The sequence below is a fragment of the Eschrichtius robustus genome, chromosome 1 (assembly GCF_028021215.1).
Source record: "Eschrichtius robustus isolate mEscRob2 chromosome 1, mEscRob2.pri, whole genome shotgun sequence".
NCBI lineage: Eukaryota > Metazoa > Chordata > Mammalia > Artiodactyla > Eschrichtiidae > Eschrichtius > Eschrichtius robustus.
The window spans coordinates 59766590-59903197 of NC_090824.1; the positions used below are offsets into that span (position 1 = coordinate 59766590).

The 136608-nt window shown below is 35.9% G+C and overlaps 1 protein-coding gene and 1 pseudogene across 5 annotated transcripts; one reads left to right on the plus strand and one right to left on the minus strand.

The window, feature by feature from the left end:
• Positions 1–10180: 10180 nt before the first annotated feature.
• Positions 10181–115181, minus strand: MIA2 (MIA SH3 domain ER export factor 2). Of its 5 annotated transcripts, XM_068545869.1 has the most exons (30): positions 114884–115181; positions 113033–113166; positions 110848–110934; positions 106005–107238; positions 100007–100225; positions 99801–99901; positions 75286–75417; positions 71195–71216; positions 71018–71106; positions 61066–61137; positions 59458–59484; positions 58789–58899; positions 58053–58124; positions 57400–57504; positions 53065–53187; positions 51157–51277; positions 49907–49953; positions 48964–49054; positions 46227–46365; positions 41912–42013; positions 40892–40952; positions 40312–40347; positions 36577–36644; positions 35258–35340; positions 33478–33606; positions 30362–30520; positions 17367–17489; positions 12505–12563; positions 11613–11847; positions 10181–10510 (listed from the first exon to the last, which is right to left on the minus strand). In XM_068545869.1, the coding sequence occupies exons 1-30, from the start codon at positions 114996–114998 to the stop codon at positions 10344–10346; spliced, it is 4263 nt and encodes a 1420-aa protein (XP_068401970.1). In that variant the 5' UTR covers positions 114999–115181; the 3' UTR covers positions 10181–10343. The 5 variants fall into 5 exon arrangements, with proteins under 5 accessions (XP_068401970.1, XP_068401979.1, XP_068401988.1 ...); XM_068545878.1 differs by lacking the exon at positions 59458–59484; XM_068545887.1 differs by lacking the exons at positions 99801–99901; positions 100007–100225; positions 106005–107238; ... (1 more) ...; positions 113033–113166; positions 114884–115181 and adding an exon at positions 94420–94486.
• An 18319-nt stretch (positions 115182–133500) lies between these two features.
• Positions 133501–133989, plus strand: LOC137756014 (transcription factor BTF3 pseudogene; annotated as a pseudogene).
• The last annotated feature ends 2619 nt before the right edge of the window (positions 133990–136608 follow it).

Consider the following 136608-nt stretch of genomic DNA (forward strand, 5'->3'; position numbering starts at 1 on the left):
AAACTACAGCTCTAGAAAACTACTGCTTCTGTGACAAAGAAATATTAAAAGGCTTATTTCCACATTATTTATAACGAAAAGTCAGCAGCAACCTAATGACCGTTAATAACAGAATAAAGTTATTGTGGCAAAGCCACACAGTGGAATACCACACAGTGGTCAGAATGAACTAACTTGACCTCCATTTCTTAACTTTGATGGATCTCAAAAAAATGTTGAGTAAAAAAAGCTGACTTCTAAAGGATATATATATATATATATATATATATATATATATATACATATACACACACATATATATGTATATGTATATATATATATGTATGTATATATATAATGAGCCTATTGATGTACATTTTTAAAAGGCAAGAAAAATAAACCTGCACACTATACATAAACTCATTTAACTGGAAAAACAAAAAATATTCACATCGTTTTCACAAGAGTACTTACCTCTGCAGCATGAAGACAACTTATCTGTAACATTTTTTCTTGAAAAAAATTAAGGCAAATGTTAAATTTGCTCTCTAGGTAATAAGTAAAAGGGTATTCTTTATATTATTTTGTTACAGAAAACATTACAGAAAAAAACATCAGCTATTTGGGGTGTGGCCAAGAATACACAAGTAAGTAAAAAAGGCTTGTGGAACCAGATTATTCCCTGCATTAATGCTTAAAGGCATCAAATTCAGAAGAGCCACTTGTTTCGTTTTAGCTCATTTATTCTTATGTTCAGCATAATTCTAATAAGCCTGTTCGTCTTGTTTCTCAGTCTCCAGTAGATTAGAAATGGAGAGAAGCGACTGTGAAAGGCACAGAAGTTTACAATCCTAAAAAGAGAACATAACTAATCTTAAGCCATTTGTAAAGGAACTTGAAACAGAATTAAACACCCCTATAACAAGCTTGAAATACACAGCAATGATAAATGTTTGTAATGACCCTGAATCAATAGGAAAGTATATTCAAAATATCTCTGTAGTGAGTTAATAGAGTATTTAATACATCTTAGAAATCTTTTCACACAAGATGGTTAAAATAAATATTTGTGTTTAAAAGAATGGATTTTAGTTAAGAAACATTCACTTAACTGAAATTTTCTGATAAAACACAGATAAATTAGCTAAGAAATATCATGACTGATAGAGAATATTTACTGTGTGCCAAACATGATTTTAACCAGGTAATTAACACATTATCAGTTCACTGATTTGATCATGTTTTCCACTAAATTAATAAAATCAACAGAGTATTTGGACATTTTGTAATCCAAGGGATCAACAAATCCACAGATACACATTTTTCAGACCTAGGTAATTACCTGACTCCTTTCACCAAAAAAAGAAAATTAAGTTCTCTTTTTATCATAGTGCATTCTTTGATAATACTTCCTATTATACTAATAAGTATAACTTTATGAAAGTATCAGTTAAGTGAGACTTTAAGATTTCTTTATATAAGTTTAAAGACTAAAATAAAACAGACTCTGAGGGCAAACTATTTCAAAATATAAAGTTAACATAAATATCTAGCAATTTGAAAAACTATCAAAAAGGACTTGAACTTAAGTTGAGAGAAAATCAGTTAACTTTGGTTGAAATAACTATAATTCAAAATGACAAGTTCCAACAAAGAAATGGTAATAAAATTTTTAGAACATCATTTATATCATTTCTAAATAAAGGAGAATCAATATAATTATAGGTTAATAAAAGAACATATGTCAAAAGTTGGAACAACCAAGCAAAAATAGAGGGAATGTACCTCAACTTTAAAATGGCCATATATGACAAGCCCACAGCTAACATCACACTCGACAGTGAAAAGTGGAAATCCTTTCCTCTAAGATCAGGAACGTGACAATGGTGCCCACTCTTACCACTTCCATTCAACATAGTACTGGAAGTCCTAGGCAGAGCAATTAGGCGAGAAAAAGAAATAAAGGGTATCCAAGTCAGAAAGGAAGAATACTCTGCATTGACATGACATTATACATAGGCACACCTTGTTTTATTCACTTCACTTTGTTGAGCTTTATAGATACTGCAGATTTTACAAATTGAAGGTTTGTGGCAACCCTGTGCCATTTTGCCAACAATGTTTGCTCACTTTGTATCTCTGTGTCACATTTTGGTAATTCTCACAATATTTCAAACATTTTAATTTTATATTTGTATGGTGATCTGCAATCAGTGATCTTTGGTGTTACTAGTGAAATTGTTTTGGGATGCCATGAACTGTGTCCATAAAAGATGGCAAACTTAATTGATTAATGTGTGTTCTGACTGTTCCACAGACCAGCTATTCCCCTATCTCTCTCCCTCTCCTCAGACCTTCCTATTACCTGAGACACAACAATACTGAAATTAGGACAATTAATAGGCCTCAAAGTCCTCTAAGTGTTCCGGTGAAAGGGAGAGTCATTCATCTCTCACTTTAAATCAAACATGTCAAAAGACAAGATAGGCCAAAAGCTAGGCCTCCTGGGACCAAACAGTTAGCCAAGTTGTGAAGGCAAAGGAAAAGTTCTTGAAGGAAATTGAAATTGCTGCTCCAGTGAATACACGAATGATAAGAAAGCTAACAGCCTGATTGCTGTAATAGAGAGTGTTTTAGCGCTCTGGAAAGAAGATCAAACCAGCCACATCATGCCTTTAAGCCAAAGCCTAATCCACAGCAAGACCCTAACTAATTTCAATTCTAGAAAGTCTGAGAGAGGCAAGGAAGCTGCAGAAGAAAGTTTGAAACTAGCAGAGGTTGGTTCATAACATTTAAGGAAAGAAGCCGTCTCCATAACATAAAAGTACAAGGTGAAGCAGCAAGTGCTGATATAGTTATAGTTATAGTTATCCAGAAGACCTAGCTAAGACAATTAATGAAGGTGACTGCACTAAACAAGGGATTTTTAATGTAGATGAAACAGCCTTCTATTGGAAGATGCTGCCATCGAGGACTTTCATACCTAGAGAGAAATCAATGCCCGGCTTCAAAGCTTCAAAGGACAGGCTGACTTTCTTGCTAGGGGCTAATGCAGCTGGGGACTTTAAGTTGAAGCCAAGGCTCATTTACCATTCTGAAAATCCTAGGGTCCTTAGGTAGATTATGCTAAATCTACTCTGCCTCTGCTCTATAAATGGAACAACAAAGCCTGGATGACAGCACTTCTGTTTACAGCATGGTTTACTGACTATTTTAAGCCCACTGTTGAGACCTACTGCTCAGAAAAAAAAGATTCCTTTCAAAATATTCCTGCTCATTGACAATGCACCTGGTTACCTAAGAACTCTGATGGAGATGGACAATGAGATTAATGTGTTTTCATGTCTGCTAACACAACATCCATTCTGCAGCCCATGGATCAAGGAGTAATTTCAACATTTAAGTCCTACTATTTAAGAAGAACATTTTGTAAGGTAGAGCTGCCATAGAAAGCAATTCCTTTGATGAATCTGGGCAAAGTAAAGTGAAAACCTTCTGGAAAGGATTCTTCATTCTAGATGCCCTTAAGGACATTCTCATGATTCATGGGAAGAGGTCAAAATACCAACATTAGGACCTCCCTGGTTGCCCAGTGGTTAAGAATTCGCCTGCCAATGCAGGGGACACGGGTTCGAGCCCTGGTCCAGGAAGATCCCACATGTCACGGAGCAACTAAGCCCATGCGCCACAACTACTGAGCCTGCGCACCTAGAGCCCGTGCTCTGCAACGAGAAGTCACCGCAATAAGAGGACCACGCACCACAAGGAAGAGTAGCCCCCCGCTCACCACAACTAGAGAAATCCCGCGCGCAGCAACGAAGACCCAAAGCAGTCAAAAATAAACAAATAAATAAATAAATAAATAAAAATTATTTATATATATATATATATATATAAGAATTACATGAGAAGGACTCAAATTCCCTAAGGGCAATTACTTTAAAAATTGAGATATTTAGGAAAGAAAGTAATTTTTAAAAAAAACATTAACAGGAGTTTGGAAGAAGTTGATTCCAACCTTCATGGATGACTGTGAGGGGTTGAAGACTTCAGTGGAAGAAGTCACTGCAGATGTAGTGGAAACAGCTAGAGAACTAGAATTAGAAGTGGAGCCTGAAGATGTGACTGAATTGCTACAATCTCATGATAAAACTTGAACAGATGAGGAGTTGCTTCTTATGGATGAGCAAAGAAAGTGGAGATGGAATCTACTCCTATGAAGATTGCTGAAATGACAACAAAGGATTTAGAATATTACAGCAGAGTTTGAGAGGATTGACTCCAATTTTGAAAGGAGTTCTACTGTGGGTAAAATGCTATCAGACAGTGTTGCATGGCTAAAGAGAAAACATTCATGAAAGGAAGAGTCAATTGATGTGGTAAACTTCATTGTTGCCTTATTGTAAGAAATTTCCACAGTCACACCAACCTTCAGCAACCACCACCCTGATCAGTCAAAAGCCATCAACACAGAGGCAAGGCCCTCCACCAGCAAAAAATTATGATTTATTGAAGGCTCAGATGATGGTTAGCATTTTTTAGTAATTAAGTATTTTTTCATTATGGTATGTACTTTTTTTTTTTAGACATAATGCTATTCCACACTTAATAGACTACAGTATAATAGAAACATAACTTTTATATGCACTGGGAAACAAAAAAAAATCATGTGACTCTATTGTGATATTCACTTCACTGCAGAGTTCTGGAACCAAACCCGCAATATCTGCAAGGTACGCCTGTATAGTATACCTTAAAGACTGAACCAAAAAACTGTTAGAACTAAGAAACAAATTCAGTAAAGTTACAGGACACAAAATTAATATACAAAAATCAGTTGTACTTCTAAACATTAACAGTGACCTAGCCGAAAAGGAAATTAAGAAAGCATTAAGAAAGCAATCCTATTTACAACAACATCAAAAACAATAAAATACTTAGGAATAAACTTATCCACGGAAATGAAAGATCTGTGCACCGAAAACTATCAGACACTGATGAAAAAATTGAGGAAGACACAAATAAATGGAAAGATATTCCATGTTCATGGGTTGAAAGAATTAGTACTGTTAAAATGTACATACTACCCAAAGAGATCTACAGATTTAATGCAATTCCTATTCAAAATTCCAATGACATTTTCCATAGAAGCAGAAAAAAAAAATCCTAAAATTTCTATGGAACCACAAAAGACTCCAAATAGTCAAAGCAATCTTGAGAAAGAGGAACAAAGCTGGAGACATCACATTTCCAGATTTCAAACTGCATTACAAAGCTATAGTAATCAAATCAGTATGGTATTGGCAAAAAAACAAAAACATAGTCTGATGGAATAGAATAGAGGACCCAGAAAAATAAGCCCATGCATATATGGCCAATTAATTTTTGACAAGGCACCAAGTATACACAACAGGGAAAGGATAATCTCTTCAATAAATGGTGTTGGGGAAACTGGATATTCATATGCAAGCAAATAAAACTGGACCCTTGTTTTACACCACACATAAAAATCAACTCAAAATGGATTAAAGACGAACATAAACCTAGAGCCATAAAACTGGAAGAAAACACAGGTGGTAAGCTTCTTGACATTGGTCCTGGTAATGCTTTTTTGGATTTGACACCAAAAGCAAAGGCAAGCAAAATAAAAAATAAACAAGTGGGATTACATCAAACTGAAAAGTTTCTGCACAGCAAAGGAAACCATCAACAAAATAAAAAGGCAACCTATGACATGGGAGAAAATATTTGCAAACCATATATCTGATATGGAGTTAATATAAAAAATACACAAGGAACTCATACAACTTAATAGCAAAAAAACAAATAACCCAATTTGAAAAGTGGGCAGAGGACTTGAACAAGCATTTTTCCAAAGAAGACATACAAATGGCCAACTGATACATAAAAAGATGCTCAGTATCACTAATCATCAAGGAAATGCAAATCAAAACCACAGTGAGATACCACCTCACACCTGTTAGGCTATCTATTATCAAGAAGTCAAAAGATAACAAATGCTGGTGAGGATGTGGAGAAAAGGAAACCGTGTACACTGCTGGTGGGACTATAAACTGGTACAGCTACTATGGAAGAATTATGAGGAAGTCCCTCAAAAATTAAAAGTAGAATTGCTATATGATCCAGCAATCCCCACATCATGGTATATACCCAAAGAAAATGAAATCAGTATCTTGAAGAGATTTTAGTACCACCATGTTCATGCAGTATTATTTACAATAGCCTATATATGGAACAACCTAAGTGTCCATAGAGAGATGAATGAATATATAATATATATATAGTTATCAGAGAGCTCTCATGTTCCATGAAAAAACCCACCATCTCTTTTGTAGTACTTGTATCAAATTCTGTCAAAGAATTTGACAGAATTCAAATTCTGCTGCTACTTTGAAAGAAAAAGGAGATTTAATTTGAAAAGGTTATCAAGCTAGATGCTTATTTAAGTAAACTCATGATGAACCCTGAACCACACTTGCAGAAACAGACTAAAAATCACCAGCTATATTCATAAAATAATTTTATAGCATCTAACCACATCTACAAATTGTCTGGCTTTAAAAAAAAAAAGTCAATTTTTTTTTCAACCAACCTGGTTCCAAAGAATGTGATCCTTCCTCTCAACTATCCTCTCTCCCCTGCCCCAAATATTGGTCCCAGAATATATTTAGAAAAATATTCCTAAAGAATTATCCTAAATCTAAGGCGGGGGGGTGGGTAGAGTGTATATACTTTTTAGATGTTATACTATCATATATAATTCTTTAAAAATTCTAAAGAGAAAAAGAAAGAAAACAGCTTTAGTGCTCAGCAAGGAAAGAATAGTCAAACTGTATTCACAAAAAGGAAACTTATACAACCATTAAAAATGAGCTTTACCATGACTACATAAAAATTATTTATATTAAAGAATATAAAATTATAGACATAATTATAATACGAAAGATACTTGAAGGATAAAAGGCCTGACAAACTACAACATAGATGCAAAAAATGATTTTGTTTTGGTGATGACCCTGGATGATTGTTTTTTCTTTGGCTTTTAAACATTTTCTAACTCTTCTTATAGGACGACGTTTTACTTTTCTATTTAAAATATTATACAGAGGGGAAAGTTATCCAGCCAGGACCAAGAAGCATTCTTTCTTGAAATGTCCAAGCCTATTGCATATCAGTCCAAAATAATGCTCCGTTCAATATCTTGAATGTCGGCTTATCCCTTTAACTATCCCTTCAGATGCTGTCCTGATGTTATCAGGGGCTGGGAGTCAGTCTGCCTGATAGAACCTGAAGCTGGGCTCAGAGCCAGTCCATATACTTGTTGACCCTTAAACAATGTCCGTGGCAGGGGCGGGGGGCAGTTAAGGGTGTCAACCTTCCATGCAGTTGAAAATCTATGTATAACCTATAGTCAGCACTCCTTATCCGCAGTTCCTCCATATTCAAGGTTCCTCCATATCCGAGGTTCTGCATCTGCAAATTGCAACCAGCCGTGGATTGTGTAATACCATAGTATTTACTATTGAAAAAAATCTGGATATAAGTGGACCTGCACAGTTCAAACCCATGTTGTTTAAGGGTCAACTGTATATGATTTGGTCTGCTGGTGAAAAACATTTAATGATGATAATGTTATAAATGCTACTTATGATTTTCAAATTTTATTTTATTTTTTGAAAGATTTATTATTTATTTATTTAATTTATTTATTTTTGGCTGCGTCAGGTCTTAGTTGAAGCACGCGGGACCTTCACTGAGGCGTGCAGGATCTTTCGTTGCAGCATGCAGGCTTCTCTCTAGTTGTGGCGTGTGCGTTTTCTCTTCTCTAGTTGTGGTGTGCAGGCTCCAGGGCGCATGGGCTCTGTAGTTTGAGGCACACGGGCTCTCTAGTTGAGGCACACGAGCTCAGTAGTTGCGGCGCACGGGCTTATTTGCCCCACAGCATGTGGGATCCTAGTTTCCTGACCAGGGATTGAACTGGCGTCCCCTGCATTGCAAGGCAGATTCTTTACCACTGGACCACCAGGGAAGTCCCTGATTTTCAAATTTTACATCAACTGTGGGCCAAGTACAGAAGGTAGGTTATGCTTGTAAATCAACTATACTTCAGTTTTAAAAAAATAAAAATAAAAAAAAGAAGACAGGGGCTTCCCTGGTGGCGCAGTGGTTGAGAGTCTGCCTGCCAATGCAGGGGACACGGGTTCGAGCCCTGGTCTGGGAGGATCCCACATGCTGCGGAGCAACTGGGCCCGTGAGCCACAACTACTGAGCCTGCGTGTCTGGAGCCTGTGCTCCGCAACAAGGGGGGCCGCAGTGGTGAGAGGCTCACGCACCACGATGAAGAGTGGCCCCTGCTCGCCGCGGCTGGAGAAGGCCCTCGCACAGAAACGAAGACCCAACACAGCCAAAAATAAATAAATTAAAAAAAAAAAAAAGAAGACAGGTTATGCTTGTAGGCATAATATAATTATTAGCAACCTTGAAAATATAAATGTATAGCTAAGAGAAAATAGGATTTTGGCCAGGGTAGGGGAAGAAGGGAAGTGGAATAAAGAGAAGGGATACTAATAGAGGTTTAAATATATTAAAAATTACAAAGGCAACAATAGAAAACTTTAATTTGGATAAACATCAAACATGAAGAGGAAAGGAAAATGGGGATGGGAATAATACAAGTGCATTAAGTCCCAATTTTTCATCTCAAGGAATCAATATACTAACTGATAAATTTAATAAATTAAGTTGATAAATCAGAGATTAGAGGTATAAGATTATCTTCTAAAATTCTAAAATCATCAGAATTAAAAAGGGAAATAAGAATTAAAAGAGAAACTGACTAGGATGTATAAATGGGGATAAAGAGTAAATGGAGAAAACTTGCTATTCATCCTAAAATACCATTATTTGATTTATTCCCATTTGTTTATATTACTTTTATAAATATATTTTAAAACTAATTATGTTCCTTTATTCTGGGATCCGAAAGTATTTTAGACCAGTCAGCCCATATCAAGTCTTCTTGCCTTCCACCATGCTCTCATCCAATGCTCTCCTTGCCTCCTCTACGATTCTGCTTCTCTCTCTACTAATGTTTGTTTGCCTTCTCCTCTCTCCTTCTCTTCTGTCTTAAGCCAAGACAAGTCTCCCCTATCCCAGGGCAAACAAAAAAATTTTACTTGATTGGAGCATTCCACATCACTCCTCTTCCGTTGTTCTTCTTTCTTTCCCTTTCCAACTTGAAAAAATAGTCTATTTCCCCCTGAAATCTGGCTTTTAACACCAAATGTAACGATGCTTTTATAATCCTCATTCTACTTATTATTTTATCCAGGCATTTCACACAGATCCTTTCTTTTTCGCCTTTTTTCTAAGCCTAGTTAGCCTATATTCTATACATAAATAGTATAATATTTATTACCTATACTTAATTGCCTTTCCTTTCATAATCATACTAATGTGCAAGATGACTAATAATAGAACACAAACCTGAGTTAGAGAGACATTCTAAAGATACTGAGTCCAAAGCTCAAAATGACACACTGCCTCAATACAGTTACCTTATAGTAAATCTCAACATTCCCCACTAAAAACAGTAAATATCTTACAAATGAAGAGAAAAACAAGAAAAAAGAAAACCTGCATACGAAATCAGTGAATGAACTAAGAAGATCCAAATTCTGAAATTTGTCATTAGACAATATCCTGGTTTTCTTTAAAATATAGTTAACTTTGACTTTTAAGTGTATTAATTTGTTGCTTTGGGTCATTCATGTCTATTTGCAAGAAAGAGGACACATTTTTGGTTAAGATAACTGAATGGGAAAGACCCATATAAAGCATTAGTTTTAAGCCTCAAAGCTATCGGCAGAAGTAAAGAAACTAACTAATGGAGCCATATTTATAAAAAAAACTAGCTGATTTTATTATTATCAATGCCAAACAAGTCTTTAAATCAATTAATATTTATTGAATTAAGCATAAAGTTACTTTCACATTTGTCTACAACCAGAGTAAACACAGTTCTTGGAATAAAGACACAGCCTTTGGAGTTCAAATTATCCCCAACTGCAAGATTACATATATAAAACTCTCATTATTGTTTATGTGATAGTGGATGGGTTAAATTAAAATAATTATACTATCTAGAATAAAATAAGATGGAAATAATTTACTCATAAGATTCATATTTAAATCATCTTTATTTACAAAATACTATCCTGAGAATTATAATTCCATTAAGCTTCAATTTGAGCAAAAATATAATCACTTAAGTAACAGCAGTTACTTAAACTGAAAATGAGAGAGAAGTCAAAATTACTTTTGAGGAAAGACCAACAATATTGTCAAGTTTCTTGCTGTGGTTCTGGATGTTCAGTAGTAGGCTCATTTGAGGGCGGAATCAGCCCTGATGGGAACTCACTTCTACTTTCAGGATGCGGGGGTGGAGGGAAAAATCCAGCTCTTGGGGGAAGATAATGAGGAAAGACTCTTGGTGGACAGATATTTCTCACTGTTCAAAGAGATTGGTAAAAGACATTTTTTAACTTTCAGCACCTGTACTGCAGCCCCAGTAAATCATTAGCTTAGAACTGCTAGTACCTATCTTTATTTTCAAAAGTTGACACCAGAATAATTACCTGATCTAACAAATGAATTTTTACAACATTGAGCAACACATATTCTCTTCAACTACACGCGATTAAAGGGAATATCATTAATTTAGGTGCAACTTTTTTGTCCTATGAAAATCTAACATCTTAACACTTTTTGAAAAGAACAATTATTTCAAAATCTAGTAAAACTTACTCTAAAAAAAGCTTTCATGTAATATAATTTTCACCAGACTTAAAACTCAGATCAGTAATTCCCAAGTCTAATTTGATACTATCCTAAAATATTTCCAGTTATATCAAAAACTGTCTTTAAATTTCCCAATTAAAATTCATTTTAATTCACCTTAAACTTTAAAAATAGAGGTGGAATGAGGGAAGGAATGACTATATTAGGCAAATGATAGGCTTTTTCCTAGTGTTTGGTAACCCTGTATTTATTCTGCTGAAACCTATAGTTCTAAATGGCAATGCATAGACATAAAAGCAATAATTATTCCATTTTTTGTATGTGAGGCTATGAGGAATTTCGATAAATTCAACAATTAGTCCAAACATGATAAACACATTTTAGGTTTTAAACAAATAAGACTGCATGGGAGCTACTTATGAAAAAAAGATTTTAAAAAATACTTTAGCCAGTCATTTTAATGCAAAAATATAAATTGAAATTACTTTTACTAATTGACAGAGTACCCAATTTCTATCAAATAAGATACAATTTTAGTCTTAACATAAGACTGCTGCAAAGAGCCAATGATTTTCTTGATACTGAATCATAGAAATAATTCCATATTATTAAGATAAATCAAGTTGAAGCCTCATTACTGATGAGGCCTCATTACTGATGGCTGGCTATCTTCCCAATCTGGAAAAGTAATGGCACACACACAGAAGCTGAGAAAAATTTTCCTCCACTGTATTACTACATGAACAGAAAGTAAAATTAATATTTCTGATCTACTCTATAAGATATATATTAACCTTAAAAAAAAAGCATACCTGGAAATGGAGGAGGTGCTGGGCCAGGGAAATCCCTTGGTGGAAAATAATCGCGGGAAGCTCCGTACATGCTTCCTGGAGGAGGTGGAGGAAAAGGAGGACCCCTTCTAATGAAAGGACCCCTTGTACCCATTGGAAACAATGGGCCTCTGATTGGAGGGTGAGGTGGAGGAACCAAGCCAGGGCCAGGTGCTTCATTTTCAATGGGATGAGATGAATCAGGCACGTTTAAATTCTACAGCAAATTGACAAATGGCAGTCATTAAACAACAGCAAAATCTGCAATAGTTTTCCTGAAAAGCTTAGGCTTAGAAGAAAGCATCTAGGCACCTAGGCAGAAAGCAGTCTATGATATCCTAAAAGGCTCCAGAGAAAGATTCGGTTTTCTACATCAGATGAATTTTAGCTATCGTGAATATTTTATTAACTCAACAGAAAACAGCTTTAACCAACAAATAATCTGGCTAAAGATAAAACATAAGAATAGTCGAAGAGTACCAAAATATACATTTCTTTTATCAAGCATATACTGAGAAAAAGAAAAGATGCTTATGTTAATATTTCCAAGGTGACCAAAAACCAAGACTGTAAGCACGGTAAACAAAAAACATACTTTAAAACATTCAAATAAAAAATCCAAGGGGGAAAATTCAAGTTCTTGTTTAACTATATAAACTAAATCAAACCTCAAGTCTGTACCTTGTACTTTATCACCATAGGGTACAATGCAGAAAGGAAATAGCTATAGTGTTAAGTACGAAGTATATTTGTGGAAAAGGAAAAAGCAGCTTTTAATCAAAAACTAGATGGCTAGCTAAATTTCTATTCTAGTAAACCAAGAGATTAGAAAGATCCTGAATACATGGATTAAAATTCCACTTTCAATACTTACACCAAGATCGTCTTTGCTATCATTTCTACTGGATTCCATTTCTGAAGACGCTGGCCCATCTAGACATAAAAGTTAAACCGTGAAAAATACATGATTTATCGCTCCATTCTTAGATCAAGAGATCACAGAGGACACTGACAACCAGCTTGACACCAGCATCCTGTATTAGGGCCACAAGAACAGCTTGAGGTCCCTGAAAATTTTGGCAGACTCACGAGTTCTGCAAAGGTGTGTGACTGTGGTTTCCCTATCTTGTGCCTAGGCAATCCTGAAAGCAGCATCATTACGGAAGCTTCCAGGAGGTAGCATCCCTCTCCCTCCCTCCTTCCTTCATATTTCTCCTGCCTTCCTTCTTTCCTTTCTTCCTTCATTTTTCTCCTGCCTTCCTTCTTTCCTTTCTTCCTTCATTTTTCTCCTGCCCTCCTTCTTTCCTTTCTTCCTTCATTTTTCTCCTGCCTTACTTCTTTCCTTTCCTTCCTTCCTCCCTTCTTCCCTCTCATCTTTCCTTCCTTACTCCTCCATCATGTAACACAGACTAACAATTGGATTAGCCACTGTTTCTAAATAAATGTTTCTGGACTTTATCATCAAGAACTGCTCAGGATCTAAGAACATAAATTCAAACAAGCCTCTCTCCGACCACGACTACCTATCCTCTCCCAGCCTTCTCATTTAGCTACTCCCGCTACACCTGTCCTTGGATTTCACTGAAGCCTCCAGCCCTCTGATCTAACTCTCAGTTTCCTCCTTTCTGCATTTCCTTCCCTAATTAACAGACTTCAAACTCCATCACTAACAGCCCGTCACTAGTGTCCTTATCCTATTGGCCATGTTTCACATGTGCTTGACAACATTCAGCCCTGAATTAATTCAACTCTCTGCTTCCACTCTGCCTATACCTGAGCCACTTAGCACTTCTGGGGGTAAACTACACCACAGAGCCGTGTAGACTGTCTCCACTCCAGGCTGAGAGACCTCCAGCCACATTTCCAGCTGCCTATTGCCTAGCCTTCCTTCTGCATCTTCTAAGCCAGTTTTCCCTTCAATCCGAAACCTCCATTCTCCTCAAACCTACTATACCAGTCACTTAGAAACTCCCTTAACTTTTTGTAGCCAAACATATAAATGTATCAGCCACTATATTCCTATGATCTTACTTCTTATTATCATGGGAAAGGATTCTTCTAGACAATCTAAGACCCTGATTCTGTACTCAGAGTCCCCCTCCTCCAGCTTCCACAGGGATCTTCCTCTCTCTGTTGCCTCCCTCCACCCTTTCTGCTAGACCCATCCTATCAGCAGGTCTCTCCCAACTACTATTTTAAAATAAGACAGAAAAAGAGAATCACCCCCTTACAGCTAGCTCTCCCCTTCACAGTGAAAAACTGTTCTATATACATTATTCAGAATTCCTCCCATTTTGTCCTCACTGTAGTGCAATCTATGTGCAACATCCACTGCTCCAATGAAGTTACTTCCCCCAAGATAGAAAAGTCTCTTTTTTTGCTAAATTAAAATAGAACTTTTAGTCCTCATTTAATTTTATTTCTCACCATTGTCGACTACTCCCTCTCTCTTTAAATCCTCTCAGCCTTCAACTGCTGGGATGGTACCTTCTCTGTCTCTCCTTTCCAGCTGCTCCTCCTCCATCTCCTCGGTGGGCTCCACTACTCCTCAGCGGCGGTCTCCTCAGAGTTCCACCCTCAGCCCTACTCTCTTCTCATTCTTGCCTTGAGAAATCTCATCCACTCCTACAGCTATAATTTGATGTATATCACTACAGACTTCCAGACGTATAATTCAGATCTAGATATTTCCCCCAGGACTTCAGCGCTTGAAATGCCTACTTGAATAGTCATGCAGGTGTATCACAGGTGCAGCTAAGTCTGTAAGTTCAAAATGTAACATAATCTTTCCTGTCAAATGTTCTGCTGCTCCTTGTTCCTTGTCTCAGAACAAGGAATGGTCCAAGTGCCATAGCCAAGAACCTGAGCATCAGCCAAGACTCCTCCTCCTCCCTCACTGCCACATGCCTTCAATCTTAAGTCCTCCCAGTTCTATTTTTTCTGTGCCTGTTCACATCTATCTGCTCTGCTAAGTCACCACCATCAACCCTGCAGACTTGTCACAGTCCCCTAAAAAGTTACCCTCCTTCCAATCTTTAACCGCACCCTCCAATCAATTCCCCATAATGTAACCAGAGCAATTTCTCTAAAATGTAGATCTGATCTGATTATTTCTCTGTTTAAAACCCTTTAATGTGTTCCTGTTATCCTGCAAATAAGGCCAATATTTCTGAACAGGTTTGTAGGTCCTTGAAAACTTTATGCACTGCTTACCTCTTCACTACTTGTTTCAATATTCCCTGAAGTGCACCTTCCACTCCATGTTGCAGCCATAATTTAAGAGGCACTCTTAATTCTAAGTCTTTAAAGATGCTATTCTCTCCTCCCAAAACATTATCAACATCATTTTGGCCCAGCTAATTTCTCCTTTAATTCTCAGCTTATATGTCACTTCCTCCAAAAAGATTTTCTTGACAATCCCACATTCAAAATACCACCACCTAAGGCTTCCCTGGTGGCGCAGTGGTTGAGAATCCGCCTGCCAATGCAGGGGACACAGGTTCGATCCCTGGTCTGGGAAGATCCCACATGCCGCGGAGCAACTAAGCCCGTGCGCCACAACTACTGAGCCTGTGCTCTAGAGCCCGTGAGCCACAACTACTGAGCCCACATGCCACAACTACTGAAGCCCACACTCCTAGAGCCCGTGCTCTGCAACGAGAAGCCACCGCAATGAGAAGCCCACGCACTGCAACGAAAAGTAGCCCCCGCTCGCCGCAACTAGAGAAAAGCCCGCACGCAGCAGCGAAGACCCAACACAGCCAAAAAATAAATTAAATAAATAAATTTATAAAAAAACAACCCAAAAAAACCCAAAAATACCACCACCTCTCATCTGGGTTAGTGGCTAGTGGCCCGTATGCTCCCATAACATTTTGCACTCATTACTTTTGTCACTATATAGTGCAACTGCCTACAGACCTTACTAGACCTCAAGGTATAAGGAATGCTGACCTATTCACCACAGAAATACAGCAGATACCACACAGTGCCTATCATACAGTAAGCATTCTATAGATATTTAGTGCATCAATGGCAGGGTTGATGCACTAAACTGATCCACTACCCTCCCATTTCAGTATAGGGATCAAGACAATGGCTCTGGAGTCAGACAGACATGGGATCAAATCCTGGCTCTAATACCTCCTACCTGAGACCGTGAGCACCTTTTAGAGCTTTGGTTTCTTCATCTGTAAAATCAGGATAATAGCATCTACTTTATAGGTTCATTGTGAAGATTAAATGAGACAATTCATTTCATTCAATAAACATTTACTGAGCACTAGTGCTAAGTTAATGTATCAAGCTATCTCTCACCACTCTCCTTCATGTAAATACCATAAACTGATAAACCAATAATAATATATTACATATATAGAAATTTTTCTATTTACAAAATACTTCCACACACATTAACTCATTTAACCCTCATAAGATCTTGTATCAGGGGATTAATAGCTCAGTTTTACAGCCATTCTCCATCAATAACTCATGCTCTTTTGTTTTTGCGTATACTGTTCACTATTACTAGCACAGACCCTTACCTCTTAACTAATTTTTCAAATTCCCTCAAAAGCAGCTCAAATGCCACCTCCTTCATGGAGTTTTCCTTTATCCTTCAACTATATGGGAGCTCTCCCTTTCTGTGAACGTAACATATTCTCTCATGGGACTTACTATTCTGACCAGTATTAGTTAAGCATATATATTTGTCCTTCTCTCCTATTTAATTATTAGCTTCTTACAGCTAAAAACTATACTGTAATTATATTATCTACCATGTCATGCAGGGTACCTTCCAAACAGAAAGCACTTTAAAATTATTTGCTAAATTGGATACTGTTCTATCACAAAAAAAAAATGGACATGTGAAAAATTTTAAATAGCATTAGTTTAGAAACAGATGTTCAATCATACATGTACTTTCATTCCATTAAGCTTGAATTAATGGGTGAAAATAATTTCAAAAGCCAAACAGTTAGAAATAATTAACTTAATTATAATAACAGAAAAACAGGTCACAGGTCTGCTTTTTTGCTTTATTATTCAGAGAAGAATGAGTTTCCAAAATAATACATGTTTCAACTGGATAGCCCCCCTCCCCTAAAATATATACCTTTTCCTGAAGAAACCTTTAACTCATAAATTTTAACTTTCTACTTACTTTTAATCTTTTTATTTCCTTAATGTTATATACGTCTAATAGATACACTGGATATATATATTTCCCAACTTCAATGGGTTGCTGTGAAGTGGTTTAAGAAAAAGAGCCCATGACAAACAGTTGATTGCTCAGTAAAATTTAAATCTACCTAAGCATGAAAGGTTTAAACAAGGTAATTGATTAACCCATCAACAGAGTATGCACTCAAATTATTCTTCTGGTAGACTGTAACATATCCATTCACACCAGCCTAATTTCCCTAATTACTAAACAGGATATATGTCAGTGGACTGGAAAAACTAGAAATTAATCACAGAACACAGTAAAATTTACCATCTTGGGTTCATATAGTAAACTGATTACAATGGTGCCCAAACCAACCACCAACATATGTGCAGACGCCATGGATGTGTACAAAATAACAAGAAACATAAAACCAGGAAGTTCTCAGGAAAGAGACTGTGGCCTTAAGAGCTAAGCAGAGATCACAATTATATTAGTCCTTTATGCAGCTTCCAGTTCTTTAGTATGCCACCATTATTAAAAAACACATACACACAAGTATTTCTTACCTGTTTTATCCAAAGACGGCATATTAAAACTTCTGAGTTCTGCTGGTCCAGAAAGTCTACCAGAATTAGAATAAAATCTGTCTTGCCTTTGTGGAGGAAGAACTGGATCAGGATACGGTTGGCCTAGAAAACACGTTTTTAAAATATCTTCATTAAGATAAAAATAAATCGAGTTTCCTTAAGTTTAATATAATGGATGTAGATATTTTTCTTGCTTTCTAAAAGACTGACACAGGGACTTCCCTGGTGGTGTAACGGTTAAGAATCTGCCTGCCAATGCCTGGGACACGGGTTTGAGCCCTGGTCCGGGAAGATCCCACATGCCGCGGAGCAACTAAGCCCGTGAGCCACAACTACTGAGCCCACGTGCCACAACTACTGAAGCCTGCACGCCTAGAGCCCGTGCTGCGCAACAAGAGAAGCCACAGCAATGAGAAGGCCACGCACCGCAACAAAGGGTAGCCCCCACTCGCTGCAACTAGAGAAAGCCAGTGCGCAGCAACAAGGACCCAACGCAGCCAAAAATAAATAAATAAATAAATAAAATAAAAGACTGACATATATTCTTGGTAGATAACAGTAGACAATTTTAGGAAAATTACACACTTTACTAAAGGCAATAACTTTGCTTTTGTAGTAAACACAAGTATAATGCTACCCTGGAGTTTGATAGTTTCCATTACTATGTGTAAATTAGAATATATGAATAGAATTTAGTTACATATATTAACTTTCAATTTTAATAACAGTGGAAGGAAGCAGATACATCAATATATCAAAAAAGGCTTTGAGGAGCTAGCTACTAGCAAAGAAAGAAAAAGCAGAATATGCTGTAAACATAGCAAGAAATTTAGCAGAACTGACAATGATAAAAGAAATGGTCACCAAAGCAGAAAGAGTATCATTGAGGTCATCAAGTAATCAAATTTTCAGTAACTTCAACATTTTGGAATTTAGCATCCCTCCAAAACCAAAGGGAAAGATCTCTGACTCAAAAGAGGAATGGAAGGTTCACAATACTCAGATTAAGGATATCTGGAGAGACACAAATTTAGGCACAGACTCTGACTGAGGTGCTTCTACAGCCAGCCTCCTTTGTCATTTATGATGACAAAATGGTAATAATTCATGGGTCTTTGTGGAACTCATCATTCTTGAAAAAATATAGGTAGTCTATCTCATCTCTGATAGGTGATGGTAGACTTCGATAGATTAAGTAGGCATTTGCCAATCTCCAAAAATATGGCGAAGGACAAAGGGGATAAACTGTGTGACTCTCCCCCATCCTAACAGATACAGACAAATGGCCTCAAACTACCTTCCATGACTGTCTCAGGCTGTGGTTCATAATGTGAACTCCATACAATGTTGGATATGTCACTTGTCATCTGACTCAGCCACATGGGACCTTACTGACACATCTTTCTCACACAAAGGCAAGGATACCACCTGGCAACAACTAGAGTCAATGAAGAGAATTATATTTAATGAGCTCTCAAGGGTCAAGGGATGTGACTTACAAGAGGAAGATCCGGATAGTCTTGAAGGCTCATTTCCTCCCCCTTTCAGAGCTGTCTCAATTGTCTGAATGAATTAGCCCAGTGGAAGAAAAGGCCAATACCAACCACCGCGATCTAAACTGAGTTTTCCCTTTCTACTTTAAACATGGGATTAATTAAATGGCAGAGCTGGGCAAGGGGATAAGGATAAGATGGGGAAACCTGAAAACTTCCCAACTTTTTCTCAATCAGCTCTCAAGATACCATATCATTATTTTGCTTCTAAAATACATCTCCACAATATCAATAACCTCAGAAATACAAAATTTTGCTACAAGTATTCTATTTTATCAATCATATGTCCACATTGCCCTCCTCTGGGATAATTAAATCTACCAGCTCCTATTATGTGCCAGGCATTAGTGATACAAAGTTGGTTTTGATACAGTCTGTGCCCTTATGGTGACAGAAACAAATAAAAACAAATAAATTAATGCCTTAAATAAAAGGGCATACAAATAATATGAGAGATGGCCTATCTAATTCTGATTGGAGGAGTCAGAAATGATATCACAGAGCAGGTAAAGCTTGCCCTGAAAGAAAAATAAGGAAGGATGAACAAGTAAACAATGGTATTCTGGTCAAATTCAAATACACATATACATGTATATGTACATGTACATACACACACACACACACACACACACACACAAATGTAATAAGATAAAACTATGTAGAAAGCATATGACCAAAGACTAAAATACAAATAAGGACATGAATGGTTCCCTTCTTTGCCTTCTTACCTTTGTTTCCTACCACCCTTCTAAGAAAAGAGATGATTGAAAAGAAATAATGGGAGAAGGAAAAGAATCAGGGAAAAAATGAATAAAAGAGTGGGAAGGAATGTACAGTGCATTGTGAAGCAATTTCATAAACTAAAAATTAGAATAACATTCAAGATGTCTAGCTTAAACAAAAGTGTTATTCATCTCTTTTCATTCCAAAACAAATCTTGAATTGCAATAGTTCCTTGGGTAACTATTTAATAATTTGGGGGTCTATCACATAACAAGAACATCAGCACGGTTGAGAAGAGAATTATAAAGATGGATAAAGGGTTTGAATTTTTTTTTAAATTCAATACTGTTTGCTAATCAAGTACAATAAGCATCTTCACATAGAATGTGAAGAAATAGTTTAATCTAATGATTAAGGAATTTAAAAGAAATGGAAAGCAAAATTTCCAGGAAGTAGCTGATAAAAGCATTGATATTGGTAGGTTATGGCTCTGGAATAAAGAGACCGATGGTATAGAGAAAATGTCTAAGAAACAGACCTATGCAAATATGGACATTTAAGATAAAAGTGATATTTCAAATTGATAAACCAACATACAGTATTAAAACAACTGTCTATCCGATGGGGAAAAAAATAACTCTCCAACTAAACATTAAAACAAAAATAAAATCCAGACTAGAGGCTTAAAAATCAAAACAAAATTTTAAATTTTTAGAAGAAAACAGAGAATATTTTTTTTATCTAAAGATAAGTCTTAAAGAAAACAAAAATTCCATAAAAATAAATTAACTTACCTATAACAAAATTTGAAAACTTTTGTTTCTTGATGTATAACAATAACATACATAATAATAAACTAAGAAAATATTTGCAAAATATAAAAGATTAGTATCCAAAGGATACTAAGAATTCCTATTAAGCAAGAGGGAAATGGATCAGGCAATTTACAGGAGGAAATACAAATGATCAATAAACATGAAAAGGGGCTCAAGCTTACTAATAATAAAAGAACTACAAAAAATAAAGAAAGAAAAATGAGAAAACTTTTAACTCATGTGGCTGGAAATATTCAAAAAAGTTTTACATCAGGTATTGAAGAAATAGCTACTCTCAAATTCTTCACACATAACTACTCTTGAGGACAAAGGGCAACATCTATTAAAACCGAAACTACGCATATCTCACTTCCCAGCAATTTCATTAACTGGACTCTTCTCTAAAGAACACATGTGTAAAAAAAAAGTGTTAATTGCAGCAATGTTAGTAATGGTGAAACACTGGAAACACCCTAAATGTTCATCAGAGGAGACTGGATAAATATATTGTGTTATATTCATATATTTATTTATACAGCAATTAAAATAATAAACTTTATATTAAAATGGAAAGAATTCAAGAATATATGCTGATAAAAACTTGATAAAATAGAAAAATACTTTTAAAGAAATCATACATAGACTGTAAGTTTACACACATTAAACTCATGAGTGGTTGCCTCTGGGAAAGAAGGAACATAATGACCTTCGGAAAGGAAACAGAATAGACTTCAACTGATATAGTGTGCTATTTATTTTTATGTTTTATGTACCCATTCTCTCCCTCCCTCTCTCTCTCACACACACACACACAGCTACACATATATATATATGAAACAAATATTAATATGTAAATTCTGGGAGGTGATATACAGTATTTTGCTATATTATCTATGTTTTTCTTTCTTAATCTGTAAAATGGGAATAACACTCTTAAAATTCTTAGAATGATTAATATAAAGCACTTAACATAACATCTGGCACAAAGTAAGCACCCCAAAGTAGCTGTAATGATAAATTAAATTTTTTATGATTATAAACTATATTAAAAAATAGTATTTAGTCTCTTTCAAATCTAGGACCATAAGCTTCAAGTAGATATTCAACATTGCCCTGTAATCATACCACATTTCACTGACATTTAATCAGCTTCACTCTCTTAAATGGCTACTGTGTACCTTTTTCTCCCTCCAAATCTCTGACAATCCCCTCCTCTCCTATCCCAAGTTAATTATCTTGCATATCAAGAAACTTGATGCAGGAACTTCCCTGGTGGCACAGTGGTTAAGAATCCGCCTGCCAATGCAGGGGACACGGGTTCAATCCCTGGACCAGGAAGATACCACATGCCGCAGAGCAACTAAGCCCGTACGCCACAACTACTGTGCTCACGTGTCACAACTACTGAAGCCTATGCGGCTAGAGCCTGTGCTCCGCAACAAGAGAAGCCACCGCAATGAGAAACCCGCGCACCACAACGAACAGTAGCCCCCGCTGGCCACAACTAGAGAAAGCCCGCACACAACAATGAAGACCCAATGCAGCCAAAAATTAATTAATTAATTTATTTATTTTAAAAAAAGTACAAGGAGGGGAAGTGACATAATTCACCTTTAATGCATATCTCTCTACATTAAGTAGCACAAGATCTGCTGAGAATTAAGATTCTCATTCTTCTCTATTACTTCTCTATTCCTAGAAAAGGAGGCTGTGAGGCTAGATAGAGGAACAGAAGGACACTGAAGTCAGAGCACTGAAAGATCAAGAGGGGCACTGAGAGGTCAAGAATACCAAAGAGTGAAAAAGTGATAAAAACTGAAACTTTGTTTCATTAAAGTGTCTGTGGTTTTCTTACTTTTTTTTTTAACTTAAAATTCTAACAATATTTACATGAACTTAGACACAATTACTATCTTTCTTGTTAGAGTCATTAATGTATTACTCTGATTAATACCTGCACTACAAATTATTTGTAGATATAATTCTCAAGAATCAGTTAAAAGACTAAAAGCCAAGAATCCTGCAGATTCATACCCTGACAGTCAAAAAGCTATCATTTAAATTCTAGCATTACTTTTCTTATTGGAATTATTTGTTACTAGTACTGTTGAAACATAGTTACTAATTACAGTTTATAAAAAGCATAAGAGGGCTTCCCTGGTGGTGCAGTGGTTGAGAATCTGCCTGCCCGTGCAGGGGACACGGGTTCGAGCCCTGGTCTGGGAAGATCCCACATGCCGCAGAGCAACTAGGCCCGTGAGCCACAACTACTGAGCCTGCACGTCTGGAGCCTGTGCTCCGCAACAAGAGAGGCCACGATAGTGAGAGGCCCGCTCACCGCGATGAAGAGTGGCCCCCACTTGCCGCAACTAGAGAAAGCCCTCGCACAGAAACGAAGACCCAACACAGCCAAAAAAAAAAAAAAAAGTAGTCAGGGAAGCATGCAGTCCCACAAGCTGTTGGCTTCTTTAAAAAAAAAAAAAAAAGCATAAGAATATTTTAATATGCATGCCTCTTAAAATGTATTAGTAACTACTAAATATGGGAGTTAAGAGATCGTATTTTAAGACTTTCTAAAAACTTGCTTAAATTATTACTCTTCAAGATTGCTTACTATGCACAGCTTTGTAAATAAGAGCAAGTACAAAGAAAACAAGGCAATTACTTAAGTAGAACTAAACAGAAAAATCATATATTCCTTTCTTCCAAAAGGTAATATTAAAATCAAAGAAATTATGTTACCCAAATATATTTTTTAAAAGATAGTTATATAATAAGTGAAAACACATTATAAAAGTATAATCCCTCTGGGTAGACTGCATTCATGACCTCAATTCTTTACCCCTCCTTGTATCCTTGTTCTTAAGAGGTAGAATATATATCCTGCCCAATGGTTCCAAATTCTGTCACGTGACTTGCTTTGCCAATCAAATGTTAGCTATTGTGATTCAAAGAGAGGCTTTAAAAAGCACTTTCATGTGTTTGCTTTTCTACTCCTGAACTTCAACAGGATGAGAACCTCACAGAATAAAGTTCCATTTCTTACAGAATGAAACACTGAGCAAGGCAAGTCACACTGATTAAATTTTTGTTGCAGTTCAATATTTATTAAGAATTTATAATGGGCTTGTTATTTCCAGAACATTTTCCTGTTAAAATTCTAATTCTGATTACTTATGATATGTGAATATTAACAACTTATTTATATTATTCATCACGAACTTTTTTTCTGCGATAATTGTAAAGATTTCTATCTAAATTCGTAAGATGAATAAAAATAATCGGAAAACTGTCCCTTAATCTGAATGCTGGTTTATAGGTGTGCTCAAATTGTGAAATAATCATCAGGTTATATGCTTAAAAACACCTGCACTTTATTATATGTGTATTGTATCCAGATAAGAAGGGGTTTTTTTAACTTTTGATTTTCAAATAAAGATTCCCAGAGAGCTGCAAAAATAATACAGAAAGTTCTTGCATACCCTTTACCCAGTTTCCCCAAATGTATACATCTTTCACAACTACAGTGCAATATAATAACCAGGAAACTAACATTGGTCCTATGACTAACGTGTATAGTTCTTGCCATTTTATCCCATGTGTAGATTTGTGAAACCACCACCACACTCAAGATACAGAACTATTCCATTACCAAAAAGATCTCTCCATGCTACCCTTTAGTCACATCTACTCTCCTCCCCCTTCCATCTGTAACTCATGGCATCCACTAATCTGTTTTCTAGTTCTATGATTTTGTCATTTCAAGGATGTTATATACATGAAATCATATAATATGTGACCTTCTGAGATTTTTTTTTTAGTCAACATAATGCCCTTGAGATCTATTCAAATTATTGCATGTATCAATAGTTCATTTCTAGTTTGATTCCACCATGGTCAGAGAACACACTATATGATTTCAATTCTTTTAAATTTGTTAAGGTTTGTTTCATGGCACAGGATATGATCAATCTTGGGAAATGTTCCCTTGGGGCTTGAAAAGCATGTCTATTCTGATGATGATTTATGTGATTCATAGTATTTTTGAGGATTTTTTTGGTGGTTGCTCTAGGTATTAACATAACAGTGATAAACAGTGATAAACTGCTTACTGGTGTCAACATTTACCAATTTGATTAAACTGTAGCTTGACCTAGAACAGGAAGTCTCCCAATAAGAAGTTTTTAAGAACTGAAAAAGGTGTGTTCATCAATTAGGTTTAGAAAAGAATGCTGTAAATAGTCTTTGGTTTTACTAACATTGTATATTACAATACGTTATTTGGTCTACCAACTAGATTGAATGTTATCTAACAAATCTCAGCATTAACCATTAATACCTAACTAAATTTTCTATTACTCAGATAAACAGATTACACAGATCACTCAGTTCATCTCTCTCACTGTATATAAGGACTGAGGTCCAAAGAGATAAAACAAGTTTCAAAACACATAAAAAGATTAAAAAGAGTGAAGATTAGAAACCAAATTTCTTAATTTCCAGTCCAAATACTTTTTCACCTGAACCATTCTTGCTCTACAACATGCACTCTAAGTTATAAACACATAAAAGAATGTTAAATGAACATATACATTACACTACAGAATTTTGGAAGAAAAGATGATTAAAACCTATATTAGTCTATTAAAAGATTGATTTGCAGCTAAAAATAGTGAAAATAAAATGTTGATTACTTGAAGAAACTAGATCTATACTGTTAACAAAACCTTTAAGTAATAAAAATACCTGAAATATAATATACAGGAAAAAGACAAGTTAGAGTATATCTTTTTTGACTATATAAGGGAAGAACATTCCCCCCACCCCAAAGTATTTAACAGTGCAAAAACAAATGATTCCTTGGAATTACAGAATCATTTAAAATTATTTCTGCTTACTCATCTTAAGAAAAAATTTTTTAATTTCGGCCAGGTACTAACATGTTAAGGGAATATATGAATTTTACAAAGTACGCTTAATAGGACTAAATTACAGAAAATCTGAAACTACGGAATCCACATCCTTCAGAAATTTAGTTATTCTCGTTGTCATTATTTTTTAACACAAGTGTTTTAAACTAAAATATTTTAAAATTTAAGAAAAATCTTAAAGACACAATTATTACTGGAAAGCAGGACTCTTCATGAGTCCTGATAATTCAACATAATATAAAATGTAGGTAGGGGGAGATTACTTTAGATTATTGCCATCTCTTGTTTTATGCAAGTCCACATTTTAGAGCTGAGAAAACAGTGACAGGTAAAATGAAAAACTCAAGATTATACAAAAAATTAACATCAGTGTTAACGATAAAAACCTAGGTCTCCTCCTTCCTTATTCAGTGTTCTAATTTACCAATTAGCTAAGTGTAATACAAAATAAAAGAATCAACCCAGAAACCTGTTCAGTGACTGTTTAGATGAAATAGGGATGTACTTAGGGCAAACACAGAATATTTTTATAATTTTACTCTAGGTGAAAACAGGGCTAATAGCTAAATACATTTATCAGCATTGCTCCAATTCAAGTAGAATCTTAGGAGCCATTTAACCCCACTCATTCGTAAAGTATAGGACAGTCTCTAAAATTCCTTTGCTCCTTCTGTAGAGTTATCCTTTTTCATTAAGATTAGCACTGGCACAGGTGCCCCTGTGTTAAACCAAATGGATCAGTTACATTATTTGGAAATGCTCTGTGTCGAATGGATATATATCTCTTCTATGAAGACGTTAATTCAGAAGCTCACGATTTTGAATTTTCAGTTAGACTTTGAAAATAATGGATACCAGGTTCCACTTCTAGCATGGCAGATTCAGGAGCTCACGATTTTGAATTTTCAGTTAGACTTTGAAAATAATGGATATCAGGTTCCATTTCTAGCATGGCAGAGTAAGCTCATAACAGACTGACCCTCCTGCATATAATAAGTCCAGACAATTTACAAAAAATAACTACCTGAAGTGTAGTTACTACAGAAAACAGTATCAAAGTTCCTCAAAAAATTAAAAATAGAACTACCATATGATCCAGGAATTCCACTTCTGGGTATTTATCCCCAAAAAAACCAAAAACACTAACTTGAAAAGATATCTGCATCCCCATATTCACTGCAGCATTATTTACAATAGCCAAGACATGGAAACAACCTAAGAATTCATCGATGGATGAATGGATAAAGAAAATGTATATACACATACAAACAATGGAATATTATTCAGCCATAAAAAAGAAGGAAATCCTGCCATATGTGAAAACATGAATGGACCTCAAGGGCATTACGCTACGTGAAATACAAATCCTGCATGATCACACTTATATGTGGAATCTGAAAAAACAAAAACCAAACTCATAGAAAAAGAGATTAGATTTGTGGTTATTGGAGTTGGGGGGAGAGAGAAGGGAAACTGGATGAAGGGGATCAAAAGGTACAAACCACCAGTTATAAAATAAATAAGTACTAGGGATATAATGTACAACATGATGACTGTAGTTAACACTGCTATATGATACATAGGAAAGTTGTTAAGACAATAAATATTAAGAGTTCCCATCACAAGGGAAAAAAACGTTTTTTTCGTTTTTTTTGGCTGCATCACGGAGCTTGTGGTATCTTAGTTCCCCGACCAGGGATCAAACCCAGGCCCCGGGAGTGAAACCACCGAGTCCTAACCACTGGACCGCCAGGGAATTCCCAAACTTTTTTTCTTTTATTTTGTATCTATATGAGATGATGGATGTTACTAAACTTATTATGGTAGGTAATCATTTCACGATGTGTGTAAGGCAACTCATTGTGCAGTACACCTTAAACTTACACAGTGCTGTGTGTCAATTATATATCTCAATAAAACTGGAAAAAATCAAAAAATTTTAAGATAATGAAATAAATACCTGAAGACTCTGGAGCATGAACAAAAGTAGGCAGATTTGGGAAAGGAGGGGGAACTTGAAAGAAGGGACCCATATGGGGTGAGTTTTCCTTTATAGTTTAGCCTGAAATCAGACCACAGTCAAACTATAGCACAGAGCAGTCAAAACTCATAGAACTTTCTGGCTTGAAAAACCAAAGGACGGGGCTTCCCTGGTGGCGCAGTGGTTGAGAGTCTGCCTGCCAATGCAGGGGACACGGGTTCGAGCCCTGGTCTGGTAAGATCCCACATGTCGTGGAGCAACTAGGCCCGTGCACCACAACTACTGAGCCTGCGCGTCTGGAGCTTGTGCTCTGCAACAAGAGAGGCCGCGATAGTGAGAGGCCCGCACACCGCGATAAAGAGTGGCCCCCACTTGCCGCAACTAGAGAAAGCCCTCGCACAGAAACGAAGACCCAACACAGCCAAAAATAAAATTAATTAATTAATTAGTTAAATAAATTTTAAAAAAACCAAAACTCTACAGTGTGAGTTTTTTTAAAAAAAAAACAAACCAAAGGACGGAGCTCATGAGAGCCAGAGAAGTGGAACCTAAAATTGTGAGTTTTCTGCCCAAGTCTATTGCTGACCCCTGAACCACACACATGTGAGGCAAACTTAAGCAGTTTTCAGCAAAGGCTAAAAACTGAACTGATATTTGAGCTGCTACCCACCACAGGAAAGAATAAGTCAACAGTTTCACCAACTTAATTGTCTTGTAATACAAAATAAACAACACTCTTCAGAGAAATACAGTAGAATCCAGAACCTCCACAATGTCTATAATATAATCCAAAATTAATTTACAAAGAAACAGAAAAATGTGACCCATTCTTAAGGGAAAATACAATCAATAGAGGCCATCCTCAAGATGACCTTGATGTTAGAACGACCATACAAGGACTTCAAAGCAGATATTGGGGTTTAAAAAATACTTATAATCATTTTTAAAAAGTAAGAAATTTCAGCAAAGAAATCAAAACTTTAAAAGAAAAAAAGGAAATTCTAGAACTGAAAAATACAATATCTAAAATAAAATTGTACTGGATGGGCTTAATAGCAGAATGGAAGTGACAGAGGGAAGAGTCACTAAACGTGAAGACAGATCAAAAGAAATTATTCAACCAAAAAAAGAAAGGAAAAAAAATTGGAAACAAAATGAAAAGAGACTCAGAGACCTGTGGGACAATATCGAAATATCTGAAAAATTACAGGTTTCAGGCAGTTTTTAAAGGACATGTAAAATATGTTCCAATTTTATGAATAACAGTCACTACTATTTGAGTTCTAGTCTCAGCTCCTCACCTGGCTGTTTTAACCTAAGATTGTCAGCTAATCTCTTCAGGGACTCAATGCCCGTCTCCATTTAGTAAGGGCACTGAATAGATTAGTGGTTCTTAAATTTAGCTAATCCTCAGAACCTCCTAGGGAGTTTTTTAGAAATAGAGAGCTTACCTCCAGAGTTCATGTTCAGAAGGTGTAATATAAATCAACATTGTAAATTATACTTCAATAAAATTTACCAAAAAAAAAGGTGTAATGAGGTGAAACCCAGGTATTTGCATTTTTTTTTTTGAAGTTCCCTAGATTATTTCTGATGATAAACCAAGTTTGAGAATCACTACACTGGATAATACTTGGGGAGGTAGGCAGAGCATGTGACGGGGACTCTTGGTGCTGACAGCTTGTAAATTCTCAAAAGGAATGTCCTCTACAAAGATATACAGAAATATGATATCCACCAAAACCTTGAAATCAAGTCCCTTAAGAAAGGGGCTGTAGTTTATTAATCTTTATTTTTATCACAGGTAAACTTTAAAATGAAAGTTACTCAAGAAAAAGTCCTTGAAAAAAGGATGTTCTATGCCACCTGCTAACAGATTCTTAAGTTTTTAAGTCACAGCATACATATTTCTAAATATAAAAACAATAAGAAAAAATATTCAGCTTTCTGAGAATTATTTGGGTATTCATTCATTCAACAAATATTTACTGGGCAAGTACTACAGGTCCAGCATTGTTCTAGGTGCTGGAGATACAGCAGTGAACTAAAGTGACACAAATCTCTGTCTTTATGAAGCGGATATTCGAGTGATATCAAACCGAGGAAAGTGATATCAAACCAAAGGAGGTACCACTTCATAGAACATACACACTATCAAAGCAAAGGCTAATTCTTGGAATTAAAGGTTTTTTTATCACAATATTCTTACCTCCAACTCCTCAGGAAGCAATCTGAACTAGTATATTTTTTAAATTGTAACTAATTTATACAAAGCAGGCATAGCTCATTTTACATAACAGTGTCTGTCCCTGAAACACTATGCATAAATAAAAGTTTAGCAAGCTGAATAACTTTAAATACATTCCTTGAGAAAGTAGGGGAGATTTTAGTTCTATCAGGAGAACAGTAGTTATTGCCTTACTTCAGGATGTTCTACTGTGAGTCTTCTGGTAAATATATTTATTTTGGCAATTAATCTAAGATATACTGTTCAAGGTAAAAAGACAATTACAAGAAGGTGAATAGTATAAGTGCATAGAAGTGATGAAGGAATGGGTATACCTAGGTTTATGAATGCATACTAAAAAGGAACTCCCTAAAAGATATAAAACTAAATCCTGGGAAGGGCATGCTTAAGATGATGAGGGGGATTTTTTTCACTTTCCTAATTATACATTTCTCCATTGTTTGGATTTTCTAACATAAATATAAACATGTATCACTTCTATGAGCAACAAAAACAATAAAGACATTCCATGGGGCGGCGGGGGGGCAGAGAGGACAGCCTTCTGTAATGTGAACAATTATCCCTAATTATTCTGTTTGGAAATGTGTGTATTGTTGTTTTCTAATATATACCATGGCTTTTCTTAAGACAGGGCACACATGTTCTCCTCTTTTCTTCCATTCCTGTATGTTGCACATACTGGTTGCCTTTCAAATAAACATATTAACTATACTCTTTCCATACCTGATGGAGGAATCATCATCCTACGATCTTGTTCCCAGGGAGGTGAAAGGGACCCAGTGTCAGAAGGTGCTCTATGAGGATCAATTAACCTATCAGAGCTTGATTCTCCTCTTTCATTGGTAATCTGATGGTCCAGAGGATTCCCTGGGCCTCTTGAGCCTAATTAAAGAAGAAAAATACAACAATGTTTTATCTAAAAAAGTATTATAAGATCCATCATCAAATAAAATCCAGACCTTTTTAAAAAGGAAAAACAATCAGATTCCAACAAAGTTTCCCTAAGACACATTAGACTGTAACTCTATCCTACCAAAGCCATTTCTAAGACAAAAAGGCAAAAATAATTTTGTCATGTACATAAACAAACACTTGCCTATAAAATTCATTTTTAAATGTTATCACCATCATTATTTACACATAAAATCAGTGGTTAAATTGAAAATTATAACCACTAAGTCTAAAAAGTAAGAGTAGAAAGTAAATTGCAAAGTAAGAGATTTCTATACCAGATGTAATAATGATAAAATCAGGTTTTTGTTGCTTAAACCAATATGCCAATAGTCAAAAAGAGCATGATGCCTTTAAAACAGTCACCTTTGAGGCTAATATACCTATTTCAATATTTCTGAAACGACTCGAAGCATTTTTTAGAACAACTCTTTCAGAAATGTACTCAGATTAACTTAAGAGCCACTCAAAAAATTGGATCTTAATATTGTAACATGACTCTACCTCTGCCCCAAAATGATTTTAACCAGTCTGATTACAAATTTTTTATCTGCCAAATAAATTTGGCTTTAAATGGCTTCTAGCAATTTCTAAATATCAAATTCACCTTCAAAGACAGCTCACAACTCTGAAGGCGAGTCTAAAACAAGAGTTTCAAAAACAACAGCACTGTCGAAATAAACACTTTGAATAAGGTAACACTCATTTGGATAAGAAAAACTGACATGCTAACATTTATAAAGAAGGGAAATCATTTTAAAGTTCCTTTTCTATGACCACAGAAAGAATGGTACCTCAATTAATAACCCATATTCAATTAAAACGAAAAAGACAAATATAAAAAATTTTTTTAACATTAAATAACAAAATAAATTAATACTTCATCTGTCATTGAGGGGGGAATGAGTTCAAAAAACAGCTTTTTAAAAAAAATTGTTTTAATAGAAATCTTTCTAAAATGCTTCCCACATTTCAGTACCTCCTTTAAAAGAAGAGACTAAAACTAATATGACCTTTTCATGGTAACTTGTACAAGTAAGTATAACCATTTTTTTTTTAATATGTAGTAATCTTTAAAATTGTCCTATCTACTCTCTTTTGTAGAGTCAGGAGGCCAACTGACTTTTATATCAGAAGGTCAACTTTTCTTTATTCCTTCTAGCATGTTCATCCTTCTAATCAGTTCATTAGAAGAAAAAGGCTGGGAAAGCAGAAAATTAAATCAATGAGAAATGTGTGAGAGTCCATTAGGCTGAGTTTGTCTAGAGTGAAGGACAGATCTTTAAAGGAGACATTCAAAGGCTTTCTCCTGATTGTTTACTTCCAGAGAACAAAGTACAGGCCAAGTGACTACCAGGTGAAAAACTGCAAACATGAAAACGCTAAAGGTTAAGATCTTTCATTCAGTCCAAAAGTTATATACAACTTATTCTAGAAAGAAATTATTTTCCTATACTCAACCTTATTCAAACATATATCTCATCCAAACTTTCAAAAAAAAAATAATAACAAGAGGAAGGAAAAGAAAGGTCATTCTTCTTTGGTGGGTCACAGAAACTTTTAATTCAAAACAACTCTTTTTAAGACCTGCTGATAACTTACCTAAAACTTCTGTAGCTTTTCTAATGAATAGTAAAACACACTTGCAAATGCTAACCACACTGTATCTTGAAAGTAATTTAAAAAGAAAGGAATTTAAATAGGAGAGGAGAAATCAAAGGTAATTTTTACTGTTATTCCAGATATTCAATTGACTACAAGCAATCCTTGACTTATGTCATTCAACTTCCAGTGATTCACATTTGCAGTTTTGCCAATTATATACCCTTATCTCTAGGGCACTGTTTTTCAGACTGCTGGCTACAACCCATTGTGGTACATGAAATTAACTTAATCTTAACTAGCATTCTTTTTTAATGAAATGGAATAGAAATGAATAGAAGATATCAGAAAGCATCAAAAATAGTAAGGGCAGTGCTATTTCATGTGACTGGTTTCAATTACATTTATGTTGGTGTGTAATATGACATAAACACAGATTTGGGGCTAAAAAACCTAAGACTCTTGATTTTGGAATACATAGGTTTGAATTTTGCTACAAGTCAAGGGAAAATTTTAAAGTAACTTGACAAAGTAAACAAAATAGAGTTGAGAGATCAAAAGAGTAAAACTCCAAAAAAAAAAAAAAAAGAGTAAAACTCCAGATAATACAGGTAACATCACAGTAAGTGCTGATGAGGTAAATGCAGAAAGATCAATAGCTAATGCTTGGGCCTGAAGTGGCTCTGGAAATTCTCAAAAACACATAAGAGGGTAACAAAGCAGACAATTTGGGGTCAGTTTCTCAAAGTATTAACAAATGATTTAGGTCTCTTTTAGGTTCCCATCAAAACTCTGGCTTCAAGAGAGCACTTCTGAATTCCTTGTTTTTAGGAAAAAAAAAAAAAAAAAAGGCTCTTTCACTTGTTGATTTTCTACCATGAAAAAGATCATGATAATAAGGTAAAAAAGATTTTTAAAATTCTATATTCCAATAATGTTTCATTAAAATTCAATTTTATGCTAGGTTATATTGTGATATTTTATGTATTCTTTATAAAGTGATATATAGTATAATACAGTTTTTAAGAAGTTAAAATATGATTTTAAAAGATATATATCAAGTCCTTGAACAAAATGTAATCCATTATAACAGTGTTTCTAAGGGAAAAATATATTCAAATTAGATGTCATAGAGCTCCTTTCCAAACAAAAGTAACCCAGAATAAGTGCAAGGAATGCCTGTATTTTGCAAAGGTTTATTTTAAAGATCATTTTAAAGATAAGTTGAGATGAAAATATAAAGTAAGGAAGAAATCTAGAGTAATAAAGATGTTTAAACAATATACCTCTTCCTCCTCCCCCTGGAAGCAAAGGTGAGAGTCTGAGTGGACCCTCCAACAAAGTTGGAGGGGAGAGAAAAGCTCTCATTTCAGGTGAAGGTCGACCCAATGGTGAGGGACCATATGGGGAACGCTCTGGAATAATTAAAACAGCATATTTAAGTTCATAGTTTCAATTACCTACACTACAGATTAGAATCCCATTTCAACAATTACCTTCGGGTCATTCTATTGCCAATTTAAGTTTAATCCCTGTCTTAAATACTAACCATGCCTTAGGTTTGGCTGATATGGGATAGAATTAAATATTGAACCCTCTGTTTTTAAAGTCTATCTACCAAATGGACACTTCAGTCAATCAAAACATCATCTTCTTGGTAACTAATACACTTGAATAACCATACAATATTAAGCAAAGGACATCATATTTTAGAGTAATAAGAGGACTTGAGGGGCATGAAGTTTGTTTGGTTTTGTTTTGTTTTTAATGGCAGTATGTTTCCATATATTTAAGCTGGTGAAGGTTGTAACATGGAAGGGCTCTGTTTAAATCAGGGCCAGATAGGCTGTGTTGGGCCATGAATTACTTGAGAAAAGCTCACATTTTGAAAAGTAGGAATAAAAACCCACAAAATACTCTTGAAACATCAGAAATTACTTTTGATTCATCACCAGTGAAAATTCAGTTTACGTAAAATAATTCATTAAATAAATCACTTTATCTATAAACCGTATAACCAAGAGCCTTATAATTTTACAAACTTCACCATTCCCAAATAATGGTTATACTTCCAAAGATCAAAAATCAACAACATCAAAAAACAAACAAACTTAAATGCCACCAAAATAACACTTTTCAAAACATGTTAAATTTTATTATGTAGCTTATATAATATTCAAATATAGTTACAACAAAAGATCAAAGCATTATTTACCCTGAGACTTTTTTGCATTAGATTCAGATAAAAATTCCTTCTGTATAATTCCCCCCACTCAGATTTTGTTCCTATTTGAAATCCATAACAATCTTCTATTTTTTAATGTAGAAATACTTTCATTTTAATGAAACTGGACTCTCAAAAGTGATTTTTATAACTTTTCAACAGTTAGTAAAAGGGGAATCTACCTATATAAAAATAAGTTTATTTTCACTTCCCTAGAAGCTTAATTCCAATTCAACCAAAATTATTTGGAAAAATTTAAACTATTTGGAATAGTATGAGATCATAAAGATGCTAACTCATTAATGAATGGACAGAAATATTAAATACATCTTCCAAAGAACTGTTTCTTTTAGGGATAATTAAAGCAATCAAAACTCAGATTATTAAGGTTTTCCCAACTTTTTAATGAATACTTTTAAATAATTTAAAACCGGCTGTTTTAATTCTTATTTTTATAATTCAAGCAAATTCCAAAGAAAAGTTAATATATTAACAGTCGCAATGCTATTCCATTTAAGCAATCCTTATTCATTCTCCAAAAAAATAATTAATGAGTACCTTACTATGTACCAAGCACTTTGCTTCTCAAGGAGCTCAAGGTACTAAACATACATTATCTTACCAAATGCCACTGAGCAAAGGAGGCAGCCATTATTTACATTATTGCTAGAGAACAAAACTCAGAAAATTGGGAGAACGTGAGAGAACTCAGATTAGAACCCTAGCTCCAAAATCTAAAATATTTATTAGCAGTGTTAATTCACACTAATATAAACTATATATGCAATATATATATAAATATATGTATTTTAAATGAGGTGTTAAAAAAAAAAAAAAACTACCTCTGCCAAATGCTGTATTTGGAACATCAAGTGCGTAAGGATCTTTTTCTAAAAGTTCGAATTTAAACTCTGTTTCAGTTAATCTGCAAATAAAGAACAAACATCTCTAAGTTACTCATCCAAGAGAAGCACCCACATTTCAAGAAATTGCCACTATTAAGTACAAGCTACTCTTCACTATCTCAATATCTACATAAGAGAAACAGATCCTTTAAAATCATTCTAACCAAAATACCTTTCCATATCCCCCACTATTTATTTTGGGGTAACAGGTTCCTTTGCCTAGTAATAGTGATGTTTTGTTGAGGCTTGGAATTGTTCTGTTTTTTTCTTCAAAAACAGAGTACAAAGAGTACTATATCACAGAATCCAAATTTTAGAAAGATCTTGAAGGGTCCTCCAAGGTCAACCAGTTCAAGTCTATTATTTTACAACTAAGGAAAGTGAAGCTAGCAGTTTAAATGATTTATGCAAAATGAAAGTACCAGGATTAAAACACAGGGCTACCAGCTTTGAGTCCCATATGCTTTCCATTATAATGTTATCCATATGATTCCAATCATAACATACAATTGGAATCTGATTAACTCATCCTACTATTTTACTCCTAAATTTTTAATCTGAAAAATATGACATTTTAAAAGAATCTTATTTCTAGTTCTTGACCATCAGATCTGAAATAAAACATTTAATCATTCAGTTTTCATTTGTGAGTAGAAAAGACAAGCAAGAAGACTAAAACTAATACTGGATAATGTTAATAGTACATTCTGTCAAGAAATTATAACACTGTGGGAAGACTTTTACAGTCTTCATAGAAAAGCGTTTACTCTTCCCTTCGACTGTACACTGTACCCTTTTATCCTCCTATTCATTTTGTTATTGTAAAGCAATGCCACCCAATGCAATAAAACCAGGGAAAAAGAGAAATAATAAACATTCTATCCACTTATTCATTAAAAGATGCTAATACTCTGAGAAGTACTATATCAGAGAGATTCATCCTTTCTGTCTCCATCTCTGGTAATCTCCCTCTACCTACACTGGTTTAAAAAAAAAAAAATTTTTTTTAAGTTACTTTTTACAAAAGAATCTGTGAAAAGTTACCTTCTGTTAGAGTAACCTCTCCAAGACAAGTGTTTCAAACAAAAATCTAGTAACTCCTAGTAAAACTAATAGATACTTTACCACTAGATATGTTGGGTTCACTGAAAGCTTTCTTGTTCATCCTTATAAAAGTATTAACTAACTACTAAAATGACAACTAAGAATAAAAGTCATAACTAAAGTTTTTAAAGTATTCCCACTAAGATACTTACTTTTGTCTGTTGTGAGCATTTTCTTTCCTTAAATCATTGAGGTTTCTTTCAGCAGTTCGAGCTGCCAACTTAAGGAAAGTAATATATCTTTAAAAACATTTATGAAAACTTAAAATGAAAGATAAGCATATACAAATATCTCAATAATGGCGTACAAATATCACAGTCACTTAAGTAACTAAGTATCCATTTCAGTAAACTCAATGTAAAAAAATTCTAATTCAGAAAATTATTTAAAAAGGGAATGAGTTTCATATAACCAGAAGACATGAGCCTAAGGCTGCAGTTTAATCATGTACTTGCAAGAAATGCTTTTAGCTAGATGTGAAGTCAAGGATTAGCATTATTTGGTGCTGTAACTATGCAAATAAAATGACAAAAGCAATGTAAGAGGACCCAAGCTTAGGAATTGAGACTCAGGATCATTATGCATGGTCGCATTGGCTATGGAACAAAGTAACCATCTCTGGAAAGAAATCACTATAATTCTGTGAACCTATAAAGGTCTAAAACAGTTTCACAGCTGGTAAAGGCCATTTTTTTAAATAGCTGAATATAATCAAATCATGCTGCGTGTTTATTAAGTACACAGCACTGTACAGATACATTCCTTTAGTCTTTTACATTTGCTTAGAGACACTTTCATTTAATAAAAATCAGAGTATATATGTTACAGAAAAAAAAACCTTACACTTATACCAAGAACATGCAATGTATCCAAATAGTTGTGGGCAAAATTAAGCTTGTATAGAATACTGCATGTTTCCCAGTTATTCTGTGGACTCTCCAGATTACAAACAGCAGGGTGTGGAACATCAGACCTGCCAGATTAATGCAATCCACTAGAGCAAATGTAAGAATCACAAAAAGGTAGGTAAATTAACTCAGTCTATAACTATAACTTTTTACAAGTAAAAAGAACTATATTATCAAATGTGTTCACTTAAAATGGTGAACTGCACCTGAGAATTGACTTTAACTGGGCAAATATTCACCAAAAATATAGCTTAACCACATTTTAGCACTCAATATCAAAAAGATTCCATGTGTAAATCTTTTTCTGATATATAATTATATAATCAATTTTGTACTAACAAAAAAGAATACTACACCATAACAGTTTTAGTTAACAAAATACCAATTCATTTAACTTTTAATAATGCAGAACTAAAATCATTTCTAAATGTTGTCTATAGTGTAACATATTTACTATTAAGCATATGGCACCAAAAAAATGCATAGTTAAGTCAAAAGTAATTTCTACTCTGATTATAGTATCGTATATATTAAAGACATACCTACAACAGAGAAATATAAAAATAAACTGATGGCAATGATTCATACTTGAAAAGTTTATACCCAAAGGTTAGCAAAAACCGTAATTACAGGGCTTCCCTGGTGGCGCAGTGGTTGAGAATCTGCCTGCTAATGCAGGGGACACGGGTTCGAGCCCTGGTCTGGGAGGATCCCACATGCCGCGGAGCAGCTGGGCCCGTGAGCCACAACTACTGAGCCTGCGCGTCTGGAGCCTGTGCCCCGCAACGGGAGGGGCCGCGATAGTGAAAGGCCCGCGCACTGCGATGAAAAGCGGTCCCCGCACCGCGATGGAGAGTGGCCCCCACTTGCCGTAACTAGAGAAAGCCCTCGCACGAACTGAAGACCCAACACAGCCCAAAAAATAAATAAATAAATAAATAAAGTAGATATAAAAAAAAAAAAACACCGTAATTACAGTGAATAACTGCACTGTATTCCAAAACATTCATATTCAGATATTAAATATTTACAATATGCAAAAAAGATTCTATTAGGAACAGGTGTTATGGAAAACGAAACAGTCTCTATAAGCTTAAATCTGTGGTAAGGACAAATATAAATGACCATAGTACCTGCCACGGGACACAGAAAAGCAAAGTACTATGACAGTTTGAAGGAAGAAAAGATTAAATCTAACAGGATGGAGCAAAGAAATGCTCAATAGAGAAAGTAACATCTGAAATTATGAAATTATTTATAACAGTAAAATAGTGGAAACAAACTAAAAGTTTATAAAATGGGAAAGGTTTATATAAATTATAAAACATTCATAAAAAATATCTATGATACATTAAGAAAGCAGGTTATAAAACGTTAATATATGATTTTGTTTTTTTAAACATATATATGTGCTTTATGTCTAAATGTATCAAGAAAAGTATGGAATAAATTAAAGTAATACTGCTGATTACTTCTTTGTACTTTTCTACATGGTATGAACTTTTGTTCAATAAGTATATATTATTTTTATAAAATCTGAAAAATATCTTTTCAATTTGAGAAATGAAGGGCATATTTTCTGCATGTTTTAATTTAAAGTCAATGTCATTATTTACTAAACAAGAGATTCAATGTATTGAAAAGAAAAAGTACAAGACTTATGAATCTGAAAGGTCAATGTTTCAATTTCCAATCTTCCCTCTCTAATCATGTGACCTTGGGCTGTTTCCTCACCAGTAAGACCTGAATAATAATACCTATTTTACAGAGTTACAGTGTGGACTGAATGAGTAATATATGTAACATGCCTTTAAGTGCAGTGCTTAGAACATAAGAGATATTAATAAACATCAGTTCCTCTCCATCTTTAAAAAATAATTTGCATCTGAGTATTTAGAAAGTGGTGAGGAATGGTGAAGAAGACTAAATTCATTTCCAAGCCCAGCTTATTAATTCAAAAACAAATCTTCACTTGACCACTCAATACAGAAGCATACAAAAATCTCAAAATTGGGAAGGACCTTGACATTCAACACATATAATCTCTCACTCTAAGTTGAAATCTCCATTCCAAGAAACATCCATGCCTAAAAAAAAAATACCTTCCAAGCTTCAGTATAACAACAGTGATAATTTAACAGTTAATATCTACTGAGTGCTTACTATATGTCAGGTACCTGGCTAACAGAATTATCTTATTTAACCATCACAATAACTCTATGAAATAGGTACTAATGATATCTCTGTCTTTAGGTAAGGAAACTGGTGGTGGTAGGTGATAGAGTCAGAATATCAACCAAGACAGGTTGACTGCAGACCCCATATTCACCCACTGTGCAAACTGCTTCCCCTTGAACACTGCAAGGGACAAGTCTTCCAAAGGCCAGCTATTAACAATAGTTCTTCATTTTAGAGGGATCATCCTGATCATTAGTCAAAATCTACATGCTTATCACTTCCTCATACAGTTCCTCCCGAGCACTGACATGTCATTTCTCATGATGGTCTTTTTCTTAATGTGTAACAAGTAATTCAACAATGAGAATCAGATACCTGAATTGTATAACTTTTAGAATTAGGAGGGGCTCTAGATTATTACTTAGTACAGTCCCATTGTTTTACAGATGAGTAAACAGGCCCAGAGAATTTTAAGTAATTTGTTCACAAGTAATTAGTTGACAATACAGTGCCTGAAACAAGTCCGTGAACACTACCTCACCTCCCCCAAAGAGTATAAGCTCCTTGCAAAGAAGCAATGTGCTGAAAGCAGAGAAGGAAAGGTCAGATTTTGTGAATAACTTTATCATAACAAAGTATGTTCATAAGGAACACAATTTCACTACTGGTGAAATTAAAAGAAACTGATTTCTTTAAACACCACCTTTTTTCTCAGTTTTAAAAGTGTACTTTTTACACTGCTCATTTAAATTAGGAAAAAGAACAATTTGATGAAAAAGCCTAAGAAAATTTAATACTTACCCAATTATCATGTGCTTTTTTCTCATGAGAAATAATCTGAAAAAGTCATTAAAATAGTACTGATAACTATTTTTTTCAGTAAAAAACATTCACACTTACCACTATGATTTAGTACACAACTCATAAACTCAAAAATAACTCAAGCATCTCTAAAAGTCAGCAAGTAACATTTTAAAGCAAATTTTCATATACATATGATCTACTCTATTATACTTTTAAACAAAAACTGAATGTAAAGACAACTAAAATTTTTGTCTAGTAACATTTCTATTTTACACAATTATCAATTACAATAGGAGGTGCCAATTAAGAGACAACTAGCCAGACTAAATATAAGCCCCCAATGCTGATATATGTTTATTTATTTATGCAATCCAAATTCCCAAATCAGCAGCAGTTCACATGGCAACTTTAAACAATATCTCTTGTTTCAGAATCTCTGCCTCCCTAGAAATGTTCCACAGCCATGTGCAAAAACCTCAAGAGAGTAACTATACTCCTGCATCAAAACAGATACCAATTCAAACAAATCACAACTGTTTTAAGTCACACACACACACACACACACACACGCACATACCTGTCCTTGATAAGAATGAATGGTTCTCTCCAATTCTTCTTCTAGATCTTTGGCTCGCTTTCTATAAAGAACAAATAATCATTCTACTATTAACATATACTAAGAAATGATAGAACACACTATCCCTACTGAAAATATTAATTAAAACACCTAGAATGCTTTGTTTCATGTAACTCTAGAACTCCACATGTTAATCATCTTTACGAGGTTCTAAAGTATATTTTTTCCTGATATAATTTCAATATTAATTAAGCTTTAGGAGTACTACTACTTGGGTTTACCTAAATCAAGATCATGAAAAGATTTAGATGGTATACTGGCTCATTTTTATTTTTAAGAAGCATAGTATTGGGAGATTTATTCAGACTTCATATAATCTTAATAGAACTCTAGGAAATTAATGATCTGTAAGAAATAAATTGTTATTTATTACCTTTATAAGACTAAAAAGACAATTCCTTCTTTTGGATAAAATTCAAGCTTACTCTTCCCAATGTAAAATGAACTATCACAACTATTTGGAATACTGCTGAATCTTGCCACTTATTTTCTCTGGGTTTTTATTATATTATTTTACCTTAGCTCAGTGAGGATTGAGCTAAGGTAAAAACTAGACTTATGGTCTTATAAACACTTCTTCATAACTTTAATTAAGGCTTACTCTCCTTTTGGTGGCATATTTCTCAAATTGATTAACATTATATACATTCTTCCCCATGTGAACCAAAGAGGAAAGACCTTAAAATTAATCACATTCATAAAGTTCTTAACATTAACATAAAATAGGATCGCTCATATTCAAATCCAACTAATGTGAGAGATTTAAAATCGCACACACTGAAAGAAAAACTTTTCCTTTTTATATTTTCTGTATAATCGCATAATAGCAAGACATCTAACTGAAAAATAATGAAACAAAAATATGTGGGGTTTTTTTTGGTTGCTTTATTATTTTTTCTGGTATTGGGCTTTTGGATACCCTTCCCACCTCAAAAGAAAGGGGTAAAATATATTCAATACCTATAGGTCTCCAGCTCTTCAGCTGCATGGCTGATCTTTTCATCTGCTTTGGAAAGTTTCTCCTCTTTCTCTAACCGGTAGTTTTCCTCTGCTGTTAACTTCCTTAAAACAAAAAGTGTTTTATTTCTTTTACTATATGTCATAAAATAATCAATAATCAATTACTGCTTCCCATAAAGCAATCTGCAAATACCAGTAAAAACATCACATGCAAGAAAAAAAAAATGTACCTGAGTGTGGAATTTAATATTATAAACTCAAATTGTAAAGCACCTTGTCTAATACAGTACTAGTAATATAGAAGTTTCAAGAGTTTTCCATAAGAATTTATCACAGAAATAAGATTATCAAAGGTAAATATTAATAAAAAATATTATGACTCTATATTAGTTACCAAGCTTTCTAGTATAAAGAAGTATTACATTTATTAGACAAGAAGTCACCAACTAATGAACTATGTTTCAATAATTTTTAAATTGGTTGTTAGTTGTTAAAATAGTGATTGGGTTTCCAGGCCAGGACACAATGCACATGCACACACACACACACACACACACACACACACACAAATGAACCCAAAGTAAATAAAATTTAGTAATAGTAGTCCAACTTACTACTTCTACTTAACAATAATAGCTAATTTAATGTGCCCTTGAGTATGTGCCAGAAACTCTTCTTTCACCTCTATATATATTATTTAATTATCACAATAGCTCTGCAAGAAGGGTACTGTTTACAAAAAGAAAAATGAAGCCCAGAGAAACTAAATAACTAGACCAAGGCATACAGTCAGCAGTTAGTGACTCCATTATACTACATTACCCATGTTGTTTCACATGGTATCATTAATAACACTGGTCCCTCAAGATATACTTGTTGAAGGCCACAGGAAAACACATTTGGAGTCCTACCTGTGGTTGCCTCACCTTTTTCATGAGCTTTGGGGAAGAACATGACAAACCACTGAAGAAATTCTACATGTCAACAATAAGTGTTTTATATTCCACACACTACATTACCTATTGCTTAGGAAGCACTCCCCAAGTCAATCGTTTCACAGGTGTTATAAGAAAATAAAAGTCATCTCCTTAGGAAAAGCATGAAAGTGTAGTGGGCTTGGAGGTGGAAGAGAGGTGTGTTCTTACTGTATAGACTGCATGATTAAAAATGGCCAGAAATTCTTTGACACCCCTCCAGTTGAGAGGTAAAGTCTATGAACCCTCCTCTTGAATTTGGGTGGGCTCATTAACGATGGAAATTGAGAACTGAAAACATTTCCAACTAATGAATGAAATCGCAATGTGAACAACACACATACAGCTAGGATTTCTGCTCAGCTTCCCATTCTTGCTTTGAGTATCTACAGAGAACACCTTTTTTCTTTGAAAGTTTAAACATTACTCAATAAATTTCTATAATCAAACATATATTTTTTTGCTCAAAAGATACACCCAAAAGTATTCCTTTCACCTCAAATAGTCCCTAACTGTTATGTCCAAAGTTTACTCACAGTATCTTTCATCCTAACCTAAAAAGAAGGACTCATTCCTAGGTTTACTGACAGAAAGCATGAGGCTACCCTCATGGTAGCTCTTCCATTTAGTCAAGTTTACGTCTCTTTTATGCCTGGAGCACTCCCAAGTGGCCCAGAAGTCCATGATGAATAGAAAGGTTTTAAATTCTGAATTAAATCCAAAGCATGATTGAAGTACACAGCTTGGTAGTCAAAGAGCCTAACAAATCACCTAGCATCCTGATGTCAGTGAAGTTTTAATATTCTCTACCAGTTTCCAAACACATACAATAGAATCTCATTATTCCCGCTAGTTACGGTCTACAAAGTCACCACAAATCCTAAATTAGTAAATACTGCTCCTAGGGGAAATACAGGGGTAGATTCCTATGAGCTCTGATCACAGCATTTTTATCATTAATACATAACCCTGTTGTATGTGTTTCTGGATAAAGACACCTTATTTAATATATATTGCTTATTCATAACAAGGAACTCATGGCCCACAGCATTATAACTCATGCCTGAACAAAGCTTATCTGCACATGTATTTTCTCTAGAAGGAGCACCGCTGCCTTCCTGCACTTAGCAACGCTAGACAGCACTTCAGTACTACACTTGGGGGCTATTTTAAACAGCTAAATCACCAAAAAAAAAAAAAAAATTAAGATGTGGCCCTAAATAAAGAACACTTGTTTACAGAATGAGAGCTGAAACAAGAAGGCAGAGTTCTTGTTCGACCTCAACTGGGAACATGCACACTGGGCAATTCAAATTTTCTGCCATTCTGTGCAAGTCTGCAAATGACCACTAAAGCTTTGCAAGTATTGATTTTTTTTTTAAAGATTTTTTTATATACATTTATTTATTTTTGGCTGTGCTGGGTCTTCATTGCTGCGCGTGGGCTTTCTCTAGTTGCGGCGAGCGGGGGCTACTCTTTTGCTGCGGTGCGCAGGCTTCTCATTGCGGTGGCTTCTCCTGTTGCAGAGCATGGGCTCTAGGCACGCAGGCTTCACTAGTTGCAGCACATGGGCTCAGCAGTTGTGGCTCGCGGGCCCTAGAGTGCAGGCTCAGTAGTTGTGACGCACAGGCATAGTTGCTCCGCGGCATGTGGGATCTTCCCAGCCCAGGCCTCAAACCTGTGTCCCCTGCACTGGCAGGAGGATTCTTAACCGCTGTGCCACCAGGGAAGTCCCACAAATACTGATTTTGGGTTACAAATAAATTTTCACAAGTAGGTGAATTTACAAATACAGAATCTACAAACAATGAGGATCAACTGTAAAAACTTCCATTAAGTTATAAAGAGGCTTGAAAGTCTGTTACATTTTATTTCCTTTAATGACAAAAAAAACATGTGATATAGTGTTATTTGGAAATCTGGTGTCTCCAGATATTTTATTTCCTTTAATGATGAAAATCATGTGATATAGTGGTATTTGAAAATCTGGTGTCTCCAGATAGGTATCTCAAGGGTCTTCTGTGCATCTATGCATTCAAGCATCAGCATACACACACACACACACAATCTTTCACTACAATATATAAAAGCACTAAACATATTTATTCATATATTCAACAAATACTTATTGAATAACTACCATGTGCATAGTTTCAGGCACTGGGAATACAGAAGAGAAGAGAATGAAGTAATTATCTCATGGAGTTTACATTTAATGTGGGGAAGACGTAAAAAAAAAAAAAAGATAATCAATCATCAGAGGACAATGAAGAAAAATAAAGCAAGATACAAGATAAGGGGATAGGAAGAGGCAGGTATTATTTTAGTTACAGTAGCCAGGGAAAGATTCTTTGAGGTAACATTTGAACCTAGACTCAAATGAAATGAAGGACTGAACCTTGCTCAGGGGACTAACCACTCCAGGCAGAAGGAACAGGTGCAAAAGGCCCTGAGCTACAGATGTGCTTGGCATGCTAAAGATCATCAAAAAGGCCAGCATGGCTGGAAGATAGTGAGGGAAAAAGAAAATGAATAAGCTAAAATTAAAGAGGTAGCCACAGGCCAGATCTTAGAGGGTCTTGGAGGCCATGATAAAAGCTGTGGATTAAATTCTGAGTGTGATGTGCAGGCACTTGGAATTTCCAAGCAAGAGAGTGACAATACCCATAATTTATGTTTTAGAGGGCTATGCTACTGAAAACACATGCAGGAAGTTAAGAGTGGAAAGATGGAGACCACTCATGAGGCTACTGCAATAAACCAGGTACTAACAGATGATGGCTGGGATCAGAATAGTAGTGTGGGAGGTGGTGGAAAGTGGTCAGATTCAAGACATAGGAAAGCTGACAGAATCTGACAATTGACTGAATGAAAGAGAGAAGGCAAGGATGGCTTAAGCAGCTGCCCTGAACAATTCAGCAAATGACATTGCCTTTTACTGAGACAACGAACACTTGGGCTGCAGCAATTTACACAGGGGAGAGGAATCAGTTTTATATATATCCGAGATGGAATTAATGGATAGTTCAATTAGTAAGATGTCCACCCAGATTCCCAGACCTAGCTTGCAATATTGGTAAGTTTAATTAGCAATAATTTGCTGACTATTTATTAGAAGTTAAAGAGGATTTTGTGAAGCAGCCTGGAAAGTCTACTATCATTTATATTTTCTTCCTTGAAGAAAAATGTGTCAAAATCAAATAACTTTCTTAAAAATAAATTGATGAAAAGCAACCCAGTCATAAATTGAGAACTGTGAATAATCACATAAGCTGCATATGCAACATTTTTAAGCTACTTTACTTCCCACTCAGTGGAGTTACCAACATAATTTTTATTACCTGTGAAGTGTCATTTCATTTTCTTGATACAGTTCAGTGATTACTTTAAGTTTCTGCTGAAGTTTTTGAGTGTCACTTTCAAACTGTGTATTTTCTGACTGTAAAGATGCTTGTTCAGTCTGGAGATTTTTAATACACTCTACAGAAAAAGTTTTTAAATCACAATTAAAGGAGCAAATATTCTGAGTTGCACAGTAACATTTCATAAAAATAAAAATTACCGAAAGTAATTAATAAACTAAATTCTTCGCAACAGAAAATCTATAAGGTATTTTGTTCACCTAAACACCTTTTAACATTTTAAAGAGCTATATAAATTATTATAAATTTTTTAATTATTTAAAGATTTCCTTTAAAAAAAATTTCCTGAAACCTTCAATACTCTAATTCTCGCATCTAATTTTCAGTCTAGGAGACAAAAGTCACTAAAATTCTCAAAGTTTTGGTGATGAGGGTTTTGAAGGCAAATATTTTAGTTCAATATTTTCCATGAAACTACTTCCACATGATGAATAATGCATGTTTTTTATCTAGTAAAAACTTTATCCATTAATACTTAACTTCAACCCAGCCTCTTTTTAAGCCAAAATTTTGATATGTGTTATAAATCAAGCCAGAAATTTGGATCTGCTGATAACAAATGCTCCAAAGTCTTGCTAGCTTAAACCATATCAAGACTGGAAAGAAAAATACCAACTTTAGCTTTGTTTCAACCTAAAAGAATTATCTATGGAACTAAAATTAACAATTCTAATTAATTATGAGTATTTTATAATTAGTGCAACCACTGTTTTTAAAACCTTATTGCTCTTCCAACATAACGTAATTCATCTCCTCTAAGACTGAGGTGATATCTCCCCAAAAATGTGTATGAATCACCACTATACCATATATCTTAAAACAAGGCAAAACACTCTGACTAAAGAGGGCAGTTTCAAAATCATACTAACAAGCATTAAAATTTTATTAATTACATGTAATAGTATATAATTATTCTAAAACATCTATTAATTAAAGATACACACCAAAATGTTAGTTTAAGTAAATACCTTAACATTAATGATTAAATGTGCAGGAAATTGTCCACATCTGTCTTTCCACAGAAATTTTTAAATCTATATCAGTTAAAAAGTCTGTTGACCTACGCTTTAAGCCACTGCCACTGTTAAGTCTTAACAATTCTTAACAAGTCTTTGTTAAGTCATTTAACTGACATTAATGTTGGATATTATCTCTATTAAAATTGGATCATCCCTATTTTTTTTAAAAAAAATTAAACCAACAGTTAAATCTTCATTATATTTTTGTACTTCTACCTTAACTATTTTGTTTCAAATCCTCTGCAGCTTAAAAGAGGACTGTAAATGATTACCCAAAAAGGCAAGATGAGAGGAGAAACAGTTTAGAAGAGAACTTTCCTGTTATGAATAGAAGATCAATTATAGAGATTTATCTTTCATAGCCCATTAAAAAAAAGAAAGATTTGGAAGAAGCATACAAAGTCTCCAAATACTACTTTTAGAAAATAATAATTTGCCAAGAAGTTTTATTAAGTGATGTGGTAACTGGTGAGCAAATTCCTTGCTATTCTAGCACTTACTACAGTTCCTCACTGAGAGCCTGTTAATGTACTAAAATATGGCTTCCTTGAAAGCAGGCTCCATATCTTTTCCTCCTGTAAATCTCCCATGGCTTTTAGCACTATGCTTTACATATAGCAAAACTTTATTTTTAAGTTAATATTTTTCAAAATCCAAAACTAATCCAACTACCAGTATCGTGTGAATAGGGCAATGATAATTTTTTAAATAATCTGTATCTCTGGTGGTTCAACCTTTTCAAAAAGTGTCTTATTATAAATACAGTTCACTTATTTTAGAAATTTTTGAAAATACAGATAAGTACAAAGAAAATAGAAATCTGTCCCATATTCAAAGAGAATCATGGTTGACATTTGAGAATGTCCTTCCATTATTTTTTTATGCTAACAGTTACGGTGAATTTTTTTTTTTTTTTTACAAAATGGAATGTTACTTATATCAACTTTAAAAAATTTCAAACATAACTAACTGCATTTGCTTACTTTAGGGAAAAAACACTATCAGCTAAAATAAATTAAAATCTTTTCAATAAAAAAAAACTTCAGTTCTACAGGTCTAACATCATTCCTGTATGTGCTAATATAGTATGCATGTACATTAAAGGAAAAAACTATTCTGTAAAAAGATCTGCAAAATACAGTAGTACCACTACTAAAAATCAATTTTGCAGTTAACAAAGATTTTTTTTAACATCTTTATTGGAGTATAATTGCTTTACAATATTGTTAGTTTCTACCGTATAACAAAGTGAATCAGCTATACGTACACATATATCACCATATCCCCTCCCTCTTGCATCTCCCTCCCACCCTCCCTATTCCACCCCTCTATTAACATTTTTAATTTGCTACTTTTTAACAACTAAAACCATACCACACATATGACACTGAAATTCAAAGGTAAGTACAGTTTTACATGTTTTTTTAAATAATGCCATTAATTTTATATAAATATGGAGAAAATGATATGGCTTTACCAACAATAAAACCTCATGACTAACTTTTCACAGATAACCGACAAAAGTAGAAATAAAAAAAAAATCAAATTGTATCTCCCCATAATTGATTCAATTAATGTACCATTCTCTATAAGATGTATTTATTTAGAAAAACTTTATAAGTATGTAGATTACCTACCTGTAAGCTCTTCTTTTGTTTTATCAACTTCGGATAATTGAGTGTAAATTTGGTTTCTTTCTCCTTCTAGGGTTTTTAAAGAAGCTCTTAACTTCAAAGAATGGGAGAAGGAGAAGGAAGAAAAGCAACATTAATCAATTATACCAAAAAAACAAAAAAATTTCAATACACCATCCCGATCCCTTGAAGCTCTTTTACACTCTGATGAAATTATTGCCTAGACTACACAAACCAACAATGTAGCTTCCAGCCTGGAAAGTTAGCAAAGTCATCAATAGTTGTAAATCCCCAGACAGGAACAGAGAAGATCAGTGACAGATGCTTGAATAGTGGCTATTTGCTTTCAGCATGTAAGATTTTTTTTTCGTTTTTTGTCTTTTTGGGGGTTTTTTTCCCCCTGCAGTGGAAGCTTTGGCGTCTTAATGACTGGACCGCCAGGGAAGTCCCAGCACATAAGTTTTGATTAAAGCAACCTTCAAATTACATTACCAAGACTTCACATAGATCAATAAAGATCAGGATACCACTACTAGGATGAAGAAGGTTAGGGATAAACCACAAGAAAATGAATCTAATACCTACTTCTCAAAATAAGATATTAGGCAATAGGGGATCAGAAAATACTGAGACCAGAGGATGAAGAATGCACAAAGAGGGAAGTATGGGAGAATATATAGTAAACATTCTTAATATATTCCTTATCCAAAGAAATGAGTGTACACCTTGAAAAATTTTATGATAAATTCTAAAAATTAACAATATTAATTTTATAATAACAACAGTTACTATAAAAAAGAAAAAAGCAATTGAAGAAAATTCTGATCACTTCTAAAAATTCTATCACTTCATGGTAACTATAAAATGGACTTTTAAAACAGTTACTAGGACATATGGATGTTTATTTCTTTCTCTATATTCTTTATATTTTTGTAGTAATGCAAACCTTAGCAGCATGAATCAGTTTCTTCAAAGCTCCTTTTGGTTGATTATCTATAGTGAAAAACAAAAACAAAATAATAAATTGAGAAAACAGTGCAATGCCACAACAGACATTCAAATGATTTTATTAGTTCACTCAACTAGAGCCTTATAATCCCTCTCCTTGCTACAATTAAAGAATTTAATATACGGCAAAACAGCCTCAAACCTGCTCCCAGGAAGCTGAACTAAAAAAGCACTGGAAGTACCATAGTATCATCTAACAAGGTTCTTCACCACTAACTCCAAGAACAGAGTTATAACAGGGATTTGGTATTCACCTAAATCCAGCCCACAGTCTCAATTATTCTTAGAATCCTTCAGCATACAAAATATGAGTGGAATTATACTCCAAATTAAAATAACATTAAAAAAGCATGAGTTTTCTCATTAGAAAAAGAATTATTTCTTACAAGGTAAAGCAGAAGTGAAAAAGTATAAACAGAACTATACGTATTTGCTTTGAAATGTACTTTTCTTCCAACACATTAACGCTATCATCAAAGAAAATCTTTTAAAAAAATCACACCTTCTCCTTAATATTCGTTAATTATACGGGGGATGGAGGGAGAGAAAAGAGAAAGGGCACAAAAGTCAGAAGAACTATCATTGGGGGAAACTGGATGAAGATACATGAGACTTCTCTGTACTGCTTTTACAACTTTCTGTGAGTCTATAATTATGTCAAAACAAGATGTTCTTTTTTTAAGTCAAAGGAATTGGTTTGAAAATACACTAAGTGGCTATAGTGAACCTAACTTTTGCTGAGTTTCCAGACTGCAACCAGCAATGGCAATAAGAATTTGGGATGGCCAAGATTCAAGTACTGTAAACATCTGAACCATCTAAAAAAAAGGTATCCTGAGGCATTCATTTATATAACACTCGTTTTTCAAACTACTCACCCATCCATTTGATCAGCTTACAGTACAGGGAAAAACAGGCATGGAAATGATTATGATGCAATGTGAAAAGTGCTGTAATGTACAACATATAAAAAGAACAGAGAGGAGGAAGACTGAAGGTCTGTCTGAGGGGCTGAAAAAAGATTTACTGAAAAGGTGCTATCCCAGCCAAAACAACCATAAGGGACAGTGAGAGAGAGACAGAATATTACACAAGTATATAAAGAACATGGTGCACATGGGGAACTAAAAGGAAATACAAGAGCCAGTCATCGTTTTCGGTAAAAGAGGGTAAGTCATAACTTAATACCTAAGTGCGCACCATTCCCTGAATCACTCTTCATTTCCAATTCCAAGTTATCATCATCTGTTATGTCTTCTCCAAGCAGAGCAGCCCAGTCTTTCATCTTTTGTAAGCGCTCAGTCAGAGACTTGACATTTAGCAAAGGGGAAAAAAAGAGAGAGGGTAATACCTTATGCTAACAGCTTTACAACTTCTGAATGCATAGTTGTAGTCTAAAAATCAATCCACAAAGATGACGGTACAGGAGCTCTTATTCTCCACCTGGCATAAAATATGTAAACACTCTCAAAAACTAACATTTATTTACTATTGAACTCTGCAAGTTAAAAATCAAAACTGGTTATTCCTAAATCAAATACAATACTTGATAATGGCCCATTTTTGCTAAAAGTATCACATGACTATAAAGTAACAAAACATCTCTTACGTGATGTTTCTCACTTGCCATAGTAAGAGTGGTCATTAATATGAGAGTCAATTTTGTGTGAAGTCAAACAAATCCTCAAGTGAGGTACGTGATACATGAAAAAAAATCACAGATTTCGCAGATTCAATTTATTCAAGTAAACAACTAGCTGAGGAGCTCAACTGACATAATGAAAAGGAAATTATAAAAGAGAATCTGAATTGGAACATTAGAGGTTTTCCAACAGTACTTTTTTGAATTTTCTTAAATAAAGGAAGATTTTCTTACACCATAGAGAATAAAATAGACTGTCCCATGTATTTCTGTGGAAGGACCCACCTAAAAAAACCCATCCTGCTCTACAATTTCCACCCTTCGATCTCCTCCCTCTTGAGTTCCAGGCACAAATATCATGGCCTACAACTTTGAGTAGAGCTTGAGATTAGCATCTCATTCTTGTTCTGTTAGGAAGAGTCCCAAGTTCTTTAGCAGAGTAAGTTTAGGGGAAAAAAAATAAAACAATATGCCAAATTATGAATACAAATCCTAAAGATGGAATATTAAAAACATCCTTAGTAGCAACGTAAATAGCATAAATGTATAGCTTTCAAGATAAAAACATCCACTTCACTGGGCAGATTACAGAATGTTAATTATACAGCTTATTACTTAGTATTTACACTTGAGTATCTGTTTGCAGCTTGAAAGTATAAGATTTAAAAGGGTAGGCACAGGGAGATCAGCTCGGTGCTTTGTGACCACCTAGAGGGGTGGGATAGGGAGGATGGGAGGGAGATGCAAGAGGAAGGAGATATGGGGATATATGTATATGTATAGCTGATTCACTTATAAAGCAGAAACTAACACACCATTGTAAAGCAACTGTACTCCAATAAAGATGTTAATAAATAAATAAATAAATAAAATAAAAGGGTAGGCAGGAAAAAGTGGTAGGAGGGAGAGATGGGGCGTAGGAAAAAAAAATCAACAAATCCGAATAGTAATATCAACTATTTTATTCCTATTGGAGTCAAATTTCAATTAGATTTACTTAAAGTATTCCTCTCTGTAAAAGTACATATATCTGTTAATCTAGTATTAAAGACATTCAGCCAATACACATAACTTCATTTGTCCAGTTTATAAAATTCTTTCCAACCTCTTCTTATCAACAAAAAAAGATGGCAATCTTAAGATAAAAGGTAAAATCCAATATCCTTTGTCTTTCTTCATTAAATACCTAAGCTAAAATACAGAGGAGAGAAGAAAAAAGGACACAGGGAATACAGATGTATATATACTACAAATCTACAAGTCTTCAAGGAACATTAGGCAGCAAGGATAACAACCCCGGTACAAATTGGAATGTATGCCCAAAAGTACACTTCCTCAAATTTGGCCAAATAAATTATCAAAATAAAAGCTGCTAAAAACAAAAATTTTCTAATTTCAGAAATTAGTATAAAATTCTAGCTTAACTCAGTCACTAAACCAGCAGGGTCATTTACCTTAATCTGATTTTCTTTATCACATAGAACTTGTTCCACATGTACTTTGGAGTCTTCGAATGTTATTTTCTGTTTATTAAGTTCATTCACTTGTTCTTGCCATTCTTCAGCTTCTTGTAAAAGCTAAAATTCAAACCCCAAATAAAAAGAAAAGCAACTCATATTATCTCATCATACTTATGTGTAGGTACACTTATTTATATATCTAAGGTGTATCATTAATAGAACCGCACAAAAAGGAAAAGTACCTCATATTATCTTATCATACGTAGGTGTAGATGCACTTATTTATATACCTAGGTGTACCACTGATAAACATACAACACAATGTGTTACTGAGAAGGGAGAGAGAAAGGGAGGGGGGGAAGGAGAGAGGAAGGAAAGGAGGAATGGAATGAGGAAAGAAGGGAAGGAAGGAAAGAGGGAAGGAAGGAAGGGCTCCTGTTTTCAAAGAACTTTCAAAACAGGGGTAAAGCAAAATAACAGACACTTAAACATTCTTCAACTGATTTACATAATAAACTTATATCAAATAAAAAGCTTTCTGAGACAAACATATTTGTTAGATTTAGCCATTCCTTACCATTCCTTATATCCCATATAACATGCCATACCTTACTTGTATTAAAATTTATTTTTTTTAATCATGTGCCATTCTGTGGTTAACTAATCTTCAGAAATACCATTAATCTAGAACAGATCAAATTCTGCACAAATAATCTTTTACTGTATATACTTTTACAGGAAAGACTTTCTCAACATGAATAAAAGATAAAGATTGTTATAAAAGATAAACTTAACAACATAGTGCTTAAAAGCTTTGCAAATCAAAAAATAATAAAAATAAAATTTAAAAACAAGCAAGTAACAAGAACGAAATTCTTATATATACCAAAGGGTTAATAACCTTAACATGCAAAGAGCTCTTAGAAGTCATTAAGAAAAATAGGCGCCCCCCCCCCCAAAAAAATACAATCAGCAAGCAATTTACAAAAGAATCGGCCCATATATATATATATATATATATATATATATATGAAAAAAAAAAAGGCCAATTTTATTTAGTCTTTAAAACTCTATTTTGGGGCTTCCCTGGTGGTGCAGTGGTTGAGAATCAGCCTGCCAATGCAGGGGACACAGCTTCGAGCCCAGGTCTGGGAAGATCCCACATGCCGCAGAGCAACTGGGCCAGTGAGCCACAATTACTGAGCCTGCGCGTCTGGAGCCTGTGCTCCGCAACACTAGAGGCCGCGATAGTGAGAGGTCCACGCACCGCGATGAAGAGTGGCCCCCGCTTGCCACAACTAGAGAAAGTCCTCGCACAGAAACGAAGACCCAACAGAGCCAAAAATAAATAAATAAATAAATAAATAAAATAAAATATGTATGTTATCTCTAAAATAAATAAATAAATAAATAAATAAATAAATGGATAGCAACATTAAAATGTTAAAAAAAAAAAACTCTATTCTATCAAATAGTAATTACTGGGTTTCTCTGAAAAACTAAGGCTTCATCAGCATATTCCCTAGCACAAGAAAAACCAATTCTTCTCCATGCATGTATAATAGAATAAGACAACGCTGACAGATTAAAAATAACTAAGAATTGAAGAATGAAACTTGGATTTGGTGATTGGCTGGTCTCTAGTGATTTACTAAAGAGACTGTATACACAGCATGCAGTCTTATAAGGTTAAAGAAGGAATGTGTTAGAACATGGAATCAGTGAATACAGAATAGTTTATTTCAAGAACTCTGGTGATTAAAAAGGAATTAGATGAAAGCAGCTATAAAGAGTAAGACAATCTAGGTGAAATTTTTTTTTCAAGGTACAAAAGGTCACTTTTTTTTTTTCAAAAGGTCACTTTTGATTATATTGATAACATAGCAAAATTAACACAGGGTGTACCACCACTTTCTCCTGAAATCTACTAAGATGACAGTAAAGAGGTTTAAGGGAAAAAAGCATAAACCCACAAGGAAAAAGAGAAAACGTGATGAGGAAAAAGATAATTCTAGAAGTGGAAAGAGATGGAAGCACGGTAAAAGACCAGACAGAATTGAAATCTAAGGCAGAAGATGGGAGACCCTAAAAGCAGGTTGACTTGATACAACCCAGAATGGCTTGTGATTTGGAGGCACAAGTACTACGGTACATGTGGAATGAAAAGAGGAGGACTGCCCAAAAGTCTGTATGAAAAGCAGTTAGAAAATCCCCTATGTTCTCCCCGCACACATATACACACACTCTAATTCTCAATCCATCCCTCTCCCCCCCCCCACACCAGTGTCTTTCACATGCATGCACACATGCACGTGCACAGGCACACTCACACACATACACACACATCTGGCAAGAACCTGGAAGGTTATTCTCTGGAGAGCTAGAATCTGAAACTCTGGGACACCTGACCAAGGTAAAGGTGTGAGTAACAAGCTGAAAACATAAAAGCATTAAGCGAAAGTTGACTTAATGAAATGAATAGTGAGATACCAGCCCTCCTTACCTCACTAAGCTGCTTACCTCACTGTTGGCAAACAGGCTTATACCTCCCAAATGGGAACTATGGAGGAGTCATCCCTGTGGAAAATGGTCTTTGAATACCAACAATCGGGGATCCTCCAATGAAATACCCTAGCCAGATTACCCTATGGAGGGGTCCATGAAAAACACACACAGGGCTTCCAGTTAGATTTGGAGAGCTTCACTATTAAATGAGCAGACACCCAAGAACCATCAAATACCTGAAAAAAGAAACTCTTAGATAAAAGACATAGACTAAAACAGAAAATAAAGGAGCTCAAAGGAAACAAGGCAACTCAGGGAAAAACATGTCAAAAAAGAGAAAAAAACCAAGTAATATCCTCAGCAAAGTAAGACACTGCATCCATGAAACCAGAAAAAGGCATAAGCAAAACAAAGAACTCTTACAAGTGAAAAATATCAGAGAATAAGTGAATGAAAGTTCCACAGACACAAAGAAACCAAAAAAGACATTTTCAATAATTTCATATATCATACAAAATACACCCCAAAAAGTATGAAATAATTTAAGTAAATTTCCCAGAACTGAATCAAGAGCAAGTTTCCAGACTGAGAGTATCCAACAAATGTATAGAAAAAGACCCACACTAAGGCACAGCATCATGAAATTTTGGAGAACTGGAAACAATGAAAGATATTAAAATTTTCCACCGGGGAAAAGAGTAGGTCACAAAAAAGGTTCAGTAATCCAAATAGCATTTGACTTCTCAAAAGTAATACTGGAAAATGAAGACAACAGAGCAATTATGTCAAAATATCAAGAAAAAAAATTTCAACCCAGAAGATACCCAACCAAAATGTTAACAGTATGAAAGAAGAAGACATTCTAAGTCATGACAGTTTTTTAAAAGTTACCTCCTATACCTTTTCTCAGGAAGCTAATCAAGGGAATTTACCACATAAAAGCACAGGTAGGACACAGGAAATAAAAGATCCAACACAGAAGAAAGACAAGGGAAAGGATGGGGGTGAAGTGAAATCTCAGAACAGCAGAAGTATAACAGACCTAGAGAACAAGTTCCTACTGGACCAGGAGGATGGAAGACCCCAGGAAGGACTGCTTCAAGGAAAAAATGAAATTAAGAGATTAACCAAAGCATTTGAACACATAAATATTTACATAATCTCTAAAAGAGATATATATGATTGAACTACAGATGAATTACAGATAGGTATAAAAGAAACAAGACAATTATTAACTCTAGGGCAAATAAAATGTTGAGCGAAACGGAATATGTAATCAGAACACACCATGTGTCTCAACTGTAATATTTAGAAAATCATAAATAATGTAATCATTAAAAAATTTTCCCACTGAAAAATTATAACTGTATCGGGAGAACAGTTGGAGAGGAAATATATTTGGGTATGTGGCAGTGTCTACATATGTGCGGAGAAAGAAGGTAAAAGTTAAATCCTCATTAGATCTGCCACAACAACTGCTTCTGTCTTCAGGGCCCAGACACACAGTTGCAATAACTCTCATGGTATTCTCTGCCCTCCTTCAGTCTGGCTTTGAATATTTGTGCTAAATGCTATTTGTTATTATTATTATTAAAATGCTGAGTGCCCGGGCTTACTTTCACTCCTGGGGGAAGAGGGTTCCAGGAATACAGACCTCTGTATTCTATATAAAAGAGACACCATAGGATACACAGGAGATTGTCCTGCTCTTGTGGTCTCCAGAAAGAGCCTACTTTTGCCCCTAGCATGGGTCAGTCATGACTATGCCCAGAACGTTTATAATTACATACTCATAAGCTGGAGTCCCCCCTTTACAGTACAAACCTGTTTCTGGCTTTCCTGAAGTTGAGAATTTTCACTCAATGCCTCTTTTATAGCTACCTTAAGTCTTTCTTCATTCATCTGAAATATTTTGAAGGTTGTTTTGGCCTAAGTAAAATATAACATATTGAGATTACAAGAATTAGTTTAATACAATAGCTCTTTTTTACACACACTCCCTGAAACACGGAATTAAAGTCAAAAACGTGCCAATATTAATAGGAGAGGCAACATGCTGTAGCAGAAAAAAAGGCTGGCCTAGACTCAAGGTCTAGTCACTCAAGGTCTAGTTGCTCTGCCACTAACTTGCCACATGACCTTGGACAAATGATTTAACCTCTTGTAACCTTCTATGTACTATGCGGCAAATTCTGTTAACTTTCTACTGTCTGTCTCTCTTACCAGAATTTAAAATCCACTGAGCCTTTCTATTTTGTCTACTAATATTAAGTGCCAATCACCTTCAACAGTGACCAGTATATAGCAATGGCTCAATAAATACTGTCCAATGAAAAAAATGAACTTTCCTCAGATACCCTGTATTTTTAAAATACATCTGAATTCTATTATTATGCCTTATTCTTTAATTATAAAAGTAATAGTAAAATGTAAGTGACTTTCAAAAGCAACAGAGCTATTAAAGTAATTCAACTTACTTCAGATACTTGTGATTTGAGGGACTTTGATTCATCTTCTAGGGACTGTATCTTTTTTGAAATATCCACCATCTATAAAGGCAGTATAAATCAATAAACAAGTATATACTAAACTCCTCCAGTTTCCAAGATGCCATATATATTAAGTATATTAGCAACCTAACACTTTTGCTCCAAAAGTGAGGGTTCAAATTAAGAAACATTCTCAGCCATATGCTTAAAGGGATTTCATACAAAAGTTACATAACAGTATTTCAACTCATCTTTAATATTTCGTAACACTTAAGTTATATAGGCTCAAAAGAAGTCCACTAGCATCATATCTTACTAAATAATCTCACACACACCAAGATCATCCTTAAGACAGATTTTAAAATAGAAAGACAAATAAAGGAAAGTTAAAGTTCTTAATACACATTTTGAGTAATTTTTTAAAATCCACTATGTATTTGATTGTTCAACTTAAATTATTTGTGTGAGCTACTTCCATAGTGCAAATAGAAAATTTCTATAAGACTATGAAAGAAATGTAACATAATAATGGTAACCTCTAACAAATGAAAAGAGCTAGTGGATCTGGAAATTTTTATTCTCCACTTCACAGCCTCCTGTATTCTTTGGATTTCTTTTTTTTTTTTTTACAGTGCATGTAATACTTTAACCAATATCATATCATTTTTTTTTAAACTCAATAACTTTCTTTTTCCTACAGTCTCCTCAAACACAAAAGTCTTACCAATTCGTCTTGTTCCAAATGTTTAGATTTCTCTTCTTTTAACTCTTTTTCTAGAATGAGTATTTCATCCTCAAGTTCAGATGTGGACCTAGTCAGCTTTTCACAGACTGCCTAAAAGAGGAAGCCAACTTTATAAGACTGACATGGGAATTTTTGGTCAAGATAAATCAGGTGAGTGTAATCAAATACATACACTATAAGTTAAATAAGTCTAGTTTATATATTTGTTCATTTTTATAACACTGAAATAACAGCCATACTAGCAGGTATCAGCAAATTTTTTCTATAAAGAGACAGAAAGTAAATATTTTAGGCTTGAAGGCCACACAGTTTCTGTCCCAGCTATTCAAGTGATATGCATATGTAGTGAGAAAGCAAAGACTATATGTAAATGAATGAGCATGGCTGTGTTTCAATAAAATTTTATTTACAATAAAAGATGGAGAGCTCAGAGTGTAGTTTGCCAACTTCTGCTCTAAAGCATTGTAAAAGAAACAATAAGAAAAAAACCAAATTTAATATAAATATATAAAATAAAAAATAAATTCAAAAAACAATCAAGATAATATTCTACACTGAATTTAGACATATTTTCTGTGACCTTTTTAATTTAAAATGATTAGTTGTTGGATTATTCCAATTGGATTTTAAATACTGTAATAAACATACCTCTGATATTTGTGATCCTTCAACAAACTTGTTAAAAAAAAACCAAAAGAATCAAAGAATTTAATGCAGGCCAAAATAAAAGTAGCACGAGTACATACTATATCATACGGGTTAAAAAACTCATTTACATAAATATATATATGCATATATATATTTCCCCAAATTTGACTATCTGATTATATGAATTCTCTGAGTAGAATCAAAATTACTCTACTGTTTTGATTTTATCTATAGATTCAAACATCAATTTTTGTAATTGTATCACATTATAGTTTATATTCAACTATGTTTACCAATCTTGAATATAAACACTATATGTTTAAAAAAATTACTAAAATTAGAGGAAAACTTCCAAAATATTCATTATAAAGTAAAAATTTAGCTAATTTTATGGCCAGATTACATAAATTCAATGCCTGAGAATAAACTGGTGTGTTTTATTTTATCCACAACATCACAAAGCTTGAGTAAATATTTTTGCTCTCCAGTTTTTGCTCTTTTGTCAGCATGCTAAATTCCTTATAAAATTCCCTTTTAATCAATCTAATAAATTACTACCATAACAGCAGTTAAAACAGAGGGTCAACAAATAAAATACAACAATTTCAACAAGTTCTTAAGAATATTAATAGGTAACAGATGAAGAAAGAAAAGGTTAAGAAATTAATGTCATTTGGAATTCAATTTATAATTTCCTTTGGACTCTACTAGGAAATTCTGATTCATGATACATATGCTTTCTGATGATTACAGACATCAGTGATTGAGAACTGCCAAGCTGAACTGACTGAACTCGTACAACAAAGGTACAAAGTCCATTGTTTTCTACTTTAGTATTAGTATGCATTTTACAACATTCTATCTCTAAAGAAATTGCTATTACTTACCCTAATCTGTCGTAGCTTAGCTAAATGACAAATTATCACAGTTTCCTTCCTTACTATTACCTAAATCATACCTCACTCAGGAGAGCTGACTCTATATCTCTTCCAAACTCCACATTCAGTGGCATCATGTTGGTACCTTGAAATTGGTCAAGGTGGGAGTATTTACACAACAGAACCCAGCAAATGCTACAAATAAAGGCTCCTGCTTTTTAAAGAGTCAGTTGTTAAAACATTTACCAGCACACCACTGTGTATAACATAAATCTTCGGTCTAATTCTAGTCAGCTCCTAATACATTGGTATGAGGTAAAGGCAAGTACTGCCTGAACTTACATAATTTTTCATTGCCAACTATTCCTAAATTTATGAAAATAAATCTTATTTTTCCTTCCTAGAGCAAACTGAGTCAAAAAAGAAATGGTTACCTTAACACTTCCCAGGAATGAAGAATAAAGAGTTTCTATATAGCTCTAGATTACATTGAACTGAATATGCTTCACTCAAAACAAGTTATCAACAAGAGCTCAAATTTTTAAAATACCTTATGCTACTTACTAATATTCTATTTCCTATATTTAACTTCTTAAGTTTTAACATCTAGAGATGCTCTTTCACATTTCCTTTGAAATGTGAGTTCTGAGAAGATACATGACTTTCGAAATTTATGTTATTTACTAAGAACCTTTCCCCTAACTTTTATAATTATAATATTTGTTTTTACCTCCAAACTTTGTGCTTCTGTTGACTCCTTCTCAAAGCTGGCATCCTTTAAAGATGACTCTAAGCCTTCATACTGAAAGAAAGCAACACTCTAAGTAAAAGGGCCATAAATTTTATTCCAAACTACACCTGCCCTATGACCCACTAATTCCATGAGAAGCAACAGTAAATCCTCACTGCAGAAAGATAACATTGCCCACAGTTTCAAATTTACCACTATAATTTTTGTTATACTATTACTGATACTCAACATGGAATAATCTGGCATTCAAGAAAACAAGATATGACTGACAACCAAGAGAAAAAAATGAGCAAGAGAGCAGACTCTTGGAGGATTCAGGTAATACAGTTCTCCTTCAGACATTAAAATAAGTAAGCTTGATATGTAAGAGGAACCAAAATAATTAAACCAGAAAAAAAGAACTACAAAAAGAGCCACACAAACTTTAGAACTGAAAAAGGAAATAAATGAAATTAAGATGGTTTAAAAGATGATTAGACACAGATGAAGACAATTAGTAAAATGGAAGCTAGATTAGAAGAAAACATCTAGACTGAAGTGTGAACAAAGAGATAAGAAATCCAGAATAGAACATAAGAGATACATCGGATATAGTAAAAAGCTAATATACAAGTATTTAAAATTACAGGAAGAGAAGAAAAAAAAAGCAAAAACAATATTTGAAAAGGTTATGATCAAGAGTGCTACAAAACTAATGAAAGACATTAAGCCACAGATTCTAGAACATCATGAAGCCCAGGGATGATAAATAGAAGAAACCACATCTAGACAACTAGTAACACTGCTGAAAATCAAAGATAAAGAGAAAATCATAAAAGTAGCCAGACAGTTTCTTATAAAGTTATACAATACCTGCCCTATGACCTACCAGTTCTAATACTAGATATTTACAAAAGAGAAATGAAAACATATACCCCCCCACACACACACAAAAAGATAGAATGATCATAGCAACTTTATTCATAATAGCCAAAAGCTAGAAATAACCATATTAAGTGGTAAATGGATAAAAAAAATTGTGATGTTGATGTAATGCAAATTTACTTTCAAGTTAAAAAAAAAACTACTAATATATGCAACAACATAGTGAATCTCAAAAATACAATGCTAACTGAAAAAAGGCAGACACAAAAGAGTATGATTTCATTTATACAAACTCTGAAACAGACAAAAACTAATTTATGGTGATAGAAATAAAAACAGTGGTTGCTGGCAGGGGTAGGGGACTGAGTGAAAATGAGCACAAGGGAAATATAAGGGTGATAGAAATGTTTTATGTATCGATGGGAGTGGTAGCTTCACGGGTGAATATACCTGTCAAAATTCACAGAACTGCATATTTAAGAATGTCCATTTTATTATATGAAAATTATACCTCAATTTTTAAAATTGAAAGACAAAAAATACAAAACAAGATCACCAAATTACAATAAAACTTATAGCTGACTTTGACCCACAAACAACATGCTAAGGAAAAAAATCAGTAAAATGAGATGTCCAAAGTGCTTAAGGAAAATAACTGCCAACTCAGACTTCTATAAAGAGCATTATACAAAATGGAGAAATAAAGACATTATCAGACAAACAAAAACTAAGAGAATTTATCAACAGTATATTCCAGAAAAGAAAAGACCAGGAAGTTTCTCTATCCTTCAGGAGGAAGGAAAATCATCCCAGATAGAAGGTGGAAAGGAAAGAAAGAATAAAGAACAATGGAAATAAATGTGTGGATAAATCAAAACGAATCTTGACTGTTTCAAAGAATAATAAAATGATTTGGAGGTTTATATAAATATAAAGTCAAAATATAGTACAACAGGGCTTCCCTGGTGGCGCAGTGGTTAAGAATCTGCTTGCCAATGCAGGGGACATGGGTTTGAGCCCTGATCCGGGAAGATCCCACATGCCACGGAGCCACTAAGCCCGTGCGCCACAACTACTGAGCCTGCTCTCTACAGCCCGCAAGCCACAACTACTGAAGCCCGTGCACCTACAGCCCATGCTCCACAACAAGAGAAGCCACCACAATGAGAAGCCCATGCACCGCAACAAAGAGTAGCCCCCACTTGCCAAAACCAGAGAAAGCCCGCGTGCAGCAACAAAGACCCAACGCAGCCAAAAATAAAAATAAATAAAATAAATTAAAAATAAGAAAAAAAATACATATATATATATATATATATATATATATATAGTGCAACAGCACTTAGATAAAAGGGGGAAAGTGGAATTAAAGCATTCTAAGATCTTTGCATTATCCAGTAAGTAGCAACAGCACAAATTTATATTAGAATTTAATAAATTAAGGATACATGTTGTAATCTCTAAGGTAACTATTAAAAAAATAAAATCTATAACTAACAAATGCATTGATGTAGAAAATATTGAACTAATAAATGACTATTTCAATGCAGAAGAAAACAAGAGAAGAGAAAAAGCCACATGGGACAGGTGGGTCAAATAGAAAATAAACAGTTAAGATGGTAGATTTGACCCCTAATAAATTAGAAATTACATTAAATGCAAATGAACTAAATAATCTAATTAATTGAAAAGATTTTTTTAGATTGATTAAAAAAAGCAAAACCCATCTGTATGCTGTTTCGAAAAGAGACAGCTTAAACAAAAGTATGTAATAAGGTTGAAAGTAAAATAATGGGAAAAGGTCTACCACGCAAATGTTCACCAAGTGAAAATTGGGATTGTTACACTGTATATCAGACAAAGTCAATTACTACAAATACAAAACAAAAAGACAACCTTCAGAATGGGAGAAAATATCTGCAAATGAAGCAACCAACAAGGGATTAATCTCCAAAATACACAAACAGCTCATGTAGTTCAATTATCAAAAAAAAAAAATAACCCAATCAAAAAATGGGCAGAAGAGCTAAATAGACATTTCTCCAAAAAAACATACAGATGGCCAAAAAGCACATGAAAAGATTCTCAACATCACTATCAGAGAAATGCAAATCAAAACTACAATGAGGTATCACCTCACACTGGTCAGAATGGCCACCATCAAAAAATCTACAAACAATAAATGCTGGAGAGGGTGTGGAGAAAAGGGAACCCTCCTGCACTGTTGGTGGGAATATAAACTGGTATAGCCACTATGGAGAACAGACTGGAGGTTCTTTAAAGAACTAAAAATAGGGCTTCCCTGGTGGCACAGTGGTTGAGAATCTGCCTGCCAATGCAGGGGACACGGGTTCGAGCCCTGGTCTGGGAAGATCCCACATGCCGCGGAGCAACTAGGCCCGTGAGCCACAATTACTGAGCCTGCGCGTCTGGAGCCTGTGCTCCGCAACAAGAGAGGCCGCGATAATGAGAGGCCCGTGCACCGCGATGAAGAGTGGCCCCCACTTGCCGCAACTAGAGAAAGCCCTTGCACAGAAACGAAGACCCAACACAGCCATAAATAAATAAATAAATAAATAAATTTTTAAAAAAACCAAAAAAAAAAAAAAAAAAACTAAAAATAGAACTACAAAATGACCCAGCAATCTTACTCCTAGGCATGTACCCGGAGAAAACCATAATTCGAAAAGATACATGCACCTTAATGTTCACTGTAGCACTATTTACAATACAATAGCCAGGACATGGAAGTAACCTAAATGTCCATCAACAGAGGAATGGATAAAGAAGATGTGGTACATATATTCAATGGAATATTACTCAGCCATTAAAAAGAATGAAATAATGCCATTTGCAGCAACATGGATGAACCTAGAGATTGTCATACTGAGTGAAGTAAGTCAGACACAGAAAGACAAATATCATATGATATTGCTTATATGTGGAATCGTAAAAAAGGGGTACAAATGAACTTATTTAAAAAACAGAAGTAGAGTCACAGATGTAGAAAACAAACTTATGGTTACCAGGGGATAAGGAGAAGGAGGGATAAATTGGAGACTGGGGTTGACATATACACACTACTATATATAAAATAGATAACTAGTAAGAACCTGCTGTATAGCCCAGGGAACTCTACTCAATACTCTGTAATGGCCTATATGGGAAAAGAATCTAAAAAAGAGTGGATATATGTATATGTATAACTGATTCACTTTAGTGTACACCTGAAACTAATACTACATTGTAATAAATCAAATATACTCCAATAAAAATTTTTAAAAAAAAGAATTACTACAAACAAAATAGGGGTATTCATAATGATAAAACGGTCAATCTAACTAAGAAAATAAATAATTTTAAATCTATATGCATCTAACATAGCCTCAATATACATAAAAATAACAAAACTAAAAAAGAGAAAAATGAATCTACAATCTTAATGGGAAATTTTAACATATTTCTTTCAAAAACCAATAGACGATATGAATAAAAAATTAACAAGTGACAATTTTTATATTTATATACCAATAAACTAGTAAATAAAATGGTATAGTGTTGACACAAGGATAATAATATGTATGTATTTATATTGTATATGAAACATTTACCAAAATCAATCTTATGCAAAGCCAGAGATTAAGTATCAACAAATAAAGGAGCGAAATCATAACAAAGGATATTCTCTGAATTAAACATAATTAGGTAGAATTAGGCTGAAACTTAATAACAAATAAACTATTGGGAAATCCCCATATGTTAGGAAATTAATAAATAACCTAATAACCAATGTTTCAAAGAAAATATCACAATAAAATGTTTAAAATATTTTACACTGAATGATCAGGAAACCATGACATATCAAAACTAACAAGATGCTTTAATAAAAGCCAAACTTGCCAAGTAAATTATAACTTTAATGCAGAAATTATAAAAGAAGGCTAAAAACTCAATGATTTTAGTATCCATCCCAAGAAGTGATAAAAAAAGAAAAGCAAGTAAACCGAAGAAAAGTTTAAAATGAAGTAATAAAGATAGTAATGAATTAGAAAGCAAATAAAGTAAAAAGAATCAACTGAGCCAAAAGGTTGTTCTTTGGAAACACTAAAAAAGTTGATAAACCACTGTCAAGGATAAGGTGACAAAGAGAGAAAGAAGGACAATCAACCTAATGTCAGAAATAAAAGAGCAGACCTCTCTAAAGGTCCCATAAATGTTTAGAAAATAACAAGAGAATAAACACTATACCAGCAATGAGCAAATAAAAGATAAATTTTTTTTTAAATTCCATTTGCAATAACATCAAAAAGAATAAAATACTTAGAAATAAATTTAGCAAAAGAAGTGTAAACCTAATACTCTGCAAACTACAAAATATTACAGAAATAAAGAAGACCTAAATAAATGGAAAGGCATCCGCATTCATGGATCAGAAGACTTAATATTGTTAAGATGGCAATAACCCCAAATTGATCTACTGATTCAACATAAGCCCTATCAAAATCCCAGCTAATTTATCTGCAGAAATTGCAAGCTGATCCTAAAAGTCACAGAAAATGCAAAAGGCTCAGAATGATCTTGAAAAGTTGGAGGACTTAAACTTCCCAATTTCAAACCTTACTGTAAAGCTACACGAATCAAGACAGTGTGAAACTGGCATTAAGGATAGACATATAAATCAATGAAATACAACTGAGAGCCCAGAAATGCACCCTCACAATTATGGTCAATTGATTTTCAACAAGGATGCCACAACAATTCAATGGGTAAAGATTAGTCATTTCAACAAACAGTGCTAAGACAACTGGATATCCACATGCCAAAAATAAAGTTGGACCCCTACCTAACACAATATACAAAAATTAATTCAAAATACATCAAAGATCTAAACATAAGAGCTAATCGCATAAAACTTTTAGAAGGAAACACAGATGTAAATCTTTGTGATCTTGTTTTAAGCAATAGTTTCTTAGAAATGACACCAAAAGCATAACCAACAAAAGAAAAAATAGATAAACTAAGCATCACCAAAATTAAAAAGTTCTATGCTTCAAAGATACCACGAAGAAAGTGAGGAGAACATGCCACAGAATAAGAGAAAATATTTGCAAATTACATATCTGATAAGGGGCTCACATCTATAATATATAAAGTTAGAACTCAATAACAAAGACAAATAACCCAATTTAAAAGTAGGCCTCAAAAATATCTCAACTCAAATAAATTAATTTCTTAAAAAGTAAAAAAAAACAACAAAAAAAAAATAGGCAAAGGGGGCTTCCCTGGTGGCGCAGTGGTTAAGAATCCACCTGCCAATGCAGCGGACACGGGTTCAAGCTCTGGGCTGGCAAGATCCCACATGCCGCGGAGCAACTAAGACCATGTGCCACAAATACTGAGCCTGCACTCTAGAGCCCGCAAGCCACAACTACGGAGGCCGCATGCCACAACTACTGAAGCCCATGCACCTAGAGCCTGCACTCTGCAACAAAGAGAAGCCACCGCAATGAGAAGCCTGCACACCACAACAAAGAGTAGCCCCCGTGCACCGCAACTACAGAAAGCCTGTGTGCAACAACAAAGACCCAACGCAGCCAAACATAAATTAATTAATTAATTAATTTTTAAAAATTAAAAATAAAAATAGGCAAAGGAACTGAGTAGACATTTCTCCAAAGAAAATATATAAATGCCAATAAGCAAATGAAAAGATGTTCAACATCACTAGCTATCAGGGAAACGCAAATTAAAACCTCACTGACACAACACTGTAGACCCACTATACTTCAGTAAAATAAAATTAAATTAAATTAAAAAACACCTCATTGAGACAACACTTCACATCAACTAGGATGGCTATAATCAAAAAGACATAATAACAAGTGTTGGGAGGGAATTCCCGGGGGGTCCAGTGGTTAGGACTCCATGCTTCCACTGCAGGGGGCACAGGTTCGATCCCTGGTTGGGGAACTAAGGTCCCGCATGCTGCATGGCATGGCCAAAAAAAAACAAGTGTTGGGAAAGATGTGGAGAAAATGCAACATTCACAAACTGCTGGTGGAAATATAAACTAGCACAGCCACTGTGAAACACAATCTGGCAGTTCTTCAAAAAGTTAAATATAGGGCTTCCCTGGTGGTGCAGTGGTTGAGAATCCGCCTGCCAATGCAGGGGACACGGGTTCGAGCCCTGGTCTGGGAAGATCCCACATGCCGCAGAGCAACTGGGCCCGTGAGCCACAACTACTGAGCCTGCGCGTCTGGAGCCTGTGCTCCGCAACACTAGAGGCCGCGATAGTGAGAGGCCCGCGCACCGCGATGAAGAGTGGCCCCCGCTCGCCGCAACTAGAGAAAGCCCTCGCACAGAAACGAAGACCCAACACAGCCAAAAATAAATAAATAAATAAATAAATAAATAAATAAATAAATAAATAAATAAATAAATAAATAAATAAAACTAAAAAAAAAAAAAAAAAGTTAAATATAGATCCAGCAATTCTACTCCTAGGTATATACCTCAAAGAATTTAAAACATATATCCACACAAAAACTTGTACAAGAATGTCCACAACAGCATCATTTATAACAGCCAGAAAGTACAATAACCCAAATGTCCACCACCTGAAAAATGGATATATCAATTGTGGTAGGGAATATTATTTGGCAAAAAAAGATATTAAGTATTGATACATAGTACAACATGGGTGAATCTGAAAACATTATGCTGGGTTTAAAAAGCTAGTCACAAGGAAGCACATGTTGTATCATTCCATTTATGTAAAATGGAATCTAGAGTAGGCAAGTTTATAGAAACAGAAAGTAGATAAGCTGTCTAGGGCTTACGAGTAGGGGAGATTGGGTGAAGGGTGACAGCTAAGAGGTACAGGGTTTCTTTGGGGTGTAAAAAATATGTTTGAAAATATTTTGTGGTGGACATACAACTCTGTGAATATACTAAAAGCCATTCATTTGTACACTTTAAATAAACAGAATAGTATGTGAATCATACCCCAAAAAACCTGTTAAAAAAACTATACTATTTATAATAGTTTCAAAAATCATCAGATACCGGGGAATAAATCTAAGAAAAGATGTACAAGGCCTCAACACAAAAATGTATGAACAATACTGAGAGAATTTTAAAGACATAAATAGAGGGATATACCACAGCCCACGGATAAACACTCAACACTGTAAAAAGGTAAATTCTCTCCAAATTAATCTATATATTCAATGCAATCCCAAATTCCTAAGAGGCTATGTGTATGTGTGCATGTGTAAACTGATGAAGTGATTTAAAATTTACACAAAAAGACAAAGTGCCAAGATGGCCAAGATAATCTTGAAAAACAAACCTGGAGGTTTATACCGTCAGATATCAGGATGTGCTAGGTAGACTTTAAAAAGCATGATATTCCAATAAAGATGTTTAAAAAAAATTTTTAAATTAAAAAAAATAAAAAGCATGGTATTGGTGAAAGGATATATTTTTTTTAAAAAACAGACCAACAGAATAGAAAATATTATAGAAACAGACTCAGATATATACAGTCACATGACTTAAGACTACGACACTACAGAACAAAAGGAAAAGATGGTCTTTTAATAAATGGTACTGGTAAATTCAATACCCACATGAAAAATATTGAATACTAACCACCAATCACACCATCACAGATTCAATTCCAGATGGATTAAAGACTGATTAATTTAGGGCTGAACTGTTTCCCCTCAGAATGTATATGTTGAAGCCCCAATACCTCAAAATGTGACTGTATTTGGAGACAAGCCCTTTAAAGGTCATTAAGTTAGGACTTCCCCGGAGGCGCAGTGGTTAAGAATCCGTCTGGACACGGGTTCAAGCCCTGGTCCGGGAAGATTCCCACATGCCACAGAGCAACTAAGCCCGTGTGCCACAACCACTGAGCCTGCGCTCTAGAGCCCACGAGCCACAACTACTGAGCCCACATGCTGCAACTACTGAAGCCCACGCACCTAGAGCCCATGCTCCGCAACAAAAGAAGCCACCGCAATGAGAAGCCAGCGCACTGCAACGAAGAGCAGCCCCTGCTTGCCGCAACTAGAGAAAACCCGCGGGTAGCAACAAAGACCCAACACAGCCAAAAATAAATAAAAAAATTTTTTTAAAAAAAGGTTGTTAAGTTAAAATGAGCCCCTTGGATTAAGATAGGCCCTAATCCATCTTACTGGTGCCGTTACAAGAAGAGGAAATTTGGACACACTGAGAGACATCAGAAACATGCACCTGAACAGAGAAAAGACAATGTGAGGACAGGGCAAGAAGATGACCAGTTATGTCAAAATGATAAGCCTCAGAAGAAACCAAACCTGCCAACACCTTGATCCTGGACCTCTAGCCTCCAAAACTGTGAAAAAAATTAATTTCTATGTAAGTCACCCAGTCTGTGGTATTGTGTTACGGCAGTCCTAGCAAACTAATGCAAAGACTAAATGAGTAAAAAAATTAAGTTTCTAAAAGATAACACAGAAGAATATCTTCATACTCTTGAGTACACAAAAAAAATTTAAGTAGGAAACAAATAACAGTCATCATAAAGAAAAGACTGAAAAATTAGACTACATTACAATTAAGAACTTATGCTTACCAAGACACCATTTGAAATAAAAAGGCAAACCACAGAGTGGAAGAAGATATTTGCAATACATATATCTGACAAAGGACTTGTACCCAAAATATAGGAAAAAATCCTACATATCAAAAGCAAAAAGAGAGATAAGCATACTTTTTAAAATGTGAGAAAAAAAAAACTAAGCAACATGACAAAAAGGATATCTAAATGGCCAATAATCATGAAAAGGTGATTAACCTCATTAGTCAGGGAAATGAAAACTGAAACCACAATGAGACATCACTATGCACCTACCACAGTGGTTAAAATTTAGACTGGTAATATGAAAGCTACTGAAGTCTCACACTTTGCAAACAAAGCATGAGTGATCTTCAACTTACACAGAAGTAGCTGCATTGAAAAGTATCAAGTCTTCTGATTATAACATGAATGTCAACATTTTCAAAAACATCTTACCTCCTTTTGAACAACACTAAATTTTTCAAGTAGTTTACATTTTTCTTCGATCAGTGTAGAAAGTTCTGCAGCAAGCTTTTTCTCTCTTCCTAAAAACAGAGTTAATACTATCATGTTTTTAAGTTGATTTAATTGTAAACAACAATGATGAGATCTAAAATAGAAAAAAGAGCTTACCCACATAAAGCCGGCTTCTAACCTGAAACAAATTTTTAACAAAAATTACATTAAAACACACACACATTCAAGCACATATAATTTATTTAACTTCTACTGCCAACTTAAAAACAAAATGTTTGTTATTGCCTTAGTATAAATGTAAGTTCGCCAAAAAGTGTTCTATTTCCAGTGAGAAAAATACATATGAAAGTCCTCCTACTGAAGAGTCACACTGTGTATTAGCATATTTAAGGCTCTGAAATAAGTCTACCTTAAAGATATCTGTTTCATTTCATTTAGCCCACTGCTCCTCAAACATATTTGACCCTAAAACAAACTACTTAAGGAAGCCCCTATATCATCTCCCCTAGTAAATATCCAAAATAACACAGTTTGAAAAATGTTACCGTGCGGCCATGGATCTGCTCACTATAAAGTAAAAAAATTTTTCTTCTTTAACCTCTCTCTCAAACAATGACGGAAAAATTCCATTTATAAGGGGATCACGTTTAGGACTAAGGTAATCTAAGTAGAGAAAACAGTGGGGACTTAAATGATCTACAGAAGATATATAGGAATAAAATTAAATAAAACAAGATTAAAAAGTCAAGGTACAGGGCTTCCCTGGTGGTGCAGTGGTTAGGAATCTGTCTGCCAATGCAGAGGACACGGGTTCGAGCCCTGGTCTGGGAAGATCCCACATGCCGCAGAGCAACTAGGCCCGTGTGCCATGGCTGCTGAGCCTGCGCTCTGGAGCCCATGAGCCACAACTACTGAGCCCACGAGCCACAACTGCTGAGGCCTGCGTGCCTAGAGCCTGTGCTCCACAGCAGGAAAGGCCACCGCAATGAGAAGCCCGCGTACCAAAGCGAAGAGTCGCCCCTGCTCACCACAACTAGAGAAAGCCCGCGTGCAGCAATGAAGACCCAAGGCAGCCAAAAATAAAATAAAAATAAAATAAATAAAGTTTTTAAAGAAGTCAAGGTACAATATAGTAGGTATAGATGAGGAACAATTAGTGAACTGAAACATCAGATTCAGAAACTATCTCAAAAGGTAATGGTAAACCATTAAAAAAAAAAAGGAAAAAAGAGTTAAGAGGGAAGTGAGAAGTAGAAGAGCCAACATCTTAAAAAAAATAATAGTCCCAAAGAGGAAAAAAAAAATGTAAAATGCAGAAGGAACTTCCCAGAATTAAAAAAGATAAAAGATTTCATATTTAAATATTCAAGAGAATTTAAAGAAATAAAAAAAAATCAAACCTGAACATATTACATTGAAATAAGGGTATCAAATTAAAAGCCTCCACAGAGAACAGATCACTTACAAATGAATAAGAATCACACTGACACTAGACCTTTCAACAAGTAACATTAGATGTAAAAAGACAAGGAAGTAAAAGGATAGAACTTTGGATGCAGAATGCTTATATCAAACAAATTACCATTTCAGCGTGAAGACTTAATTCAAACATCCTCAAGCGTACAAAAGGTTTGCCACACAAAGACCAACACTGAAAACAATCTAGAAAGAAGTATTAAACATCCTCAAGCGTACAAAAGGTTTGCCACACAAAGACCAACACTGAAAACAATCTAGAAAGAAGTATTCAAATATGGGAAGAATTAAATTCAGGAGTCCCTGAAAGAGGTATGTCAATTACGGGTGATCAAATATCTTGGTAATATTTGTTGTTGTCTTGAGGACTGGAGAAGGGGTGGAGGAGAAAGTAAAAAACAAAGAAATGGAAAAGGAAATATTTTTAGAACTAAAATTCTAGATTATACCAATATGAAAGGGGGTTGGAAAGTGAAAGAGACCAAGGGATGTGAGAGAGTATGCTAAAAATAAGGTTTCTGTTTTCTCAGAAGGAAGATTTACTTACAAATGTAGAAAAGAAACATTAAAAGTGGAACAAATTAATAAAGTATGCTAGAAGAAACTGGTCCAAATACATCAGTAATCAATAATCATAATATATGTAGATATACTAAACTCAGTGAAAAAACAGAGATTTCCAGATTATATAAAAGAAATTCATACAGAACTGAATTACTTTGCTGTACACCTGAAACTAATACATTGTAAATCAACTATACTCCAACAAAATTAAAAAAGAAATTCATACAGGACATACATTAAGTAAAAGACCACAGAAAGACTGGAAAATATAAGGATGGAAAAAGACACATGAAATATTACCAAAAAGAAAATTGGTCTGGCTATACTAACATCAGAAAAGAGACTTTAAGACAAAAGCATCGCAAGAGTTATAGAGGGTCACTAGATATTGATAAAAGATTCAATCCACCAAGAAGAGATATAGCAATTCTAAACATGTATCCACCTAACAAAATATCCTCAAAATATGTAAAGCAAGAATTGACAAAACTACAGAAAGTAACTGATAAATCCATCATGACAGTGGAATTCAGCCAACTTCTCTTCACTCTTGAAAGATGAAGGAAACAACAACAAAAAAAGAGCAAGAATATGCAATACATGAACACCACAAATTAGTCAATTAGCAAGCTTGACCTAATAATGGATGGATACAGAATGATACACAAGTATCTGCTTTCAATAATAATCAGGAGAATAAAGAGCACAGAAAAAGTCTACACGTATGTGGAACTCTCATATGTAGCATGGCAGATGAATGGGAAGAAGGGAGACTATCCAATAAACAAAGCTGGGAAAAAGGTTATATTGCGGGGGAAGGGGAGTGGGGAGTTACACCAACTCCTTACCCCACACTAAAGAAAAAATCAACTCAAGATGGATCAAGCAATTCTGTACTAAAAGAAAACTGTTTTAATTAAGAATTTCTACTCATCAGAAAACACCTTAAGAAAAATGAAAAGATGTTTCATACTGGGACATATGCAATATAGATAATCAACAAGGATATCATCAAGAATATATAAAGAACTCCTACAAATAAAAAAGAAAACAACAAACTACTGAAAAGAAAAATGGGTATAAGACATAAATATTTCCCTGAAGAAAAAATACATATGGCCAATAAATTTACTGAGTTTTCAATCTCACTAGTGATCAAGGAATACAAATCAGAACCATGGTTAAGATACCATTCAAGTGGCAAAAATAAAGAACTTCAACAATAACAAGTGTTGGAGATGACACAGATCAAATGGATCTCTAGGACCTCTTATATACTACTGTTGGGAGTATAAATTGGTACAGACAATTTGGAAAAGAATTTGGTATTACGTTTTAAAAGCAGAACTTCCAATATACTATAAAACCCAGTAATCTCACACTTGGTATATTCCCAAGAGAAACTTACAAATATACAACAGGAGACAAGTATAAGAAACTACCCAGCAGCATTATTTGTAATAGGAAAAAACCTGGAAACAACTCAAACGCCCAAGACCATAAAATATATAAATTAATTGTAGTATATTCTTAAAACAATCAAAATGGGTCAAAAATACGGATGAATCTTAGCAATATAGGATGGAGTAAAAAAGTTCCAAAACATGACATATGGCATGAGACTAAGCAAAATTACTACACTTCTGAAGGATTTGTGTACATATGACCAAAAAAAAATTTTTTTAAGGCATGGGAATAATTAACACAGGATCCAGAACAGGATTACCTCTAGTACAGGGAGGCAGGGGGATGAAATGAGGGAGGATCACCTAAATATAGGTGACAGTCAATGCCTTTGATTCCAGGTTGGGTGGTATATTCACAGATGTTTAGTATACTGTTAAAAATAAACACAGACCCCAAATAATAAGCAAGTAAGAAATAAAGGTAGGCTTTGCTGTACACCTCAAACTTACACAACATTGTAAATCAACTATACTCCAATAAAAATTAAAAAAAAAGAAAAAGAAATAGAGGTAGGGTTTTAGTATTAGTGTGGAATACTCCTACAGAGAATTATTTTAATTTTTACACTTTAAAAAATTCCTCTAAATCCATATTCAGTTTCCAATAACCACACATTAACATGAGTAGCCCACATAACAATAACCTGTTTCCTTAAAACAAAAGATATGTTTCTCATATTACTTGTTCAACATGAAGACAGAACGAACATTCTCTTAGTATATAGGGCACTGGTTACTTACCGATCGAAAACTTCTCCACAAAAACAAGAGAATAGCAAAAAATCCAACAATAGTTGCACATATCACTAATTCCCATGGAAAACCATAGAAGTTAGAACCTGGTCTCATATCTTCAGGCAATGCTGCCACAACCTTCAAGACAAAGAAAATCAACCTCTTAAAAATACACTTTTGATAAAAAGTGTTGATTACAAACTGCTATACACTGAATTTTTCTGTGTCCCCCTGCAACCCCAAAATTCTTATGTTGAAACCTAATCCCCAATGTGATGGTATCTGGAAGTAGGGCCTTTTGAAGGTGATTAGGTCATAAGAGTGGAGCCCTCAGAAATGGGATTAGTGACATTAGAAAAGAGGCTCCAAGCTCCCTTGACACTTCTACCACGTGAGGTTATAATGAGAAGACTATGAACCAGAAGTGTGCCCTCACCACACACCAGATCCGTGGCATCTTTATCTTGGTGTTCCCAGCCTCCAGAACTGTGAGAAAAATGTTTGTTGTTTAAGCCACCCAGTCTATGGTATTTTGTTATAGCAGCTCCAACAGATTAAGACACAAACATAAGTACAAGTTTACATGTAAATACTATTAACAACCTTTTCATGAAATGGGTACCAGACTATCACCAAACAGCAGGTATCAGAGGGTATTTTTCTGGCAATTTTCAACCACTATCACCAAGGGATGAAGGAAAGTAGTATGGTGAAATGTAATGATTTTCCAACCAGAGTTCTACAGAGATGCCTCAGAGCTTCTGAAAATGAGAGTAAGAGGAAAGAAGGCCAAAGAAAGAAGCTGAATCAGGTGCTCTTACCCTGATTCAACCAGTTTAGGCTTTTTCCATATAGTATACTGGGCTCCATATAAGATTTCCCTATGGGGGAAAAAAAATGGATCTGCTGCTTTATTAAAGTTTGAAAACCACTGATGAAACCTTGGGTTTAGAATTTGAATCCTTCTACCCTACCTCTGTGGCTCCCTTCTCTTATCTGTAATGGGAATAATGCTGTATGAATATGGAGGACAGGTACTCAGTAAAGGTAGCTGTTTCTATTAGCCCTCCCCCAAAGACCATGATCCTATAACCACAGCCTTTCCACATTATTTCTCTCCCTAACAAGTCTTCAGCACAAAACAGCTTAAGGCTTTTGCAGTTGCTTCTGTATTTCATCTTTCTCTGGGTCAGTTCATTATTCACTGTCATCCAATGAGGTTATTTTTTCTTTGTTGCCAGGCCCCACATATTATTCAATCACATAAAAAGGTGAAAAGCGGGGGCGGGGGGGGGGGGGGGGGGAAATACCCTTTTTTAAGAACAACCTCAAGTCTGATTCTTTCCAGGGTTCAACCCAAAACCTCTATGGCAAATCTTCCCTTTTTAGGCCCCGTCTATCTAGAAAACACCTTTTAATATCTATTCTCTTCTCCAAAATCTTTTTTGTAACTCTGACCCATATACGCTATCCACAGTTCATTAACCTGTATTAAATAAACCTGATTATACCTTTTCTAAAAAAAAAAAATACCCCTTTACCCTGATCTCTGCCTCTGCCTCTCCCTACATTACCCTTGTTACCAGCTCACAGAATTGTGACATCACTAGAAACAACCAGTGATTTTAAAAAAAAAAAAAAAATCTATTTCTGCCTCTGAGAAAAAGAGGCATTTGACCACAATACTGGGAAGAAAAGATGCTTTCTTTACAGTTTACATATTCTCCAACCATCTTACTTTCAGCTAACTATGTCAAAACATAAAATGCACATCACTTCAAAAATCTAATAATTGGAATGATTTCTTTACAACACTACAACGCTTTAAGAGACAATTCTAAAAGCATCTCTCATATTAAACATGTAATTATCTTTAGTATAGTGATATTTCTTAAATCCAATAACATTTTATCAGTCCTTCTATTCTAAAAGGAGATGGTAAATTCTAGGTTAAAGCCTTGAGCTGGTGGAATCTGGTGGGATCTGGTGGACTGAGGAATAGCAAAGAATCTGAGTCTCAAGAATGGATCTCAAATCCATTGCTCAGGTCTTAATTATGCTGGTTTTCTCATGGAGATTTTTCACCCTTAAATTTTAACTAAAATATAGAACCCTATCTCACAAAAGCATAGAAAGAATAACCAAATTTATCAAACATCAATAAATATAATGCAATACACAATTACACATGATTTGATAAACTGGTCCTAAATTTTAGAAGTAATAGGTAATCCTCCATACAATATGGTAGTGATTAATCACGGAACACTTAAAACCTATTCCACTCCCAAACGTGAGTATTAAAGGAATTCTACACCAAGTAACTTAAAAGAAGCAGTTAATCAAGTTGACAAAATACAGTAAGGTTAAATTAAAATTATTTTTCATTTTACCTCAAATAAACATTATATTAATAAAAACAACATAATAAGATGTCAATATACAGGCCCTGAGAATACTTGACTGTAATGCAAAGTTTTATGAACCTACACTCTCCAAGACATAAAACTTAAAAAATAATTTCCACTTTACATAAAGAGATTTTTTCCTGTAATTAGTGATAAACCAACAAAAAGTTTAAAAGGGGCACTGATTCACTCATTATTCATAATCAAGTTTGCTGAAAACTATTCTTAGTATATCTCTTTCTTAAATCATTTTACTTTACAAAAAACGTAAACTTGTAATCATTAATAATAATTCTCCCTTTAAAAGGGTATCAAAAGAGCTTTAGAATCAAATGGTCTAAAAAGAGCTAAGGCAGAATAAGAGTTCAACCCAAACAAGATGAAACAGGATCTGTAAAATTAATAATTACCTCACAAGGAGCAGTTAATATTCGTTCACTCATTCATCCATCTACCCAGCAACTAATTCCACATTTATTAACAAGTTACATTCCAGACACTTTTAAAAACATACTCTTTTCATTTTATCCATTTACATTGTTTTAATGGAAACTAAACACTAAAACCACTATGCTAATAACTCACAAATCTGTGATGCCAACTCTGAGTTTTATAATACTAGTTTATTGGACAAATCTACATGGATGTCCTGGAGGGGTCACTATACAGAAAGACTGTCTGATACAGTCTATGTTCTACTGAAACGGGAAAGCTTCCTGCAAATAGTTATGGTATCATCCTTAATGTGGTGAGGGAAGTGATCATTCCCAAAGCCAATCATCCAGATAAGGGGAGAGGACCTCTAAAAGGAAACCAGTATCTGATCTTAAGCTGGTAAAACAACTATTTCTACTTCAGTCATTCTCTCTTGGAACCTAGACATTGAGGAAGGTAGGGGTAAGGATGGGTGCTAAAATGGTACCTAGCACATAAAAATATGCCAGGTCCTGGGACTTCCCTGGTGGTCCAGTGGTTAAGAATCTGCCTGCCAATGCAGGGAACGCAGGTTCAATCCCTAGTCGAGGAACTAAGATCCCACATGCCGCGGGGCAACTAAGCCCACACACTCTAGAGCCCACGCACCACAACTAGAGAGCCCGTGTGCTGCAACAAAGAGCCCATGTGCTGCAATGAAAGATCCGACGCAGCCAAATAAATAAATAAATATTAAAATATATATATATGCCAGGTCCTAAAATGGGACAGAGGCTAGAGAGGAAGGTATATTATTAGACTAAACTGTCTGATTCTTATTCTTCTGGTTTCTTTTTTTTCCCCCTCAGTATACAACCATTTAGTAAAGGTTTAGTTAAATGTTTCACTCTTGTTTCAGCAGCCTTATGAGATATTAGGCTTAGCCTAACATTCTAAATAAAAGCAGGGCAGGGTTATAAACACATTTTTGTTTATAACTCCCTTTTTCTCTATCTGATTTAAAACACAATTGCATAATGCAAAATTAGAAATTTATTTTGTTGGATGTAAAACACATAAAGATGTAAACTGTAACAAAAACAGCATATAGAACGCAAGGATGGAACTATATAGAAGCAAAGTTGTTGACATTACGTGGATTAACCCAAAGTAAATCATTATAAATCAAACACATACAGTTAAGGCGGGGGGGGGGGACTAAAATGGCACAGTAGAAAACATCTATATAACACAAAAGAAATGGAGGAACTAAGAAACAAAAAAGACCTAAAAAATACAGAAAATAAATAGCAAAATGGCAGAAGTATCACTAATTATATTAAACGTAAATGGGCTACACTGTCCAATTAAATGGCAGAGATTGGAAGAATGGACAAAAAAAAAACACGTTCCAACTATATGCCATCTACAAGACACATACTTTAGATTAAAACACATAAATATATTGAAAGATGGAAGAAGAGGCGAGATTGGTTCAAGATGGCAGAGTAGAAGGACGTGCTCTCACTCCCTCTGGCGAGAGCACCGGAATCACAACTAACTGCTGAACAATCATCAACATGAAGACACTGTCATCAAAAAAGTTACCCCACATCCAAAGACAAAGGAGAAGCCATAATGAGACGGTAGGAGGGCGCAATCACAATAAAACCAAATCCCATAACTGCTGGGTGGGTGACTCACAAAATGCAGAACAATTATACCACAGAAGTGCACCCACTGGAGTGGAGGTTCTGAGCCCCACGTCAGTCTTTCCAACCTGGGGGTCCGGCAACAGGAGGAGGAATTCCTAGAGAATCAGACTTTGAAGGCTAGCGGGATGTGACTGCAGGATTTCGACAGGACTGGGGGAAACAGAGACTCCACTCTTGGAGGATACACACAAGGTAATGTGCGCATCGGGACCCAGGGGAAGGAGCAGTGACCCCACAGGAGACTGAACCAGACCTATCTGCTAGTGCTGCAGGGTCTCCTGCAGAGGCGGGGGGTGGCTGTGTCTCACCGTGAGAACAAGGACACTGACAGCAGAAGTTCTGGGAAGTACTCCTTGGCGTGAGCCCTTCCAGAGTACACCATTAACCTCAACAAAGAGCCTGGGTAGGCTCCAGTGTTGGGTTGCCTCAGGCCAAACAACCAACAGGGAGGGAACCCAGCCCCACCCATCAACAGACAAGCAGATTAAAGTTTTACTGAGCTCTGCCCAACAGAGCAACAGCCAATTCTACCCACCACCAGTCCCTCCCATCAGGTAACTTTCACAAGCCTCTTAGATAGCCTAATCCACCAGAGGGCAGACAGCAGAAGCAAGAACAACTACAAACCTGTAGCCTGTGAAACGAAACCACATTCACTGAAAGATAGACAAGATAAAAAGGCAGAGGACTATGTACCAGATGGTGGAACAAGATAAAACCCCATAAAAACAACTAAATGAAGTGGAGATAGGTAACCTTCCAGAAAAACAATTCAGAATAACAATAGTGAAGATGATACAGGACCTCGGAAAAAGAATGGAGGCAAAGATCAGAAGATGCAGGAAATGTTTAACAAAGACCTAGAAGAATTAAAGAACAAACAAAAAGAGATGAACAATACAATAACTGAAATGAAAACTACACTAGAAGGAATCAATAGCAGAATAACTGAGGCAGAAGAACGGATAAGTGACCTGGAAGACAGAATAGTGGAATTCACTGCTGCAGAACAGAATAAGGAAAAAAGAATCAAAAGGAATGAAGACAGCCTAAGAGACCTCCGGGACAACATTAAATGCGGTAACATTCGCATTCTCCTTCTGGGGTCCCAGAAGGGGAAGAGAGACAGAAAGGAAACAGAAATATTTGAAAATATTTGAAAAGATTATAGTCGAAAACTTCCCTAACATGGGAAAGGAAATAGCCACCCAAGTCCAGGAAGCACAGAGAGTCCCAGGCAGGATAAACCCAAGGAGAAACACACCAAGACAAATAGTAATCAAATTGGCAAAAATTAAAGACAAAGAGAAATTATTGAAAGCAGCAAGGGAAAAATGACAAATAACATACAAGGGAACTCCCATAAGGTTAACAGCTGATTTCTCAGCAGAAACTCTACAAGCCAGAAGGGAGTGGCATGACATATTTAAAGTGACGAAAGGGAAGAACCTACAACCAAGATTACTCTACCCAGCAATGATCTCATTCAGATTCAATGGAGAAATCAAAAGCTTTACAGACAAGCAAAAGCTAAGAGAATTCAGCACCACCAAATCAGTTCTACAACAAATGCTAAAGAAACTTCTCTAAGTGGGAAACACATGAGAAGAAAAGGACCTACAAAAACAAACCCAAAACAATTAAGAAAATGGTAATAGGAACATACATATTGATAATTACCTTAAATGTGAACGGATTAAATGCTCCAACCAAAACACACAGGCTTGCTGAATGGATACAAAAACAAGACCCATATATTTGCTGTCTACAAGAGACCCACTTTAGACCTAGGGACATACACAGACTGAAAATGAGCGGATGGAAAAAGATATTCCATGCAAATGGAAATCAAAAGAAAGCTGGAATAGCAATACTCATATCACATAAAATAGACTTTAAAATAAAGAATGTTACAAGAGACAAAGAAGGACATTACATAATGATCAAGGGATCAAACCAAGAAGAAGATATAACAATTATACATATATATGCATCCAACATAGGAGCACCTCAATACATAAGGCAACTGCTAGCAGCTATAAAAGAGGAAATCGACAGTAACACAATAATAGTGGGGGACTTTAACACCTCACTTACACAAATGGACAGATCATCCAAACAGAAAATTAAGAAGGAAACACAAGCTTTAAATGACACAATAGACCAGATAGATTTAATTGATATTTATAGGATATTCCATCCAAAAACAGCAGATTACACTTTCTTCTCAACTGCGCACGGAACATTCTCCAGGATAGATCACATCTTGGGTCACAAAATCAAGCCTCAGTAAATTTAAGAAAACTGAAATCATACCAAGCATCTTTTCCAACCACAACGCTATGAGATTAGAAGTCAATTACAGGGAAAAAAATGTAAAAAACACAAACACATGGAGGCTAAACAATACGTTACTAAATAACCAAGGGATCTCTGAAGAAATCAAAGAGGAAATCAAAAAATACCTAGAGACAAATGACAATGAAAACATGATACAAAACCTATGGGATGCAGCAAAAGCAGTTCTAAGAGGGAAGTTTATAGCAATACAATCCTACCTTAAGAAACAAGAAACATCTCAAATAAACAACCTAACCTTACACCTAAAGCAATTAGAGAAAGAAGAACAAAAAAACCCCAAAGTTAGCAGAAGGAAAGAAATCATAAAGATCAGAGCAGAAATAAATGAAATAGAAACAAAGAAAACAATAGCAAAGATCAATAAAACTAAAAGCTGGTTCTTTGAGAAGATAAACAAAATTGATAAGCCATTAGCCAGACTCATCAAGAAAAAGAGGGAGAGGACTCAAATCAATAAAATTAGAAATGAAAAAGGAGAAGTTACAACAGACACCGCAGAAATACAAAGCATCCTAAGAGACTACTACAAGCAACGCTATGCCATTAAAATCGACAACCTGGAAGAAATGGACAAATTCTTAGAAAGGTATAACCTTCCAAGACTGAAGCAGGAAGAAATAGAAAATAAGAACAGACCAATCACAAGTAATGAAATTGAAACTGTGATTAAAAATCTTCCAACAAACAAAAGTCCAGGACCAGATGGCTTCACAGGTGAATTCTATCAAACATTTAGAGAAGAGCTAACACCCATCCTTCTCAAACTCTTCCAAAAAATTGCAGATGAAGGAACACTCCCAAACTCATTCTATGAGGCCACCATCACCCTGTATACCAAAACCAGACAAAGATACTACAGAAAAAAAATTAGAGACCAATATCACTGATGAATATAGATGCAAAAATTCTCAACAGGGCTTCCCTGGTAGCGCAGTGGTTGAGAATCTGCCTGCCAATGCAGGGGACACGGGTTCGAGCCCTGGTCTGGGAAGATCCCACATGCCACGGAGCAACTGGGCCCGTGAGCCACAATTACTGAGCCTGCGCGTCTGGAGCCTGTGCTCCGCAACAAGAGAGGCCGCGATAGTGAGAGGCCCGCGCACCGTGATGAAGAGTGGCTCCCGCTTGCCAAAACTAGAGAAAGCCCTCGCACAGAAACGAAGACCCAACACAGCCAAAAATAAATAAATAAATAAAATGGGAGGAGTCATTGTATGCATTTCATAGAGTTATTGTGAAGTGGATGTGAGTTACTGCATGTAGATTTCTTATAAAAAAAAAATCCTCAACAAAATACTAGTAAACAGAATCCAACAACACATTAAAAGGATCATACACCATGATCAAGTGGGATTTATCCCAGGGATGCAAGGATTCTTCAATATACGCAAATCAATCAATGTGATACACCATATTAACAAATTGAAGAAGAAAAACCACATGATCATCTCAATAGATGCAGAAAAAGTTTTGACAATATTCAACATCCATGTATGATAAAATCTCTCCAGAAAGTGGGCATAGAGGGAACTTACCTCAACATAATAAAGGCCATATATGACAAACCCACAGCCAACATCATTCTCAATGGTGAAAAACTGAAAGCACTTCCTCTAAGATCAGGAACAAGACAAGGATGTCCACTCTCACCACTATTATTCAACATAGTTTTGGAAGTCCTAGCCACGGCAATCAGAGAAGAAAAAGAAATAAAAGGAATACAAATTGTAAAAGAAGAAGTAAAGCCGTCACTGTTTGCCGATGACATGATACTATACATAGAGAATCCTAAAGATGCCACCAGAAAACTACTAGAACTAATCAATGAATTTGGTAAAGTTGCAGGATACAAAATTCATGCACAGAAACCTCTTGCATTCCTATACACTAATGATGAAAAAGCTGAAAGAGAAATTAAGGAAACACTAACATTTACCACTGCAACAAAAAGAATAAAATACCTAGGAATAAACCAACCTAGGGAGACAAAAGACCTGTATGAAGAAAACTATAAGACACTGATGAAAGAAATTAAAGATGATACAAACAGATGGAGATATACCATGTTCTTGGACTGGAAGAATCAATATTGTGAAAATGACTATACTACCCAAAGCAATCTACAGATTCAATGCAATTGCTATCAAATTACCAATGGCATTTTTTACAGAACTAGAACAAAAAATCTTAGAATTTGTATGGAGACACAAAAGACCCCGAATAACCAAAGCAGTCGTGAGGGAAAAAAAAACGAGCTGGAAGAATCAGACTCCCTGACTTCAGACTATACTACAAAGCTACAGTAATCAAGACAATATGGTACTGGCACAAAAACAGAAATATAGAGCAATGGAACAGGATAGGAAGCCCAGAGATAAACCCACACACCTATGGTCAACTAATCTATGACAAAGGAGGCAAGGATATACAGTGGAGAAAAGACAGTCTCTTCAATAAGTAGACAGCTACAGGTAAAAGAATGAAAATAGAACACTCCCTAACACCACACACAAAAATAAACTCAAAATGAATAAGAGACCTAAATGTAAAACCAGACACTATAAAACTCTTAGAGGAAAACATAGGAAGAAAACTCTTTGACATAAATCACAGCAAGATCTTTTTTGATCCACCTCCTAGAGTAATGGAAATAAAAACAAAGATAAACAAATAGGACCTAATGAAACTTAAAAGCTTTTGCAAAGCAAAGGAAACTACAAACAAGAGGAAAAGACAACCCTCAGAATGAGAGAAAATATTTGCAAACGAATCAATGGACAAAGGATTAATCTCCAAAATATATAAACAGCTCATGCAGCTCAACATTAAAAAACCAAACAACCCAATCCAAAAATGGGCAGAAGACCTAAATATACATTTCTTCAAAGAAGACATATAGATGGCCAAGAAGCACATGAAAAGCTGTTCAACATCACTAATTATTAGAGAAATGCAAATCAAAACTACAATGAGGTATCACCTCACACCAGTTAGAATGGGCATCATCAGAAAATCTACAAACAACAAATGCTGGAGAGGGTGTGGAGAAAAGGGAACCCTCTTGCACTGTTGGTGGGAATGTAAATTGATACAGACACTATGGAGAACAGTATGGAGGTTCCTTAAAAAACGAAAAATAGAATTACCATATGACCTAGCAATCCCACTACTGGGCATATACCCAGAGAAAACCATAATTCAAAAAGACACATGCACCCCAATGATCATTGCAGCAGTATTTACAATAACCAGGTCACGGAAGCAACCTAAATGCCCATCGACAGACGAATGGATAAAGAAGATGTGGTACATATATACAATGGAATAATCTCAGCCATAAAAAGGAATGAAATTGGGTCATTTGTAGAGACGGGGATGAATCTAGAGGCTGTCATACAGAGTGAAGTAAGTCAGAAAGAGAAAAACAAATATCATATATTAATGCATATATGTGGAACCTAAAAAAATGGTACAGATGAACCGGTTTGCAGAGCAGAAATTGAGACACAGATGTAGAGAACAAACGTATGGACACCAAGGGGGGAAAGGTGGGGGGGGGGTGTGATGAATTGGAAGATTGGGGTTGATATATATACACTAATATGTATAAAATGGATAACTAATAAGAACCTGCTGTATAAAAAAATAGATAAAATAAAATTCAAAACTTCAAAGAAAAAAAAAATGGAAGAAGATATCCCACACAAACAATAACCAAAGAAGAGCTAGAGTGGCCATATTATTATCAGACAAAACAGACTTTAAGAGAAAAATTGTTATTAGTAACAAAGAAGGACATTATATAATGATAAAAGGGTCTATCCATCAAGATGTAACAATTATAAACATATATCCACCTCACAATAGAGCTCCAAAATATATGAAATAAAAACTAGTATAAACGAAAGGAAAAATAGACAGTTCAATAGTAATTAGAGTCCTTAAGACTCTACTTTCGATCATGAATAACAAACAGTCAGAAGATTAGCAAGGAAATAGAAAACTTGAACAACTCTATATACCAACATGTATCTACAGAGCACTCCACTCAACAACAGCAGAATACACTTTCTTCTCAAATGCACATGAAACATTCTCCAGGCTAGACCATATGCCAGGCCTTAACCAAGTCTCAATATTTTAAAAGCTTGAAATCATACAAAGTATGATTTCTGATCATAATGGAATAAAATTAGAAATTAATAACAGAAGCAAATTTGGAAAATTCATGAATAGGTGAAATACTCCTAAATAACCCACGGGTCAAAAAAGAAATCACAAGAGGAATCAGAAAATACTTTGAGATGAAAGAAAACAAAACATTCCAAATTTATGGAATGCAGTTAAAACAGTGCTCAGAGAGAAATTTATTGCTATAAAAGCCTACATTTTAAAAAAAATAAGATCTTAAATCAATAGCCCAACCTAACCCTAAACCTTAAGGAACTAGAAAAAGAGCAAAATAAACCCAAAACAAGCAGAAGGAAGAAAATAATAAAGACTACAGCAGAATCAAACAAAAAAGTAACACAGAAAAATACAGGAAAAACAAAACCAAAAGGGGAAGCTGGGATGAAGTTAGAGAGTAGCACTGACATATATACACGACCAAATGGCAAATGGATGGCTAGTGGGAAGCTGCTGCATAGCACAGGGAGATGAGCTCAATGCTGTGTGACAACCTAGAGAGGTGGGATAGGGAGGATGGGAGGGAGGCTCAAGTGGGAGGGGATATGGGGAGATATGTATACATACAGCTGATTCACTTTGTTGTACAGCAGAAACTAACACAACACTGTAAAGCAATAATACTCCAATAAAGATAAAAACAAACAAACATTGGTTTTGGGGAGAAAAAAAATCAACAAAATCAAGCAACAAAATTGACAAATCTGTAGCTAGATTAACCAAGAAAAAGAGAAGACTCAAATTACTAAAACCAGTAATTAAAGTATTACTAGCAATCTTACAGAAACGAAAAAGATCTTGAGAACAATAGTATGTCAACAAATTACATAACCTAGGTGAAACTGACAAATTACTAAAAACACATAAACTACTAAAACTAACTCAAGAAGAAAGAGAAAATCTGATTAGACCTAAAACAAATAAATAGACTGAGTTAGTACAGTTGGCCCTTCGTATCCATGGGTTCTGCAGCCACAGATTCAACTAACTGTAGATTAAAAAAAAAATTTTTTTTAATTTCCAGAAAGTTCCAAAAAGCAAAACTTAAATTCGCCACACACTGGCAACTACTTACATAGCATTTACATTTTATTCGGTATTATAAGGCATCTAGAGATGATTTAAAATATACAGGAGGAAGGATGTGCATAGGTTATTTACAAATACTATGCCATTTTATGAAAGGGACTTGAGCATCCTCCAATTTTGGTATTCATGGGGGTCCTGGAACCAATCCCCTGTGGATACCAACAAAGAAAGGTCCAGGGCCAGTTGGATTCAGTAGTGAATTATACCAAAAGTTTACTGAAGAATTAACACCAATCATTCTCAAACTCTTCCAGAAAACAAAAGAGGAGGAACTCTTCCTAACTCATTCATTCTATGAGGCCAGTATTACCCTGATATGATAGTCAGACAAATACATCACAAGAAAAGAAAACCACACATCAATATTTGTTATAAATATAGATGCAAAATCCTCAACAAAATACTAGCAAAGCAAATCCAGCAGCATGTAAAAACAATTATATATCATGACAGTGGAATTTATTACAAGAATACAAGGTTGGTTCAACACACAAAACTAAACCAATGTTAAACACAATATTAAAAGAATAAAGAAGGAAAAAACCCATGATCACTCAACAGACAAAGAAAAGAGATTTAACAAAATCCAACACCCTTTCAGGATCAAAGCACTCAACGAACTAGGACTGAAGGGAACTTCCTCAACCTTATAAGGGGCATCTATGAAAAAACAGCTCACATACTTAACAGGGCAAGGCTGAAAGCTTTCACCTTAAGACCAGTAACAAGACAGGGATGTTCACTCTCTCCACATTGATTCAACATTGTACTAGAGATTCTAACCAGGCAATTAGGCAAGAAAAAGAAATAAAAGGCACCCAGACTGGGGGAAAAAAAAAAGTAAAACTATCTCCATTTGAAGATGACATAATCTTACATATAAAAAAAAAATCCTAAACCATACATACACACACACACACACACAAACACACACACAAACTATTAGAGCTAACAAACAAGTTCAGGAAAGCTGTAGGATACAAAATCAAAAGAGAAAAATCAGTCATATTTCTATACAACAGCAATGAGCCACCTGAAAATGAAATTAAGAAAACATTTCCATTTACAACAGAAAAAAAAATACTTAGGAATAAATTTAACAAAGTTAAGTGGAAATCTTATACTCTGAAAACTACAAAACACTGTTGAAAGAAAGTAAATAAGATCCTAATAAATGGAAACACATCCCATGTTCATAGATTGGAAGACTTAATATTGTCAAGATGGCAATACTCTCCAAATTTATGTACAGAGTCAATGCAATCCCCATCAAAATTCCAAATGCCTCTTTCATAAAAACAGACAAGCAGATCCTAAAATTCATATGGAAATGCAAGGGATAGCATTTCCTTTTATAGAGATATATAGTCATAGATACATACAAACATACATACATGTGGTTGTCTATCTATCTATCTACACACATATTAGCCAAAACAATATTGAAAATGAAGAACAATGTTGGAGTATTCATACTTCCCTATTTCAAAACTTACTACAAAGTTACAATAATAAAGACAGCTTGGTAATAGCCTAAGGAAAGACATAGAGACCAATGGAGTAGAAATGAGTATCCAGAAATAAACTCTTAAACTTACCGTCAATTATGATGGAAAGTTATACCATGTTCATGGACTGGAAGAATTAATATTGTTAAAATAGCTATACTGCCCAAGGCAAGCTACAGATTCAATGCAATCTCTATCAAATTACCAAAGGCATTTTTCACAGAACTAGAACAAATAATTTTAAAATTTGTATGGAAACACAAAAAAACCCGTATAGCCAAAACAATCTTGAGAAGGATGAACAGAGCCAGAAGAATCACGCTCCCTGACCTCAGACTATACTACAAAGCTATAATAATCAAGCCAGTATGGTACTGGCACAAAAACAGACACATAGATCAATGGAACAGAATAGAGAGCTCAGAAATAAATCCACACACTTATGGTCAATTAATCTATGACAAAGGAGGCAAGAATATACAACTGGGAAAAGACAGTCTCTTCAATACGTGGTGCTGGGAAAACTGGACAGCTACATGTAAAAGAATGAAATTAGAATATTTTCTCACACCATATACAAAAATAAACTCAAAGTGGATTAAAGACCTAAATGTAAGATCAGAAACCATAAAAACTCCTGGAAGGGGGCTTCCCTGGTGGCTCAGTGGTTAAGAATCCGCCTGCCAATGCAGGAGACATGGGTTTGAGCCCTGGTCCAGGAAGATCCCACATGCCGTGGAGCAACTATGCCCGTGCGCCACAACTACTGAGCCTGCTCTAGAGCCCACGAGCCACAACTACTGAGCCCGTGTGCCACAACTACCGAAGCCCACGCGCCTAGAGCCCGTGCGCCGCAACAAGAGAAGCCACCGCAATGATAAGCCCACGCACCACAATGAAGAGTAGCCCTCACTCGCTGCAACTAGAGAAAGCCTACATGCAGCAATGAAGACCCAACACAGTCAAAAATAAATAAATAAAATAAATAAATTTAAAAAAAAAAAAACTCCTGGAAGAAAACATAGGCAGAACACTTTTTGACAAAAATTATAGCAATATTTTTTTGGATCTGTCACCTAAGGCAAAGGAAACAAAAGTAAAAATAAACAAACAAGGCCTAATTAAACTTAAAAGCCTTTGCACAGCAAATGAAACCATCTACAAAATGAAAAGACAACCTACTGAATGGGAGAAAATATTTGCAAATGACCTGACCAATAAAGGGTTAATATCCAAAATATATAAACAGTTCATACAATTCTATGTCAAAAACACACACAACCCAATTTAAAAATGAGTGAAAGACCTGAAAAGACATTTTTCCAAAGAAGACAAACAGATGGCCAACAGGCACATAAAAAGACACTCAACATCGCTAATCATCAGAGAAATGCAAATCAAAACCACAATGAGATATCACCTCATACCTGTCAGAAAGGTTATCATCAAAAAGACCACAAACCACAAATGCTGGCAAGGATGTGGAGAAAAGGGAACCCTCGGACACTGTTGGTGGGAATGTAAACTGGTGCAGCCACTGTGGAAAACATTATGGAGGTTTCTCAAAAAACTAAAAATAGAGCTACCACGTGATACAGCAATTCCACTCCTGGGCATACATCCGAAGAATACAAAGATTAATTTGAAAAGATACATGCACCACAATGTTCATTGCAGCATTATTTACAATTGCCAATATATGGAAGCAACCTAAGTGTCCATCAACAGATGAATGGATAAAGAAGATGTGATAGATACAGATATAGATACAATGGAATATTACTCAGTCGTAAAAAAATAAAATTTTGCCATTTGCAACAACATGGGAACCTGGAGGGTATTATGCTTAGTAAAATGACTGAGACAGAGAAAGACAGATACTGTATGTTATCACTGTGTGTGGGATCTAAAAAAATAAAACAAGTGAATACAACAAAACAGAAACTGACTCACAGATATAATGAACAAACTACTGGTTACCAGTGGGGAGAGGGGAGGGGGGAGGGGCAGGAAAAAGGGAGGGGGTTAAGATGTACAAACTACTATGCATAAAGTAAATAAGCTACAAGGATATATTGTACAGCACAGGGAATATTGCCAATATTTTATAATAACTTTAAATGGAGGATAATCTATAGAAGTTCTGAATCACTATGTTGTACACCTGAAACTAATATAATATTGTAAATGAACTATATCAATAAAAAAAATTATGGTCAATTGATTTCTAACAGCAGTACCAATACAAAATTAATGAGGAAAGAGGAGTCTTTTCAACAAATGGTATTGGGACAAGTGAATATCTACCCGCTAACACAAGAATCTGAACCCATACTTTATACCATATATAAAAATTAATTTTAAATGGACCACAGACCTTAATGTAAGAAAAAACTCTTAGAAGGAAGCACAGATGTAAATCTTTGTGGCCTTATTTTAAACATTGGTTTCATAGATATAACACCAAAAGCATACGCAACCAAAGGAAAAAAAAAGATAAACTAGATTTCATCAAAATCAAAAACCTTGGTGCTTCAAAGGTCACCATCAAGAAAGTAAAAAGACAATCCACAGAATAGGAGAAAATATTTGCAAATCATATACCTGATAAGGGTCTAATTTCATTAATATATAAAGAACTCTTATGACTTCAACAATAAAAAGACAAATAATCCAATTTTTTAAATGGTAAAAGAACTGAATAGATATTTCTCCAAAGAAGACAACACAAATGGCCAATAAGCACATGTGAGGTTGTTCAACATCATTAGTCATTAGGGGACTGCAAATCAAAACCACAATGAGATATACCACTTTACACTCATCATTATTAGAGTGACTATTTAGAAAAAAAAAGTATCGGAGAGGATGTGGGAAATTCGACCCTCATAAACTGCCGGTGGGGATGTAAAATGGTACAGCATCTGTGGAAAACAATTTGGCAGTTCTTCCAAAAGTTAAACATTCAGTAAATATGATCCAGTAATTCCACTCCTAGGTATATACCCAAGAGAACTGAAAATATTCATTAAAAAAATTTGTACATGAATGCCCATAGCAGCATTAGTCATAGTAGTCAAAAAGTACAAACAACCCAAATATCCATTAAACTATGAATGAATATTCAAAATATAGTATATCTAGACAATGAAATACTTTTCAGCCATAAAAAGGAATGAAGTACTGTTACATGGTACAACACGAAAGACTCTTGAAAGCGTGCTAAGTAGATGAAGCCAGACACAAAAGGCCACATATCGTATGATCCATTTACATGAAATGTCCAGAATAGACAAATTCATAGAGAAAGTAGATTAGTGGTGGCCAAGGGATGGAGTGAGGTGAGAATTGGGAATGACTACTAATAAGGACAGGGTTTCTTTTTAGGGTGATAAAAATATTCCAAAGTTGTGGTGATAGCTGCACAACACAATGAACATTAAAAAAAAAAACACTGAATTCGATACTATAAAAGGGTAAATTTTATGTTATATGATTATACCTCAATAAAAAATTATTTTTTAACTTAAAAAAAAAAATTAAAAAGCAGAGCAGTGTTGTGCTATCCTAGGCCCCAGGCCAGTGTTGTGAGCATAGTGCATTTAGCCAAAAAAGTCATCCAGATGAAGATATTGTTCACAGAGTTGTTTTTCGTGAAAAAAGGGAAATATGTGCAATCTGAAATTCTCTCTCATCCCACAAATCCTTATCTTTCTATATATCCTATCTCTTTGAATAAGTTGCCATAACCAGAAACTGGGAGTCATTCTAGATTCCTTTTCTCTCTCTGATCCTTTGCATACAATCATTAAATTCCTACCCACTATAGTTCTTAGCTACTAAATATTTCCCATTCAGTACCCTCTTCTCTACCCCTACTTGACGACTCTGTCAACCTCTCCCTTACACCCTGCTTCTAGTTTTGTTGTCCTTACACCTAACCTACATACTACTAACAGGAAGATCTATTTAAACCAAAAGTCTAACCACTGCAATACTTCAAGGGCTCTTCAGCACCTACATCACTTGGAATAAACTTATGCCTCCAACAAGCATCATTGCACATCACTCCCTGAGCCCACTTTACACTCTAGTAATACTGCTCCCAGTCTGCTGTACATACCATGTTGTTTTCATTCCTGCTCTACTGAAGCTATTCGCTCAGCCTGGAAAGGCTTTCATAAACACTCAAGAAAATGACTTAGGTGTCTTTTCAAGCAACGCGAAGTTTCAGTACTAAAAGGAACTCATTTCAGAGGATCTGTCCTCAAGTTTCTCACTGTCGGGGAAACCACGTGTTATTGACCTCTGTTCAAAATAAATAACAGGACCGAAAAGCTAATTCATTTTAGGAATCGGGGAAACACACCCTTGTAAAGTCCTGCTAAACTAATGCTCTCTTCACATTCCTGATCTCCAGGTCCCCTTACACCACACAAAAAAACCGCCCAGGCATCCTAGGAACCTGGCTACTGTCTCGGACACAGGCCGTAGCCCGGCGACAGGTGAGAACTGGCTTCAGGACCTCCGACCACCGCCGCTCAGACCCCAAAGCCAAAATCGGCTGCTACCTTCCCCGGGCGGCTCCCGCGACCCCTGAGCCAAGTGACCCGGATCGCGCCTGGACTCACCCGGCGAAGCTTTCCCAGGACCAGCCCCAAGTGCGGCTGAGAGACAGTCCCGGGCCCCTCCATGGCGTCAAGGCTGCCCTGGCAGTCGGCGCCGTATCCAGGGCCTGGCCGAGCCACCACAAGCGGGACCGGACACGCAGCGTCTGGTCCGGAACCCAAACCCGCACCCGGCAACCGGAGCAGACCACTGCGGAGCCGGCTGCGGGGAGGTCCCAGAGATGAACGGCGCCTACGGGTCTCAAGTGTCCACGCTGCCCAGCCGGGGAGCTTCGGCCCCTAGGTTACGCTTTGCGTCCTGAAGATCCGAAGGCCCAAGCCCGCCCGCACGAGCCTGCGACCTGCACTCTCCTCGCCGCCCTACCCCCTCCTCGCCGCCCTACCCCTCGGTTTGGTTTCGGCCAGACCGCCGCACGGAGGCGGGGTCGCGGGGACTCCGTTAATTTCCCCTCCTACTTCGCGCGAGGTTCGTAGACGTGTCCCTGTCGTTCTCTCTTAAAGGGGCCGGGGCTCTACCTGGCGGAGCTACCCAGCCTTGGAAATCGAGAGGCTTGGGGCTGATAGAATGGGATTCGACCTCGGGGCCTGCTCTGTGGTGTGGGCCGCACCGCCCCGAACGTCAGGACTAGGTCTCAGGAGCCCCCACCTCGGGTGCCGGCGGCGAGGCTTCTCCCGAAGGCCCCTCGGCGTAGCCCGGCGGGGTGAGCGCGACGCGCCCCCTCGGCCCGGGTGCCGGCGCCTGGCCCAGCCCCAGCCCCCATCGCTTTCCTCTCGCAGCCCCGCTAGAGCCTGCTGTCCGCACCCCACGGAAGCCCTGACGGCGTCGTACCCTGGGGGAGCCCGCCGACCCAGGGAAACCGGCCGCCGTCTTCATTCCTGTCAGAAAATGGCTTGCAGGGCCCGCGCCTGCTGCCAGCCGTGTCCGGACTTTGGACAGGAAGGCGTCTCGGGTCAGCTGTGGTCTGGGCAAAGTTTAACCTCTCCCACGCAAGAGGACATCGATCGGGCCTCCTCCGCCCAGCGGAGGGTTCGAGGGCTTTACTCACTTTTACCTGAGTTACCTGGGCACTTGCTGGGCAAACCTCTTTAAACTCCATGAACTCCTAGGTACCCAAATGCTAAATCAAACCCGTATGGACCTTAGCTGGGCACGTGCTGTTCTCCTCTGAGGAAGGGAAGCTAAAAGTAGCATCTTGCCCTCTAAATTTAGGACCCTATATTTAGGTCTGTTGAATAAAATACCCAGGGCTGGATCTGTTCTTGGAGATGGGTTTTAGTTAACACAGGTGTAAAGGATCACCCATCTCTGAGTCTTCTAATTGAAGTCCTTCATGAACCAACTCAAAAAGCCACAGATACTTCTTCCTAAACAAATCACCCGAGAGAACTCAATAATTGAACAGAATCTTAGTCCCTTAGGAAACTTCCCTAATGTTAAGCTCTAGCAGCAACAGAACTATTGTGCCAAAAAGAATCCAGAAATGGCCCAAGTTCACGGCAAGTGATTTTCAGGACCAAAATGCAGGCTAGTTTTTTGGAACTCAAAGTGCTCTCTCTCATTTGCCACATCAGCCTAAGGAGTTTCAGGAACTTTCACAAGTAGCAAAGAGTAGCAGCAATTGCTTAATGATTCTCCAGTTTTAAGGTATTACACAACCTTCATAGTGTTGGACAGTGTGTGCTGAAACTAAACTATGTGAATAGTTTACTGAAATCAAAACAGAAGGGGCTTCCCTGGGCTTCCCTGGGCTTCCCTGGTAGCGCAGTGGTTAAGAATCCGCCTTCCAGTGTAGGGGACACGGGTTCGAGCCCTGGTCCGGGAGGATCCCACATGCCGCATAGAGCAACCAAGCCCATGCGCCACAACTATTGAGCTTGTGCTCTGGATCCCACGAGCCACAACTACTGAGCCTGTACTCTAGAGCCCATGCTCCGCGACAAGAGACGCCACTGCAATGAGAATCCTGCGCACTGCAACGAAGAGTGGCCCCCGCTTGCTGTAACTAGAGAAAGCCCGCGTGCAGCTACGAAGACCCAATGCAGCCAAAAATAAATAAACTAATTAATAAATTAATTTTAAAAATCTAAACAGAAGCATAACCAAAATTTAGAATTTCAAAGGATCTTAGAACAACAACATATGCCTCAATTAAAACACTGTATTACTGAATGAAAATTCTTCAGTAAGTCTGAACATTTTCAGGGAGCTCCAGAATCGTTAGCTTTCAGGATTTATTTACAACGTAAAACATTTTTTTAAAAATCCCTTTGCCCTCCCTGAGACAGTCTGTGTCCTTTTCTAGTTTTTCAATAATTACCATTCCAAATATTAAAAACATAGAGCAGGGACAAAAGGATAAATGAAATTTAAAAGAAAAATCTACAAGTTTCCCCATGGCAAAAACAGTAAAACTTAAACTCAATGCCAGGTTCAAACCTAATTTCTTTTCTGCACACTTAGTAGTCATATAGAAACTTACCTCTTCCTCTAGATCTTTCAATTCCATTTTTAAAAAGGTTCATGTTAATATATTCTAATACGTAAATAAAGTTCTACTAAACTCCTCATATCCTTGAGAAAGATTTCAGATTCTAATACATCCTGCACTCTTGTGTTTCCACACTGTGATCCTGCTTTGACACTTGTGTGGTAAAGGGGTGCTATAGGTGGAGTTGCGACTACCAACCCATAATCTAATTTCATGGACATAACTCCTGATTAATTCTTCCTTAAATGTCATGCATAGTACTACCCTCTTAAAATCTACAATTGAAAAGAGAAATACTAAATTAGGTAACTGATAAAAATAAAATTGAATGTTTTATTCTATATTATATTCATATAGAGTACATGATTTTTACCATGTGAAAGATATAAAAGTTTGTCCTCTTTAAGTAGATATGGGGTTTTGCCATCTTATATAAGCTTACTTTAAAGGAAATGGAGAACAAATTCTGTTAGTGTTTGTGACAGCTGCTAGAAAGCATACAAGAACATTGGAAACATGCTAACCAGTACACCTTGTCCACAACCTAGAAACTGATTTCCCTTATGAAGGGCCCTGTTGCTAAACTGTAAACACTAGTTACTCCCATTTAATTAAACAGTCAGTGTCACAGGCTGTAGGATCTAGTCCTTCAAAAGAAAGTCAAACATGCTGAGCCACATCTTCATTCTGTGCACTAGTGATGTAAGAGTTGTTCTCAGAACATACTAAATCAGGAGCTACCTGTTGAACAAGAGCTGGGTAATTTCCATTATTCATTCCGCATATAAATGAATATATTTATATATGTATTTTTATTCTAGTTAAGAATATATAAAGGTTAGAACCCAAAGAGCCTCCTCAATTATAAAATAAAGTAGATTAAAAAGTGGTGTTGATTCCTATTACTTAAACAATTCAAAAAAAGTATTTTGTATACAAAATCTAACTGAAATTGTCAGCGAATAGAAACAATTACCTGAAGCATTTAGGCAAGAAGAAAAGGAAACACTTTTGCCTAAATTTAACTGGAAAATTGCTCAAATTTTCCATTTACTGCAGCTATTATGGATGCTTATTAGACCCACTAAGACTTAGAACTCCTGACCTGGCAGAAACTCTTCAGAGCATTTAGCCCAAACATTATGAACTTAAAGCCGTATAGAGGCCAAACAGTTGAAATAAGTATAGGGAAGTGAAAACTGCATGTCTATTCAATGCAAGCGCTATTCAGCCTGAGCTTCTTGTTGCCACAGGAGAACGGAAGACTATGTATTACAGTCTTCTACTTTTTCAAGAGAACGCAGAAATCCAGATTTTTATATGAACTAACCTTTTAAATGTAGTCAACTGGTTCATAATTTCTAAACAATGCTCAAACCAGCCAATGACCAGTCTGTCATCTAGTCTCTGCTACTGATATTACAGTTTTAAACCTGAGACTTCCCCAGAGAACAAGTGACTCTCCAAGTTCACAAGATAATTAACAAATTTAAGTTCAATATTTTCATGTCTGAAGAATTTCATCCAAAATGGTTCAAGTAAAATGTATTTGATTATATTTAATGAGTCCACAAAAGTAAGCTTACTTAGCATAGCCTGTATTAAGTAAGCACTTTATATGAAAGGTGAATATGGTGTACTAATAAATTATTTTTTAATTTAGTAACTTCACTGGTATAATTTATGGGAGAGGGGGATGACAAGTGAGGGCTATGTCAGTTGGACATACTAATAAGTAGAATTAATTAAATGGGTAGTTGAAAGTTTTATTATGAGTATTTTTATAAATTACATCATTATTATTAGTTTTCCTTTTCTCCTACGCTAGAGCAGATTTCTAAGTAATGTTTTTAATCAACATCTTCAACACCAAATCATACAGAGTAAATTAATCACTTCTCTGAACTTATTTACCAAGTAATGTCAACTCTCTGGAAACCAGCAAAGAAATAAAGTAAGGAGGAAGCCTCTGAAAGTAAAACAATATGTGTCATTAAGCCTAGTTTTCACAAATACTCTTACAGTCAGTGGCACCTGGTCACCCTAACTAAAAATCTGGTAAATTATCCTCACTCTTCCATTTTCTTCTCCTTGCTACATTCGATCAATCATTAAATCCAATGAAGTCTATCTACAAAAATCTACCTAGTTTGTCCTTCCAATCATTTTAACAACCACTATGAGATATTAGGCCAAAGGTTAAAAAATGTGGCTAGTGGGCCAGACCCAACCTACAGAATGTTTTGTCTGAACTGCATGATATTTCTTCTAATCTAAATATTTGCCAGCATTAAAAATTGGGAGATTTCACAAAAAAGAACCCAGATTTCCAACTTTTCTTGAAATATCAGAAGATCTGGCAAAAACCAGGCTGAAGGTTAAGTAGCAGCTACATCTTTCGGAGAAAGCGTACACTCTCCAGCTGGCTACAGTTCTCACCTTTCCCTGTGCTGCACTCATTTCATTTGAGTTTATAAACCCTGTTTTAGACCTTCACCATTTATTTCCTGAACTAAAGTGATAACTTCTTGATTGGCCTCCCTGCCTCTGGTCTTTATCCGGTTCAATTCTTATTTGACAACGTTGACAGATAGACTTTAAAAATGAAACTTTTTCAGTTCATTCCCTACTTAAAATTCCTCAATAAGGCCCCATCATTTAAAAGATAGAGTTCAACTTCCTATCATAACATGCAAAGCTATTTTTTATATAATCCCAGTATACAACTTCAGTTTCACTCTGTATTCAATCAGACTGAATTGCTTGTAGATCTCCAAAAATGCCAAGCTCTCTCCCACTTCTGTACTTTTAAAAATGCTCTCTCCTCAACCTAGAATATTTATCCTTTCTTGCCTGGCTAACTCCTACTCTTTCTTCAATATCAGGTCAAGTAAGATCTCTTCTAGGACATTTTCCCAGGCTCCTCCTCCCCACCCTCTCTACCTACCACTTCCAATCAGTCTACTAGGCAGCTCCTCCTGTATATCAGTAGCATCCTGTGGCTATTACAGCACCATATTATAATTATTGCATTTTTTTTTACTGGTGTCCTCCAGCTAGAGTGAACTCCTTGAAGGCAACCACTGTTAAATTTCATCTTAAAATGTAAATGAAAAGACAAAAGTGCCTCCTCAATTATTTATTTGGTAGCAGTAGATGAGAAAAGGAACAAACATTTGTAAAAAGTCTCATGTGCCAAGTACTACAGCTGGGTCCTTTTGCAATATTTCATTTACAATAAATGAGATAGAATTTAATAGGATTTACAATAAATGAAAAAGTGGACAGATTTTAGAATTTTAGTTATGACTTGGTTAAATTTTGAGGTACTAGTTGCTTTTGCAAGATTCTCACATTACACCATTATGAGGTCACAGCTGTCATTCAAATACTAATGATTTGCTTAAGAGTAATTTTCAGTTCATATTATTTCTGAGTTAACTCTTAGTGTAATTTCCCCTGATTTGAAAAAAAAGGGGAAGGAAAAAACCCAAATGCTCAAGATCAACAAAGCTTAAGGAAAGTTTTAGAAAAAATCCTTAACAACATCTATGCAACAAAACATTCATGTAAGGAGAAAGCTTACATGTAAGATCTTATGTAAAGAGAAATATTATGTAACACTTACATAGGGAGGATTCACTCAAACATAATTTTCAGCTGTTCCTATACTTAGTAAAATAGGTAAAATTATTGAAAAACATCTAAAACGTCAACTTACCCTTTCTGTAAGAACCACAATTGGTGAATACGCAGAATTCAGGAAATCATAAACATCAATTTGAAATAAATATTTCAGAATCTGACACTCAGAAGCATCTTCTGTCAATTTATAAATAAAAATATGTTAACACTTGATACGATGTAATTTTGAATCTAATTTTTTCCTCACTTGCTGCATTGGAGAACAAATAGCTTGTTTCTTACCTTTCTGAGCAACATAATTTTGAGAAGACAAAGAGTAATCAGTTGAAAAGATCTGACTGTTTGACAGGGTATTTTCCACAAATGTGTCTACTTCCACTTGAGCAGGCCTTTCAGTGTCTAGTGATGTTTTTGATTTTTCATCATTATTTTCAGAAGATAGACTTTTGAAATGTACTTCTTCATGAATTCTCATAGATAACTCTATTTTAGAGACCATATCTGCAAATAAATAAGGAGAAATGTTTTGGATTTTTTTTTACATGCTTGCTTTGTTGTGGGCTTCCTATTTTTTTTCTAGGCAGGTCATTCTTTGAATCTTGTGGGCATTGTGATACTTCATTATGGAAAGAATTCATTAAAACATAAATTTGTAGCCTCTATTATTCGCTACTTCTGATGTAATAAATTACCACACACTTAGTGGCTTAAAGGATACAAATACATTCTCTTCGAGTTCTGGAAATCAGAAATCCTACAACCAAGGTTTTGGCAGGGCTGTGTGTTCCTTCTGGAGGCTCTAGAGGAGAACCCATTTCATTGCCTTTTCTACCTTCTGAAGGGCATCTGCATCCTTTGACTCATGACCTTGTATATATGAAGATATATATGTACATCTCAAGAACTTTCATTTAAAAAGGATTACCAGGCTTCCCTGGTGACGCAGTGGTTAAGAATCCGCCTGCCAATGCAGGGGACACGGGTTTGAGCCCTGGTCCAGGAAGATCACACATGCCGCGGAACAACTAAGACCGTACACCACAACTACTAAGCCTGTGCTCTAAAGCCCGCAAGCCACAACTACTGAGCCCGCAGGCCTAAAGCTCGTGCTCCGCAACAAGAGAAGCCCGCACACTGCAATGAAGAGTAGACTCTGCTTGCCGCAACTAGAGAAAGCCCACGTGCAGCAACAAAGACCCAATGCAGCCAAAAATAAATAAATTTATTTTTAAAAATTTATAAATAAATTTATAAAAAATAATAATAAAAAATAAAAGGGATCACCCTTCCCCAAAATTAAGAAAAAAATTAATTTGAAACATATATGTCATAATTTTACACATTTGTAACGTTGTATCATATGCATACCATGTCATCATACGCATACATGTGCATACCATGTCAAATAGCCATCAATTTAAGACAATTCAATTTTCAAACATAGTTTAAACTGATCACCTGATTCAATGAACTAATCAAACAGGATTAAAAAAAAAAGTTCTAACTAGTCCTAGCCTGAGCTATAGTATTCAAGTAAATTGTGGGATTTATTCCTCAGTTACTTTTTAAGACAAGGATAGAAAAGTATCAGTGCAGCCCTGAAAAACAATATTAAAGAATAGTCCTAACTGAATTATTCAATGTCTAACTTTGCTCTTTGAGTTATGAATTTAACACATGGCTTTGATGCTGTCACTTACTTAGCATTGTTTAAAAGATGAAAGTCCCAAGTAAGCAAACACATATCTGTAATTTACTAATGCCACCTGTGGATATTAAACTTAAAAATGAACAATCAACTCAGGAGTCTGAATACAATAGGACTGTTGTAAATACAGGACTCAAATAGTGATCTACAATGATGTTTAATGGCATTAGGGGAAAAAAGGCTTATTTGACAATTAATTACACCAAATTTATATGTGCCTAAATTGGTTTATTTTAAATATTGTTTTACACTGTATTTGAAATAAATATATGTGAAGAAAATGAAAATTTCCTATAATAATTTCATATTTGATTAAACTTTTGAGGTATTATTTTCACATTACTTAAATCTAAGCTTTAAGATTTACATTAGAAGCCAAAACAATCTTGAAAAAGAAGAGCTGGAGGAATCAAATTCCCTGACTTCAGACTATACTACAAAGCTACCATCATCAAAATAGTATGGTACTGGAACAAAGACACATGGATCAGTGGAACAGGATAGAGAGCCTAGAAATAGACCCATGCACTTATGGTCAATTAATCTAGAACAAAGGAGGTAAGAATATACAATGGAGAAAAGACGATATCTTCAATAAATGGTGCTGGGAAAACTGGACAGCTACATGTAAAAGAATGAAATTAGAACATTCTCTACTACTGTATACAAAAATAAACTCAAAATGGATTAAAGACCTAAATGTAAGACTGGATACTATAAAACTCCTAGAGGAAAACATAGGCAGAACACTCTTTGACATAAATCACAACAGTATTTTGGGGGATCTGTTTCCTAGAGATGGAAATGGAAACAAAACCAAAAATAAACAAATGGGACCTAATTAAACTAAAATGCTTTGCACAGCAAAGGAAGCCATAAGCAAAAAAAAAGACAACCTACGGAATGGGAGAAAATATTTGTGGATGATGCAACTGACAAGGGATTGATTTCCAAAATATACAAACAGCCCATACAGCTCAATATCAAAAAAGCAAACAACCCAATCAAAAAACTGAGTGGAAGACCTAAATAGGCATTTCTCCAAAGAAGACATATGGATGGCCAAGAAGCACATGAAAAGATGTTCAATGTTGCTAATTATTAGAGAAATTCAAATCAGAAGTACAATGAGGTATCACCTCACACCAGTCAGAATGGTTATCATCAAAAACTCTACAAACAATAAATGCTGGAGAGGGTGTGGAGAAAAGGGAACCCTCTTATACTGTGGGTAGAAATATAAACTGATGCAGCCACTATGGAGAACAGTATGGAGGTTTCTGAAAAAACTAAAAATAGAACTACCATATGATCCAACAATCCCATTCCTGGGCATATAACGGGAGAAAACTATAATTTGAAAAGATACAGTCACCCCAATGTTCATAGCAGCAATATTTACAAATAGCCAAGACATAGAAGCAACCTAAATGTCCATCGACAGATGAAGAGATAAAGAAGATGGTATGTATATACAATGGACTATTACTCAGACATAAAAAAGAATGAAATAATGCCATTTGCAGCAACATTGATGGACCTAGAGATTATCATATTAAATGAAGTCAGAGAAAGACAAATATCATATGATATCACTTATATGTGGAGTCTCAAAAATGATACAGATGAACTTATTTACAAAACAGAAGTAGACTCACAGACATAGAAAACAAATTTATGGTTACCAAAGGGGAAAGCGGGGGAGAGATAAATTAGGAATGTGGGATTAACAGTTATACACTACTGTATATAAAATGGATAAACAACAAGGTCCTAATGTATAGCACAGGGAACTATATTCAATACCTTATAATAACCTAATATAGAAAAGAATCTGAAAAAGAATATACATATATTCTTATACATATATATATATTCAGTTATATATGTCTAACTGAATCACTTTGCTGTACACCTGAAACATTGTAAATCAACAATACTTCAATTAAAAAAAGTACATTAGATACAGATATGACTTTCTTACAATTATTAATAAATTAATAAACAGAATTTTAATTCAAATAAAATAATGAATAGTTTTCATATTTAACTGTACTTGGGAAATTCATTATTTAAATAAGCTCAGTTTGGAGTCCTTTTGTAAAATAGTTATTAATATTGTAATATAAATAATTGTTCCCTAATTTATCTGTTTTGTAAATTCTTATGTCAGGATATTAGCTTTTTGTAAATGTGGTTATCTCAAGCCTCAGCTTTTCACAAATACTTATTCAAGATCAGTGATTCATTTTCCTTATGCACTCTTTCTAAATAAGTCGTTTTCATTTGTTATTCCCTAAAAGAGTTGTTGAAACTATCTGAAAATATTGGCTATTTTAGCTATTTCTCCAATATTGAGAAAATAGAGTCTGTGGTTTTATCTGAATCCCTCTTTCAGTATCCTTTTTTTTTTTTTTTTAGTATTTATTTATTTATTTATTTATTTATTTATCTTGCTGTGTCGGGTCTTAGTTGTAGCACTCGGGATCTTCTTTGCGTCATGCGGGATCTTCTGTTGCCCCGTGCGGGCTCTTCGTTGGGGCTCGGAGGCTCTAGAGCGCGCGGGCTTAGTTGTCCTGCAGCATGTGAGATCTTAGTTCCCCAACCAGGGATCAAATCCGAGTCCCCCAGCATTGGAAGACGGATTCTTAAACAAACACTGCACCACCAGGGAAGTCCCTAGTATACTTTTTTTAAAACAAACTTTGCATGACCCCAGCTTGTTTTTCGTTTAATTAATAGTGAAATGTTTTGAAGTATTTATATAGTAAGACATCTTTTTTCTGAAACTTAAAGGAATTTCTTAACATTTTTATAAAAGTCCCTCAAAACTAGTTATAATTGCATAAATGCCCTGTTCTCATTTGACTATCTACCAAGTTATTCATATTTAGAAATTCTCCCAGCATCACTATATGAAATGATAAATAAATTCTAATAAAATGATATTCAGAATGCCCTGAAGTTTCTATAAATAAGCTCTAAAATATTTTTATATATCTATATTTTGAATACTGTATTTCTGGGTCTGATATTGTTTTCTTTTAGTCTCTCTTCTTTCCAATTATTCATCTGCTTTTTCACAAATATTCCCTTAGGATCTAACAAGCTTAGAACAAAATAATTTCCTCTAGCCTTTGAAAATCTAGGTCTCTAATGTTTTCAGTCATGAAAATCATCACACCACGTTTCTTATTTAGAAAAGGGTTAGAATCTAAAGTCTATATTCTGGTTGAGGATGTTGATCAAGTAAAGAACTCATATTTTCTAGAATATTAAGAGAAATAACATATAGTTCTTCTGGAAATTCAAGATAATCAACCAGTACCAGTGAAATGTGTTTCCTTCTGAGTTTGCAACATTGTTCATCTCTTCTTGTGAAAGTTTTTCTGTCATTCTAGGATTTGATTGTTTCTGTATTATTGGCCAATATTTGTTGAGTTTCTAATCTGTCCATCATAGAGACATCAGAATGGAGATGTGGGAAAGTCATGTTATATAATTCTTTACTTAAAATATTATCCACTTGTTTTTAATCATAGGAGTTGCTAGATACCTGGACATCTAGATCCAGAAGTATCCTCTGATACTCTGCTCTCTTCTGTTGCCCTCTGTTGATCTCCCAGAATTGAGAGACTTGAGGAAGAAAGCTGAAAACTTTTTACATTGTTTTTGCTTGAGTTTCCTTATTATCTTGTACAGTTAAAGAAAACCCTTGTTATCATAGCTCTTCTTGGGGGGAGGAGCTATAGATCTAGAATAAAATATCATTCAAGAATCAAGACAATTTTAAATTACCTTAGCTTAGGTTTCTAAGAACACCATTCAGATATAGCTATATTGGGAAGGTGTAAATGAACTGAGTGCAAATAAGAAAAAATTCTCACCTAACAGAACAGGAAGTCAATGAACATCATCTAAAATAGGTTACTCAAAGAAGAATATAAATATTTTATTTAGAAAATAGAGATAAACACTAAAGGAAATTTTCTTTAAAAAATAAAGGAAATTATTGTCCCTGGGACAGAGGTAGAAGTAGAAACGGACAGAGGGAACAGCAATTGCTTTTGTTAAAACAAAACAAAACAAAACAAAACAAAACCTTAGCACTATTTATATTTTTAACCTGTTTACGTATAATAGTTTGATTAAAACTTATTGTAAAATACCTTGAGATCTCCTTGAAACATCCATATATAGCCAATCATTCTTTGTCCCTTGGGATTTTATTTTATGATATTAAGATCTACTAAATCCCAGAGTAAACCAGAAATTGATAAAAGGGTGATTGATAAAGTTGTTGTTGATTATTGAGTATTTTGAGAAATATGGATTCCTGGATGTTTCATGTGATTTGCACTTTTAAAAATAGATTATGTTTAACGTATGGACACCAAGCGGGGAAAGTGGTGGGGTGGAGGGGTGGTGGTGTGATGAATTGGGAGATTGGGATTGACGTATATACACTAATATGTATAAAATAGATAACTAATAAGAACCTGCTGTATAAAAAATTTTAAAAATAGATTATATTTTAAAAAGAAATCATATTATAGATATTTTTATACTAACCTGGCTGACTGTATCCGTTTTTCAACATCATATCTTCCGTATTATCTGTGGGGTAATACTCAACTGAAAATTCTTCTCTTTTATCATTTTCACCTCCATTATTTTCATCCAGTGTCTCTTTGGGAGATGGCAATTCTGTCTCCTTTAGAATGTTCTGGAAGTTCCAGGGGTTGTCAAAAGTATACAAGAACTTTTTAAAATACGGTAAAGTATCAGAATCATCTGTTTTCTCTAAGACCATTTTCTTGCCTATTTGATTTTCAGTTTCCATAATTTTTGTTATTTTTATTTCTTGTTCCTTATCAGTGTCAAATTCACTTGTTGGAGGATGTCCATGTTTATCTCCCCCACCTTCTTCTTCATTTTTTCCATCATCTGATATAATTTTATCTTCATTAGCATATGCAAATCCTAGCATAGCAAAACCAAAATCAAACCAACTTGGCTTGAGAATTGAGCTATCATTAGTGATTGTGTCTTCTTTTTCTGTTAATATTTCTCTACATGGAACGGTGGGTTCTTCCTCAGAGGATATGGAACTAGGAACATCTTGTAATGGTGGGTTGCTTTCTTTGGACAATAATTCAAGCCCTGTATCCTCACCCCCAAAACCAAAATAACTTGTAAATCCACCACCAAACCAACCAGTGTCTTGAGGATCGAGGATGTGCTCTGACTCAGACACTAGTTCAGACTCTTTCTTTGGCACTGAATCAAATTCTGATTCAAGTTCTTGCTTATGTTCTGTTTGGGGCTCACCATTGTTTAATCCCTCTGGGTCATTCTCATCTTCCACTGGTATTTTTCTACTTCGAAATGAGCTTTCTTCTAGAGGTTCAGTAACTGATTCAAAAGTCTTTTCTCCAGCTTGGTCCTTTCCAAATCCAAACCATCCTTTCACTTCAGGAATGGCTGAGGATGGTGGGACATGATCCCCTTCTGGAATAGGATACTGTTCCACATTTCCAGCTTCTACTGCTTCCCAGTCCTTTGATTCACTAGTACTTCTGATATCTTCAGGACCCTCTGATGCTGGAAATTGGTCTTCAAACAAAGTACTTTCAGAAGTTGAATAAAAGCCAAGGTCTATCTGAAAATCACTTTCATATACTCTAGATTTGGGTTCCTTGTCTTCTTCATATGGATATGTATTTTCACCATTATCACTGTTTAACTCACTATCTTCATTTTCAAATGTGTAGCTTATTCCAAGAAGACAGAGAAAGTCAGATTCCTGAAAGAAAAAAAGTTACGATTGACATTAATATATAAAAACTCCTTGTTTCTCTGAAATCATTTAAAATGGATGAGTATGATTTTCCCAAGGCCACACAACTAGCTCAACAGCAGAGCAAAAACTCCTAATCTCAAACACTTGTATCATAACTGACTTTTCAAGGTTAATGATATAAACCTAAATGAAAATCCTCTTGCATTAGGATTTATTTATTATCAAATAATTGAAGAACTTCAGAAGCAGAGGCAATCAAGTATTGAGTATATTCTGCAAATAAACTCTAGTGAACAGGTGTACATGGCCACAAAATCTTGCTCCTGGTAAGGGTACACTGAATGGACATATGCAGCTGTGCAGCGCTTTCAGGGAGGGGAATTTATAGCACATGGTCACAGCTCAGACAAACCAAAGACTCTAAAGCATGAAGGCCTGGTTAGAAGTTGCACTAAAAAAACTTCTTTTTTTTGGCTGCGCTGGGTTGTAGCTGCGGCATGCGGGCTTCTCTCTACTTGTGGCATGCGGGCTCCAGGGCACATGGGCTCTGTAGTTCGCGGCATGCAGGTTGAGCCGCGCGAGCTCAGTGGTTGTAGTGTGTGGGCTCCGTTGCCCCGTGGCATGTGGGATCTTAATCCCCCGACCAGGGATCGGACTGGTGTCCCCTGCATTGGAAGGCAGATTCTTTACCACTGGACCACTGGGGAAGTCCTCACTTAGACTTCTTTTATTGAGATATTGCATGTAGTCGATGGAAGCAGTGATCCCCTTGCTCATCTCACAAAACAACCAAATCATCAAGAAGAAAAATGGTGAAGCTATTTTTTTTTTTATCTGAAGGTATGAAACAGTGATATACACTGCTCTTTGGATATCACCATTATGAAATGAGAATAAAGCTCAGAATTTTACAAAAATAAACCTCAGGGCTTCCCTGGTGGCGCAGTGGTTGAGAGTCTGCCTGCCAGTGCAGGGGACACGGGTTCGAGCCCTGGTCTGGGAAGATCCCACATGCCGCAGAGCAACTAGGCCCATGAGCCACAACTACTGAGCCTGTGCGTCTGGAGCCTGTGCTCCGCAACGAGAGAGGCCGCGATAGTGAGAGGCCCGCGCACTGCGATGAAGAGCGGCCCCCGCTCTCCACAACTAGAGAAAGCCCTCGCACAGAAACGAAGACCCAGCACAGCCAAAAATAAAAATAAATTTAAAAAAAAAATAAAAAAAAATAATAAACTTCAGAATTGCAATTTTACAGTATTTTTTGGCATTGCAACATAGTAGGTGATTAACAACAGACGCTGGAGCCAAACGCTCTGGGTTCAAATCCTAATCCTGCCGTTTACTAGCTCTGTGACCTTGGGCGAATAGGATGACCTTTCTATGCCTCAGTCTCCTCATCTGTAAAATGAGAATAATGACAGTACCTACCTTATAGGGGTGTTGTGAGGATTAAATGAATCAAGTAATTAAAATAGCAACTGTCTCTAGTAAATACTAGCCTAATCTAGCCCAAGGTTACACTACCCCAGATGAGCCAGTCATGCAAGGATAAAAAGGCCCAACACCTTGCCCCTATTCAGGACAACCCTGAAAGGCCATTCCAGCTTCAAAGCTCCTTATGGAATCACCTGAAACCTTTGTTGCAACCAGATCACAGTTCAACTTCTCTGTCTGCCCAATCCTGCTTTTCCTTGTATTCCCTCACAGGTGCTATTCCCAAGAGTACTCCCTAGTAAACCTCTTGGATGCAAAGATCCATCTTGGAGTCTATTTCCCAGGGAACTTGACCTAAGAATTTGGGCCCTCTAGGGACTTCCCTCGTGGTTCAGTGGGTAAGACTCCGTGCTCCCAACGCAGGGGGCCCGGGTTCGATCCCTGGTCGGGGAACTAGATCCCACATGCATGCTGCAACTAAGACCCGGTGCAGCCTAAATAAAAACATGTTTTTAAAAAAATAAAGAATTTGGGCTTTCTATATGCTTACTATGTGCTCTGCACTGTGCCAGGTGCTGAAATTCTACAGTAAACAATAGAAAAACGTAATTATAAATTGTGATAAGTGCTATGTAGGAAGTAAACAGGAAGCTGTGATTAAGAAGCAGTAATTCCTTTAAAATCATCATGGAAGAGCTCTCTGAGGCACTGATGTCTAAGCTGTGACCTAAAGGATAAGAAGGAACTAACCAGGTGAAGAACTTAGGGGAAGCATTCCGAACAGAGGGAAGAGCCCATTTGGGTTTCTGGGCTAGGAAAGAGCTTGGCATGTTCTAAGAACTATCAATAGGCCAGTGTGGCCAGGAGCATAGTGAGTGTGGGGAGAGTGGCACGTGACAGGGTCAGCAGCGGGGGCAGGAGCAGATCATGTAGAGGCAGGGTAAGGAGTCAGGGCTTGATTCCAGGTTCAATGCAATGCCATAAAAAGGCTTTAAACCAAGCGAATGACATGATCTGATTTCTTTGTTTTTGTATCTATAAGATCCATTGCTGTCTGGAGAATGAATTGGAAGAGGGCAAAAGTAGGGGCAAGGAGACCCGTTAGAAACCTACTGCAGTGTTCTACTCAAGAGATAATGATGCTTTGAGTCAGGGCTATGGGGAGAGTAAAAATGAAGAGAAGACATATTTTGGAGACAGAACTGATGGGACCAGTAGTTATACAGTGAATAGACAGTTAATCCCAGAATTTGTGCTGGAAAAGAGCCAGATAATAGTTTACTTAACTAGGCAGACTGACTTCACACTGACCTCATGTAAGGTAAATAGGCTTAACCTGGAATGTGAATTAAATGGGCTAATCAAATTCACATATTGAAGAGTCACCTTCTGATTCCCATTCTCATTATCAAGCCCAGCATTATCAAGTTCATTTAAAACTCCAACAGCAAAAGAGGTTTACAGATATGAGACCTAGAGAGTGTGGTGGGAAATAAACTCTGTCCCAGTAGGACAATAACATTAGTAATAATATCTAACACTTACATAGCACTTACTAAGTGCTGTTCTATGTACTTTACATATGCTCATTTTTTGCTCAATAAATTTGTTGAGGTAGCACTATATCATAATCATCATCTTCATTTTACAGATGAGAAAAAAGGCACACAAGACCACATGGCAACTAAGTGGCTGAGTCAGGCTTTCAACCCAGTCTACCTCCAGAATCCATGCTCTTAACCACTACACTCTACTGCCTGTTAATTTTTCAGTAAGCAAAATCCTTGTCATCAATCTCGTCTTACCTGATTTTATTCACATACTCAAACTATTCCTAGAGTGAGTTTTCAGACTATTTTATATATCCACTATATAAGATGTATAACTGATGGGCACTTATACCACAGAAAACTGTTTTAGCCAAAAAATTTTAAATTCAATTAATAACCGATAATGCAACTATACTCCAATATCAACTAATAAAAATAAATAAATTAAATAAAATAAATAATACATTCATTAAAAAAGAAGAAGAAGAAAAAAACTATTGGTAATTGGAAAAGAATTCTTGGGTGTTTACAACACTATTTCTTTTGTTAGAGAAAATAAAATATAAATTTTCTCTAATAAATAAATAAGTAAATAAATTCAATTAATAACCGAAATGAGTTTACTCACTTTTGTTGATATTTCAACTTCCTCAGATATGAACACCTCTTCAATCTGGACTGCATCTCTGGGAAAATACCCAAAGTCCTTTCCTTTCTATCAAAATGAAGAATGAAGATTAGCAAGTAAGAGTGATCAAAGCAATAATAGCCATTGAGCCTAATTTTGTTTCATGTCCTTGGCTTTCATCTATTTCAAATTACAAACATTAACGGCTTTCATTTACCATCTAAAAGAAAGTCAGTAAAATCATATTCCTTTTGCTACTCAACAGAACAGCATAAATCTGAGGGAACAAAGGGTCAAGCTATAAAATGCCACTTTTTCAGATTTCAGAGGGAAAACCACACATTTTCTTTCTTTTTTCTGTTCTTAATGACCTTTCTTGCCCAGGTGGACCACAGATTTACACTAGTAAACCTGGAATATCAAAAAGCAAGAGAATGGTGACTGTAGCCAAGCAAGATGGAGCTGTGACATATGCAGCATTTTCAGGATGTCAAAATTGGGTAAGATGTTTAAACTCTGAAGGGCTGAGGTGGATTCCTCAAGACAGTAAGGATCTATGAGTCTTCCAGGGTGCATTTGGTTCCATACAACTTTTCTGAGGGTACCTTGGTAGCAGAGATCCTCTCAATCCAGTTTAAGTGCATACAAGATGTCCCCCAAGAGTGAAGGCTTCACGTAACCACTCTCAGCCCATTTCCCATCCCTGTCAAAGTTTAAAGAGCATATTTCTTTTGGCCTTTTGATTCAGCACCATTATACCTCAACTGCGATTCTTCCAGCTCTCCAGTTGCTGCAATTATTTGGAAACCGAAGGAATGAACTCCACAGTGTGGCTTCTTTTTCTTGGCCATGCCAGTGGGGCTCACGGGATCTTAGTTCCCTGACCAGGGATTGAACCCGGGCCCTCTGGCAATGAAAGCCCAGAGTCCTAACCACACAGTGTGGCTTCTTAAACAGTTATCTGCCTGGACTAGACACCTAAGGCACAAAACCAAGTGTGCTTGAAACTTCACCCTGGCTCCACACATTACATGCTGCTTTTGTGTGGAACTATCATTTTCACACATAGTAAACAAGAAAGAATGCTTTCTTTTCCTCTTATGATACTTACTGTGTCATTTTCCTTATAGTTGCATTGGATACCTCCCATGCATTCAAGACAGAGAAATGGCATGTTTAAGGCACCATAAGCAGTAAGAAGTCTTGGGAGCTGCAAAGTCCAGGTAAACAATTCTGGCCAACAACAGTCTGAGGTTCAGTCATGTAGCCCCTCATGCTAAAAAGCAGGATAGACCCAAATAGAATCTGCTCCTTCGAATAAAGATCACAGAGGCTACACAGGGAAGAGATCTTATGCATACGCAATATGGAAATGATGTATGTATCAGGCTGGTCATGCTTGTTCAGCTTGGGGGTAAAATCACTTGTCATGGCACCTTTTCATTCTAAAGCATGATATAATCTAAGATACAAACCTATATTCAACTGAAAATATTAATCATTAATTTTTCTATGTTGTATATTCAGAGAGGTGATTCAGGCATCTAGGCATTTCAGTGTAATAGGACTTTGGGCCAAATAGTAGTCTCTCTCAGTTATTCTTTTCCTCCATGAAAAATACCTCGCTTCCCTAGACTACTAATCTTTCTGAGGATCTCTTCAATAGCAACTCAGTCCTTTATTTGCTCAGAAAGACATGTCTCGCCCTCGGCAATGAAAGCACAGAGTCCTAACCATTGGACCACCAGGGAATTCCCAAGACATGTCTTTTAATCTGATTAATTAAAACTTCCCAGTCTCTCTTAAACTTGGCCATTGGTAACACCAAGGGATGGCTGGGGTTACCTAGTCATCCCATAATCTCCATTGGCCCCTCTAAAGTCTCTCCAAATAAATATAAAACCTAAGTTCAAAAACTATGCATGCTGTGTAAAAGTAATTTCAAGGCACTCTTAAGCCTTCATCCCAACCAGACTGGCTTCCCCAAAGCTACTTTTTATAGAAATTCTGGAACCAACACTGAACATGACCATTTTTTTGTTTGTTTGTTTAAATATGTTAAGGGTTTTTAATATATATATAAAGTACTTTTAAATTCTTAAAGTTCCTTTAGAGACGAACACCAGGCATCCTTGTGCAAACTAGTCATTTATTCTGTATTCAATTTGTAAGATTAGATACTTACACTTCCTGCCCACAAATCTTCCCTTTCTCCTGCGAGTTTAACATAAACAGATATCTCTTCTCCCTTAGTGAAGTTCAGGTATCGACAGTCAGGTCCTCTGTAATCTCTTATGGCTAAGACTCTGCTTATTAAAGCTATGTAAACATGCAGAGAAAAACACACAGTAGAGAAGGGAAGGAAAAGATAATTAGTTTTCTTCTGGCACCTACTATACTCCAGGCATCATGATAAGCTCTTTCATACCTTTTATTACTGCTATTATTAAATCCTCAAAACAGACCTATGAGGTAAATAATCTCATCTCAGACTAAAAAATGAGCCTTTAATTAACTATCAAAGAGTTGGTCACACACCTGATAAATGGTGGAGCCAGATTTGAACTGAAGTTCTTTTCACTGCAACATCCACCTTCCGTATTCTGAGTTTTCTTTCTGTTTTTTCCTAAGCCTTTCTAAAAACCCATCAGTCTCTCTTCATGGACAACTCATATCCTATGTCCACTATAAGACAACCCTAATTGGTCCAGCCTACTCTGCCACTTCTCTGAATTTCAATATTATCTATTATCCTCATGTTGTATTACTATTTACTGTTTCATATTGACCTGTCTTGTCATCATTCACTAGAATGAAAATCCCTGGAGGACAAGAAACTTATCTTACATTTCATTTTATCCCTCTTAGATACACACCCTTCATCCCCCAGACCCAGCACATAATAGGCCCTTAATAACTATGAATGACCATAACCACATATGCTAGATTTAGCCCTTCAGCACATAAAGTAATATACATACCTTATTAACGATTATAATTATACTGGTATATGTAAAACCTTTTCATTAAGTCGTGCAATTAAAGTTAAAAAACTTTTATCAATTACTATAAATTTGAATGTTCTCTTTCTTTCCATGTTATGTGCCTAGCCCTAAGGAAACTAAAATGAGGTTGTAAAGAAGGAAAGAAAAATTGTTATAATAATATTATTATAAAACATCATCTAGTAAACATTCTCTATATATTAAATTATGTATCCAAATGATTAAGGAAAATGTTTACACATAAAAAATTTACTTTTAAATCATTTATGTTCATACTAATAATATTTTGCATTTTTAATTACGTGTTGCAAATTCGAAGTAATTCTCACATACTGGAGGGATAGAACAATATAAAGCAATTCTAATATACTGGGACGCTATTCATTTTGTACCATAATGCCAATTTCAGAAAATAAGTTCTTAAGCAATAAAATGAAAATTAATTTCTCTTTGTAGAAGAGGAAGTTTAATATTCAAAGATATAAATAAAATTATGTACTCTTAACACTGATTTCAGTATTTTTGCATAATAAGGGAACACAGAAATAATTAATGTTTGATAAAGTTTACACAATAAATCATGACGGTTTGAAATAAAAACAGTCTTAGAAAACTCATGAGAATCAGAAACTTCTGATTGTGAAATAGAAACTAAAAAATGTAAGGGCTTCATAAAAATAACTATCAAATGGCTTGATATCTTTTTTAATACAAATCAATTACACTTATCTTAAAAAATAGTAAAAGTGCTAATTAGTTTGTTTTTGAGATCTGGATTAATATCCTTAAAATTTCTTATATATTTATATATCAGGCTGATCTTTGCCCCTTTGTATATTTACATTAAAAACTGTCACAAAATACTTTGCTTCCAGCATTTCTTTTTTATAGTGTACTATACCTTATAATTATAAATATTTCTCAATGATATTAATGTTCATTTTTATCATACATGTCCACAATAACGTTTTATATCATTTCAGAGCCTCATTTTAAGAGGAAAAGAAGGAAAAAAAAGAAAAGCGACTTACTTTCACATTCCAAGTCACCACATTTTTTTAAGTCTGCCAGCAGTTTTGTGCACTCCAGACACTTTGTCAGAGAAATAACCAGAAGGAGGATTCTGTGAACTCCAAGATCCGCCATGCTAAAACAAGCAGGAATCCCAAACAAGGTTTAAACCAGTTGTTTAGGCGCCAGATATGCCAGCCAAAACAGGAGATACCCCACACTCTTTACTAAATATAAGAGGAAAAGTTTTGGGGTTTTTAAATCCCTTGATAACTACCTTTTTCTATTGGTGTTTAGGCTTAACTTGAGGGACAAACACTCTCTGTTCTCAATCTGCAGTATCAGCAGTGTCAGGTGTCCAGATTATACATAAGGGTTTAATAATTAACAGGGATTTTTAGTTGGAGTCATGTTTTATAAAGCCAGTGCAGTAAAACTCTCTTGCTTAAAGGCACCTTGCATTCCACAGAACCTCCATAAAGAGGTAGTTCATAAAAAGGTAGTTCATCTCCTTCTGTTAAAGTCTTCAGGTAGATCAGTCGATAAGGTAGATCAGTCGATAAGTTCATAGTATTTGCTGCATGCAAATACCAGCGTCAGTGGAGATTTAATTATATGTAGAAGCAATAAAAATTTATGTTAAAAGCATGGTTTGGGATTATCATGATGAAAGTTATTTGAAAAAAATATCCCACGTTCGTATTTTAACAACCTTCAGTGTTACTATGAAGTTGAAACTTATATTTAGTTAAGATAGTTAAAATGTATTAAGTACTTATTATGTTGCAGGTACTGTCAAACAATTACGTGATCTGATTTTACTCTCACATCAACTCTCTGAGGTAGGTAATATTATCATCCCCATTTTTGCATTATGAGGAAACCGAGGTACATAGAGATGGGTTAAATCACTTGCCCAATATCACATATTGAGTGGAGAAGAAATTAAAACCTAGGCTCTGTGACTCCTCCTACCCACAACCACTATGCTTTACCACCAAGAATCAAGTCATCTGCCACAGAAAGATGTCTGCTCCGTCTGCAACAATACCATTCCAGAAACAGAAGGTACAATATCATTTTATGTATTTAAATTCATATGCATATTTCTGTATGTAGAGAGAGAAAGAGAGAGATGTCTGAAAGAATTCTCCCCCATATGGTGGGAATATATCATGTGAATTCCAGTTGTGTTCACTTTCTTCTTTGTATTTTTCTCTATTGTTTGACTTTCTTTTTAAAAATCAGTGAGCATATATAATTTTAAAATAACAATAAGGTTTTGAAAATCAAATTATTTGAAAGATATTGTCACTAAAAAGGGATCAAATCCCTATATTGGGAATTTTTGTGTAAAACACTAGATCGCAGTAGATTTTTGGAAACCAAAGTTGTCCTATTTCAATCTCAGGAAAATATTTTTCTAAGCCCTTCTTTGCTGTACCTTTTCCCAGTGTCTGGGCATGCCAGGGTATACATACTTTGCAGAATGCAGCACTTGAATGACACCACGCTCCCCTCTAGTGCCTGAGCAAGCTAATATGAAAGGCTGTTGCTTTCAAAGTCCTAAAAAAAAGAGACGTGTGTCTTCTATTTGTTTGTTTTCCAGGACCAATAATTAGTAGGAAGCCTGCTCTCTGAGATCAAAGATTTTTACATCCTCAGAAAGAAGCTGATAGAGCATGAGTTTGAGGATCCTTTGGTTTACAATCAGAGCGCTACATAGCTGTACACGTGCACACTCAAAAAGGTGTAGGTTGAATACTTTTGCAAATCTATAAACTCTGTTGTCAAAGACATTAAAGAACAATTAGTTCTTCAGCTTCAAATTTTGGCACAGAATTATTTACATAATCTATAATATCAAATCAAGAATATTTAATAACTGGGACTTCCCTGGTGGCTCAATGGTTAAGACTCTGAGCTCCCAATGCAGGGAGCCTGGGTTCAATCCCTGGTCAGGGAACTAGATCCCACAGGCATGCCGCAACTAAGGAGCCCGCAAGCCGAAACTAAGGAGCCTGCCTGCTGCAACTAAGACCCGGTGCAACCAAATAAATAAATATTTTTTAAAAAGAATATTTAATAATTAATGTACTTCATCATTTTTGTATTCAATATTAAAGATGTTATGGCTAAATTCTGGACTAGTTAATTTAATTGTGTTCTAAGTTAAGAGAGAGAAGAACCCAGATAAATTTAAATTTGCCTGTTCATTTGAGTCCAGAAAAACAAGAGAACAATCCTTGCCTAAGATACCAGCTTGGAGAGATTTGCTCCTGCTAGAAATGCTCCCACTTTCTTGCTACTTAATGCACTCAAATGATCTCATTTTATGTTCAGATCATTACTTAAATATATTTTAATAGGATATCTGAAAATGTGGTAGCACAGTGTCAACTATCTCTAACAGATCCAGGTGAAGAGGTGGTACATGAAAGGGATAAGAACATTTAGTTTAAAGAAACCAAAGCATCAGGAATTCCCTGGTGGTCCAGTTGTTAGAACTCTGCGCTTCCATTGCAGGGAGCGTGGGTTTGATCCCTGGTCGGGGAACTAAGATCCTGCATTCTGCTGCAGTGTGGCCAAAAAAACCCCAAAGTATCAATTTTCACCATAAAAACAGTCATATTGACTTAGCCAGACATTATATAATGGCTGATGCATTTTGCAACTCAAGTGTTGTGTCAATATTAAAATATACTACTACTGCTGAGGAATGGTAAGAGTCAGGAATACTGATTTGGAAAGCCTATAGCTTTCTTCAGAAACCACATAGGAGGTAAGAGTACCTACTGCACAGAGCTAAAGAATTAATCATCAAAGCCACACATGTTCAGTATCTTAGAGGTAATGTCACAAAGCAACCCTTTCCATGAGTATATACAGACAGAAGCATGAATGCTGCACTTCTACTGCTTGGCGATGTTATTTCTGATACTATATAGTACTATCTTTTCTCTTAGTACCTCAGATTTCCTAAAGTGGGAACATATTTCTTCAATCAGCTGCCTGTTACTTTGGCAGTTTACAAGATAGAGAAACTTGATTACAGTGGTGCCATCTTATCCACGGTTTCACTTTCCATGGTTTCTGGTACCTGAGGTCTGAAAACATTAAACTGAAAATTCTGGAAATAAATGAGTCACAAGTTTTAAATTGTGCACCGTTCTGAGTAGTGTTGATGAAATCTCATGCTGTCCTGCTCCCTCCTGCTTGGTCATGAATTATCCCTTTGTCCAGCATGCCCCGCCCGTCAGTCACTTAGTAGCCGCCTTGGTTACTAGATCGGCTATCAAGGTATCACAGTGTTTGTGTTCAAGTAGCCCTTGGTTTACTTTTTATTTTTTTTTTGGAGTATAGTTGATTTACAATGTTGTGTTAGTTTCAGGTGTACAGCAAAGTGAATCAGTTATACATAAACATATATCCACTCTTTTTTTAGATTCTTTTTCCATATAGGCCATTACAGAGTATTGAGTAGAGTTCCCTGTGCTATCCAGCAGGTTCTTACTAGTTATCTATTTTATATATAGTAGTGTGTATATGTCAGTCTCAGTCTCCAATTTATCCCTCCTTCTCCTTATCCCCTGGTAACCATAAGTTTGTTTTCTACATCTGTGACTCTACTTCTGTTTTTTAAATAAGTTCATTTGTACCCCTTTTTTACGATTCCACATATAAGCAATATCGTATGATATTTGTCTTTCTGTGTCTGACTCACTTCACTCAGTATGACAATCTCTAGGTCCATCCATGTTGCTGCAAATGGCATTATTTCATTCTTTTTAATGGCTGAGTAATATTCCATTGAATATATGTACCACATCTTCTTTATCCATTCCTCTGTTGATGGACATTTAGGTTACTTCCATGTCCTGGCTATTGTATTGTAAATAGTGCTGCAATGAACACTGGGGTGCATGTATCTTTTCAAATTATGGTTTTCTCTGGGTACATGCCTAGGAGTAGGATTGCTGGGTTATATGGTAGTTTTATTTTTAGTTTTTTAAGGAACCTCCATACTGTTCTCCATAGTGGCTGTATCAATTTACGTTCCCACCAACAGTGCAAGAGGGTTCCCTTTTCTCCACACCCTCTCCAGCATTTATTGTTTATAGAGTTTTTGAAGGTGGCCATTCTGACTGGTGTGAGGTGATACCTCACTGTGGTTTTGATTTGCATTTCTCTTATAATTAGTGATGTTGAACATCTTTTCATGTGCTTTTTGGCCCCAAAGTGCAAGAGTAGTGATGCTGGCAATTAGGATATGCCAAAGAGAAGCCGTTAGGTGCTTCCTGTAAGTGAAAGGGGGAAAGTTCTCTACTTAATAAGGGAAGAAAAAACATCATATGCTGAAGTTGTTAAGATCTAAGGTAAGAACGAATCTTCTATCTGTGAAATTGTGAAAAAGGAAAAAGAAATTTGTGCTAGTTTTGCTATCACACCTCAAACTGCAAAAGTTACACCCACAATGTCTGATAAATGCTTAGTTAAGATGAAAAAGGCATTAAATTTGTACAATAATATTGAGAGAGAGACCACATGACTTTTATTACATTGTATTGTTATAATTGCTCTATTTTATTATTAGTTATTGTTGTTAATCTCTTACTGTGCCTACTTTATAAATTAAACTTTATCATAAGTATATATGTATAGGAAAAAACATAGTATATATAAGGTTCAGTACTATCCATGGTTTCAGGCATCCACTGGGGGTCTTGGAATGTATCCCCCATGGAGAAGCAGGGAGTACTGTAGAAAGTACTTAGGATAAGTTGAACTAATTAAGCTGGGGTGTTTCTTACTAGGGAGGGGGCACTAGAATGGAGCCTTTGGAAACAGTTCCTGTGGTAGACAGGCACACAGTGAGAGACCGGGATCAAACTGGTGTGGAAGATGTGGGGATGGCACCCCACATCCCATCTTCAAGGTAAGACTTTCTGCCCAGCTGCAGGGAGTGCAGTGAGCTGGCAGCCTCCGGCTGGCACCTACTTCCATGTCTGCCTCAGCTACAGAGAGCCACTTTACCCAAGGTCACCCCTTCCTCGGTGATCTAGTGAATCTAGTTAATAAATGACGAGCGAGTACAAAGGCAGGATCATCTCGGCCTAATGTGGGACACTCTGACAGGCATTCCTCACTCTAGAGCTCCCTGTTGTGTTGACTGAAGTTTTGTAAAGCCCGAGTTGGAGTTTGACTTCCCCTTTTTCCCAACCCTGCCTTCTCCTCCTTCCTTTCATAGGTGTTGATCCCTTGAACCCAAAACTCCGTCTCAGTATTTACTTCTAAAGGACCCAACCTCAGACGCTAGTGATCCACAGATTCAGAAAGAGGAGACGGCAGGACTTGCACATGTTGGCGCTAGTCACTCCATGGCTCTTCTTACTTTTGTTGCTTTTCTGTTGCTAAAGGCCATGTTTTAATTCTGCCCACTTTTCCTCATTCTATCAGTCAGAGTTCTACCAGGAAACAGATGGGTATTCCATTTTGAGGGAGGCACTCTTCAATGACTGAGGAGTTTCTAATGGACTATTAACAAAGGTGTGGGCAGGGTTAAGGAAGACCAGCAGGGGATGTAACACCTCCAGGCATGAAGGAACGGTACCCACAGCCTGGAGCGAACTCTAGGAAAGGACTGCCCAACAGAAACTTGAAGCCTTCAGGGAATTCCCTGGTGGTCCAGTGGTTAGGACTCCATGCTCCCACTGCAGGAGGCATGGCCCTGGTCAGGAACCTAAGATCCCACAAGCTGTGTGGGTAGCCAAAAAAAAAATTCCTTAAAACTAATCCAGAACATAAAAAAATAAAGTTTCCCAATTCTTAAAAAAAAAGAAAAAGAAACTTGAAGCCTTCAGTAAAGGAACTCAGTCAAAAGAATATGACTCTTTTTTTCTGATCTCCTGACTGTACCTCCCTGGTATTGTACCATACCCAGTCAGATGCCAGAGAATAAGGGAACCCTTCAAAGCAGTTCTAAAGTTTTGTGCTCTAGGGGCACAGAGCAAAGTGGCAAAGAGTGGGCTGGGAGAAGCAGAAAGAGAATACCCCACACGTTGTCTTTATTCCTTTACTCTCTGTTTCTGAATAATATGCAATATCCTCTATATCCAAGATGGTATGTGTGTGATACTTGTTGATCAGGGGACTGAACTGATGAGTCTCATCAGTGGGTAGGAAAGGAATTTAATGTTTGTTGAGTACCAACTTTGTATCAGTGAGCTTAATATTTCACATGCAAATCCCATCTTCCAGGATAGGTATTATTTATTGAATGCCCATGTTGTGTCAGACACTATTCTAGGAGTCAGAGGTACAGGAGTGAACCGGACAAAGTCCTGCACTCATGGACTTTGTATGCTAGTGAACGGAGACAGAGAAGAACAAACAAGCAAATAAATGAACAAGAGGACTGCAGTGATAAGTTATGGAAAAGTTGTCATCTGCTTAGATAAAGCTGTCTGGAAAGGCATCTCTGGACAGTGACATTTGATTTAAGATTGGGGAGTAGGAAAGCAGAACATTCTGTGTAGAGGGAAGAATTAACGAGAAAGTCGTACTTCATTGTCTGAAGTTTGATTACCAAAGACTTAAAGACAAAAACGAAAGAGGCATATTGAATGCATTCTAGTATGTCAGAAACAAGGCTCTAAGGTGGAAACTAACTTGGCATATGTAAACAAGAAACACAGAGGCAGGTGGAGAGTGGTCAGAGATGAAGTAGAAGACATAGACAGAGGTCCAATCAGGTAGGGACTTTTGGCTGTGGAAATGAATGTGAGCTTTATTCTAAGTGTAGTGGGAAGCCATAGGAAGTTTTAAGGAAGAGAATGATGTTATTTGTGTTTTTTATCATATAACTTCACTTTTTTGCTTTACTAACTCATCATTCAGGTCTCTTAGGATAAATCACTTAATGAATACATCACTCAACTTTTTATTGAATGAATAAATGAATGCGTTCATGATGAATAAATGAATCGATTTCTTTTCAAGGGCAAGATTCTTCATGCCCCATTACTAAACAAAGTTCTATCTTCAGCTGTGTAGCTCAACGGCTTCTCTTTCTCTCATTTCAAAAAGAAAGTCAAGTAATCCTGTTGATTAAATTTTCTCTTTGGTAAAAAAATTTTTTGAGAAAAAGAATTGGATCTCCTATTTATCTTTGTCATTGGGTTGATATTAGTAGCAGCAGTAAAAGTCTAAATATCCAGCAAGCAAAGCTATGAAAAGCCTTTGGATTCCCAGATAGCGTAGAGGATGCTTGACAAGTTGCAATAGATGAGTAGGTTAATGAGCAACGGTACAAAAATATTTAGTATCCTACTAATTTCCAATCATCAATAGCATGAATGTCTTTTAAGAACCCATATGGGCCAATTTTATGTACTCTTACACCATCTCCTCCAAAATCATCCTCCTTCACTCCCTGCTGCCATCCTCTCCCCATTTATGTACTCTTTCCTTCTTGCCTATTTTAGTGTCCATGTCCCTAAGAACCTCATGAGCTCAAGTTTCTTTAAGAAAAAAAAATAGGGAATTCCCTAGAGGTCCAGTTGTTAGGATTCCACACTCTCACTGTTGCGGGCCTGGGTTCAATGCCTGGTCAGGGAACTAAGATCCTGCAAGCTGCACAACACGGCCAAAAAAAAAAGAAAAAAAATAAACTGGGCTTCCCTAGTGGCACAGTGGTTGAGAATCTGCCTGCCAATGCAGGGGACACGGGTTCGAGCCCTGGTTCCGGAAGATCCCACATGCCGCAGAACAACTAGGCCCGTGAGCCACAATTACTGAGCCTGCGCGTCTGGAGCCTGTGCTCCGCAACAGGAGAGGCCGCGATAATGACAGGCCCGCGCATCGGGATGAAGAGTGGCCCCCACTTGCCGCAACTAGAGAAAGCCCTCGCACAGAAACGAAGACCCAACACAGCCGTAAACAAACAAATAAATAAATAAATAAACCCAAAGTTTAAAAAAAAAAAAAAAAGATGTAACACTCAAGATTTCAGCTTAAAAAAATAATAATAAATTAATTAATTAATTAATTAACTAACTCACAAAAAATCAGCAACTTCATCTTTATGCTTCCCCCAAATAATTAAATTTTAAAAGAAATTATAGAATAAAATTTCTACATAGGAATGAATAGACAGATTCTATATGATTATTATTTTTTACTTTATCCACTTCTTTCAAAGATACATAGAATAATGGGCCTGATGCTATAATTTTCCTTATTTTTTCTCTCCTCCTTCTTCCAGATTCTCTAGGACATAGAAATAAATGCCCCCTCTGCTAGGACTTGGCAAACTACTTAGCCTCTTGAAGCCTCAAAGTTTTTGTTCATGGAATGAAAGACTTGCACTAATAACTTTCACAAGTCTTTCCAGCTCACATGACTCCTGCCATCAGAACATCAGATTGGACTTAGTGAAACTTCTGTTAATGAGGAGGCCACACTTGATTTCTAAAACTCAATTATCACAGATTAAAAATAAATAAATAAAGGAGACATATGGATGCATCCCACTATGGTAGATACAAGGGGATGTGAAAATACCATTAAATAGCAACATACAATAAAATATGCATTCATTCTCTCATTTAGCAAATAGCTTTTGAGTGCTTGCTATGCACCAGGCACTGTGCTAGGCACGTGGAACACATGGGGAACAAGGAAGACAGCCCCCAGGGAGATTATAATCCATGGGGAAAGACAAAAAAGACAACTGAATTCAAGAATATGAAGGAGATATCCAGGATAGTTGATCAATTCATTGGGAAGTGAGGGAGAAGGAAAAGGAAAGGATGACTCTCAATTTCCTAGTTGGACAACTGAGAGAGAACGTGGTAGTGCCCCTTACCGAGACAGGAACACAGCAGGGGAGCAGGTTTGGAAGAGAGGAAGAAGACAATCTGTTTGGTTTAGGACGTGCTGAGTGAATAAAAGTAAAGCAATGCAAATTATTTGCAGAAAAAAATAAAAATTCAATGGTCTTGGAAAATTATATGTAAGCCTATTTTCAGAAGGCTTACTTTTTATTTTGAAATAAGTTTAAGATCTTCAGAAAAGCTGCAAATATAGAATTCCTGTATACCCTTCACCTAGCTTCCCCTAATGTCAACATCTAATATAACTGTATTACAATGATCAAAAATATGAAATTAACATTAGCACAGAACATTAAACTATAGACTTTATTGGGATTTCCCTTTTTTTGTCCAGGGATCAAATCTAGTATACTACATGGTATTTAGTTGTCATGTCTCCTCAATCTTCTATGACAATCTTCTGTGACAGTCTCTTATTCTTTCCTTGCCTTTCATGACCTGGACACTTTCGAATATCCCTAGTTTGAGTTTGTCTGATGCTTTCTCATGTTTAGACCGTGGTTGTAGATTTGGGGGGAAGAATATCACAGAGTAGTGTGCCCTTCTCATCACAGTCTATCAGAGGGTACACATAATATCAATCTGTCTAGTTACTGGTATTGTTAATCCTGATTATTTGGATAAGGTGGTATCTACCAGGTGTCTCCAATGTAAAGTTACTGTTTTTCTCTTCCATACTCTATTCATTTGAAGGGAGTTACTAAGTCTAGCCTACTTTCAAGAGAGGGAAATTTACCTCTACCTCCTGGAGGGAGGAGTATCAAAGAACTCAACAGTAAGTTCAACAGTAAGAACCTCATTATCTGCAATATATTTACTTATATGTTCGACCCTAGTATATATGCAAAGTAGTTCTAAAATTAGTAATCCATACCCTGTGATAAATGAATTTACCAATCAGACTTAGATGTTTGTGTACAAGTCTTTTTGTCTATGGCCTTACAGTATCTAATCAAAACACTTTTTTCGAAGTTATTTAGGTGAGCTCCTTTCTTCCCCATCCCCTTCAGTATGGTTATGTTATACATTTGTAATACAGTTAGATTTATTTGCCATAGCCTACATTTCATCTTGGGCTCGCCTGCCATTCAAGCTGATTTTTTAAAATTTGCATGCAGTAAAATTAATTATTTGTGGCGTACCGTTCTATGGGTTTTGACAAATGCATAGTCACGTATCCACTACCACTGTACCATACAGAACAGTTCAAAATCATTTTAAAGTTAACATTTAAGCCAAAAATTTATTTTATCTGAATTATGTGGAGAATCCTTTTTTTTTATTTTTAAAGTTTATTTATTTTTGGCCATGCCAAGTGGCTTGTGGGATCTTAGTTCCCTGGCCAGGGATTGAACCCATATCCTCGGCAGTGAAAGTGTGGAGTCCTAACCACTGGACCACCAGGGAATTCCCTATGTGTAGAATTCTTAACTTTACCAGTTCCGTTCATGAGGCTTATTAATCTTTTAGCAAACTAGAAAGATACTGAAATATATAAGACCATTGAAAGCAAAATAAATATCTTTTAATCTTTGCAAAACAAAACTCCAATAAAGGTTATCTTTGAGACTTTCTACAAGTTCAAAGTTAAGAATGCTTAAACAGATGTATCCCTTGTGACTTTTTTTCTTTAGTCAGGGATTAAATCGATCACACAAATCTGACATTGAGTATACAAAAAGAAATGCAGAATCAAAATGAATTATAAGACTCATCAAATTTAATTAAAATACATTTGAAAACAAAGTAACTGAATTTTAAAATATTGTTTCTCACAGAAGTAATTTCCATGACCCATTCTAGCTCAAATACACTGCCAAACAACCTCACCTGCTTTTACATAATTGTCCTTCAACTAGGTTTGTCTCCTAATGAAGTGGTGGCATAAAGTTGCAGGAGGGAAGGAAGAGAGAAACTACAGGAAGGTTAAGAAGTGGGGGAAGGGACTTCGCTGGTGGCACAGTGGTTAAGAACCCGCCAGCCAATGCAGGGGACACGGGTTTGAGCCCTGGTCCGGGAAGATCCCACATGCAGTGGAACAACTAAGCCCGTGTACCACAACTACTAAGCTTGCACTCTAGAGCCTGCGAACCACAACTACTGAGCCCACGTGCCACAACTACTGAAGCCCTCGTGCCTAGAGCCTGTGCTCTGCAGCAAGAGAAGCTACCGCAATGAGAAGCTTGCGCACCGCAATGAAGAGTAGCCTCCGCTCGCCGCAACTGGAGAAAGCCTGCACATAGCAACGAAGACCCAACGCAGCCAAAAATAAAGTAAATAAATAAAAAAAAAGAAGTGGGGGAAAAGCAGAAGCGTCAGTCTCTGCAGCTTCAGGTGAGGGCTGAATGAGGTGAGGTGGGTGTAGCCTGGCTCTGGGCCATGATACTGGCCTCACCTGCCCTGTGACCTCAAGGAGCAGGAGTAGAGATGGAATGGATCCAACAGGCGGTACCCTAATTCAAGCACACGTGTCTATTCTCCTACTAAGTCTGTATCTACAGGATAACACTCAATGACTCACCACACACAAGCCTACTACTTAGTTTAAAAAACAACAGCAGGGACTTACCTTGTGGTCCAGTGGTTAGGACTCTGAGCTCCCACTGCAGGGGGCACAGGTTCGATCCCTGGTCGGGGATCCTGCAAGCTGTGTGGCCAAAAAAAAAAAAAAAAGAATGAACAAGAACAACGAAAACAACAAAAATGTACAGTCTAACCTCAAGAATAAGCAGATGGTACCATTTTAATTTATCAAACTCTATTAACAATGTACAGCTGCTGATGAAGACAACAAGAAACCATCTGAGAAGGTTCTTTCCAAGACTTTGCCCACCAACCAGAATTAATCCACTAAATCCACTACAATTCTACTACTAAATATACCCATCCTTTTAGCCTCAGGAGTCACCATGACTTGAGCTCACCTTAGCTTCATAGAAAGCAATCACATAACAAATGCCTCAAACATTTTGTATGACTATCACCTTAGAAGTTTCTTTTACATTTCCTAAAGACATAATATTTTCAAACACTGTTTACCATCTATGATTTATATGAGTCTACATTTTTCATTACAGCAGGATTTCACAGAACAACCTTCTTAAGTATATGTTTCCTCCACCAAATAATATTTTACTTTACAACAAATCAATAGGATCCAGGGCAATTTTTACTGATTTATAAAGCTTTTGTGGGGCAAGGTTGCTAGTTGAGATCCCAGAAATATGTGGCATGATGTCATCCAGGCCAGTGAGTCTGAGAAGCCTGATAACTTATGATTTTTTCCTGGATCATGTGGGATAATGTTTTGTTTGTTTCTTTATCTCCTACAATGTGATGAAAGAGATACTGGGAATTCATCTTCACATGTCACTCTATTTTGGAAGTTTCTGGAATTATTTGAATGTTGTGATTATTATGGTTGATTTAGAATGACAAATTTTCTTTCTAGTTATAAAATTTAAAAGCGTGTTAATTATGTCCTTGTTCACTTCACAACATTTTACATCTTGATACCTCTGAAGGAAACTCCAAAGGGTCTCCACTATTATATCAACTTTACTGTTCTTAATAATTGTTTCACTCTACATGAGTTACCCCTCTGGACTAACCAGTCTTCTATAACTGGAGGAACATCTGATATCAACTCTCAGTCAACTTCATTAACAATGAGAATAATTGAGTAATAGATATTTGTATTTGGAACATATCATGAGATCCTGGGAAATAATTGCCATCACTTTTCTAGGGACATTTTTCTTGAACTTATATTAAAATGAATTTATATTCCTTTACACATGTGTGAACTGATGGCAAAAAGAACTATCTTGAAAGTAATTTTGGGGGCAAGCAAAATTTGTCTGGGATATTAAGTTTCCCACAAATAACCACAAAAGTAAAAATTCACTTTACAACCATTAGGTACTAAGACTAACCTTGACTCTATTTTAACTTCTAATATTTTCAAGATCTCATACCTATGCCATTTTAAATATCTCTTTTTTTTTCTATTTTTTCCTTTATTCTTGCCATCTAAAATATCTCATTCCCAAAGGCAGCAGTGCAGAAATTTTGCACCTTTGCACATTTCAGCATTAGAAGCCCTTGTGACCCTTGAAATTTTAAGCATGTGCATTTTTAGAAACAACATTATGGGAGACCATGACATTGTCACTAATGTAACTATGAGGTGTATGACTCTGTGTCTCAGCTGGACAAGACAAAGTGCAAAGATATCCCTCTGAACTCTTGGGAGAGCAATGAATCACTCTACGAATGTCTTCTGTTTGATTATCATTCTTCATGGCCTTTATCCCTCCTCTTACCCTCACCCCACTTCCTCCTTCAAAAAAGTACAACTTTGGCTTTGTGACTCACTCACTGGTAGCCTTGATATGAATCTAGAATTCAAGACCAAATGTCATTTCTCACTACAGTTGGGTGATTAAAATTCAAAAAAGGGTTTTTGTTTGTGTGTTTATAAAGGATTTTTTAAAAGAATAACAGCTAACCAGTGGCTACACCATCTGGAATATGAGGTATCCAAGGCCTCAGTGATGGGAGAAAAGAGCTGGAGAACTACGTTCGATGCTGTTAAAGACCAGGTCTGGAAGTGGTTTATATTATTCCTATTTACATTTTTTTGGCCAGAACTAAGTACATGGGTCCACCTAACGGCAAGTGGGAGGAGGGGGGTAAAATTTCATCTACCTATCTGCTCAGGAATAATGATTACACAGCATTGCCTCTGACAGAGAGAGAGAGAGCTTCTCACACACCAAAGTTCCTCAACAGGGACGTGGACTGCCGGGTGACAACCTTACAGAGTCTGAATTCTGCCAGGCTCATGAAGCTTTCTTTACCATTCTCAAGGGGCAGTTTTTACTATCCTGGCCCCCTCTCACTTGACTATTTTTCTAATGTGTACTAACTTTTCATTTTATTTTCAATTGAAAATATGGGTCAGAGGTTAAAAACCATTCATTCAAACCTACAGAAACAAGGAAAATACTGAGGGAACAAACTGAAATCATAAAGATTTCTGATGGATAAGGTAGTGTTCCCTTAAGCCCTCCAGCCCAGTGCCTACAATAGTTATGTTTACTTCATACTGTAGTCTACTAAGTGTGTAATAGCATATTATGTCTAAAAACAATGTACATACCTTAACTGAAACTACTTTATTGCTAGAAAATGCTAACCATCATCTGAGCCTTCAGCGAGTCATAATCTTTTTGCTGGTAAAGGGTCTTATCTCAGTGTTGATGGCTGCTGACTGATCAGGGTGATGGTTGCTGAAGGTTGTGGGTGCCTGGGGCAATTTCTTAAAAATAAGAAAACAGTGAAGTTTGCTGCATCAAATGAATTTTCCTTAAGATGTCTCTGTAGCATGCAGTGCTGTTTGATAGCATTTTACCCACAGTCGAACTTCCTTCAAAATTGGAGTCAATCCTTTCAAACTCTGCTACTGCTTAATCAACTAAGTTTATGGAATATTCTAAATCCTTTGTTGTCATTTCAACAAACTTCACAGCATCTTTGGCCAGGAATAGACTCCATCTCAAGAAATCAATTTCTTTGCTCATCTGTAAGAAGCAAGACCTCATCCATTCAAGTTTTATCATGAGATTGCAGCAATTCAATCACATCTTCAGGCTCCACTTCTAATTCTAGTTCTCTAGCTGTTTCCACTACATCTGCAGTGACTTCTTCCACTGAAGTCTTGAACCCCTCACAGTCACCCATGAGGATTGGAATCAACTTCTTCCAAACTCCTGTTAAGGTTGATATTTTGATGTCTTCCCATGAGTCACACATGTTCTTAATGGCATCTAGAACAGTGAAGGTTTTCAATTTACTTTGCCCAGATTCATCAGAGGAATCATTATCTATGGCAGCTATGGCCTTACTAAATGTATTTCTTAAGCAGTAAGACTTGATGGGAAATTCCCTGGCAGTCCAGTGGTTAGGGATCTGCTCTTTCACTGTCGAGGGCCCAGGTTCAATCCCTGGTGGGGGAACTAAGATCCCACAAGCTGCGCTGCGCAGCCAGAAGAAAAAAAGACTTGAAAGTTGAAATTACCCCTTTTTTGGTGGGGGGGGGCCGTGCCATGTGGCATGTGGGATCTTAGTTCCCTGACCAGGGATCGAACCCCCGCCCCCTGCATTGGAAGCGCGGAGTCTTAACCACTGGACCGCCAAGGAAGTCCCTGAAATTATCCCTTGATTCATGGGCTGCAGAATGGATGTTGTGTTAGCAGGGAAGAAAACAACATGAATTTCATTGTCCATCTCCATCAGAGCTCTTGGGTGATCAGGTGCATTTTCAAAGAGCAGTAATATATTGAAAGGACTCTTTTTCTGAGCAGTAGGTCTCAACAATGGGCTTAAAATATTCAGTAAGCCATGTGGTAAACAGATGTGCTGTCATCCAGGCTGTGTAGTTTCATTTATAGAGCACAGGCAGAGTGGATTTAGCATAAGTCTTAAGGACCCTAGGATTTTCAGAATGGTAAATGAGCATTAGCGTCAAATTAAAGTCACCAGCTGCATTAGCCCCTAACAAGAAAGTCAGCCTGTCCTTTGAAGCTTTGAAGCCAGGTATTGAATTCTCCTCTCTACCTATGAAAGTCCTTGATAGCATCTTCTTCCAAGAGAAGGCTGTTTTCATCTACACTGAAAATCTGTTGTTTAATGTAGCCACCTTCATTAATTATCCTAGCTAGATCTTCTAGTGCTTCTACATCAGCACTTTCTGCTTAACCCTGCATTTTGATGTTATGGAGACAGCTTCTTTCCTTAAACCACATGAACCAACTTCTGCTAGCTTCAAACTTTTTTTCTTCTTCACCTCTCTCAGCCTTCCTAGAATTGAAGAGAGTTAAGGCCTTGCTCTGGATTAGGCTTTGGCTTAAGGAAATGTTGTAGCAGGTTTGATCTTCTGTCCAGACCACTAAAACTCTCTCCATTACAGCAATCAGGCTGTTTTGCTTTCTTATCATTCTTGCGTTCCCTGGAGTAGCACTTTTAATTTCCTTCAAGAACTTTTCCTTTGCCTTCACAACTTGGCTAACTGTTTGTTGCCAAGAGACCTAGCTTTTGGCCTGTCTTGGCTTTTGACATGCCTTGCTCACAAAGCTTTTGATTTAAAGTGAGAGATGTGGGACTCATCATTTCACTTGAAGACTTAGAGACCATTGTAGGGCTATTAACTGGCCTAATTTCAATATTGTTGTGTCTCTGGGAATAGGAAGGTCTGAGAAGAAGAAGAGAGACAGGGGAACGGCCAGCAGGTGGAGGAATCAGAACACACACATTTATTGGTTAAGTTCGCCATCTTAAATGGGCACGGGTTCATGGTGGCCCAAAACAGTTAAAATAGTAACATCAAAGATCACAGATCACAGATCACCACAACAAATATAATAATAATGAAAAAGTTTGAATTATTGTGAGAATTACCTAAACGTGACACAGAGACATGGAGTGAGCAAATGCTGTTGGAAAAATTGTGCCAATAGAATTACTTGATGGAGGGTTGCCACAAACCTTCAATTTATAAAAAGCACAGTATCTGCAAAGCGCAATTAAGCAAAGCACAACAAAATGAGGTATGCCTGTATATGTTATGCTTTATACATTGCAGTATTCAAGGCTCAAATTGTCCCAAGTTTGGCCAGTGTGAAATCCTTCAAGTTGACCCCTGTATCCACACAATTCCAGTGGTATTGATAGCACTCCTGCTTTCTGGCATAGCAAGAGGTATCAAGCTCATCTGGTACATTTCCTGCCCCAGACCTAGGATCAGCCATTTTTTTCAAGGAACCCTTCTTCCTTTTGTTGAGAAATGGCTTTCAGAGACTATGATCAGCACTGGGGATGCTCACTTCTACCAGACTGTAATTATTTCTATGCCCTCTCAGTAAATAAAGCTAGGAAATATGTGAATTTCAGAAAGAAAACTAAATCATGCATTCATATGGATATTTCCAATTTAAGTGAAAAATTAAATCATCAATTATTATATTTGTATTCCTTTGCTTTCACACTGAAAATCTTGGTTTTAATGACATTAACATGATTGCATATTTGCTTATGCATATACATAACATATACATATATAATGTATATTATGCATAAAATAGTTTCAAAGCAACAATACTAGTATTACTACTAACAATAGAACTAATAGTACTAACAAGAGAACTATCAATTGTGGGAATTCCCTCGTGGTCCAGTGGTTAGGACTCCAAGCCTTCACTTGCATGCTTTCACTTGCACAAGCTGTGTGGTCAAAAAAAAAAAAAAAAAAAAAAAAACTACGAATTGAAACTAAATATTTCATTGTGGTTCTTTTTGCTCTTTAGGCTATAACTCACCATGGAGCTACATTAAAAGTTTGAGTTTTAATGTCATTTGAAATAATTTTTTTTTTTCCTGTGTGGTTTGTACTATCAATTTTACATACTCCTAGGTTCATTTGTATCCATTTGTTTCAGATTTGTAGGAGTTTTTTTTCCTTTTTGATCCAAGTTTTTTAATTATATGAAATGTTCACATGGTTCCAAAATCAAAACTATAAAACAAGGTGCAGTCAGAGAAGCTTTTTAAACACTTTTTGTCCCTCCTTTTCACAATAAAGGTGTTTTTTAAGGTTATGAAATTGGACTGAATTGTTAAAGAGAACCTGATACCAGAGGGAGATTCAACAGAGTGCATTGTTAGTAACAGTTACAGGGGGGAAATTTCATGTTAATGAAATAAGCCTTATTCGAATCAGTAAACATATTATAGATCCAAAATAAATTTTACACAAAAGTAAATTTTCTTGTCTTCCTGGTGAGGTGCCGTTCCTGATCTTTTCAGCTAGGATCCAATCAACTATGGGGTGGGGGAGGGACTGGGGGGGACGGTGTGGACAGAGACACGGAAGTCTCTACTTCAACAAGAGGAAAACAAAAGAGCTTCCTGCAAATTGGAAAAAAAATTCCAAAATTTCCTATATACAAACAACAACTAAGTGGAAATACAGAAAAGGGAAAAATTCTTATTAAAAAGGATACCTGGGCTACCCTGGTGGTGCAGTGGCTGAGAATCTGCCTCCTAATGCAGGGGACACAGGTTCGAGCCCTGATCTGGAAAGATCCCACATGCCATGGGGCAACTGGGCCCGTGCGCCCCAACTGCTGAAGCCTGTGCACCTAGAGCCCGTTCTCCAAAACGAGAGAGAGGCCACCACAGTGAGAAGCCCGCGCACCGCAACGAAGAGTAGCCCCCTCTCACCGCAGCTAGAGAAAGACTGCATGCAGCAACAAAGACCCAATGCAGCCAAAAATAAATAAATTAAAAAAAAAAAAAAAAGGATACCTGCACACATACCCTGTGGCTAAACCTAATAAAAATGTGCAGGACCTGTATAAAAAAAAGCTATAAAATTTTACTAAAATAGATGACAGAATAAATGGAGAGGCATATTAGTTTCTGTTTAGACAGACTCAATATTCCAAAGTTGTTGATTATTCCTAAATTATAAAGTCAGTGCAATCACAATCAAATTACAACTTTGGGGGGAACTTGAAAAGTGACTCTAAAGTTTTCATTAAAAATAAATATATATTTTGGGAAATTTGGAAAAGCATAACTGGGGGCACCCCATGTGTGTCCCTAATCCCAGCTGGTCTGCCTGAGACCCCCTGAGCGCCAGACCTGGTCCCCCCACAGGGCCCCATTTCCACTCCATCAAGATGAAAGAAACTATCATGAACCAGAAGAAACTCACAAAACTGCAGGCACAAGTGCACATTGGTGGGAAAGGAACTGCTCACAGAAAGAAGTTGGTTCATAGAACAGCTACAACAGATGATTTAAGACAAACAAACAAACAAACAAACTTCTCCTTAGAGAACTTAAAGAAACTTAGGGGTAAACAACATCTCTGGTATTGAAAAGTTAATGTGATGCACATTAACAACCCTAAATTTCAAACATCTCTGGCGGCCAACACTTTCACTGTTATTGGCCATGCTGAAACAAAGCAGCTGACAGAAATGTTACCTGGCATCTTAAACCAGCTTGGTGCAGACAGTCTGACTAGTTTAAAACGACTGGCTGAAGCGCTGCCAAAATAATCTGTGGGTGGAAAAGCACTGCTTGCTACTAGAGAGGATGGTGATGATGAAATTCCAGATCTTACGGAGAATTTTGCTGAGGCGTTCAAGAATGAGACAAACTGAATTGAGTCAACTTCTGAAGATGAAACTTGAAGTTACTGGGTGCTGCTATTTTATATTAAGACTACTTTTTAAAACTTTGTCCCTGGGTCTGATAAAATATAGATTTCTAATATTTTAAAGCCCAAGCCCCTTGGACACTGCAGCTCTTTTCAGTTTTTGCTTATACGCCATTCATTCTTTGCAGCTAATTAAGCTGTAGAAGCCTGGTAATAAAGTTTGAAACAAAAGTTAATAAAGTTCTTCACTTAGTTTTTAAAAAATGCATAATTGGGGGAGGATTTAGCATAGATAAAAGATAGATATTAAAACCTACTATAAAATGACTTTAAGTAATACAATACAGCACTCAGTTGAATAGACTAGGGTCCATAAATAGATCCAGGAACACATGGTAATTTGCTATATGAGTGCATTTCAATATAGGGAAGACAAAGGTTATCCAATCAATTATACTGGGACAACTAACAGAAACTTGGGAAAAAAAGAAGTTGATCCCTACCTGTTTTTTTTAACAACTAAATAAATTTCAAATAAATTAAAAGTTAAATGTAATATATACAGTGGAATATTACTCACCCATAAAAAAGAATGAAATAATGCCATTTGCAGCAACATGGATGGACCTAGAGATTATCATACTAACTGAAGTAAGCCAGACAGAGAAAGACAAATATCATATGATATCGCTTACATGTGGAATCTAAAAAAAATGATACAGGGAGTTCCCTGGTTGCCTAGTGGTTAGGATTCCAGGCGTTCACTGCCGTGGCCTGGGTTCAATCCCTGGTTGGGGAACTGAGATCCCGCAAGCCACGTGGCATGGCCAAAAAAACCTAAAAAATAAAAAAATTTTAAAATAAAAAAACAATACAAATGAACTTATTTACAAAACAGAAATAGACCCACAGACATAGAAAACAAACTTATGGTTACCAAAGGTGGGAGGATAAATTAGGAGTTTGGGATTAAAATATACACACTACTATATATAAAACAGATAACCAACAAGGACTTACTGTATAGCACAGGGAACTATACTCAATATCTTGTAGTAACCTATAATAGAAGAGAATGTTAAAAAAGTATATATTTATATATATTGATAACTGAATCACTTTGCTGTACACCTGAAACTAACACAACATTGTAAATCAACTATATTTCAATAAAAATTTTAAAAAATTAAAAACAGAACTACCATATGAAAAAATATTAAATGTTAAAAAAAAATCCCCAAATTATAAATGTACTAGAAAATATGTTTCACTCTTTATTAAAGAAATACAAATCAGTACAAGATTTTTATTAATGAGATTGCCAAAAAAAAATATATAGTTGACAAAACTCAGAATTGATAAGGATATAAGAAGAAAAACAATGTCATATATAGTTGGTAGGAGTATAAATTTGTATAATTTTCCAATATGCTTCAAAGGTCTCATTGACCCATCAATTTTATGTATATGAATTTACTTAAGGCCAGTTTTGACACTGCCTGACAATAAAGGTGAGGCTCACGTAATAGTGGAGAAAACTTGTTTAATCATTAAGATGAATTAATTTGGGGTCACTAAATGACAGGCAAGCTGAGAAAGTGCCCTTTTTAAAAGACATTATAAAGTGATGAATCTTAACATGCTCAAAAAATATATTAAAAAAACTTAGTAAAAAACTTAAAACTTCTCTTGGTAGTGGGGGAAGGGAAAATAGGAACACATTTTATTAGCTAGATAATAAGTTCACAGGTGTTTGCTATGATTTTGGCTATTATTTTAAATGTCTACAACATCATTACATAGTAAAAGGTATTTTAACTGGATGAGAGACAGGGATTAAGTGAATTCTTCTTTTTGGATAAAATTACACACTGTACTGACTTTTTGATTATTTATTCCTTGTTTGCCATACTTGATTTGATAATATCTGAGAAGACATTTATTTTCAAAGTGAAGAAACTTTTAACAAGATATATGAAAATTCTGTGAACTTGGAGTCAACCAGAAAAAAATGCATAGTTATAGCCAAACCTACTACAAGCAAAAATTAAGTAGTAGCTGGCAATGAGGCTGCTGTGCACTTGTCACACAAACATATGCAGCTTATGGAACATTCTCTAGGAATACTTCTTATCATGAATGAGAATGCATATTCATACATCATTTAAATATTTTAAATTGGATTTTTCACTGATAGATTATAGATATATGTGTGTGTTTGCACACATGTGCACATATATATGTACGTATATAAACAAAATAAAATAATAGTGATTTGAACACTTGTATTTATAAAAGTTGATTCACTGAGGGGGAAAACATGTGTGATTCCATTACATGAATTAATGAACTAGAAGATGTATCTGAAGAAATTATCCATAATTCAGGATGGAGACACAGAGATGCAAAAGGTAGGTTCAAAAATACTGAGGAAAGACTGAGGTCTAACATACATTTAAGCTGAACACAAGGAGAAAAGGGAGAAAAGGACAGAAGGAATATTTGTAGAGATATTGTTTAGGAATGTAGGCCCCATGAAGGTAGAGATTTTGTCTGTTTTTTTCAATACCATATCCCTAAACCTAGAAGACAGCCTGATGTATAGTAAGTGATTAGTAAATGT

Bases quoted from the DNA above. Each gene is read 5' to 3' on its own strand.
- MIA2 (XM_068545869.1), bottom strand. From the start codon at position 114,998: ATGGCGGATCTTGGAGTTCACAGAATCCTCCTTCTGGTTATTTCTCTG. The intron at 71,217-75,285 runs GTAAGTAACCAG...AATTTGTTTCAG, and splicing joins TGTGGAGAAGTTTTCGATCG to GTTAGAAGCCGGCTTTATGT. The intron at 10,511-11,612 runs GTATGCTTTTTT...CTCTTTGAACAG, and splicing joins AGCACCTCCTCCATTTCCAG to TGAGAAATATCTGTCCACCA.